Source organism: Phyllobates terribilis, unplaced genomic scaffold, assembly GCF_046119375.1.
Source record: "Phyllobates terribilis strain yellow unplaced genomic scaffold, ASM4611937v1 Scaffold_176__1_contigs__length_3987557, whole genome shotgun sequence".
Lineage (NCBI taxonomy): Eukaryota > Metazoa > Chordata > Amphibia > Anura > Dendrobatidae > Phyllobates > Phyllobates terribilis.
Window position 1 is genome coordinate 3,533,751 of NW_027362936.1, and position 144,179 is coordinate 3,677,929.

The window sequence follows — 144,179 nt, forward strand, 5'->3', positions numbered from 1 at the left end:
ACACACAGTATACAGTATATAGACAAGTCCCCCACACACAGCATACGGTATATAGACAAGCCCCCACACAGCATACAGTATATAGACAAGTCCCCCACGCAGCATACGGTATATAGACAAGTCCCCCACACAGCATACGGTATATAGACAAGTCCCCCACGCAGCATACGGTATATAGACAAGTCCCGCACACACAGCATACGGTATATAGACAAGGCCCCCACACACAGCATACAGTATATAGACAAGTCCCCCACACACAGCATACGGTATATAGACAAGTCCCCCCCACACAGCATATAGTATATAGACAAGTCCCCCACACAGCATACAGTATATAGACAAGTCCCCCACACACAGCATACGGTATATAGACAAGTCCCCCACACACAGCATACGGTATATAGACAAGTCCCCCTCACAGGATACGGTATATAGACAAGACCCCCACACACAGCATACAGTATATAGACAAGTCCCCCACACACAGGAGGCAGTATATAGACAAGTCCCCCACACACAGCATACGGTATATAGACAAGTCCCCCACACACAGTATACAGTATATAGACAAGTCCCCCACACACAGCATACGGTATATAGACAAGCCCCCACACAGCATACAGTATATAGACAAGTCCCCCACGCAGCATACGGTATATAGACAAGTCCCCCACACAGCATACGGTATATAGACAAGTCCCCCACGCAGCATACGGTATATAGACAAGTCCCGCACACACAGCATACGGTACATAGACAAGGCCCCCACACACAGCATACAGTATATAGACAAGTCCCCCACACACAGCATACGGTATATAGACAAGTCCCCCACACACAGCATACGGTATATAGAAAAGTCCCCCACACACAGTATACGGTATATAGACAAGTCCCCCCACGCAGCATACGGTATAAAGACAAGTCACCCACACACAGCATACAGTATATAGACAAGTCCCCCAGACACAGCATACGGTATATGGACAAGTCCCCCACACACAGCATACGGTATATAGACAAGTCCCCCACACACAGCATACGGTATATAGACAAGTCCCACACACAGCATACGGTATATAGACAAGTCCCCCACACACAGCATACGGTATATAGACAAGTCCCACACACAGCATACGGTATATAGACAAGTCCCCCACACACAGCATACAGTATATAGACAAGTCCCCCATACACAGCATACAGTATATAGACAAGTCCCCCACACACAGCATATGGTATATACACAAGTCCCCCACACACAGCATACGGTATATAGACAAGTCCCCCACACACAGCATACGGTTTATAGACAAGTCCCCCACACACAGCATACGGTATATAGACAAGTCCCCTACACACAGCATACGGTATATAGACAAGTCCCCCTACACACAGCATACAGTATATAGACAAGTCCCCCACACACAGCATACGGTATATAGACAAGCCCCCCACACACAGCATACGGTATATAGACAAGTCCCCCACACACAGCATACGGTATATAGACAAGTCCCTCACACACAGCATACGGTATATAGACAAGTCCCCCACACACAGCATACGGTATACAGACAGGTCCCCCACACACAGTATACGGTATATAGACAAGTCCCCCACACACAGCATACGGTATATAGACAAGTCCCCCACACACAGCATACGGTATATAGACAAGTCCCCCACACACAGCATACGGTATATAGACAAGTCCCTCACACACAGCATACGGTATATAGACAAGTCCCCCACACACAGCATACGGTATACAGACAGGTCCCCCACACACAGCATACAGTATATAGACAAGTCCCCCACACACAGCATACGGTATATAGACAAGTCCCTCACACACAGCATACGGTATATAGACAAGTCCCCCACACACAGCATACGGTATACAGACAGGTCCCCCACACACAGTATACGGTATATAGACAAGTCCCCCCCACACAGCATACGGTATTTAGACAAGTCCCCCACACACAGCATACAGTATATAGACAAGTCCCCCATACACAGCATACAGTATATAGACAAGTCCCTCACACACAGCATACGGTATATAGACAAGTCCCCCACACACAACATACAGTATATAGACAAGTCCCCCACACACAGCATACAGTATATAGACAAGTCCCCCACACACAGCATGCAGTATATAGACAAGTCCCCCATACACAGCATACGGTATATAGACAAGTCCCCCACACACAGCATACAGTATATAGACAAGTCCCCCATACACAGCATACGGTATATAGACAAGTCCCCCACACACAGCATACGGTATATAGACAAGTCCCCCACACACAACATACAGTATATAGACAAGTCCCCCCCACACAGCATACGGTATACAGACAAGACCCCCACACACAGCATACGGTATATAGACAAGTCCCCCATACAGCATACGGTATATAGACAAGTCCCCCCCACACAGCATACGGTATATAGACAAGTCCCCCACACACAGGATACGGTATATAGACAAGACCCCCTCACACAGCATACAGTATATAGACAAGTCCCCCACACACAGCATACGGTATATAGACAAGTCCCCCATACAGCATACGGTATATAGACAAGTCCCCCACACACAGGATACGGTATATAGACAAGTCCCCCTCACAGCATACGGTATATAGACAAGTCCCCCACACACAGCATACGATATATAGACAAGTCCCCCTCACAGCATACGGTATATAGACAAGTCCCCCACACACAGCATACGGTATATAGACAAGTCCCCCTCACAGGAAACGGTATATAGACAAGACCCCCACACACAGCATACGGTATATAGACAAGTCCCCCTCACAGCATACGGTATATAGACAAGTCCCCCACACACAGCATACGGTATATAGACAAGTCCCCCTCACAGGATACGGTATATAGACAAGACCCCCACACACAGCATACAGTATATAGACAAGTCCCCCACACACAGCATACGGTATATAGACAAGTCCCCCATACAGCATACGGTATATAGACAAGTCCCCCCACACAGCATACAGTATATAGACAAGTCCCCCCCACACAGCATACAGTATATAGACAAGTCCCCCACACACAGCATACGGTATATAGACAAGTCCCCCACACAGCATACAGTATATAGACAAGTCCCCCCCACACAGCATACGGTATATAGACAAGTCCCCCACACAGCATACAGTATATAGACAAGTCCCCCCCACACAGCATACAGTATATAGACAAGTCCCCCCCACACAGCATACAGTATATAGACAAGTCACCCACATAGCATACAGTATATAGACAAGTCCCCCACACACAGCATACAGTATATAGACAAGTCCCCCACACACAGCATACAGTATATATACAAGTCCCCCATACAGCATACGATATATAGACAAGTCCCCCATACAGCATACGGTATATAGACAAGTCCCCCCCACACAGCATACAGTATATAGACAAGTCCCCCCACACACAGCATACAGTATATAGACAAGTCCCCCACACAGCATACGATATATAGACAAGTCCCCCATACAGCATACGGTATATAGACAAGTCCCCCCCACACAGCATACAGTATATAGACAAGTCCCCCATACAGCATACGGTATATAGACAAGTCCCCACACACAGCATACAGTATATAGACAAGTCCCCCACACACAGCATACGGTATATAGACAAGTCCCCCATACAGCATACGGTATATAGACAAGTCCCCCCCACACAGCATACAGTATATAGACAAGTCCCCCACACACAGCATACAGTATATAGACAAGTCCCCCACACACAGCATACGATATATAGACAAGTCCCCCACACACAGCATACAGTATATAGACAAGTCCCCCCCACACAGCATACAGTATATAGACAAGTCCCCCACACACAGCATACGGTATATAGACAAGTCCCCCACACACAGCATGCGGTATATAGACAAGTCCCCCACACACAGCATGCGGTATATAGACAAGTCCCCCACACACAGCATACGGCATATAGACAAGTCCCCCACACACAGCATACGGTATATAGACAAGTCCCCCACACAGCATACAGTATATAGACAAGTCCCCCACACACAGCATACGGTATATAGACAAGTACCCTACACACAGCATACAGTATATAGACAAGTCCCCCACACACAGCATACGGTATATAGACAAGTCCCCCACACACAGCATACGGTATAAAGACAAGTCCCCCACACACAGCATACAGTATATAGACAAGTCCCCCATACACAGCATACAGTATATAGACAAGTCCCTCACACACATCATACGGTATATAGACAAGTCCCCCACACACAACATACAGTATATAGACAAGTCCCCCACACACAGCATACAGTATATAGACAAGTCCCCCACACACAGCATGCAGTATATAGACAAGTCCCCCATACACAGCATACGGTATATAGACAAGTCCCCCACACACAGCATACAGTATATAGACAAGTCCCCCATACACAGCATACGGTATATAGACAAGTCCCCCACACACAGCATACGGTATATAGACAAGTCCCCCACACACAACATACAGTATATAGACAAGTCCCCCCCACACAGCATACGGTATACAGACAAGACCCCCACACACAGCATACGGTATATAGACAAGTCCCCCATACAGCATACGTTATATAGACAAGTCCCCCCCACACAGCATACGGTATATAGACAAGTCCCCCACACACAGGATACGGTATATAGACAAGACCCCCTCACACAGCATACAGTATATAGACAAGTCCCCCACACACAGCATACGGTATATAGACAAGTCCCCCATACAGCATACGGTATATAGACAAGTCCCCCACACACAGCATACGGTATATAGACAAGTCCCCCTCACAGCATACGGTATATAGACAAGTCCCCCACACACAGCATACGATATATAGACAAGTCCCCCTCACAGCATACGGTATATAGACAAGTCCCCCACACACAGCATACGGTATATAGACAAGTCCCCCTCACAGGAAACGGTATATAGACAAGACCCCCACACACAGCATACGGTATATAGACAAGTCCCCCTCACAGCATACGGTATATAGACAAGTCCCCCACACACAGCATACGGTATATAGACAAGTCCCCCTCACAGGATACGGTATATAGACAAGACCCCCACACACAGCATACAGTATATAGACAAGTCCCCCACACACAGCATACGGTATATAGACAAGTCCCCCATACAGCATACGGTATATAGACAAGTCCCCCCACACAGCATACAGTATATAGACAAGTCCCCCCCACACAGCATACAGTATATAGACAAGTCCCCCACACACAGCATACGGTATATAGACAAGTCCCCCACACAGCATACAGTATATAGACAAGTCCCCCCCACACAGCATACGGTATATAGACAAGTCCCCCACACAGCATACAGTATATAGACAAGTCCCCCCCACACAGCATACAGTATATAGACAAGTCCCCCCCACACAGCATACAGTATATAGACAAGTCACCCACATAGCATACAGTATATAGACAAGTCCCCCACACACAGCATACAGTATATAGACAAGTCCCCCACACACAGCATACAGTATATATACAAGTCCCCCATACAGCATACGATATATAGACAAGTCCCCCATACAGCATACGGTATATAGACAAGTCCCCCCCACACAGCATACAGTATATAGACAAGTCCCCCCACACACAGCATACAGTATATAGACAAGTCCCCCACACAGCATACGATATATAGACAAGTCCCCCATACAGCATACGGTATATAGACAAGTCCCCCCCACACAGCATACAGTATATAGACAAGTCCCCCATACAGCATACGGTATATAGACAAGTCCCCACACACAGCATACAGTATATAGACAAGTCCCCCACACACAGCATACAGTATATAGACAAGTCCCCCACACACAGCATACGGTATATAGACAAGTCCCCCATACAGCATACGGTATATAGACAAGTCCCCCCCACACAGCATACAGTATATAGACAAGTCCCCCACACACAGCATACAGTATATAGACAAGTCCCCCACACACAGCATACGATATATAGACAAGTCCCCCACACACAGCATACAGTATATAGACAAGTCCCCCCCACACAGCATACAGTATATAGACAAGTCCCCCACACACAGCATACGGTATATAGACAAGTCCCCCACACACAGCATGCGGTATATAGACAAGTCCCCCACACACAGCATGCGGTATATAGACAAGTCCCCCACACACAGCATACGGCATATAGACAAGTCCCCCACACACAGCATACGGTATATAGACAAGTCCCCCACACAGCATACAGTATATAGACAAGTCCCCCACACACAGCATACGGTATATAGACAAGTACCCTACACACAGCATACAGTATATAGACAAGTCCCCCACACACAGCATACGGTATATAGACAAGTCCCCCACACACAGCATACGGTATAAAGACAAGTCCCCCACACACAGCATACGGTATATAGACAAGTCCCCCCCACACACAGCATACTGTATATAGACAAGTCCCCCACACACAGCATACTGTATATAGACAAGTCCCCCACACACAGCATACTGTATATAGACAAGTCCCCCATACACAGCATACGGTATATAGACAAGTCCCCCCCACACAACATAAGGTATATAGACAAGTCCCCCGCACACAGCATACGGTATATAGACAAGTCCCCCGCACACAGCATACGGTATATAGACAAGTCCCCCCCACACAGCATGCGGTATATAGACAAGTCCCCCACACACGGCATACCGTATATAGACAAGTCCCCCACACACGGCATACCGTATATAGACAAGTCCCCCACACACGGCATACGGTATATAGACAAGTCCCCCACACACTGCATACGATATATAGACAAGTCCCCCACACACTGCATACGATATATAGACAAGTCCCCCACACACAGCATGCGGTATATAGACAAGTCCCCCACACAGCATACAGTATATAGACAAGTCCCCCACACACGGCATACGGTATATAGACAAGTCCCCCACACACTGCATACGATATATAGACAAGTCCCCCACACACTGCATACGATATATAGACAAGTCCCCCACACACTGCATACGATATATAGACAAGTCCCCCACACACAGCATACGGTATATAGACAAGTCCCCCACACACAGCATACGGTATATAGACAAGTCCCCCACACACAGTATACAGTATATAGACAAGTCCCCCCCACACAGCATACGGTATATAGACACGTCCCCCCCACACAGTATACGGTATATAGACAAGTCCCCCCCACACAGCATACGGTATATAGAAAAGTCCCCCTCACACAGCATACAGTATATAGACAAGTCCCCCACACACAGCATACAGTATATAGACAAGTCCCCCACCACACAGCATACGGTATATAGACAAGTCCCCCCCACACAACATAAGGTATATAGACAAGTCCCCCGCACACAGCATACGGTATATAGACAAGTCCCCCACACACAGTATACAGTATATAGACAAGTCCCCCATACACAGCATACGGTATATAGACAAGTCCCCCCCACACAACATAAGGTATATAGACAAGTCCCCCGCACACAGCATACGGTATATAGACAAGTCCCCAACACACAGCATACGGTATATAGACAAGACCCCCACACACAGCACACAGTATATAGACAAGTCCCCCACACACAGTATACAGTATATAGACAAGTCCCCCATACACAGCATACGGTATATAGACAAGTCCCCCCCACACAACATAAGGTATATAGACAAGTCCCCCGCACACAGCATACGGTATATAGACAAGTCCCCCACACACAGCATACAGTATATAGACAAGTCCCCCACACACAGCATACGGTATATAGACAAGTCCCCCACACACAGCATACGGTATATAGACAAGTCCCCACACACAGCATATGGTATATAGACAAGTCCCCCACACACAGCATACGGTATATAGACAAGTCCCCCACACACAGTATACGGTATATAGACAAGTCCCCCCCACGCAGCATACGGTATATTGACAAGGCCCCCACACACAGCTTACAGTATATAGACAAGTCCCCACACACAGCATACAGTATATAGACAAGTCCCCCACACACAGTATACAGTATATAGACAAGTCCCCCCCACGCAGCATACGGTATATAGACAAGTCCCCCATACACAGCATACGGTATATTGACAAGGCCCCCACACACAGCATACGGTATATAGACAAGTCCCCACACACAGCATACGGTATATAGACAAGTCCCCCCCACGCAGCATACTGTATATAGACAAGTCCCCCATACACAGCATACAGTATATAGACAAGTCCCCCCCACACAGCATACGGTATATAGACAAGTCCCCCACACACAGTATACAGTATATAGACAAGTCCCCCCCACGCAGCATACGGTATATAGACAAGTCACCCACACACAGCATACAGTATATAGACAAGTCCCCCACACACAGTATACAGTATATAGACAAGTCCCCCCCACGCAGCATACGGTATATAGACAAGTCACCCACACACAGCATACGGTATATAGACAAGTCCCCCACACAGCATACGGTATATAGACAAGTCCCCCACACACAGCATACAGTATATAGACAAGTCCCCCCCACACAGCATACTGTATATAGACAAGTCCCCCATACACAGCATACAGTATATAGACAAGTCCCCCACACACAGCATATGGTATATACACAAGTCCCCCACACACAGCATACGGTATATAGACAAGTCCCCCACACACAGTATACAGTATATAGACAAGTCCCCCCCACGCAGCATACGGTATATAGACAAGTCACCCACACACAGCATACTGTATATAGACAAGTCCCCCATACACAGCATACAGTATATAGACAAGTCCCCCACACACAGCATATAGTATATACACAAGTCCCCCACACACAGCATACGGTATATAGACAAGTCCCCCACACAGCATACGGTATATAGACAAGTCCCCCACACACAGTATACGGTATATAGACAAGTCCCCCACACACAGCATACGGTATATAGACAAGTCCCCCATACACAGCATACAGTATATAGACAAGTCCCCCACACACAACATACGGTATATAGACAAGGCCCCCGCACACAGCATACGGTATATAGACAAGTCCCCCGCACACAGCATACGGTATATAGACAAGTCCCCCACACACAGCATACGGTATATAGACAAGTCCCCCACACACAGCATACGGTATATAGACAAGTCCCCCACACAGCATACGGTATATAGAGAAGTCCCCCACACACAGTATACAGTATATAGACAAGTCCCACACACACAACATACGGTATATAGACAAGTCCCCCGCACACAGCATACGGTATATAGACAAGTCCCCCACACACAGCATACGGTATATAGACAAGTCCCCACACACAGCATACGGTATATAGACAAGTCCCCCACACACAGCATACGGTATATAGACAAGTCCCCCACACACAGCATACGGTATATAGACAAGTCCCCCACACACAGTATACGGTATATAGACAAGTCCCCCCCACGCAGCATACGGTATATAGACAAGTCCCCCATACACAGCATACGGTATATTGACAAGGCCCCCACACACAGCATACGGTATATAGACAAGTCCCCACACACAGCATACGGTATATAGACAAGTCCCCCACACACAGCATACGGTATATAGACAAGTCCCCCCCACACAGCATACGGTATATAGACAAGTCCCCCACACACAGCATACGGTATATAGACAAGTCCCCCACACACAGCATACGGTATATAGACAAGTCCCGCACACACAACATACGGTATATAGACAAGTCCCCCACACACAGCATACGGTATATAGACAAGTCCCCCACACACAGCATACGGTATATAGACAAGTCCCCACACACAGCATACGGTATATAGACAAGTCCCCACACACAGCATACGGTATATAGACAAGTCCCCCACACACAGCATACGGTATATAGACAAGTCCCCCCCACACAGCATACAGTATATAGACAAGTCCCCCCCACACAGCATACAGTATATAGACAAGTCCCCCACACAGCATACAGTATATAGACAAGTCCCCCACACAGCATACGGTATATAGACAAGTCCCCCACACACAGCACACAGTATATAGACAAGTCCCCCACACACAGCATACAGTATATAGACAAGCCCCCACACACAGCATACGGTATATAGACAAGTCCCCCACACAGCATACGGTATATAGACAAGTCCCCCACACACAGCACACAGTATATAGACAAGTCCCCCACACACAGCATACGGTATATAGACAAGTCCCCCACACAGCATACGGTATACAGACAAGTCCCCCACACACAGCATACAGTATATAGACAAGTCCCCCATACAGCATACAGTATATAGACAAGTCCCCCACACAGCATACGGTATATAGACAAGTCCCCCACACACAGCACACAGTATATAGACAAGTCCCCCACACACAGCCTACAGTATATAGACAAGTCCCCCCCACACAGCATACAGTATATAGACAAGTCCCCCACACAGCATACAGTATATAGACAAGTCCCCCACACAGCATACGGTATACAGAAAAGTCCCCCACACACAGCATACAGTATATAGACAAGTCCCCCATACAGCATACAGTATATAGACAAGTCCCCCCCACACACAACATACAGTATATAGAATCATAGAATCATAGAATGGTAGAGTTGGAAGGGACCTCCTGGGTCATCTGGTCCAACCCCCTGCTCAAAGCAGGATTCACTAGATCATCTCAGACAGATGTCTGTCCAGCCTCTGTTTGAAGACGTCCATTGAAGGGGAACTCACCACCTCTTGTGGCAGCCTGTTCCACTCATTAATCACCCTAACTGTCAAAAAGTTTTTTCTAATATCTAATCTGTAAAGTTTTTTCTAATATCTAATATAGACAAGTCCCCCATACACAGCATACAGTGTATAGACAAGTCCCCCCCACACAGCATACGGTATATAGACAAGCCCCCCACACACAGCATACGGTATATAGACAAGTCCCCCACACACAACATACAGTATATAGACAAGTCCCCCACACACAACATACAGTATATAAACAAGTCCCCCACACACAACATACAGTATATAGACAAGTCCCCCACACACAACATACAGTATATAGACAAGTCCCCCCCACACAGCATACGGTATATAGACAAGTCCCCCACACACAGCATACAGTATATAGACAAGTCCCCCACACAGCATACGGTATATAGACAAGTCCCCCACACACAGCATACAGTATATAGATAAGTCCCCCATACAGCATACAGTATATAGACAAGTCCTCCACACAGCATACGGTATATAGACAAGTCCCCCACACACAGCATACAGTATATAGATAAGTCCCCCATACAGCATACAGTATATAGACAAGTCCACCACACACAGCATAGGGTATATAGACAAGACCCCCACATAGCATACTGTATATAGACAAGTCCCCCCCACACAGCATACGGTATATAGACAAGTCCCCCACACACAACATACAGTATATAGACAAGTCCCCCACACACAACATACAGTATATAGACAAGTCCCCCACACACAACATACAGTATATAGACAAGTCCCCCCCACACAGCATACAGTATATAGACAAGTCCCCCACACAGCATACGGTATATAGACAAGTCCCCCACACACAGCATACAGTATATAGACAAGTCCCCCATACAGCATACAGTATATAGACAAGTCCCCCACACACAGCATACAGTATATAGACAAGTCCCCCACACACAACATACAGTATATAGACAAGTCCCCCACACACAACATACAGTATATAGACAAGTCCCCCCCACACAGCATACAGTATATAGACAAGTCCCCCACACACAACATACAGTATATAGACAAGTCCCCCACACACAACATACAGTATATAGACAAGTCCCCCACACACAACATACAGTATATAGACAAGTCCCCCCCACACAGCATACGGTATATAGACAAGTCCCCCACACACACAGCATACAGTATATAGACAAGTCACCCACATAGCATACAGTATATAGACAAGTCCCCCCCACACAGCATACGGTATATAGACAAGTCCCCCCCACACAGCATACGGTATATAGACAAGTCCCCCACACACAACATACAGTATATAGACAAGTCCCCCACACACAGCATACGGTATATAGACAAGTCCCCCACACAGCATACGGTATATAGACAAGTCCCCCACACACAGCATACAGTATATAGACAAGTCCCCCACACACAGCATACGGTATATAGACAAGTCCCCCACACACAGCATACGGTATATAGACAAGTCCCCCCCACACAGCATACGGTATATAGACAAGTCCCCCACACAGCATACAGTATATAGACAAGTCCCCCACACACAGCATACGGTATATAGACAAGTACCCCCCCCCCCACACACACAGCATACGATATATACACTGTGTTCCAAATTATTATGTAAATAATATTTTCTCAGATTTTCCCTAATTACCTATATGAATTGCAGTCATTGTAATTTTCCAGTCAAATAACTATTAGAGTACAATTGAAAGGTTTTTGTACAAACTGCCTATGATAACAGTATATTTTTAAAAAACTAAAAAACTCAAACTGCACTCAAAATGCATGTTCCAAATTATTATGCACAGCAGAGTTTTCAAACTTTTCATTTTAATAAAGAACAAAAAAATGGTCATTTTTGAAATGATAAGCATTAGCAGGTTATTACAAACTGAAATCAAACAGTTTTCAACTCAAAACTTTATTCTAGGTGATGTTACATTTGCACATAGGACCCCTTGTTCGAAAGGAGCTTCTGAACTCTCTCGTCCATTGAATTTGTCAGGTTTTGGATGGTTTCTGCTTCAATTGTTTTGCATGAGGACAGAATACCCTCCCAGAGCTGTTGCTTAGATGTGAACTGCCTCCCGCCATCATAGACACTCCTTCTGATGATGCTCCAGAGGTTCTCAATGGGGTTGAGGTCAGGGGAGCATGGGGGCCACACCATAAGTTTGTCCCCTTTTATGCCCATAGCAGCCAGAGATGCAGATGTGTTATGTGCAGCATGAGACGGGGCATTATCATGCATGAAATGATCTTGCTGTGGAATGCACGGTTCTTCTTCTTGAACCATGGCAGGAAGTGCTATTTGAGAAACTCAACATACATTATGGAGTTAATCTTTACCCCTTCAGGGATCTTAAAGGGGCCAACAATCTCTCTCCCCATGATTCCAGCCCAAAACATTACTCCACCTCCTCCTTGTTGGTGCCGTAGCCGTGTTTGCATGGGGTGTCCATCAACCAGCCATCCTCCACTCCATCCATCTGGACCATCGAGATCATTTCATGCATGATAATGCCCCGTCTCATGCTGCACATAACACATCTGCATCTCTGGCTGTTATGGGCATAAAAGGGGACAAACTTATGGTGTGACCCCCATGCTCCCCTGACCTCTACCCCATTCAGAACCTCTGGAGCATCATCAAAAGGAGTGTCTATGATGGCGGGAGGCAGTTCACATCTAAGCAACAGCTCTGGGAGGGTATTCTGTCCTCATGCAAAACAATTGAAGCAGAAACCATCCAAAACCTGACAAATTCAATGGACGAGAGAGTTCAGAAGCTCCTTTCGAACAAGGGGTCCTATGTGCAAATCTAACATCACCTAGAATAAAGTTTTGAGTTGAAAACTGTTTGATTTCAGTTTGTGATAACCTGCTAATGCTTATAATTTCAAAAATGACCATTTTTTTGTTCTTTATTAAAATGAAAAGGTTGAAAACTCTGCTCTGCATAATAATTTGGAACATGCATTTTGAGTGCAGTTTGAGTTTTTTATTTTTTTAAAAATATACTGTTATCATAGGCAGTTTGTACAAAAACCTTTCAATTGTACTCTAATAGTTATTTGACTGGAAAATTCCAATGACTGCAATTCATATAGGAAATTTGGGAAAATCTGAGAAAATATTATTTACATAATAATTTGGAACACAGTGTAGACAAGTGCATAGCTGTGGTAGGGTAGGAGTGGGAGGAGCCTTCCTTCTCTTGTCAGTGCTGGCCCTGCAGTGGGGCCCACCGGGGAATTCCCCAGCAGGCCAGTCCGAGCCTGGTCACATGCTGACTAGAGTCTCAGACACCTCTCTGAGTAGCCCACTGATAGAAGTGGATGAGAATCTAGTCGGCATTTGATCTCAACTATTACATCATAACACCGGCTTTATCTTTTTAAAGCTTTGTAACCTTTACTCACTTTCTGAATCAGCCACAGATAAAACTCAATAAGGATGGGTTGCTACTGTGTGCAATTTGCCAGCCAGCCCAGAACAGCGGTGACCTGAGCCGACAGCAGCGACTTGAGTAGACTGTGGCCACCTGAGCCAACAGCGGCATTTAAATTGAGCTATCGCCAGGAAATGGATGACAATGGCAGTCAGGGGAATGGTGAAGGCCTGCATGGCTGCCATCTTGGTACTCCTGTGAAGTTCATCCACAGTCTGGACTTAATCTTATAAACTGTATACTGCATTACTAGAGGATTACTGTATATAGAATAAGCAGTCAAGAGATCGCAGGTTCAAGTGCCCTAAGGGGACATAAAAAAATAAAGTAAAAATGGAAAAAAAAGAAAAGTTTTACAAAGGAAAAAAAATAAACAAAAATGTTAAATCACCCCTTTTTCCCGAGGTAAAAAAAAATAAATTAAAAAAGAAACATTTTATATTGTCATGTCTGTAAAAGTCCGACCTATCAAAGCCCAAATTATTTAAACCGCACGTTAAATAGCGGAAAAATAAATGAAGAAGCCAGAATTGCCGTATTATGGTGTCACCAAACAGTAATAAATAACCCGGTATTGTGTCACCATTTTGTGAGACCCTGCATTTGTTCCATGTTTCTGCTGATGAATCTGGGCGAGGTTCGCTTTCTGCTCGCCGACCTGCGGGGGTTATTGATGCCATTCTCTGCTGTCTACAAACTTTTCATCTCTTTTTGATGCATTTTTTGGGAGGTAAAATTACCCAAAAAGAAAAAAAAAACTGGGGTGTTTAGATTATCTTTGCTGTTGGGCATTTGCTGTAGGGGTTAATATATTTATGATTTGATAGATGGACTTTTTGTCAGTGTGTCAATACTAAATAAATAAATATATATATATAATGGTTTAGTCTTGCTTTGTATTGACAAATGGAGGTAGGAAATTTAAAAGGATTTTTTTATATATATAAATTTCAATTTTAATCCTTTTCTATCACATTATTTTTTGGTCCCGTTGGGCAACTTGAACCAAAAATCCACAACTCATTGGAATTGCGACACTTAAATTCTGCGGATGTCGGGAAGGGGATAAAGAGAATAAAGTAACTTTGCAGAATGCTTCCGTTTTGTGTACACAGCTCCTGTGCTGACTTAGTGTTCTCTTTGGTTACACCACACACCCATTCTGTGTCCGGCCCCCACAGATCGCCATCTCCATATATATGGGGGGATTTCCTCATGTGACGACCCCTCTGCCGATGTATACAGATCACATGTGGCTTCACCTTCAGCTTTGATCTCCGCAGTCTTCAGTTCCGGATCCTCCAGGATGAGGGATAAATCTTTCTTGCTCTTCATTCCCCTCCGTGGCTGATACAGCAGCTCCACCGCGCCGACGTTCCCCTCATAGGGAGGAATCGCTCCGCAAAGACTGTTCTCAGCCACAGGACGATCCGCCGGATACAGGAGGAAAGTTCTCCTCTCTGCAATGAAGGATTATTCCACTTTTCTGCCATTTGTAAGATCTCTGCTTGTTGTCTGAGAATAAAAACATTCTTCTTAATAACCAGAACCTGAAAAAAATCTAATCCTGACAGCAGCGGAGCATTTATTACAATGGTATTCAGTCTAGACGATCCCCCTCCTGTCCTGACCGTTTGCTACAATGTATCAGTGCAGGGAAAATCTATCAGTTTGGACTTGGTTTCCCTTACAGAGGATTGTCCAGGCCAGACACCATTGTACCCAGTGGCGTCCCGCCAATGGCGGCAGGCCACGCGACTGCTATGGGGCCCGTGAGCTGGGGGGGCCCCATAGCAGTGGCCTGCACTGTGTACCCCCGCATCGGGTCCCCCTCCTGCACCCAGGCAAGCGGCGGGGCCCTGAGCAGGCGGGGGGCTTACTCGCCGTCGGGCATCCCGGCGCACTATGGGCCCCCCCGCCTGCTCAGGGCCCCGGCCGTCACAATAATTACCTCTTCCAGTGCCCTAGACGCTAGAATGTATGGGATCCTTCCAGGTGTGATGTCATTTCCGGGGGCGTGTTCTAGTTCAGCACCAGACGCCAGAGTCTCATGCAGAGACAGAGCTGCCGGTGAAGCTGCAGGAGGAGGTCAGTATCCTAAGCTGAGAAACAGGAGATTGTTCTATTAATTGCTGGTCTGATGTCTTTTCTTCTTGTTGTTTTTGGGGTGAGGGGGCTTGATACTTGCGAGTGAGGGATTTGGGGGGTTAATGCTGGAGGGCAGTCTGGTGGGGTTAATTAATGCTTGTGGAGATCTTAGGGGGCTCTGGGGAATAATGCAGGGATAATGTGTGCTTGTGGGTTCCCTAAGGGGATGCTGTGGTCTTGTGAGGGCTCTGGGGGGGGATGCTGCGGGCTTGTGGGGGCCCTAAGGGGGATTTTGCGGTCTTGTGGGGGCTCTGGGGGGGATGCTGCGAGCTTGTGGGGCCCTGGGGGAGATGCTGCGGGCTTGTGGGGCCCTGCGGGGGATGCTGTGGGCTTGTGGGTGCTCTGGGGGGGATGCTGCGGGCTTGTGGGGCCCTGAAGGGGTGCTGTGGGCTTGTGGGGGCCCTGGGGGGGATGCTGTTGGCTTCTGGGGCCCTGGGGGGGATGCTGTGGGTTTGTGGGGGCCCTTGGGGGGATACTCTGGGCTTGTGGGTGCTCTGGGGGGGGATGCTGCTTGCTTGTGGGGCCCTGGGGGGGGATGCTGTGGGCTTGTGGGTGCTCTCGGGGGGATATTGCAGGCTTGTGGGTGCTCTGGGGGGGATGCTGTGGGCTTATGGGGGCTCTGGGGGGGATGCTGCAGGCTTCTGGGTCCTCTGCGGGGGGGTGCTGCAGGCTTGTGGGGCCTCTGTATGGGGTCCAGCCTGCATATGGCATTACATGGGGACCAGGCAGTATTCTCTACGGTGAATTATATGGGATCCAGTATTTTGTATGGAGCATTATATGGGGCTCATAATACTGTATGGAGGACTATGTGGTGCCCATAATATTGTATGGAGGACATAGTGGTGCCATAACACTATATGGAGGACTATGTGGTGCCATAACACTGTATGGAGGACTATACTGTCCGGTCTGCACTGTGCGCTGTGAGGATTCACCGGTTTCTGAGCTATTGTAGAATTTACAATAGATATCACTCATGAAATGTAAGAAGTCAGTGAAATGTTTGGCATTGTACTATATCTATATCTATAATTTCTCTGCTGTATCTGTGCATCATGAATGGTTGGATGTGTTAAAGGGGCCACTGAGACTCTTTCTCCCGGGGCCCACGAAAACCTGGAGGAGGGAGCATCATGTGACACTCCCTCTCCCATCATTCCTCCTCTGCGTCTGACGCAGCGGCATGATGACGCGCCACGCTGTGTCAGACAGTGGAGCTGGCAGCTGCTGAGGTGATCAGCTGCAGAGACTGAAGCAGCGGGGAACGAGGAGCGGTAAGTATGTATTTATTTTTAAATCAGTGTGTACTGATAATACTGGAGGACTGGGGCTGCATTTTACCCTATGGGGGAATGCATTATACTGAGTGGAGATCCATGGCGAGTGTCTTATACTGTGTGGAGGACCATGGGGGAGTGTATTGTACTGTGTGGAGGACCATGGGGGAGTGCATTGTACTGTGTGGAGGACCATGGGGGAGTGCATTACACTGTGTGGAGATCCATGGCGAGTGTCTTATACTGTGTGGAGGACCATGGGGGAGTGCATTGTACTGTGTGGAGGACCACGTGGGAGTGCATTATACTGCGTGGAGGACCACGGGAAGTGCATTGTACTGTGTGGAGGACCACGAGAGAGTGCATTATACTGCGTGGAGGACCACGAGGGAGTGTATTATACTGTGTGGAGGACCACGAGGGAGTGCATTATACTGCGTGGAGGACCATGGGGACTGTATTATACTGCGTGGAGGACCACGGCGAGTGCCTTATACTGTGTGGAGGACCATGGCGAGAGTCTTATACTGTGTGGAGGACCATGGCGAGTGCATTGTACTCTATGGAGTATGGAGAGGTGTGGGGCAGTTGGGGGATCATACTGTGTTGGTGTCATCATACTTTACCCTGGGAGTTGAGGTCGGGTACAGTAGGGTCATTATACTGCGCATATGGAGGAATTCACCATGGGGGTATCATACCGTGTTTGGGGGGCACTTTTGTTGGCACCACACTTTATGGGCAATGAAAAAGGGATCTAGGACTTCAGCAGGAGGAAAATTACTATGTAAAGGCTGGAAGGTTGTGAGATCTGCTCTTCTGCGACCCCGACAATTATTTACATTTTTACAATTTTTTGTTGTGGGGGGGGGCCCAATTAGAACTTCTGCTATGGTGCCCCATGATTCCTATGTACGCCCCTGATTGTACCAAATCCTCAGCTGTGCTGGTACTAAGGATATGGACACTCAGACATTTTGGGCTAAATATATACATACAAATATTTTTTCACTAACGTTTCATAAACAATTTGGCTTTTTTATTTCCTTTGCATTGCTAGTTGCAGAATGAGCTCACTGAGAATTTATCAGTGAGCTCATTCTGACCTTCTCTGTGCTGATTATGTTCGCAGACCAGCATGAAAGTTGGGCTGATCTCTGATCCAGTCATAAATCATCGCAGAAATAAAAGCGCTGGAAATTCCACATCATAAGGAGCTCACTGACTGAATCTCAAGTTAACTCATTCTGCAGCCATCAATGTGCTGCTGGGAAACAAAAAGCTGGTAAAGGCCGAACAGAGCAAATGTTACATGAAGAGAAATAGTAAAAAGTATTTTTAGAGCAATATACATGTATTTAAAGGGATTGTCCAGTGTGAAGCTGAAGGCTGCAGTCATCTGTGTGACTCTCTGTGACTGCAGACTTGTAATCCTCACATCATGTAGACTGCGCGCTGCCAGCATTATTCTCAGCCCAGAGATGGCAGAAGCCCCTGTATCATGTGTACAGGAATTGTGCCCCCTCTCCCCGAGGAGCAGCAGCGCCTCGTCCTCCAGATACATGAGGGTCCCATCGGGGAGATCCGCATGTACCGGCCATGATGTCATCTCCATGGATACGGCAGAAGACCCCTGTAAGGGAGAGCTCAGACGTGGGGGGATTGATGTGGATGTGAGGAGCAGATCCCCCCATATTCACAGATTATCGCACAATACATGTGGCCTTGCACAGGAAAAACTGTGAGGAAAGAAGAAATCAGATTTCTTACAATATAGAATAATGTCCTCCTGCCCTCGCTCATGTCCAGTATTATTTATCCCCTGACCTTTAGGGTGGGGAACCCCTCCTGAGCCCCCTCCATTATATAGGAGCCATATATCTGCTCCATTACTGGCAGAAGGTAAGGAGCCAATCACACTGCACGGCTTCTACTTCCTGCTCTAAGCCCCGCCCACCTGCCTTCCCTTGAGATCTCCATGACAACCCTTGTGTGACTACAGTGACAGGCCACGCCCCCGAGGATTCTGATCAGTGCGGATGTCTCCATATTGCTGAGGACTGTGAGCGGCTGATGGGCGGAGCCAGCAGCGATGTGAGGGGCGGAGCCAGCAGCGATATGAGAGGCGGAGCGCCAGCAGCGACATGAGGGGCGGAGCCAGCAGCGATATGAGGTGCGGAGTCAGCAGCGATATGAGGGGCGCTCACAGCACTGACAGGAGCAGGTGTGTGTGCAGCCAGTTCCTCTGCTGTGGGTGTTGTGGTGTGTGAGCTTCGCCGTGTATATAATATACACATATATATATATATATACAGAGTTGAAATCAGAAGTTTCCATACACTGTATAAATAGACACATCTGCAGGTTTTTCTCAATATCTGACATGAAATCAGAATAAACCTTTCCCATTTTCGGTCAATTAGGATTACCATCATTTTTAATATTTGCCAAATGCCAGAATAATGAGAGAGAGAGAATGTTTTAGGACATTTTTATTACTTACTGCTAAGTCAAAAGTTTACCTCTTTCCCTCTCCTCATTCATTGGGAGTGGGGCGCGGAGGATGCTGGGTGGGACGCGCGGGGTAACCCCCGCCCACAGCCCAGCATCCACCGCGGGGTCCGCGACACTAATGTCACCCCTCATTTGACGTGACATCAGCGGAAGAAAGAGCCGGCTGCAGCCGGGGGGTCACGTGATGCCTGTGAGTGGCGCTATCGCCAGTCCCTCCTACAGGAAATCAACCCCACATGATGCTGCCTCCCCCGTGTTTCACAGTTGGGATGGTGTTCTTAGGCTTCCAAGCTTCTCCTTTTTTCTTCCAAAAGTAACGATGGTCACTATGCCCAAAAAGTTCAATTTTAGTTTCATCAGACCACGGGACATGTCTCCAAAAATTAAGGTCTTTGTTCCTGTGTGCATTTGCAAACATTAATCTGGCTTTTTTATCTTTCTTTTGGAGTAATGGCTTCTTCCTGGCACAGTGGCCTTTCAGCCTATATTGATACAGTACTCATTTCACTGTGGATATTGACACAATCTTATCAGCTTCCCCTATCATCTTCACAAGATCTTTTGCTTTTGTCCTTGATATGCACATATCGGACCAAAGCACGTTCATCTCTGGGACACAGAACCCGTCTCCTTCCTGAGCGGTATGATGGCTGGACATTCCCATCTTGTTTGTACTTGCATATAATTGTTTGTACAGATTAACGAGGCACCTTCAGGTATCTTGAAATTGTACCCAAGGATGAGCCAGACTTGTGCAAGTCCACAATTCTCTTCCTGATATCTTGGTTGATTTCTTTAGACTTTCCCATGATGCTACACAAAGAAGCAGTGTGTTTCAGGTGTGCATTAAAATACATCCACAGGTGTGTCTCTAATTAACTGAGATGTTGCCAAAAAAGCTATCAGAAGTTTCCAAACACATGACATCATCATATGGGCAGTCCAGAATTGTTTAAAGGTATAGCAATATTAGTGTATGTAAACTTATGACTTTGCAGTAAGTAATAAAAATGCTTTAAAACATTCTCTCTCTCTCTTATTATTCTGGCATTTGGCAAATCTTAAAAATGATGGTAATCCTAATTGACCTAAAACGTGAAGGTTTATTCTGATTTCATGTCAGATATTGAGAAAAACATGCAGATGTGTCTTTTTATTGTTATGATCTGCAACAAGTACTAAGGAAAGAAAGGAGAAAGCTATCCCTACAGTAAGACTAAGCTGAATCCCTACGATGTAGCGGGCTGCCTGTTCCTAGCGAACAGACCCGCCTTAGTCCTCGGCTAGTCTGAACGAAGACCTATAGCATAAAGGAGAGGGGTCCCTAAAAGAACTAAGGACTGGAACAAAAATGGGACATCTCCTAAACAGAAAAGTTGTTACAGAACACAAAAAGATAAACTGACAAAAAGGTACTAGAGGTCCCAGAAGGACCAAGCGAACTGACAGAGAAAGGCACAGAAGCACCTGGCTAGCAAAGCAGTCAAACAACACTGAAGTCCAACACAGCCAAAAGGGCGGAGCTGGAATATAAAGGCAGATGGTCTTGTGACCGCAAAACACACGATGGAAAAACAAACAGGAGGGTTCTAACATTTATATAGTGTATGTAAATTTCTGGTTTCAACTGTGTATACAGGTGACAGGAGCAGGTGTGTGTGCAGCCAGGTCCGCTCTTTTTGTGGCGCCGCAGCGGAGCGTGTTGTGGTGTGTGAGCTCTGCCGTGTATATAGTACAGAGGAGTATATATATATGTGTATGTATATATATATACATACACACACACACACGGGGCATGCAGGAGTTTTTAGTTTACCAGTTTGGGTCCATGCGGAGCAGCTATAGGATTCACTGGTAACATTTTGGGGAACAGACAAAGTTTTTATAATTTTTATTCCATTTTTCTTTTGCGTGAGATTAATAAAAAAACAATTCTGCTGATGTTTTTTTATTTTTTCCAGCATTCAATGGCAAAACCCCAGGAATGGTTCTTATATTTTTTCTTTCCAGCGTTTATCGTGCAGTATAGAGACAAAATGAACAAAAGCTACAATTTTGCCATTAATTATTACTATTTTATTCTTGATGCTGTTTTTCGTGCCGGATAAATCATGTGATCGTTGTACAGTTTGGTTTGTTGTTCTTTGCGATGTTAATCAGGTTTAGTTTTTTGTTCTTGTTTTTTGGGGGTTTATTTTAATAAAATCTAGTTTTAATGTAAGAAAAAAAATTATATTTGAGTTTTTACTTTGTATATTTCCAAATATTTTATTGAAACGGAGTAAAGGAAAGAAGGATGAACTAGTGGGAGAGCAACTGTAAAGGACCCCTGCCAGTCCCTAAAACTAAAGGGGCCTGTGACGACACAGCATTTAATCGTAATTATCCAGATGTAAATTCCATAGGCCCAGAATGATAGACTATTGCCTGAATTATTAACTATTGAATTTATGTGTTTCTTTCTTCGGTTGGTCAACGCACATGATCTTTTGTCATTAGTCCGAATGTTGACTCATCTTGTAGGTTGAGGTGATATTTGTTAATTGATAAATGGTTATTTACCTCTTATATCAACTCTTCTGGTTTATTGTACTGTTACCTTTGCAATACAGGGACGCAGGCTCTTTGAACAATGGATGTTTGCTAAATATGTTGATTACCATTTTATAAGTCCATGCAATTTGTTGACTTGCATTGTTTCGGAATTTATAGTTTATCCTTCAATGTTTGCAATGTTTGCAATTCAACATTGGGGGATGAACTGTGGATGCTCCAGTAATGGGAATTAGTAACACCACCCCTTTCTCTTGACCTGTGAATGAAGTCTTGAAGAAGGACAGTTGTGAACTACATAAAGGAGTCTTTTTACAAAACCACTGCCAGGAACACTCTATGGGACAGCTCTACAGAACACCATGAATCCATTAAGAGGGACACAGATTTGGTTTCTACAGGATGCCAGCTTAAGGGACCACAGCCCTGGCTGGAGGAATACAGATCTGCTCCATTGACTACTATAGAACCCATGGATACATCTGGGAAAACCAGGTTGGGACCCACCAGTCACCTGGTCCCATGGAGATGTTTGGAGTAGCCAGGTTGGGACACTCCGGCCACCTGGAACTCGTGAATATGCTCGGAAAAAGCCAAGTCGGGACCTTCCGGTCACCTAGTTCCATGGATATGTTCGGAGAAGCCAGGTTGGAACTTTCTGGTCTCCTGGCCACGTACCTCAATGGACTGTCAGCTTTCTAAGCTTGTTGTTACCTCCTCTTTGTGGGTGTTCTTTGGTGGGGGTGCCATTGGTGGGGGTAGTCAGCCCCAGAAGCCCCTCGGATTGGCAGCTGCTTTAATCCCAGTGAGTCAGCGGAAGGGTGAGACTCTGTAATTTGCACCATATTAGGTATTTGCTGGGACTGTTCGATATGTTTATTGTGTGTTTGGTGGCTCAATAAAATATTACCTCACTGTTTTACAATCATCCTGTGTTGTTGTTTATGTATCTTCTATCAGTGATGGATTATAATGAGTGTGATCTGCTCCACCATGAGGGGCCCGATCCTCCCGGGGGCCCACGTTCAAAGATCCCAGCACGGCTCAGGACGGATTGTTGTAGTGCTGATGTTTGATAAATAGGATAATAGAGCGCTCATAGAAAATAAATGTCTGACCTCTTCTTTCTGATGGGCATTTTAGAGCGAGGTGCTGCGCTCTGGACTCACCGCTGCACTCCCCATGCCATTGCGGTGGCCATCTTAATATCGATCTGTGCGGAGGAGACTGTGGGAGTCAGACGGAGGTGTCAAATGTACGGACCCTTTTAATCACAGGATGGAGGGTCACTGTGAATATTAATTCATGAACCACTGTGCATAGTGACTCGCCCCCAGGGCCGTGGGGCACTCGGCAGCCGGGCCTCTGGTTGCCGGGGGATATCACGGTGGCTGGCCCAGTTCGTGGCCCAGGGCGGTCACTCAAAGGGGGGGGGGGGATGCTTATAGGGGAAATTGTCGTGACGCCACCTGTGGATTCTGGTAAGAGGTTACCAGTGCTGCGACAGTCCACTGAGGCTGATGTTAGGGGCAGCTATGATGGGATGGCTCCCCACAGGTAGAGCAGGCCTCAGGGCAGTGTAGAGGTGTAGAAAGATGGTGGAAGCAGGAGGGAGACGGCAGGACGGTCCCAGAGGAAGTACAGGCACACACACAAGGGTAAACTTCAATACCTTTACTGGTGGTGATGCAGGTACGGTCCAGGGCTTGTGGGGGCCCCGGGGGGATGCTGCGGGCTTGTGGGGGCCCTAAGGGGATGCTGCGGGCTTGTGGGGCCCTGGGGGGGATTCTGCGGGCTTGTGGGGCCCTGGAGGGGATGCTGTGGGCTTGTGGGTGCTCTGGGGGGGATGCTGCAGGCTTGTGGGGTCTATGGGGGGGATGCTGCAGGCATGTGGGGGCTCTGGGGGGAGTGATGCAGGCTTGAGGGGGGCCCTGGGGGGATGCAGCCGGCTTGTGGGGGCCCCGGGGAGGATGCAGCGGGCTTGTGGGGCCTCTGTATGGGGTCCAGCCTGCATATGGCATTACATGGGGACCAGGCAGTATTCTCTATGGTGAATTATATGGGATCCAGTATTTTGTATGGAGCATTATATAGGGCTCATAATACTGTATGGAGGACTATGTGGTGCAATAACACTGTATGGAGGACTATACTGTCCGGTCTGCACTGTGCGCTGTGAGGATTCACCGGTTTCTGAGCTATTGTAGAATTTACAATAGATATCACTCATGAAATGTAAGAAGTCAGTGAAATGTTTGGCATTGTACTATATCTATATCTATAATTTCTCTGCTGTATCTGTGTATCATGAATGGTTGGATGTGTTAAAGGGGCCACTGAGACTCTTTCGCCCGGGGCCCACGAAAATCTGGAGGAGGGAGCATCATGTGACACTCCCTCTCCCATCATTCCTCCTCTGCGTCTGACGCAGCAGCATGATGACGCGCCACGCTGTGTCAGACAGTGGAGCTGGCAGCTGCTGAGGTGATCAGCTGCAGAGACTGAAGCAGCGGGGAACGAGGAGCGGTAAGTATGTATTTATTTATAAATCAGTGTGTACTGATAATACTGGAGGACTGGGGCTGCATTTTACCCTACGGGTGGGGGGGGCTGCATTTTACCCTATGGGGGGCTGCATTATACTGCGTACAGGACCATGGGGGAATGCATTATACTGAGTGGAGAACCATGGCGAGTGTCTTAAGGCCCCGTCACACTAAGCGATGCAGCAGCGATCCCGACAACGATACGACCTGTCAGGGATCGTTGCTGCATCGCTAATACATCGCTGGTGAGCTGTCAGACAGGCAGGCTCACCAGCGATCAGGGGAGCAGCGATATCGTGGAAAGAATCGTTCCACGATGTCCTGCTCCTGTTACCAGCCTGCTGCTTAAGCAGGAGCAGGCTGGTAACTATGGTAAACATCGGGTTACTAAGTGCGCGTGTGCCCCTAGTAACCCGCTGTTTATCATGGATACGACTCTGCTAAGGTGAACGGTAGCCTCCGCGCACCGTAGCAGAGTGGTATCCATGGTAAACAGCGGGTTACTAAGTGCGCGCGTGCCCCTAGTAACCCAATGTTTACCATGGTTACCAGCCAGATCGTTGGTCCTGCTGGTCACACACAGCGATGTGTGCTGGCCAGCGGGAGGCCAACGACCAAAAAATGGTCCAGGACACTTTGCAGCGATCAGCAACCTCACAGCAGGGGCCTGATCGTTGCAAAGTGTCACACATAGCGACATCGCTGGTGAGGTCGCTGGTGAGTCACCAAAACCGTGACTCAGCAGCGATCTCGCTAGCGATATCGCTATGTGAGACGGGGGCTTTATACTGTGTGGAGGACCATGGGGGAGTACATTGTACAGTGTGGAGGACCATGGGGGAGTGCATGGTACTGTGTGGAGGACCATGGGGGAGTGCATTATACTGTGTGGAGGACCACGGGGAGTGCATTGTACTGTGTGGAGGACCACGTGGGAGTGCATTATACTGCGTGGAGGACCACGAGGGAGTGCATTATACTGCGTGGAGGACCACGAGGGAGTGCATTATACTGCGTGGAGGACCATGGCGAGTGCCTTATACTGTGTGGAGAACCATGGCGAGAGTCTTATACTGAGTGCATTATACTCTATGGAGTGTGGAGAGGTGTGGGGCAGTTGGGGGATCATACTTTACCCTGGGAGTTGAGGTCGGGTACAGTAGGGTCATTGTACTGCGCATATGGAGGAATTCACCATGGGGGTATCATACCGTGTTTGGGGGGCACTTTTGTTGGCACCATACTTTATGGGCAATGAAAAAGGGATCTAGGACTTCAGCAGGAGGAAAATTACTATGTAAAGGCTGGAAGGTTGTGAGATCTGATCTTCTGCGACCCCGACAATTATTTACATTTTTATTGCTGGGGGGGGGCCCAATTAGAATTTCTGCGTCCTATGTACGCCCCTGATTATACCAAATCCTCAGCTGTGCTGGTACTAAGGATATGGACACTCAGACATTTTGGGCTAAATATATACATACAAATATTTTTTCAATAACGTTTCATAAACAATTTGGCTTTTTTATTTCCTTTGCATTGCTAGTTGCAGATTGAGCTCACTGAGAATTTATCAGTGAGCTCATTCTGACCTTCTCTGTGCTGATTATGTTCACAGACCAGCATGAAAGTTGGGCTGATCTCTGATGCAGTCATAAATCATCGCAGAAATAAAAGCGCTGGAAACTCCACATCATAAGGAGCTCACTGACTGAATCTCAAGTTAACTCATTCTGCAGCCATCAATGTGCTGCTGGGAAACAAAAAGCTGGTAAAGGCCGAACAGAGCAAATGTTACAAGAAGCAAAATAGTAAAAAGTCTTTTTAGACCAATATACATGTATTTAAAGGGATTGTCCAGTGTGAAGCTGAAGGCTGCAGTCATCTGTGTGACTCTCTGTGACTGCAGACTTGTAATCCTCACATCATGTAGACTGCGCGCTGCCAGCATTATTCTCAGCCCAGAGATGGCAGAAGCCCCTGTATCATGTGTACAGGAATTGTGCCCCCTCTCCCCGAGGAGCAGCAGTGCCTCGTCCTCCAGATACATGAGGGTCCCATCGGGGAGATCCGCATGTACCGGCCATGATGTCATCTCCATGGATACGGCATCAATGTGCAGAGCAGAAGACCCCTGTAAGGGAGAGCTCAGACGTGGGGGGATTGATGTGGATGTGAGGAGCAGATCCCCCCATATTCACAGATTATCGCACAATACATGTGGCCTTGCACAGGAAAAACTGTGAGGAAAGAAGAAATCAGATTTCTTACATATAGAATAATGTCCTCCTGCCCTCGCTCATGTCCAGTATTATTTATCCCCTGACCTTTAGGGTGGGGAACCCCTCCTGAACCCCCTCCATTATATAGGAGCCATATATCTGCTCCATTACTGGCAGAAGGTAAGGAGCCAATCACACTGCACGGCTTCTACTTACTGCTCTAAGCCCCGCCCACCTGCCTTCCCTTGAGATCTTCATGACAACCCTTGTGTGACTACAGTGACAGGCCACGCCCCCGAGGATTCTGATCAGTGCGGATGTCTCCATATTGCTGAGGACTGTGAGCGGCTGATGGGCGGAGCCAGCAGCGATGTGAGGGGCAGAGCCAGCAGCGATATGAGGGGCGGAGCCAGCAGCGACATGAGGGGCGGAGCCAGCAGTGATATGAGATGCGGAGCCAGCAGCGATGTGAGGGGCAGAGCCAGCAGCGATATGAGGGGCGGAGCCAGCAGCGATATGATGGGCGGAGCCAGCAGCGATATGAGGGGCGGAGCCAGCAGCGATATGAGGAGCGCTCACAGCACTGACAGGAGCAGGTGTGTGTGCAGCCAGTTCCTCTGCTGTGGGTGTTGTGTTGTGTGAGCTTCGCCGTGTATATATTATACACATATATATATATATATACAGAGTTGAAATCAGAAGTTTCCATACACTGTATAAATAGACACATCTGCAGGTTTTTCTCAATATCTGACATGAAATCAGAATAAACCTTTCCCATTTTAGGTCAATTAGGATTACCATCATTTTTAATATTTGCCAAATGCCAGAATAATGAGCGTCTCTTGTAAGGGGCATTAAAAGCGTCTTGTTATACCACTCTGACCTCCACGTGTCTTGTAAGGGGCATTAAAACCGTCTTGTTATACCACTCTGACCCCCACGTCTCTTCAGAGGGGCATTAAAACCATCTTGTTATACCACTCTGACCTACACGTCTCTTCTGAGGGGCATTAAAACCATCTTGTTATACCACTCTGACCTCCACGTCTCTTGTAAGGGGCATTAAAACCGTCTTGTTATACCACTCTGACCTCCACGTCTCTTCTGAGGGGCATTAAAAGCGTCTTGTTATACCACTCTGACCTCCACGTGTCTTGTAAGGGGCATTAAAACCGTCTTGTTATGCCACTCTGACCTCCACGTCTCTTCTGAGGGGCATTAAAAGCGTCTTGTTAAGCTACTGGGACCTCCACAACTCTTTGAACGGGCATTGCATTTCCTCATAATTTTTGGAAGCTTTTGCTTGGAAGGCATAAGCAAATACTATGGGAGACCCACTCCCCAATAATGGGAATAATGTTTTTAAGATGCTGTACTGTATGGCTCTTGTAAGGGGCATTAAAACCGTCTTGTTAAGCTACTGTGACCTCCACGTCTCTTCAAAGGGGCATTAAAAGCGTCTTCTTAAGCCACTCTGAACTCCACAGCTCTTCCAAGGGGCATTGAAATGTTGTTTTTAATTACCTTACCTCTAATCTCCACGACTCTTCCAACGGGCATTGCATTTCCTCCTAATTTTAGTCAGCTTTTGCTTTTCAATGCAAAGGTGAAAACTAAGGGAGACACACTCCCCAATAATGGGTAGAAGGTTTTTAGTACGCTGTAATCCACATCTGTTTCCAGGGGCATTGCAGTTCCTTATAATTTTTGGAAAGCCTTCCATTCACTGCTTAGGCCAACAGTGCACAGGAGACCCAGTTGCCATAAATGGAAAAAAAGGTTTAGTTAAGGCCCTCTGACCTCCATGTCATTTCCAAGGGGCATTGGAGTGCCTCAAAAGTTTTGGTAGGCATTGCACTCACTGTATGCCCTATAACTGTGTAGCCAAACCGCTCCTTTTGTTACAGAAACATATCCTACAAGACATATGTGGTTGACTGGCCTGATATTGATGTGAATGGTCCCTGTTCCTCCTGCTCTTTCTCCTTTGCCACTACCTCATCCATCATTTATCACTTGAAGCTTTGTTTTAACGAGAGTCATAGAACTTGGATAGTAGCAGGAAAACATCCAGCAATCCTCGGAGGAGGTAGGATATGCGCCAAAACGCTGACCACCTCAGGCCTAGCCGCTACTACATACATGCGCTTGCATTCCTTGAAAACAAAGCAGATGCTAACTTCTATCATCCTCATCATGCTCCTCACCTTGGCACTCTCAACTCCCCTGATAAAGAAGCCAGGGCCCACCGGAGAAGTCGGGTTCTTTGGTGGGCTCGTCCAATGCTGCCCTAAAGCAGGCCAGTCTAAGAAAAGTGTGGGGGGATGTTCCGCGGAGAAATCGGGGCGGCTTGGAACCGTTTATGGACACCTGGCCGCGGGGCGGCTGGGGACTGAGTGTGGACACCCGGCCGCCCCCCGGCGGCTGGGGACCGAGCATGGACACCCGGCCGCCGGGCGGCTGGGGACTGAGTATCGATACCTCGCTGCCGAAGCACCCATGAGGTAGTGGCCAGCTCTGGCCTCCACATGCCTAAAAGGCCCAATTTCAAGTGCACGCATGCTAGCAGTATGGTATTGCAGCCTCGGGGTGGGTTGGTGGCAGGTTGCACACTTATGCTTGCATTCCAACAAAACAAAGCAGATGCTAACTTCTATCATCATCATGCTCCTCACCTTGGCATTCTCACCTCCCCTGATGAAGTCGGTTTCTCTAGTGGGCTTGTCCAATGCTGCCCTAAAGCAGGCCAGTCTAAGAAAAGTGTGTGGGGATGTTCCGCGGAGAAATCGGGGTGGCTGGGGACCGTCTATGGACACCCCGCCGCCCCCAGGCGGCTGGGGACCAGGTGTGGACACCCGGCCGCCGGGCGGCTGGGGACTGAGTATGGATACCTCGCTGCCGAAGCAGCCATGAGGTAGTGGCCAGCTTCGGCCTCCTCAAAACTAAAAGGCCCAATTTCAAGTGCAAGCTAGCAGTATGGTATTGCAGCCTGGGGGTGGGTGGGTGGTTGGCTGCATATTTGCGCTTGCATTGCAAGGAATGGGGGAGGTATAATTGAACACTGCCCTGGGACAAGGACTTGCACGGGGATAGTTGCAAGTCTGCATCTTCTGATGCGGCAAGGATCACTTCTGATGGGCACACTTTTAGGCAGTGACCTGGGAGTCAGAGATCCTTCCAGGGGTCTTCCCCATGCTGTTCCCATGTCTTTTCAGCACTATATGCATGTGTCACACAGCACATGGCCAGATAAGGTTGTAAAATGTTAAAATGACATTTCCCGGTGAATGCATTTGTCACAGTTGAAAGCAATACAAAAGTGCAAAAACGCATAAAAAATGCTACTTGTGAACATAGCCCAAGGTGTGGAGGAATATTTTTGTTTTTGGTTATTTATTTTACCTTATACACAAGTCTTTACCCTGGAAAAGAAATTCCTTAACATATTTCACAGGAAAAAAGTTTCACTTTCGTTTTTGAACATTTTCTTATGAGCCTGTAAAAGTGGCTTAATACCTCTGACCACGTTGTTGACAACAGTGACCTGGGGGTCAGAAATGCTTCCTGGGGCGATCCCCATGCTGTCCCCATGTCATCTGAGCACTGTCACTATCATTTTGGGCACTTTTTAGGCTTTCTACAGACTGCCGGGGGTGCCTCCGCAAAAATGCTCGGGTCTCCCATAGACTAACATGGGCTCGTTGCTCGGGTCGAGCACCCGAGTATCACGGCGAGCTCGGGCCGAGCTTCGAGCACCCGAGCATTTTAGTGCTCGCTCAACACTATTTATAACGGGGGCACAAGCTAGTGACTGATTTATATTCTCAGTGGAGCAGACTTCATTGCGGTGAATGATATACTCATGGGCACAGTGTGGCACATATTTGCATTTGGTGGCACAGTGGGCAGCATTATTTATTTAAGTCGCTTATATTTGTAACATTTTTGTTTTTCAGGAGTGCGGTGATCTGCTGAAAAGTGCGGAGCAGCCGAAACCTGGACAGCAAACTGCAAAGACGAATCATGGCGGGAAGTCGTCACGAAAGACTGGACTAGGTAAAGAAGAGAAGAAAGAGAGCGACTGCAGTGTATAAACTGGAGGGTTAGGTGGGGCCCATTATATTATAATAAATCTATGTGGGGCCCATTATATTATAATAAATCTATGTGGGGCCCATTATATTATAACAAATCTATGTGGGGCCCATTATATTATAATAAATCTATGTGGGGTCCATAATATTATAATAAATCTATGTGGGGTCCATAATATTAAAGGGACGGATATGTGGGGCCCATTATATTATAATAAATCTATGTGGTGCCCATTATATTAAAGGGAAAGCTATGTGGGGCCAATTATATTAAAGGGAAAGCTATGTGGGGCCAATTATATTAAGGGGAAAGCTATGTGGGGCCCATTATATTAAAGGGAAAGCTATGTGGGGCCCGTTATATTAAAGGGAAAGCTATGTGGGGCCCATTATATTAAAGAGAAAGCTATGTGGGGCCCATTATAGTAAAGAGAAAGCTATGTGGGGCCCATTATATTAAAGAGAAAGCTATGTGGGGCCCATTATATTAAAGAGAAAGCTATGTGGGGCCCATTATATTAAAGAGAAAGCTATGTGGGGCCCATTATATTAAAGAGAAAGCTATGTGGGGCCCATTATATTAAAGGGAAAGCTATGTGGGGCCCATTATGTTAAAGAGAAAGCTATGTGGGGCCCATTATATTAAAGAGAAAGCTATGTGGGGCCCATTATATTAAAGAGAAAGCTGTGTGGGGCCCATTATATTAAAGAGAAAGCTATATGGGGCCCATTATATTAAAGAGAAAGCTATATGGGGCCCATTATATTAAAGAGAAAGCTATGTGGGGCCCATTATATTAAAGAGAAAGCTATGTGGGGCCCATTATATTAAAGAGAAAGCTATGTGCGGCCCATTATATTAAAGAGAAAGCTATGTGGGGCCCATTATATTAAAGAGAAAGCTATGTGGGGCCCATTATATTAAAGAAAAAGCTATGTGGGGCCCATTATATTAAAGAAAAAGTTATGTGGGACCCATTATATTAAAGGGAAAGCTATGTGGGGCCCATTATATTAAAGGGAAAGCTATGTGGGGCCCATTATATTAAAGGGAAAGCTATGTGCGGCCCATTATATTAAAGAGAAAGCTATGTGGGGCCCATTATATTAAAGAGAAAGCTATGTGGGGCCCATTATATTAAAGAGAAAGCTATGTGGGGCCCATTATATTAAAGGGAAAGCTATGTGGGGCCCATTATATAATAATAAAATCTATGTGGTGCCCATTATATTAAAGGGAAAGCTATGTGGGGCCCATTATATTAAAGAGAAAGCTATGTGGGGCCCATTATATTAAAGGGAAAGCTATGTGGGGCCCATTATATTAAAGGGAAAGCTATGTGGGGCCCGTTATCTTTAAGGGACATCTACGTAGGGCCCATTATATTAAATGGATGTCTATGTGGGGCCCATTATATTAAAGAGAGAGCTATGTGGGGCCCATTATATTAAAGAGAAAGCTATGTGGGGCCCATTATATTAAAGAGAAAGCTATGTGGGGCCCATTATATTAAAGGGAAAGCTATGTGGGGCCCATTATATTAAAGAGAAAGCTATGTGGGGCCCATTATATTAAAGGGAAAGCTATGTGGGGCCCATTATATAATAATAAAATCTATGTGGGGCCCATTATATTAAAGGGAAAGCTATGTGGGGCCCGTTATCTTAAAGGGACATCTACGTATATGATAAATTCTATATGGGGCCCATGATATTTAATGGAAGGCTATGTGAGGCCCATTATATTAAATAGAGGACTATGTGGGGACCAATACATTAAAAAGAAATCTATATTGGGGCCCACTATGTTATCTGGAAGGTTTTGTGGGGCCCTCTGTATTAAATTGAGGGCTATGTGAGGCCTATTAAATTAAATGGAAAGCGTTGCGGGGCCCATAATATTATATGGAAGGCTATGTGAGGCGCATTTATCAAATAAAGGGCTATGTAGCGCCAATTATATTAAATGGAAGCCTGTGTTTTGTCCATTATATTAAATAGAGATGTATCTTGGCTCCATTATAATAAATGGAAGGCAATGTGGGGACCATTATATTAAATGGAGGGTTATGTGGGGCCCATTATATTAAATGGAAGCCTATATGGAGCCCAGTAAATTAAATGTAAAGCTATGTGGGGCCCAATATTTTAAATGGAAGGTTAAGTGGGGCCAATTGTATTAAATAGAGGGCTATGTGGTGCCCAATATAAAACATGGAAGGCTTTTTGGTGCCCATTATATTAAATAGAGGGATATTTTGGCCCCATTTTATTAAATGGAAGGCTATGTCAGGTCCAATATATTAAATGGAGTCCAGTGCGGCCTATTATATTAAATTGACGGTTATTGGGGTTCAATAAATTAAATGAAAAGCTATGTGGAGCCCAATAAATTAAATTATAGTACATGGAAGGCAATGTGCGGCTCATTATACTATATAGAGGGCTATGTGGGGGCCATTATACTTTATAGAATTCTATGTGGGGGTCCATTATACTTTTGCCAATGGCAAATTGTGTGTTCCGGTGGCACTCGAAAGGTAAAGGGTGTGCTCCGGTGGCACTCCAACGTCATAGGGTGTGCTCTGGTGGCACACCAATGGCAAAAAGGCCAAAGAGTAGACTCTGGTGGCAGACTGAGCAGCCCTAGAGTGCGCCCCAGTGATAAGCAATAAGGCCAAAGAATGTACCCTGGTGGTAGGCTAAAAAGCCCTAGAGTGCGCCCCAGTGGTAAGCAATAAGGCCAAAGAGTGCACCCCGGTGGCAGGCTAAAAAAGCCTAAAATGAGTGCCCCGGTGGTAAGCAAAATGGTCAGAGTGTACCCCGGTCGCAGTTAAAAAGCCCAAGTTGGGTGCCCCGGTGGTAAGCTAAAAGGCCAAAGAGTGCACCCCGGTGGAAGCTAAAAAGCCCAAGATGGGTGCCCCGGTGGTAAGCAAAAAAGGTCACATATTGGGCCCCTCTGGTAGGCCTACGGGAAATAGAGTTCTCCGATGGCACACCAACGGTAAAGGGTGTGCCCGATGGTACTCCAATGGTAAAGGGTGTGCTTCAGTGGCATGCCAGTGGCAAAAAGTGTACTCCGGTGGCATGCTAATGGTGAAAGGTGTGCTCTTTTGGCACCCCAACTGTAAAGAGTGTGTTCCAGTGGCACCCCAGCAGCCAATGGTGTACTTCGGTGGCAGACCATCGGGAAATGGTGTGATATGTAAGGCTCATCATAACAAAAGGGAGGGCTATGTGGGACCCATTATTTTATATGGAAAGCAAGGTGGGGCCCATTATATTAATTAGGGGCTTATGTGGGGCTCTTTATATTAAATAAAAACATATGTGGGCCCCATTAAATAAAATGGAAGGCTATGTGGACCCCATTAAATTAAATGGAAGGCTATGTGGACCCCATTAAATTAAATGGAAGGCTATGTGGGGCCCATTATATTAAATGGAAGCCTATATGGGGCCCAATAAATTAAATGAAAAGCTACAGTATGTACAGCAATAATAAAAATGGTAATAATACAGGGTGGGCTATTTATATGGATACACCTAAATTAAATGGAATGGTTGGTGATGTCAACTTCCTGTTTATGGCACATTAGTATATGGGAGGGGGAAACTTTTCCAGATGGGTGGTGACTATGGCGGCCATTTTGAAGTCGGCCATTTTGGATCTAACTTTATTTTTTTCAATGGGAAGAGGGTGATGTGACACATCAAACTCATTGAGAATTTCATAAGAAAATACAATGGTGTGCTTGGTTTTAACATAACTTTATTCTTTAATGAATTTTTTACAAGTTTATGACCACTTATAAAATGTGTTTAAAGTGCTGCCCATTGTGTTGGATTGTCAATGCAACCCTCTTCTCCCACTCTTGACACACTGATAGCAACACCGCAGAAGAAATGCTAGCACAGGCTTTCAGTATCCGTTGTTTCAGATGCTGAAAGTTTATATGGGGCCTATTAAAATAAATGGAAGACTATGCAGGACCTCTTGTAATAACTAGAAGGCAATTTGTGGCCCATTATATTAAACTAGATGGTGGCCCGATTCTAACTCATCGGGTATTCTAGAATATGTATGCGGCCGGCCGCGACCAATCAGCGAACCGTGTTAGTGAGAACCGGAGAGCATGTTTAAATTTGGCGCCAAAACCGGTGATTGGTCACGGCTGGCGGCCGCGACCAATCAGCGAATCGTATTAGTGAGAACCGGGGAGCGGGTACTTCCACTGTGAGCAGCCGGGAGATGACCGGCTGCTCGCAGCAGAAGTATCCCAACCGGCGGCGCCGCTCCCCGGTCCTCCCTTCACACTTGCCGTCGGGAGATCAGCGGCCCTAGCCGCTGATCTAGCGAAGGTAGCCGCATGAAGGTCAGCGGCGCCGCAGGTTGGGGTACTTCTGCTGCGAGCAGCCGGGAGATGACCGGCTGCATCGCCACTGACCTCTGTGCAGAGCGGTGTTTAAATTTGGAGCCAATATCGCTGATTGGTCGTGGCCGCCGAATCGTATTAGTGAGGACAGGGGAGCGGCGCTGCCTGTGCGGGTACTTCCACTGCGAGCAGCCGAGAAATGACCGTCTGCTCGCAGCAGAAGTATCCCGACCGGTGGCGCCGCTCCCCGGTCCTCCCTTCACACTTTCCGTCGGAAGATCAGCGGCCCTAACCGCTGATCTCCCAACGGTAGCCGCATGGAGGTCAGCGGCGCCGCTGGTCGGGGTACTTCTGCTGCTAGCGCCGGTCATCTCCCGGCTACATCGCCGCTGACCTCCGTGCGGCAGATGAGCTGCTAATGGCCGCCATCTTTTTCTGAAATCCCACGTCGCTGATTGACCACGGTCGGACCAATCAGCGACGCAGGACTTCCTGGACAGAAGGACAGACAGACATGATAAGACGATTATATATATTAAATGTAAGGTTATGTAGGGCCCAATATATTCAATGAAAAACTATATGGACCCATTATATAAAAGAAAAAGCTAAGTGTGGCCCATTTTATTAAATGGATGATGGCGTGCTCCCTTGGCAAGCCAGCGGGAAAGTGGCGTGCTTCCGGTGGCAAGCCACCGGGACAGTGGCGTGCTCCGGTGGCAAGCCACCGGGAAAGTGGCGTGTTCCGGTGGCAAGCCAGCGGGAAAGTGGCGTGCTCCGGTGGCAAGCCAGCGGGAAAGTGGCGTGCTCCGGTGTCAAGCCAGCGGGACAGTGGCGTGCTCCGGTGGCAAGCCAGCGGGAAAGTGGCGTGCTCCGGTGGCAAGCCAACGGGAAAGTGGCGTGCTCCGGTGGCAAACCAACGGGAAAGTGGCGTGCTCCGGTGGCAAGCCAACGGGAAAGTGGCGTGCTCCGGTGGCAAGCCAACGGGAAAGTGGCGTGCTCCGGTGGCAAGCCAACGGGAAAGTGGCGTGCTCCGGTTGCAAGCCAGCGGGAAAGTGGCGTGCTCCGGTGGCAAGCCAGCGGGAAAGTGGCGTGCTCCGGTGGCAAGCCAGCGGGAAAGTGGCGTGCTCCGGTGGCAAGCCAACGGGAAAGTGGCGTGCTCCGGTGGCAAGCCAACGGGAAAGTGGCGTGCTCCGGTGGCAAGCCAACGGGAAAGTGGCGTGCTCCGGTGGCAAGCCAACGGGAAAGTGGCGTGCTCCGGTGGCAAGCCAACGGGACTGTGGCGTGCTCCGGTGGCAAGCCAACGGGAAAGTGGCGTGCTCCGGTGGCAAGCCAACGGGAAAGTGGCGTGCTCGGGTGGCAAGCCAACGGGAAAGTGGCGTGCTCCGGTGGCAAGCCAACGGGAAAGTGGCGTGCTCCGGTGGCAAGCCAACGGGAAAGTGGCGTGCTCCGGTGGCAAGCCAACGGGAAAGTGGCGTGCTCCGGTGGCAAGCCAACGGGACTGTGGCGTGCTCCGGTGGCAAGCCAACGGGAAAGTGGCGTGCTCCGGTGGCAAGCCAACGGGAAAGTGGCGTGCTCCGGTGGCAAGCCAACGGGAAAGTGGCGTGCTCCGGTGGCAAGCCAACGGGAAAGTGGCGTGCTCCGGTGGCAAGCCAACGGGAAAGTGGCGTGCTCCGGTGGCAAGCCAGCGGGAAAGTGGCGTGCTCCGGTGGCAAGCCAACGGGAAAGTGGCGTGCTCCGGTGGCAAGCCAACGGGAAAGTGGCGTGCTCCGGTGTCAAGCCAACGGGAAAGTGGCTTGCTCCGGTGGCAAGCCAACGGGAAAGTGGCGTGCTCCGGTGGCAAGCCAACGGGACTGTGGCGTGCTCCGGTGGCAAGCCAACGGGAAAGTGGCGTGCTCCGGTGGCAAGCCAACGGGAAAGTGGCGTGCTCCGGTGGCAAGCCAACGGGAAAGTGGCGTGCTCCGGTGGCAAGCCAACGGGAAAGTGGCGTGCTCCGGTGGCAAGCCAACGGGAAAGTGGCGTGCTCCGGTGGCAAGCCAACGGGAAAGTGGCGTGCTCCGGTGGCAAGCCAACGGGAAAGTGGCGTGCTCCGGTGGCAAGCCAACGGGAAAGTGGCGTGCTCCGGTGGCAAGCCAACGGGAAAGTGGCGTGCTCCGGTGGCAAGCCAACGGGAAAGTGGCGTGCTCCGGTGGCAAGCCAACGGGACTGTGGCGTGCTCCGGTGGCAAGCCAACGGGACTGTGGCGTGCTCCGGTGGCAAGCCAACGGGAAAGTGGCGTGCTCCGGTGGCAAGCCAACGGGAAAGTGGCGTGCTCCGGTGGGAAGCCAACGGGAAAGTGGCGTGCTCCGGTGGCAAGCCAACGGGACAGTGGCGTGCTCCGGTGGCAAGCCAACGGGACAGTGGCGTGCTCCGGTGGCAAGACAACGGGACAGTGGCGTGCTCCGGTGGCAAGCCAACGGGACAGTGGCGTGCTCCGGTAGCAAGCCAACGGGACAGTGGCGTGCTCCGGTGGCAAGCCAACGGGAAAGTGGCGTGCTCCGGTGGCAAGCCAACGGGAAAGTGGCGTGCTCCGGTGGCAAGCCAACGGGAAAGTGGCGTGCTCCGGTGGCAAGCCAACGGGACTGTGGCGTGCTCCGGTGGCAAGCCAACGGGACTGTGGCGTGCTCCGGTGGCAAGCCAACGGGAAAGTGGCGTGCTCCGGTGGCAAGCCAACGGGAAAGTGGCGTGCTCCGGTGGCAAGCCAACGGGAAAGTGGCGGGCTCCGGTGGCAAGCCAACGGGAAAGTGGCGGGCTCCGGTGGCAAGCCAACGGGAAAGTGGCGTGCTCCGGTGGCAAGCCAACGGGAAAGTGGCGTGCTCCGGTGGCAAGCCAACGGGACTGTGGCGTGCTCCGGTGGCAAGCCAACGGGAAAGTGGCGTGCTCCGGTGGCAAGCCAACGGGAAAGTGGCGTGCTCGGGTGGCAAGCCAACGGGAAAGTGGCGTGCTCCGGTGGCAAGCCAACGGGAAAGTGGCGTGCTCCGGTGGCAATCCAACGGGAAAGTGGCGTGCTCCGGTGGCAAGCCAACGGGAAAGTGGCGTGCTCCGGTGGCAAGCCAACGGGAAAGTGGCGTGCTCCGGTGGCAAGCCAACGGGAAAGTGGCGTGCTCCGGTGGCAAGCCAACGGGAAAGTGGCGTGCTCCGGTGGCAAGCCAACGGGAAAGTGGCGTGCTCCGGTGGCAAGCCAACGGGAAAGTGGCGTGCTCCGGTGGCAAGCCAACGGGACTGTGTCGTGCTCCGGTGGCAAGCCAACGGGAAAGTGGCGTGCTCCGGTGGCAAGCCAACAGGAAAGTGGCGTGCTCCGGTGGGAAGCCAACGGGAAAGTGGCGTGCTCCGGTGGCAAGCCAACGGGACAGTGGCGTTCTCCGGTGGCAAGCCAACGGAACAGTGGCGTGCTCCGGTGGCAAGCCAACGGGACAGTGGCGTGCTCCGGTGGCAAGCCAACGGGACAGTGGCGTGCTCCGGTGGCAAGCCAACGGGACAGTGGCGTGCTCCGGTGGCAAGCCAACGGGACAGTGGCGTGCTCCGGTGGCAAGCCAACGGGAAAGTGGCGTGCTCCGGTGGCAAGCCAACGGGAAAGTGGCGTGCTCCGGTGGCAAGCCAACGGGACTGTGGCGTGCTCCGGTGGCAAGCCAACGGGACTGTGGCGTGCTCCGGTGGCAAGCCAACGGGAAAGTGGCGTGCTCCGGTGGCAAGCCAACGGAAAATTGGCGTGCTCCGGTGGCAAGCCAACGGGAAAGTGGCGTGCTCCGGTGGCAAGCCAACGGGAAAGTGGCGTGCTCCGGTGGCAAGCCAACGGGAAAAGTAGCGTGCTCCGGTGGCAAGCCAACGGGAAAAGTGGCGTGCTTCGGTGGCAAGCCAACGGGAAAGTGGCGTGCTCCGGTGGCAAGCCAACGGGAAAGTGGCGTGCTCCGGTGGCAAGCCAACGGGAAAGTGGCGTGCTCCGGTGGCAAGCCAACGGGACTGTGGCGTGCTCCGGTGGCAAGCCAACGGGACTGTGGCGTGCTCCGGTGGCAAGCCAACGGGACTGTGGCGTGCTCCGGTGGCAAGCCAACGGGACTGTGGCGTGCTCCGGTGGCAAGCCAACGGGACAGTGGCGTGCTCCGGTGGCAAGCCAACGGGAAAGTGGCGTGCTCCGGTGGCAAGCCAACGGGAAAGTGACGTGCTCCGGTGGCAAGCCAACGGGAAAGTGGCGTGCTCCGGTGGCAAGCCAACGGGAAAGTGGCGTGCTCCGGTGGCAAGCCAACGGAAAAGTGGCGTGCTCCGGTGGCAAGCCAACGGGAAAGTGGCGTGCTCCGGTGGCAAGCCAACGGGAAAGTGGCGTGCTCCGGTGGCAAGCCAACGGGAAAGTGGCGTGCTCCGGTGGCAAGCCAGCGTGAAAGTGGCGTGCTACGGTGGCAAGACAACGGGAAAGTGGCGTGCTCCGGTGGCAAGCCAACGGGAAAGTGGCGTGCTCCGGTGGCAAGCCAACGGGAAAGTGGCGTGCTCCGGTGGCAAGCCAACGGGAAAGTGGCGTGCTCCGGTGGCAAGCCAACGGGAAAGTGGCGTGCTTCGGTGGCAAGCCAACGGGAAAGTGGCGTGCTCCGGTGGCAAGCCAACGGGAAAGTGGCGTGCTCCGGTGGCAAGCCAACGGGAAAGTGGCGTGCTCCGGTGGCAAGCCAACGGGACTGTGGCGTGCTCCGGTGGCAAGCCAACGGGAAAGTGGCGTGCTCCGGTGGCAAGCCAACGGGAAAGTGGCGTGCTCCGGTGGCAACCCAACGGGAAAGTGGCGTGCTCCGGTGGCAAGCCAACGGGAAAGTGGCGTGCTCCGGTGGCAAGCCAACGGGAAAGTGGCGTGCTCCGGTGGCAAGCCAACGGGACTGTGGCGTGCTCTGGTGGCAAGCCAACGGGACTGTGGCGTGCTTCGGTGGCAAGCCAGCGGGAAAGTGGCGTGCTCCGGTGGCAAGCCAACGGGAAAAGGTGTGCTCCGGTGGCATGCTAATGGTAAAGGTGTGCTCCAGTGGCATTCTAACGGTAAAGGTGTGCTGCGGTCACATGCTAATGGTAAAGGTGTGCTCCGGTGGCATGCTAACGGGAATAGGTGTGCTCCGATGGCATGCTAACGGGAATAGGTGTGCCCGGTGGCATACTAACGGGAAAAGGTGTGCTACGGTGGCATGCTAGCGGGAAATGGTGTGCTTCGGTGGCATGATAACGAGAAAAGGGGTACTCCATTGGCACCACAATGGTCAAGGGACTTGGAAATGTCACATGTGAAGTCATACTCGCATAGTGTCTGTTGTTGCAGGGATCAAAAGAGCGACCCGGTGGAACAAGATGTGGACACTGTGCGGCAGATGGTGGTTTAAGGACAGCAAACAGCAAAATAAGACCAAGCAACAGCAAGAAAACAATCCAAGAATTACCGCAGCAGACAAGTAAGTGATTGTGATTCTTTTAAACGGTGATGTATGATCAGATGAAGTGGAATGCAGTAAGTTTGGAAATATGATTAACATGTTAATAAAGTGTCTGAAATGTATGAGCGAGAAAGAGAAAAAGGTGGATTGTTACAGGGGGACAGCTGAGAGTAGGGAGTTGCAGAGAAAGTCCTTGTGACAGGTTTAGGATGTATACGGCTGTTTATTGCCTCCTCCACATACAAAGGCAGGAGATGAGACTATCAAACTATTGAACTTGGAGTTGTCAGTAATGTTGGAGGTGAAATTAATAAAGCAAGTAAAATGGGAAAGAAAAAAAGGGGTTGTATGTTTGCCTGGTCAGAGGGATGTTTGCCTGGTCATGGGGATGTTTGTCTGGTCAGAGGGATGTTTGCCTGGTCAGAGGGATGTTTGCCTGGTCAGGGGGATGTTTGCCTGGTCAGGGGGATGTTTGTCTGGTCAGGGGGATGTTTGTCTGGTCAGAGGGATGTTTGCTTCACGTTGGGGAAGAGGGAAAGGACTGAATAATCCGGCACCTGTCCTATCCACAGGATGGTCAGCTAGTGCCGCCATTGGGAAAGAGCTGACCTAGTGTCACTATCAATCATCAGAGTCTGCAGTACAACTGATTAGGGGTCCAGCAGGGGGGCGCTGATGACACAGGTGGACCTTGGGGTGGTTTTCCGGTTGCGGACGCTGCACCTAGAGGGTTTTCTTCATGTAATTATCCTCCTCACATTGCAGACTTGTGAACTTTATAAATATTCTTCATTTGCTTATTTTCTTCCTTCTCTCCCAAACACGTTGCTGAAGTGCTGTCTCACCCCCACTGCCCCCATCCAGAAGCTTCTTGTAGCTGCTGTTCAGTGAGATTTGTCCTCTATATACCAGCAGTCTGTGTATGGGCCTGTCTCTGTCTGATCCTCTCTGCTCTCCACCCCTGCAGTCAGACATGGGAAACCCTGTACTCGGATTACTTCACATCTTGGTGAACAACAGCTGAAAGGACCCTATAAAGGAGCCTATACCAGGCAGGTGACAGCGGTGCAGCATTGTGCTTGTGGGGGCTATCGGGCGGTGGAGTCAGAAATTGGGGAATACTTGGGTGCTCTCTGGACGGACAATATTACTGCTGCAGTAATTTCCCAAAAGTTTTTGCACAGAGCGGCCACTAATATAGAATAAAGTAAAACAATTGTGCCCTGTAAATAATGGCTGTGCTTTGCTACAAATGCTTCATGTTCGCAGGAGGTTTTTTTTTCTTTAATAAATTTTATTTAGTTTATAATTGATTTTTTCTCTTTCTGCTAGATATCAGCACATGATAGAGGCCGTACGGGACTGGTATAAGAAGTTCTTGGCTGAGAAGGAAAGAAGCTTCATTCCTCCATGAGCTGCAGTTCTTTGTGTCCAGTCGGGAACTCTATTAGTAAGTAGATTTTATCACCGGCGCAGACATTTCCGGGAAGGTTCCAATTGGCCGAATACAAGACGTTCATTAAGCTCTTCATTTGAAATAAACGTCTGGTTATCATCCACAATACTTAATACCGGTCACTTGTCACAAATTTGTATATTTTTACCTGTTATAAAATGCTGCTCATCCCTTGAATCTTTTCTTTTTTTTTGTCATTTTAGACAAAACATTACATATTCCTGACAAGTCCCAGGTCTTTTCACACCACTCGTTTTGCAGGTTCTTTAATACTACAGCACTTACGTTATTGGGGTCATTTTTGTGCAGTTTGCAGTTACATGATTTTTTATACATGTTTTTTTTTAGCTTTGTCTTGTTATTACATCACATTCATCTTTTTCCTCTCTTGCTTTCCTGGACTGAAGGAAACATATCTCCAAGTCACTCTGAGCAGCCGGCAGGAGAGATGGACCCTCAGGAGCCTCCTAGTCTTCAGAATCCACATGAAGGAGAAGTCCAAGAACAAGAAAGGCCTCCGACAGCAGAGCAACCTGTCCGCCAAAAAGTCCCAGAAGAAGAAGCGATGGTCCCGCAGCTCATCTGTGTTTTTCCTAAATGTGGATTATACTTTTACTGATTGTAATTTTCTTGGTCGATACCAGATAAAGTTTTGGATGACAACTGTCTGGACTTGTGTCTTATTTTACATTTCTCCTTTTTTCTTCTTGCTTCCCCTCCAGTGAGATCTGGCTTAGGTGATAAAAGCCTTTCTCTATCCGGTATTTTTGCAGCAGGCTGGAGAATGACTTTCTGGATGATAACTTGCCTTAGTCTCAGATGCCCATACACTAGTTAGCTTTAGACCGGACGCTTGTCCACACAACACATCCCGACTCCCCCATATACATGAATGTGGTTATATGTGTGGGGGAGATGGCCCCATACACAGCACATGGTCGGCTGCTCCAGCAAAAATCCTTGGGTTTGACCTACCTTCCTGTAATATATATGGGGGGCCATTAGTTGGATGTTTGCAGGACCCCTCTTTGTCCGACAGCTTCCCTCCCCCACACATAGCAAGCAGTGTACAGACAAGCTCCCTTCCCGCACATACAGCATATATATCATATAAAGAAAAAACCTAGAAGTCTGAACTGAAACATAAATTGATGTGCATGCAAAATGTAAATGCATGTTCACACACGGCCACTAGACAAAGAAAAACCAAAGACAAGGAAAATACCCAAGTAACTGGAAGTAAATGGGTAAATCGCACAGTGCAAAAATAATAAATAATGAAGGGTATTTAGTTAACATAATTTTGATCAAAATAATGTAAAAGCTATCCCGCCACGTCATAGCAACCCTTATGGGACAGTCCTAACTCTAATATTAAAACCTTACCATTTGTCAAGTGACGTACATATGGATAAGGGCAGAGAGACTAACCCCCTAGTAGAAGCATAGACCTGAGGCAGAATAAACATTTCAGCTCAGACAAAGGGTGGCCACACCCTAATATGTACTAAAGCACACTGAACTACAAAGAAAAAACCTAGAAGTCTGAACTGAAACATAAATTGATGTGCATGCAAAATGTAAATGCATGTTCACACAAGGACACTAGACAAAGAAAAACCAAAGGCAAGCAAAATACCCAAGTAACTAGAAGTAAATGGGTAAATCGCAAAGTGCAAAAATAATAAATAATGAAGGGTATTTAGTAGTGAAGAGCGAGCACTAAAATGCTCGGATGCTCAAAGCTCGGGCCGAGCTCGCCATGATACTCGGTTGCTCGACCTGAGCCACGAGCCCAATGTTAGTCTATGGGAGACCCGAGCATTTTCGCGGCGGCATCCCCGGCTGTCTTTTAAAAGCCTAACAAGTGCCCAAAACGATAGTGACAGTGCTCAAATGACATGGGGACAGCATGGGGATCGCCCCAGGAAGCATTTCTGACCCCCAAGTCACTTCTGTCAACAACGTGGTCAGAGGTATTAAGCCACTTTTAAGGGCTCACAATAAAACGTTCAAAAACTAAACTGAAACTGCTTTCCTGTGAAATATGTTAAGGAAGTTCCTTTCCAGGGTAAAGACTTGTGTATAAGGAAAAATAAATAACAAAAAAAAAAAAATACTCCTCCACACCTTGGGCTATGTTCACAAGTAGCATTTTTAATGTGTTTTTGCACTTTTGTATTGCTTCAACCGTGACAAATGCATTCACCGGGAAATGTCATTTTAACATTTTACAACCTTATCTGGCCATGTGCTGTGTGACACATGCATACAGTGCTGAAAAGACATGGGGACAGCATGGGGAAGACCCCTGGAAGCATCTCTGATTCCCCGGTCACTGACTAAAAGTGTGCCCATCAGAAGTCATCCTTGCAGCATCAGAAGATGCAGACTTGCAACTATCCCCGTGCAAGTTCTTGTCCCAGGGCAGGGTTCAATTGTACCTCCCCCATTCCTTGCAATGCAAGCGCAAATATGCAGCCAACCACCCACCCACCCCCAGGCTGCAATACCATACTGCTTGCTTGCACTTGAAATTGGGCCTTTTAGGCATGTGGAGGCGGAATCTGGCCACCATGTCATGGCAGCGTTGGCGGCCTGGTATCCATACTCAGTCCCCAGCCGCCCGGCGGCGGGGTGTCCACACTCGGTCCCCAACCGCCAGGGGGCGGCCGGGTGTCCATACTCGGTCGCCAGCCGCCTGGGGGCAGCCGGGTGTCCATAAACGGTCCCCAGCCGCCCCTATTTCTCCTTGGAACATCCACCCACACACTTTTCTTAGCCTGGCCTGCTTTAGAGCAGCATTGGACGAGCCCACCAGAGAACCAGACTCCTCCGGTGGGCCCTGGCTTCTCCATCAGGGGAGTTGAGAGTGCCAAGGTGAGGACCATGATGATGATACAAGTTAGCATCTGCTTTGTTTTGTTGGAATGCAAGCGCATGTATGTAGTAGCGGCAAGGCCTGAGGTGGTCAGCGTTTTGGCGCATATCCTACCTCCTCCGAGGATTGCTGGATGTTTTCCTGCTACTATCCCAGTTCTATGACTCCCGTTAAAACAAAGCTTCAGGTGATGAATGATGGATGAGGTGGTGGCAAAGGAGAGCAGGAGGAACAGGGACCATTCACATCAATATCAGGCCAGTCAACCACATATGTCTTGTAGGATATGTTTCTGTAACAAAAGGAGCGGTTTGGCTACACAGTTATAGGGCATACAGTGAGTGCAATGCCTACCAAAAATTTCGAGGCACTCCAATGTACCTTGGAAATGACATGGAGGTCAGAGGGCCTTAACTAAACAGTTTTTTCCATTTATAGCAACTGGGTCTCCTGTACACTGTTGGCCTAAACAGTGAATGGAAGGCTTTCCAAAAATTATGAGGAACTGCAATGCCCCTTGAAACAGACGTGGATTACAGCGTACTAAAAACCTTCTACCCACTATTGGGGAGTGGGTCTCCCTTAGTATTCGCCTTTGCATTGAAAAGCAAAAGCTGACTAAAATTAGGAGGAAATGCAATGTCCGTTGGAAGAGTTGTGGAGGTTAGAGGTAATTAAAAACAACATTTCAATGTAGCTTAACAAGATGGTTTTAATGCCCCTCGGAAAAGACGTGGAGGTCCCAGTAGCTTAACCAGACGGTTTGAATGCCCCTCGGAAGAGGGGATTTTAATGCCCCTTCCAAGAGCCATACAGTACAGCATAGTACAAACATTATTCCCATTATTGGGGAGTGTGTATCCCATAGTCATTGCTTATGCCTTCCAATCAAAAGCTGCCAAAAATTGGGACGGAGGAACTTGCAATGCCCCTTACAAGAGCCATGCAGTACAGCATATTCCAAACATTATTCCCATTATTGGGGAGTGGGTCTCCCATAGTATTTGCTTATGCCTTCCAAGCAAAAGCTGCCAAAAATTAGGACGAAGGAGCTTGCAATGCCCCTTACAAGAGCCATGCAGTACAGCATATTACAAACATTATTCCCATTATTGGGGAGTGGGTCTCCCATAGTATTTGCTTATGCCTTCCAAGAAAAAGCTGCCAAAAATTAAGAGGAACTGCAATGCCCGTTCGAAGGGTCGTGGAGGTTAGAGTTAATTAAAAACAACATATCAATGCCCCTTGGAAGAGCAGTGGAGTTCAGAGTGGTTTAACAAGACGCTATTAATGCCCCTCAAAAGAGATGTGGAGGTCCTAGTAGCTTAACAAGACGGTTTTAATACCCCTTGGAAAAGTGGTGGAGGTCCCAGTAGCTTAACAAGATGGTTTTAATACCCCTCGGAAAAGTGGTGGAGGTCACAGTAGCTTAAGAAGACGCTTTTAATGCCCCTCAGAAGAAACGTGGAGATCCCAGTAGCTTAACAAGACGGTTTTAATGCCCCTTGGAAAAGTGGTGGAGGTCGCAGTAGCTTAACAAGACGCTATTAATGCCCCTCAGAAGAGACGTGGAGGTCCCAGCAGCTTAACAAGACGGTTTGAATGCCCCTTGGAAGAGACGTGGAGGTCACAGTAGCTTAACAAGACGCTATTAATGCCCCTCAGAAGAGACGTGGAGGTTCCAGCAGCTTAACATGACGGTTTTAATGCTCCTCAGAAAAGTGGTGGAGGTCCCAGTAGCTTAACAAGATGGTTTTAATGCCCCTCAGAAACGTAGTGGAGGTCCCAGTAGCTTAACAAGACTGTTTGAATGCCCCTTGGAAGAGACGTGGAGGTCCCAGTAGCTTAACTGGCCGGTTTAAATGCCCCTTGGAAAAGTGGTGGAGGTCACAGTAGCTTAACAAAACGCTATTAATGCCCCTCAGAAGAGACGTGGAGGTCTCAGTAGCTTAACAAGATGGTTTTAATGCTCCTCAGAAAAGTGGTGGAGGTCCCAGTAGCTTAACAAGACGGTTTTAATGCCCCTTGGAAAAGTGGTGGAGGTCGCAGTAGCTTAACAAGACGGTTTGAATGCCCCTTGGAAGAGACGTGGAGGTCCCAGTACCTTAACAAGACGGTTTTAATGCTCCTCAGAAAAGTGGTGGAGGTCCCAGTAGCTTAACAAGACGGTTTTAATGCCCCTTGGAAAAGTGGTGGAGGTCGCAGTAGCTTAACAAGACGGTTTGAATGCCCCTTGGAAGAGACGTGGAGGTCCCTGTAGCTTAACAAGACGGTTTGAATGCCCCTTGGAAGAGACGTGGAGGTCCCAGTAGCTTAACAAGACTGTTTTAATGCCCCTCGGAAAAGTGGTGGAGGTCACAGTAGCTTAACAAGACGCTTTTAATGCCCCTCGGAAGAGACGTGGAGGTCCAAGTAGCTTAACAAGACGGTTTGAATGCCCCTTGGAAGAGACGTGGAGGTCCCAGTAGCTTAACAAGACGGTTTGAATGCCCCTTGGAAGAGACGTGGAGGTCCCAGTAGCTTAACAAGACAGTTTTAATGCCCCTCGGAAAAGTTGTGGAGGTCACAGTAGCTTAACAAGATGCTTTTAATGCCTCTCAGAAGAGACGTGGAGGTCCCAGTAGCTTAACAAGATGGTTTGAATGTCCCTTGGAAGAGAAGTGGAGGTCCCAGTAGCTTAACAAGACGGTTTTAATGCTTCTCGGAAAAGTGGTGGAGGTCCAAGTAGCTTAAAAAGACGCTTTTACTGCCCCTCGAAAAAGTGGTGGAGGTCGCAGTAGCTTAACAAGACGGTTTGAATGTCCCTTGGTAGAGACGTGGAGGTCCCAGTAGCTTAACAAGACAGTTTGAATGCCCCTTGGAAGAGACGTGGAGGTCCCAGTAGCTTAACAAGACGGTTTTAATGCCCCTCGGAAAAGTGGTGGAGGTCACAGTAGCTTAACAATTCGCTTTTAATGCCCCTCAGAAGAGAAGTGGAGATCCCAGTAGCTTAACAAGACGGTTTGAATGCCCCTTGGAAGAGACGTGGAGGTCACAGTAGCTTAACAAGACGGTTAGAATGCCCCTTGGAAGAGACGTGGAGGTCACAGTAGCTTAACAAGATGGTTTTAATGCTCCTCGGAAAAGTGGTGGAGGTCCCAGTAACTTAACAAGATGCTTTTAATGCCCCTCGGAAAAGTGGTGGAGGTCCCAGTAGCTTAACAAGACGCTTTGAATGCCCCTTGGAAGAGACGTGGAGGTCACAGTAGCATAACAAGATGGTTTTAATGCTCCTCGGAAAAGTGGTGGAGGTCCCAGTAGCTTAACAAGATGCTGTTAATGCCCCTCGGAAAAGTGGAGGTCCCAGTAGCTTAACAAGACGGTTTTAATGCCCCTTGGAAAAGTGGTGGAGGTCGTAGTAGCTTAACAAGACTGTTTGAATGCCCCTTGGAAAAGTGGTGCAGGTCCCAGTAGCTTAACAAGATGGTTTGAATGCCCCTTGGAAGAGACGTGGAGGTACCAGTAGCTTAAAAAGACGGTTTTAATGCCCCTCGGAAAAGTGGTGGAGGTCCCAGTAGCTTAACTAGACGGTTTTAATGCCCCTCGGAAAAGTGGTGGAGGTCCCAGTAGCTTAACAATACGCTTTTAATGCCTCTCAGAAGAGACGTGGAGGTCCCAGTAGCTTAACAAGACGGTTTGAATGCCCCTTGGAAGAGACATGGAGGTCCCAGTAGCTTAACAAGACGGTTTTAATGCTTCTCGGAAAAGTGGTGGAGGTCGCAGTAGCTTAACAAGACGCTTTTAATGCCCCTTACAAGAGCCATACAGTACAGCATTTTAAAAATATTATTCCCATTATTGGGGAGTGGGTCTCCCACAGTCTTTGCTTATGCCTTCCAAGCAAAAGCTGACAAAAATAAGGACGGAGGAACTTTCAATAATGGCAACACGGACCACGGTCACCCTGGTGGTATAGTGGTGGTGGAGGCTGAGGATAAGGAGAAGAACATAAAACAGCCGAAATGAGGAAGCGTATATCCATGTGTGGGTGTGAAGCGGTGCATGTGAATACACCTTCCGAAATAACACAGTGGATTTGACTTTATGTTACTCTGCTGTCATTTGGTGGTGATGAGAAGTCTGGCCCAATCCAGCTACTGTTCATTTTGATAAGGGTCAACTTGTCAGCATTGTCAGTTGACAGGCGAGTGCGCTTATCAGTTATAATTACCCCAGCAGCACTAAAAACACGCTCTAATAACACGCTAGCGGCAGGGCAGGCCAGGACCTCCAAGGCGTACAGAGCGATTTCATTCCAAGTGTCCAGCTTGGATACCCAATAATTAAAAGGCACAGAGGAATCACGGAGGACGCTGGTACGGTCGGCAAGGTACTCCCTCACCATCTTTTGAAACTTTCCACTGCTTGTGAGAGTACCCCGCGCCTCAGGGCCTGTAAGCTGGGCAGGTCTCAGAAAACTGTCCCAGAATGTTGACAGTGTTCCCCTGCCTCTGCTGGATTGGAGTTGCCTCTCTCTCGCTTGTACGCCTTGGTTGGTCAACGAACTGTGACCTCTGCCGCTAGCGTGTTCAAATGGGAATTTTTTTTTAACAGTTCTGCAGCAAGGGCCTTCTGGTACTGCCCCATTTTCGTAGACCTCTCCACCTCAGGAATAAGAGAGTGAAAGTTCTCCTTGTAGCGGGGGTCTAAAAGTGTCACCAACCAGTAATGACTGTCACCCAACATTTTGACAACGCGAGGGTCACGGTTAAGGCAGAGTAACATAAAGTCAGCCATGCGTGCCAGACTGGTAACGGGCAAGACTTCCGTGTCCTCACTAAGATGACGACTGACCATGCTCTCCTCCTCCTCCTCCTCCCCCCCCCCCGTCCTCAGGCCACCCACGCTGAACTGACAGTATGACAGTTGTACAGGTACTACCGTCTACAGCGCATGATACAAGCTCCTGTTCTTCCTCCTCCTCCTCTCCCTCATTGTCCCCCAATGCACGTTGGGATGAGATGAGGCTGGGCTGTGTGTAATCGACCGCTACGGCTTCTTGATCCATTTCATCATACTCTGGCTGCAATGCCTCCTCTTTAATTCTCTGCAGAGAGCATTGCAAAAGACAGACAAGTGGAATGCTGACGCTAATGATGGCGTCATCGCCACTCACCATCTTGGTGGACTCCTCAAAGTTTGTCAAGATGGTACATACAGTACAGACCAAAAGTTTGGACACACCTTCTCATTTAAAGATTTTTCTGTATTTTCATGACTATGAAAATTGTACATTCACACTGAAGGCATCAAAACTATGAATTAACACATGTGGAATTATATACTTAACAAAAAAGTGTGAAACAACTGAAAATATGTCTTATATTCTAGGTTCTTCAAAGTAGCCACCTTTTGCTTTGATGACTGCTTTGCACTCTTGAGAGACTGCCATAAAGACTGAGAGGAGGGGGCATCTTTGCATGCAGTATGGACAGGGGATTGCCATTCACACACAACAGGTGACACCCGCTGACACTGGTCATGGACCCTGGGGTTCGCCCCACAAAGTCGGGTGCTTTGCTGCCATGTGCTTGATCATGCTGGTGGTGGTCAGGCTGGTAGTTTTGTCACCCCTGCTGATGCTGGCATGGCAGGTGGTACAAATGGCCTTTTTGGGGATATCAGCAGAGTCTTTAAAAAAATTCCAGACTCTGGAAGACCTACAGGTTGTACTGGCAACGTCCCTCGTGTTGGTGTTACGGGGAACTGTTCCCGGCCTTCTGTGTGCGGCCACCACACTGCTTTTTTCTGCCTGTTGGGATACTCTGCCTCCCTCACCCTGTCTGCTGCTGGCCTCGCTCTGCATGTCCTCCTGCCACATTGGGTCAGTTACTAGATCATCCACCACCTCCTCCTCTTCCACTTGCGCACCACGATCCTCCTACTCACTTCCTGGCAATTGTGTCTCGTCATCGTCAACCTCTTGTGACAAATTGCCAGCGTTGACTTCCTCTGGCCGTGGCTGTTCAAATATTTGGGCATCTCTACATGGGATCTCCTCTTCCACCACTTCAAGCGGAGCAGGCGAGGGGCACAAATCTGGAAATGGACCAGTGAACAGCTCTTCAGAGTGTCCAAGTGTGGGATCAGTTGCTGTCTGACGACACTCGGCATGGTGGGAGGGAGGAGCATCAGGGTGAGGAGGAGTATGCGGTCGAGACTCATGGCTACTAAGAGTTGACCGTGTGGAAGACAGACCGGAGGTGGTGGTGCCCAGGTAACTGGAAGTATTATCTGCTATCCAATTAATAACCTGTTCACACTGATCTGGTGTTGTTCTGTGCTTCCCTAGTAATTCGGTCAAGAAGTGGGAGCGAGAAGATATGGCTGTTGGTTGTGGCACATTTTCACCTTGGCCACGGCCCCGTCCTCTGCATGCACCAACACCAGAACGTCCACTTCCATGTCCCTTGCCACGCGCCTTGCCCATTGTAAAGTAAGTAAAATAGCTTACACTCGCACCATCAATGGAAAAAGGGTAATAAAGTAGATTAGAACCGTGGAAGAGGAAAACCACAGTTCTATTTCTCTGGCCTACACCCGACTCTTTTAAACAATCTGAACAATCAGGGAGAAACTATTACTGTTTTTCTTTACGGAAAAAATACCAAAAGGTGAATAATAGAGATTTTTTACCGTGGAATGGCAAAACCACAGTTATTGTTTACTGGGGTATACCAGAAAATTTTAAATAGATATATTTGTGTCTGAACAATCAGGAGACAGTACTGTTTTTCTTTACAGCAAAAAATGCAAAAAAGCAGGATAATACAGAGATTTGACCCGTGGAACTGCAAAACCACACTTGTATTTCTCGGGCCTACACCAGACTATTTTCAACAGATATATTTGTGTCTGAACAATCAGGAGACACTACTACTGTTTTTCTTTGCGGCAAAAAATGCCAAAAGCAGGATAATAGAGATTTTTTACCGTGGAACAGCAAAACCACAGTTATAATTTACTGGTGTATACCAGACTATTTTCAACAGATATATTTGTGTCTGAACAATCAGGAGACACTATTAGTTTTTTTTTTTACGGTGACACATATTACGATAACTTGCACCTATAGTGCAAAAAAAACAAAAACCCTAAAAAAAACACAATGGGTTCAACCGTACTCAAATTGTTAACTAGGAGCAATGATTAGTGTGAATAATATAATATTTTGATTGGAGATGATCCAACCTCTGGTTCCACCACTGATCCTGAGAATGAAGGAATGGGGAACCTATCAGCTTTTTTTTTCCTGCACAGCTGTGCTCCCAACCACCCACAGTGCAAAAAAAACCCTAAAAAAACAATAGGTATAACCGTACTCAAATTGATAATTGGGAGCAGCGATTAGTGTGAAGGATATAATATTGTGATAGGCGATGTTCCATCCACTGATTCTGAGAAAGAAGGAATGGGGAACCTATCAGCTTTTTTTCCTGCACAGCTGTGCTCCCACCCATTGCGCAAAAATACCCTAAAAAAATGCACGTACTCAAATTGTTAATTGGGAGCAATGATGAGTGTGAAGGGATATAATATCTTGATTGGCGATGGTCCGACCTGTGGTTCCGCCACCGATCCCAAGAATGAAGGAATTGAGAACCTGTAAGCTTTTTTTTTCCTGCACAGCTGTGCTCCCAACCACCAACCATAGTGCAAAAAATAAAAAAAACAATAGATCCAACTGTACTCAAATTGTTAAATTGGGAATGTGAAAAAAATAATGCATCCACTTCTTTCTAAATTAGGCTGTCAGACCCCCAAGAATGACATCCTAGTAATATGCCATGACTTATACCTCTTTAAATGTATGCAAAGGATAAACCTGGATATCCAGGTATACGTTTTATTGATTGATTTCTATAAGGGCCTATTTACACATGTAAATGTGTATCTGCTACGGACATGAATGATCGGCTGCAGCCCTTCCACGTGGCCAGTCAATGGATCCGCAAATCACAACAAGTAATTCAAGGAAATGGAAAAGTAAAAAAAAAAATTCTAGTAACATTGTATAGCGTACCGGTGATTGCGCTATTTAACTTGCCATCAGTGATTGACGGCATATAAATGGTTAAACAGCAGTGATTGACGCTCCGCTCTGGCCGCTGCTGTTACAGCAAGATGTCAGCTGTGTAGGATGGGGGCTCTGCTCCTGAGCCCACCCGAAACAGCAATCCAATGGACGGTTTCACACACCACATTATCCAGTGGTGTTTAATTTGCTTTTCTATTTAGGAAACAAAACCGTTTTAATAACGTTTTCCTTCTCTGGTATCTAGGAGCCATTTCAGCTATTTGTAAAGGGAATCTGTCAGCAGGTTTTCTTGGCTATTCTGAGAGCAGCATGATGGGGTGAGCGCCACACTAGGAGTAGGACCACCGAGCCCAGAGCTATTGCAAGACGTGCAGACAATATATACCAGGTATGAATGAATCCAATACAACATTATTGTTACTTGGGAATGAACCTACTTGGATATAATACATCCCTTGATATGTATATACCAAAAGGTCATTATCTTGGGAATGCCTATATTGGCTTTTATTATTTGGGATTATATCCTTTTACTATGTGACCTAGGATATACTATCAGTATGCATTAGCACAATTGGAGCTACTACTATTTAGCCCTGGTGTCTCTGCAATTCAAATATTTACATTATACCTCCTCACTATTATATGGTATTACTATATATATGTGTGTGTGCTCTTTTCTTTGCCGCCATGTACCCAAATTATTATAATAAAGGTCTTTTTTAACACATTGACCCCTTGTCGGATGTACTATATATTGGTTGTTGTTGAGAGCAGCATGATGTAGAGACAAAGACCCCTTACAGGTCTTTTATTAGCAGAAGATTATCACTAGAGGACTAGTAAACCTGCTGCCAGGTAGTCCAACCACGCCCCCCACCACTGATTGGCAGTTGAAATACAGTGTACAAAGAAAGCTGCCAATCAGAGGTGTGGGTGGGGTTATTATACAGAGCTCAGCATTCAGAGATCTGCATGAGAAAAAAAAACCTGCAATTTTATCAAAATAACACCAAGCAGCCCAGTAAGTGATACATCGTTGGAATCAGGGCCTCGGATTATGCTGCTCTCAAATGGGATAGCAAAAACCTGCTGACATATTCCATTTAAAGGGGCAGCTGCTACTAAATCCAGACATGGTGCAAAATTTAAATTCTGCTGCAGATTTACTGCTGTAGATTTTTAATTCCTAAAAATCCCTGTAGATTCAGAGGATCTCAACCTTTTCAATGCAAATTATTTTCAAGACTTATTCACAGATATTATGAAATATTACAGTAGAAATAAAAAAAAAAAAAGCACAATACCTAAACCCCCTCCTTGGGAAAAATATACGGCAAGTATAAGAAAGACAAAAATTTATTCTGGAGTCATATTGAAGTGTAAATAGAATTGTAACCATACAATGCAAACAGCAGCGAATGTAAGTAGGATCCACTGGATCTATATAAGAGGAACGCTTTCCAAAGCCGATCTTCTGAGCCCACCGCTATGCTGGCTGGACCGGCATTGTGATCGTCAGCACCTGGAATATACGTCACGTTTTACTGCAGCTCATAGAACCAAATGATAAGACGCAGAGCAGTGCGAGGCTTGTGACTCGCTATACACAAAATATACGACATGTTTGATGAATGGCATAAAGGAAAGCCGATGCATTCAGATGTCTCAGGGCAACTATATGTTGTGATAGATAAGTTCCTGTCAGGGTGAGGGGCAGCATCCTATCTGCTCACTCATCATGACAGGTTTACAACATGTTGACTCATGGACGTGATCAGTCAGTCAATCAATGACAGATGCACGTTCTTGATTCCGACAGGTAGGTCAGAGATGTCCGTCTCAATCAGTTTACCTTCACCCATCTAGGATGGATGGCTGCTGACATCGTTGGCCATTATGTCCATATGCAATTATTATCCCCTAATTGTGATGTACAGTACAAATTTATATTGTGGTACCGTGTTAGCCAGAAAATTTGATGGAAATAATTTTATGCCCAAAAATGGCAAAAGTATTCTCGGAGTGATACCTTTATTGGCTAACCAGAAAAAAAATATATATATGCAAACTTACAGAGCACACAGGCTCCTTCTTCAGGCAGGATTACAAATGTTAAGAATTCATGTGTAATATTGCCTGAAGAAGGAGCCTCTGTGCTCTGAAAGCTTGCATATATTTTTTTTTCTGGTTAGCCAATAAAGGTATCACTCCAAGAATACTTTTGCCATTTTTGGGCATAAAAGTATTCACATAGAATTATTCACTAATTAAAACAATTTATTTTTGCTAAATAAATGTATACAGTTTTTTAAATTTTATTTTATACATTTTCTCAGAGAACCTCTTTAAGAAGGAGATTTCAGAATGGGCTATAAGACATGTCCAGCTTTGCTTAATTGTCTCACCTTACTGTCCTTGTTGAACTGAGCTCCACTTTGTTCTTGGATGATATTGTAAGGAATGAAGACGTCTAGATGATACAAATCGGGACGTCCGACTATTCTGTCTTCACCCAAGTCCAACACAAGAGATCTAGCAGAAGACTGTAAAGAGAAGACCAGCGTGGTAACAACGCTTATGTCGCTGAATGCTTCTGTACGGGAAAGAAAGTTGTAACCAACAAGTGCACAAAAATCTAAACTTTTATCTTGATACGTGGCCAACTAGAAGTTACTGTGTAGCTCCACACGTCTCATACATTAAATCTGACACGTGGAGGAACTGCTCACAGAAAATGCTGAAAAATATTTTTTAGGATTCACACTGCATTAAAAGGGGTTGTCCACCACTTTAATACTAATGGAATATCCTTAGGATAGGTCATCAATATTAAAGTGCCAGGCAACCCCTTTAAGTGAGGCATAATGAATGGTACCAGAATTTCAGATAATGTAGCCTTCATTAGGCAGAAGGCCCACTCGGTTATATGAAGAAATCTGGGGTCCCCAAAAGCAAACCCCGTAATCACCAGATTCCCGTGTGGTGACTACTTAATCTGCTTTTTGGGAAGACCAGAACTGACCCCTATATTTAACCAAGTGGGTCCCCTTAAGCTACATTATCCTGTCTGATGAAGGCTACATTAGCTGAAACATTCTTAATCTTCATTATGCCTCATTTAACGCAATGTGAATCATGGACATGAGAAAAATCAAATTAAAAAATAAATACATTTAAAGCATTTTCTGTGCGATTCCTCCAAATGTCGCATTAATATAGAAAAAATAAAGAGCGGCGTGTTCTACACTATTGCAACAAGCCTCTTTCATCATTTCTATCATCATTATAACATCATTTATATGCACCAGCACCATGGAATCAATGGCACTATATAATTAAATAATAATAATAATATATACATCTTCCCACCAGCTTGTTTTCCCTCTATCTCCTCTCTGGATCTATGAAGCCAGAACTGTCAAAGAAGAGGTGATGGTGGAGATGGAGGGGAAACAAGCAGGGCGGAAGGCTTATATAAATGACTGGTCCCGCAGTGAAGCACTGGGCGTCTGTGCTTGGTTTGAACAGTCATTCTCCGCTGACAGAGTCGTTTACAGAGATCTTCTTTCCCATTCCAACAGCTTGCAAACAACCCACCATGGTATGAAAAAAAAAATTATATCATCATCATCCAGTAAATGTATCACAGCTGCCAGCAATTGGCTACTGTGGACACATCAAAGCTGTGATGATAAAAGTTGGCAGAGGAGGACCGGTAGCACGAGGTTGGCACAGACTTTTAATAAGGGAAGACTTTTGGAAATCACATGAAATGCAAAAAGGTCACAATCCTAAACCACATCTAAGGGTCTCACCATTTTAGGTAAAGAGATTTCAGCCACCAGAAAACTTGGGTGTCCTACAGGAGGTTCCGCCACAATCATGTAATCTGGTTTCACGGGTGAACTGATAAAAAAAAGGAAGGCAGCAGTATATTGCAAGGGTACACCATCAATTTATGATCTGTTGGGGTCAATCTCTAATATAATAAAGGGGCACTGATGCTGGTAATGAGGAACAGCCCCTTTCAGGGTCATTCCCTGCACATTGGCATCATGGCCTCCACTGTGCAACGGAACGACAGCATAGATCCAGCAAAGTGAATGGGATTAGCTGCAGTTCTCCTGCACAGTGAAAATCTGGGTAGCTGCCCCACACCAGCATATTCTTTAAAAAGGGCAGCGGGGTTACTTCCAGGCTGCAGCCCCCTTATTCTTGGAGTCCAAGAAGTTGGATATCCTATATCTTTTGTAAGATGGGATTCTAAAAAAAGTAAATGCATGCAATAAACCTCAAAGTAACCCAAACCTTTCAACTTCTGAGATGAGGGACTTGCTTGGAGTTAGCTGGGAGGGTCTGTAGGAAAAAAATAAAGACCATAAAGGCATAATAGTTAAAACAAAAAAAAAAACAATGTCCACATTGTTCTTGCACCATAACAAGCCATTCTGCAACTTCCCCCATCTGTTGGGTTTAACCCATCACCACGAGGAGTGGCGCTCCCCCATCTGTTGGGTGTAACCCATCACCATGAGGAGTGGCGCTCCCCCATCTGTTGGGTGTAACCCATCACCATGAGGAGTGGCGCTGCCGCTTCTGTTGGGTATAACCTATCACCAGGAGGAGTGGCGCTCTTCATACTTTGTGTACCTAGAGGAAATGTGGTATTATAAGACATCCAATCAATTGAATGGCCGACCATGTACTGCATGGATGAGCGAGGAACATCAGAGAAGAAGCCGCCGATGCTCAACAGCAGCCTACTCTGTCGTCTTTTACAGACTGTATGCCATAGACTTGTACCTTAGAGTTGGGACTTACCCCATTATGTTCATTTCCTGAATCATCGGTTTTGATTTGGTTCTGATATTCTGTTCAAAAATGGATCCCAGGAACTTCCGATTTTTCGGCATTTTCCACTCTGAAGGGAAACCATAGATGATTAACAGGGTCGGACTGGAACTGAAACTCAGCTCTGGCATGTGAGAGCACGCAGGCCCGCCCGACGCGCGTTGAATGTAAAATATTTTCGTGAATGATTTGGGTATATGTCACAATAAAAATTGCTGCAAACTGCACTTTATCATCGATAGACAAAAACTGACATAATGTAAAATATAAACTTCCCTCCAGGAAAATGTTAATTTCTTTCAACTGGAGGGACGGACATATTTGTAATATAGAGCTCCAAGTTCCCAAAAACGCTATGTTTGATAGTACCAGGAAAAGCAGGAAAAGTGAATCCTTGCAGATTTGAAGCAGTTTCATGTCTATTCTTTCAGTATTTTTGCAGCGTTTCTAAAGAACGGGACAAAAAAAATCTCAAAAAACGCAATATCAAGGGGATTTTCCTGCCGAGCGACAGGTTTTTTGTGCAGAAATGTTCTTCCCTTTCTTTTTTGTTTATATTTTGTGTTATACACTAGTGGCCAAAATTGAGGCAACACCTTCAGTTCTTCACCATCACCAATATTTAATGGAGGTTTTCACTGACCTACTTACATGTACACACGCCCTCTTCTGCGATATGTAGTCTATGTTGGTTTATAGTGACCTGGGTGTGATTTAAGACAGATATTGTGCGATTAAAATGCGGTTTTTATATTTTAAAGCCAGTTTGTCATCAGAAGGTAAGCAATTACATGTTTTCGTTCTCAAAGTGTGTAAGCGGTTTCAAGAGACTGGTTCGATAAAGAATAAACCAGGTAGAGAAAGGAAGAAGGCTACAAGTCCTCAGACTGATAGAAGAATTGTTAGAATCGCCCTAAATAACAGGAAATAAACGGCTGTTAACATCAACAAGGAGCTTGTCAACACCGGAGTGACAGTGTCTGACCGGACGGTTCGACGACGACTGGTAAATGCAGGGTTAAGAGCCAGAATACCAGGTAAAAAGCCATTTCTGAATGCCTCACAGCATCAGAAACGTCTGCAGGGGCCAAAGAACATTGTAAATGGACCATTGAACAATGGAGAAATGTTATATGGAGCGATGAGACACGCATATCCATCTTTGGCAGCGACGGTGTCCGCTACGTTCGACGACGACCTGGAGAGGACTGGTTGCCATTGGGTACAGTACCCACCATGAAGCCTCCTCTGAGTGTTATGGTAGGGGGCTGCGTGTCCAGAGATGCAGGTGGTCGGCTGCAGGTAATTGAAGGAACAGTTAATGCTGAAAAGTACATCAAGGACGTCCTTCAGCCTAAACTCATTCCTTCGGCACGTGATGTATTTGGTGAAGGGACACCGTTTATTTTAAGATGGAGCCCCATGCCATACAGCTAAAAAATGTCTCTCTTGGTTCAAGGACAAAAATGTCCAGCTATTGAATTGGCCAGGAAACAGCCCAGATCTCAATCCTATTGAGAATCTCTGGGCTCGCCTCAAAAGAGAGGTGTCAAAACAGCGGGCTTCACACAAGCAGGAACTCATTGCAGCCATCATCACATCATGGCTTCATATCATCACACCATCTGATTTACACAAACTGGTAGATAGCATGCCAAGTAGATGCCAGGCCGTCATCAAGGCCGAGGGCTGTCCAACTGAGTATTAACATTTAGTGTTAGATATGAAAATAGGACAAATCAATGGCTTTTCTCCGACAGTCATCTGAGTGACAATAGTCTCCAATTTGTTGACAAATGAACAAATTTCCTGCTAATATTGTGTTTCTATATGAGATTTTATTTCTACTTAAAAACTTTACTGTGAAATCAAAAACATTCATGAAATTAGTATTTGTATTGGCAAAATGCTAAAAATTCATAAATCTTGGGGGTGTTGCCTCAATTTTGGCCACTAGTGTATAGAGTTCCTCAGTATATTTATATGTTGTCCCCCATCACCTTTTTCATCTCTCCTTACAAGTATGCCTTGTATCTTAATTAAAACATGGTAGTAAGTAGCATATGAAACCCTTTTATAATGGGTAGTGTAGAATCGCTGCATATTTCAGGGTTATGCGCTCCTGAGGACTCATTAGTGCTGCCCTCCTCAGGCGAAACCTGGTTGTGACCTCGTATAATATGGGGCTAGCCGGTCTCACCTACCAGTTTGGGTCACAAACCCTTTTTCGTTTGCTTTGATGTTTTACTCATTGTTTATTACGTTTACACCAAAAATCTCTCCTAATCCTGGAGATCAAACCTATGAAAGCAATTTATGAATGATCGTAACACCTCTATGAAGGGTAATTATCACATCCTTCATAAATATACATTTATATGTATAAATACATATGTGGTCAATGCATAGTACTGGCACATGACTTATCACTTTCCAGGACCTTACAAAGCACCAGGAACATTCGTAACAAGCGGAGGAGAAGCGATTCTGGCAACTTAATAGGAAAGGATTCTTTACAGTTAGAGCAGTCAGACTGTGGAATGCCAACCACAAGATATAGTAATGGCAGATAGTATAACAGCATTTATAGAAGGGCTGGATACTTTTTTAACAAAACATGACATTGTGGGTTATAAATAATCTAGTAATAGAAAATGTATAACTTTGGAGATAGACCAAGGACATTAAAGTTAAAACTTTTTCAACCTATGTAACTATGCAAGTATGCAGAATGCACATTAGGAAAATGCTTGAAATGCAATTCCCTATAATACTATTTTACAAGTAATTTCCTCTTAATTTTCCGCTTTGTAAAGTGCTAGTTATAAGCCCAATCTATGGATCTAAAAAGTGCAAAACACTCCTGAAACACTTGTACGTATGTTCTATAATCTTTATTTCTTATGGTGCCTAAGGGAAGCCGTAATGATAAGACTCCTGCTTGGTAACAAGTGCAGTTATTTGCCTCCATAATGAAAGTGAATTACCAATGATGAAAGGGTTAATACTTGGACCCAGCATCAGTAATAGCCCTTGTAGTAACCATGACAACTATTGTGAGGGCATAAACAAGTGTCATAAAGAAGATTCCATAAAAGAATGCCGCGCTGCCATGATCAGCGCCATTACTGATGATGCGCCTGAGGACCTTGAGCTTGACCACCCCACGTAATGTGCCAATGTTGGTGTAATTTGGAGGTTCTAGCAGGGAAAGGGGTTGTCTTCTTAGACACCCCGGGGGGAAGGGAAGGTAACAGAGGGGGGGTCCCCAAAACAGGATCCCCTTCTGTTACTATGTACAAAGAGCTGCTCTTCTTTGGGAGTTCATGGATGGATCGTTGACTTTAATGGGTGATAAATTGGGAGGGGGGGGGGATACGCATCCTATTAGGGGTTATCCATAATGAGCAACCCCTGTAACCAAGTACCCAACATCTTGAGAGACGGAGCTGGATCTGTAAGGGAGAAGTGGTAGATCCACCTGGGAAATCAGATCAACTAAATTCGTTCCAGCAATAAATGTGGTGACAGATATCGCAGCCAGATCTCTCCCACATCCAGTTTATCACATTAATAGTCTATATTTGTTATGTCGTTCTCTGTAAATATGTAGAAATTCTAAAACTCCGTCATATATCGGCACTAACTCTCTAAGCCCAAGGGAAGGGCAGCCCTCCAGCCATGGTTCCCTAGAGGTTTCCTCCACAGGGGGTTTTCCTCTCCTGAGCGCTGGAGGGTGACTCTTCGTGAGTCGAGGGTTGTGCCATTTTCGGTGTCATGTAAATTTAAATAAAGTTGAGAACGTTTGACACCTAATTGCAATGATTTGTGTATTTATTTTGTATGTGTCTGATTCATTTTGTTTGGGAGTCGGGGTCCATCACACATCACTGGGTCATACGTCTGGACATCTGCCGCCAGAAATTTTGCTCCAGGGGTTGCCCCTGCTCTGGGGAGTTTGATGGAGCAGAGAAGACAAGAATTACAGAACTCATCTTCAGAATAAGGACTTCTATTACAGTACTACAAGCAGCAGTGTTTCAGTATTTGTAAGCTGAAAACCAGAGGGGAACAAACACAGTGAAAAATAGTAACTGAAACACTTTCACCTCTTCTGTTTTGGATCCACTCCTGGCGTCTGCTAACAAATACTGATGCAAAATATCGCCATGGAAGTTCCCTAAATTCTTACTGACTGATTTGACTGTTTGAGTAGCAGTCAAGCAACAGAGGTTGCAAGCGTTAAAGGAGTTTTCTGGTATCAAAAACCCCTGTCCCCCTTGCCATTTTTCTCTATCCTGAACCTGTGCTTCCTGCCCTGATCTCAGACTGTCTGACCTAGTCCTTGTCTTCGCTCTCCTGAGTCTGGTACCCTGGTACCTCCGGAATGCTGCTGCAGTCCCGGGAACTGCACTGAAGTGGTACCTGGTGTCTACCGGCGGCCCAGTCTATCCTCACCACCAGAGGTTCTAGTGGAGACCCAGTAGACACCTAGTCACAACCCTCCCGTGGGGCAGTGGGTCCATATCCACCAGGGTTACACCCACATAGCAAATGTGGTACCAATATTCAAGAAGGGGATAACATCTGAGCCTGGAATTTATAGGTTGGTAAGTTTAACTTGTACTGTGGGCAACAACTTTGAGGGTTTTCTAAGAGATACTAACCTGGAGCACCTCAATAAGAATAACCTAAACATATGATTATGAGGGATCTGTCCTGCAAACTAATCTGAAAAGATTCTATGGGGAGGTAAGTTCAGGTTGGACCAGGGAAACTTAGTGGATGTTGTCTACCTGGACTTTTCAAAGGCATTTGATACGGTGCCATACAACAGGTTGGTACATAAAAATGTTCAATATATTATATGGTAAACTTGCTCCACGAAAGAACAAGTCCTTGTGTGGTCGATGGAAAAAACAAGGAAAATATCAGTGATGCGGTCGTTACCTCTTGACAACTCCATTTCGTACTTGTTCTCTAGTCCCTCCATGGCCACGGTGATAAAAAATTCCCTGAAAAGCTCATTATTCTAATAAAAAAAATACAAAGTAAGGAGCTGACACAAAGGAGAGCAGACAGCTCGTATGTCGGAATAAGCAATTGCAGTTACCGTAATTTTCTCAAAGACGGTGCCATTAATCACTATGTCGTACGCCGTGCAGCTGCCTCCACCTGTAGGACAAAGTGCACCAGGACTTAGATACTTTGCGGTGCCGACTCAATCCATTGACCTTAGTAGGGCTGCTATGAATAAGTGGTATAAGTTCTTAAAGGGGAATCCAAGTAGTGGACAATCCCTCTAAGTCCCAAATCTAAACCAAAAAAGTTCAAAAGTCAACAACAAGATGTCAAACTTTATTCCGCAGACTGGAAGTGGACCTACCAGAACCTGTGGAGATGGCACCTTTGACCATTGAGGATTAGTAAGTTGTAATACTTGCTATTTTAACCCCTTTAAGGATATCTCTGGACTATCCCTTTAAAAAGAGAAGCGCTGTATTAAAAAAAAACGTACTATTATCAACTTCAACGTGGGGCTCTCCAAGGCTCATGGGGACTCGATAGCCGGAGGGATCATCAGATTCCAGGATGCTGACTAACTCCTCCTCCGTCAGGTCCGGGGCCGCTGGGATCTGGTTCGACTTGCAGATGTTAATAAAGATTTTGGTATTTTTGGATGTGCGAGTTTTAATGCAGAAACCTAACACAGAAATAAAAACAAAAAGTGAACAAAAACACAATAAAATCGGCAAAAGCCAAGCAGCATTTACATGTAATCAACTGCATAAGAAATTATGTGACCCCCCACGTTGGTTGCATCATGTGACCGTTGCAGTCAATAAGACCCCACTGCCCCACTGTGGTATCTGTCACATAATATGCACAAAGTAATCTGGATAATAATCAGAGGATGCCCATCTCACCCGGCTGGGGTCTGATCTCTCTGCTTTCTGGTAAGCTCGGTATTCTGCTCTGTATCTCCTGTTTGGCCTGAAATGAGGCAACAAGTGTGAATCAGTGAGTAACATGAACAGGATGGTTCTGCAAACTGATTTTTCCTGCACCAAAATAGTACAACTGTGAGGGGTCTAAAGCCAACAATACACATTAGGTAAATGTTGGAGACTGCCGCGCCCCCGGCGGCTGACGGAGGAGACATTCACCCGGTGATTGCTGGCCTCTCCAATTCATCTTTCGTACCTTCATCAGCATCTGTTCATACAGCGCTTCCTCCATGTTTGTGTTAATTTCTGCAGACAGCAGCGACTTGTCAGACGCCACTTTTTCGGTCAAAGACAGAAGCTCAGGGATCTTGTTTTATAAGAGAAAACCTGAAAAATGAAAATATGTATTAATCTTCTCCACAGACAACGACAGGGGGAGAGTGCGGGAGCCTGACAGCCGACGACACGAGGGGGTGCGGGAGCCTGACAGCCCTTGACACGAGGGGGTGCGGGAGCCTGGCAGCCCACGACAAGAGGGGGTGCGGGAGCCTGGCAGCCCACGACAAGAGGGGGTGCGGGAGCCTGACAGCCCACGACACGAGGGGGTGCGGGAGCCTGACAGCCCACGACACGAGGGGGTGCGGGAGCCTGACAGCCCACGGCATGACGGGGGGCGGGAGCCTGACAGCCCTCGACGCGAGGGGGTGCGGGAGCCTGGCAGCCCACGACACGAGGGGGTGCGGGAGCCTGGCAGCCCACGACACGAGGGGGTGCGGGAGCCTGGCAGCCCACGACACGAGGGGGTGCGGGAGCCTGACAGCCCTCGACACGAGGGGATGCGGGAGCCTGGCAGCCCACGACACGAGGGGGTGCGGGAGCCTGACAGCCCATGACACGAGGGGATGCGGGAGCCCGACAGCCCACGACACGAGGGGGTGCGGGAGCCCGACAGCCCACGACACGAGGGGTGCGGGAGCCCCGACAGCCCATGACACAAGGGGGTGCGGGAGCCTGACAGCCCACGACATGAAGGGGTGCGGGAGCCTGACAGCCCACGACACGAGGGGGTGCGGGAGCCTGGCAGCCCACTACACGAGGGGGTGCGGGAGCCTGGCAGCCCACGACACGAGTGGGTGCTGGAGCCTGGCAGCCCACTACACGAGGGGGTGCGGGAGCCTGGCAGCCCACGACACGAGGGGGTGCGGGAGCCTGACAGCCCACGACATGAAGGGGTGCGGGAGCCTGACAGCCCACGACACGAGGGGGTGCGAGACCCTGACAGCCCACGAAACGAGGGGGTGCGAGACCCTGACAGCCCACGAAACGAGGGGGTGCGAGACCCTGACAGCCCACGAAACGAGGGGGTGCGGGAGCCTGGCAGCTCACGACACGAGGGGGTGCGGGAGCCTGACAGCCCACAGCACGAGGGGATGCGGGAGCCTGACAGCCCACGACATGAGGAGGTGCGAGACCCTGACAATATTGGGAGTGGGATTCTGCACACCTACAGCTAGCTACTTATTGTCCTGAATGTAGTAATCACCTTGGCACATTCCCATCTTCTTACCTGTAGTGCAGACACCAAACACCACTACTCTGACTGCAATCACCCAGCTACAGCGTCACCACGCCTCAGCAGCAGCGCAGTGTCTAGATTGGAGTTGATTTCTTGAGGGGGAGGAGTGATTTCATGGAACCATGATGTCACCGGAAGGGGCGGGGCCTTCTCAGTCCAGTGGACACTATTCCACCTGCTGCTGCAGCAGTGCGCGCATTGTGCCGGGACAGGAGGACTGGTGATGAGGAGCTCGTGTTCAGCGTTGTGCAGTGAGGACTGAGGCGGGGAGAACACAATATTAATTATAATAATTTTTTTTAGGCTGTGTGCCCACTATGCGTTTTTTAAGCGTTTCCGCGGTGGCAATTCCGCTGCAGAAACGCTTAAAAACGCTTGATAGAAGGTCTGCCATGTTCCCCAATGATAATCTGCATGTGCTTTGCACATGCTGTGTAAATTTCTGCTGCGGATTATCATTGCGGAAAAATCCGCTGCACTACCAATTATTTTGCGGAAGCCGCCATTGACTTGCATTAGAACACATGGAATCCGCATCACTGCATCTGTACATGCAGAATCCATGCGCTTCAATGTGCGGATGGTACCCTGGTTTGGAGAAGAGGAGACTCTCCTCCGGACCCGGGTACCATAGAACCTGTAAAAAAAGAATAAAATAAAAAATAAATATTATACTTACCTTCTGATGGCCCCCGGTGTCTTTATCCGATGCGTCCAGGCTTGCCAGCAGCTCGCGATGGTCTGAAAAGGACCTGCCGTGACGTCATTTAGTCATGTGACGGGTCACGCGACCGCTGACGTCGGCAGGCCATCAGAAGGTAATTATATATTTATTTTTTACCATTCTTTAATGGTCACACTATATAAATCCATGCCGGTTGCATGTATTTATATAGTGTGACCAAGTTGTCAAGCACTTTCCAAGTGATGCTAAAATCGCTTGTCAACCCGCATGCGGAAATGCAAGTGAAGAACGCTTCACATCAGCAAGTCCCAGGCAGGAAAAAAGCATGTACAATCCGCATGTACAATCCACATGTACAATCCGCATGTACAATCCGCATGTACAATCCACATGCGTTTTTTCTGCCAGGGAGACGCGGAAACGCTCAAAAAAAATCCGGAGCATTTCTGCATCGTGGGCACATAGCCTTACATTAATTGTATGACTCAATATTGAGCACACGTAACCATCTATACACAGCTGGAGGCCGCACGTAGCCATCTATACACAGCAGGAGGCCGCACGTAGCCATCTATACACAGCGGGAGGCCGCACGTAGCCATCTATACACAGCAGGAGGCTGCACGTAGCCATCTATACACAGCAGGAGGCTGCACGTAGCCATCTATACACAGCAGGAGGCCGCACGTAGCCATCTATACACAGCGGGAGGCCGCACGTAGCCATCTATACACAGCGGGAGGCCGCATGTAGCCATCTATACACAGCGGGAGGCCGCACGTAGCCATCTATACACAGCGGGAGGCCGCACGTAGCCATCTATACACAGCAGGAGGCCGCACGTAGCCATCTATACACAGCGGGAGGCCGCACGTAGCCATCTATACACAGCGGGAGGCCGCACGTAGCCATCTATACACAGCGGGAGGCCGCACGTAGCCATCTATACACAGCGGGAGGCCGCACGTAGCCATCTATACACAGCGGGAGGCCGCACGGCGCCATCTATACACAGCGGGAGGCCACACGGCGCCACCTATACACAGCGGGAGGCCCACAGGGCCCCCCCAGAGAGAGCAGGAGGCCGCACGGCGCAATCTATACACAGCGGGAGGCCGCACAGCGCCCCCCCCACAGAGACAGCAGGAGGCCGCACGGCGCCATCTATACTCAGCAGGAGGCCGCACGGCGCCCCCGACCCCAAAGACAGCAGGAGGCCGCACGGCGCCATCTATACTCAGCAGGAGGCCGCACGGCGTCACCTATACACAGCGGGAGGCCGCACGGCGCCACCTATACACAGCGGGAGGCCGCACGGCGCCACCTATACACAGCGGGAGGCCGCACGGTGCCACCTATACACAGCGGGAGGCAGCACGGCGCCACCTATACACAGCGGGAGGCCGCACGGCGCCACCTATACAGCGGGAGGCGCCACCTATACACAGCGGGAGGCCGCACGGCGCCACCTATGCACAGCGGGCGGCGCCACCTATACACAGCGGGAGGCCGCACGGCGCCACCTATACACAGCGGGAGGCCCCACGGCGCCACCTATAAACAGCGGAAGGCCGCACGATGCCATCTATACACAGGGGGCCGCACAATGCCATCTATACACAGCGGGAGGCCGCACGGCGCCATCTATACACAGCGGGAGGCTGCACGGCGCCATATATACACAGCGGGAGGCTGCTCGGCGCCCCCCCCCAGAGACAGCAGTAGGCCGCACGGCGCCATCTATACACAGCGGGAGGCCGCACGGCGCCCCCCCCAGAGACAGCAGGGGGCCGCACGGCGCCATCTATACACAGCGGGAGGCCGCACGGCGCCCCCCCAGAGACAGCAGGAGGCCGCACGGCGCCATCTATACTCAGCAGGAGGCCGCACGCAGTCACGCACACACAAACATATACATACACGCATAAACACATTTGAAACACAAAAATACATATAAACAGACATCACACAATGACATCTGCCTGCACACACACACACATACATACATATACATACACACACACACACTCACCATCCCCCGACTCGGCTCCAGCTCTTTTCCGGTGCAGCACTGCAGGCCGGGTGCGCACTGCGTGACGTCACAGCTAGGAGACACGGCCGCGCACAGGGCCGTGTCTCCTAGCAGTGACGCGGCCGGGCCAGCACAGGGAAGTTAACTGCTGCAGTGCTGGCCCGGCCGAAGAAGAAGCAGCGGCTGTGTGCCGCTGCTGGGGGAGCGATCCTTGCCCCCCCCCCCCCACTGTCTGCCGGTATGTGCCGTGGCGCTGCACATATAATGAGGACAATCTGGCCATAGACACCCCGGAGCCCCGGGCCCCCTGGAGGTTCGGGGCCCCGGGCGGTAGCCCAGATCGTCCTCATTATAATCCGCCTATGCTTATATACATGTAACACTCACTACCCCCTATTCCTGTGTATTGCTGTAATATATAACCTATACTCGTTATCCATCATTATAAATTAAGAAGATTTTCCACTTTATCCGATATATCCACACTCAATCAGTAGATTAGATGTCTGCTGAAGAGGCAATACACATGAACGTCTCCACATCATCCTCCCCGACTGTATCTATATGTGCCCCGTGACCCCCGATCAAGTGTCTCCATCACGTGCTCGCAGCATCACAGGTCACATAGTTTCCTCGTAGCGTTGGTGCGCGTTGTGTATCGAGCCACGCCTCCTCAGCACCCATTGGTTGGTGGAGACATACCTCCATCCTGATTGGCTATAGTTGGCCGTTTAACTCTTAGCTCTTTCCGAATGATGCCACCCCATGACGAAGACAAGAAGCCGAAACATACATCGGGTGGACGCCAATCAGGAGTGGGATCTGCATCTGCTATAGCATGAGTACAATGCACATGTGGTCACCTTTTTTAAAAACGCTTAAAGTGGATACAAATACATATCTGTCAACAGCACATATGCCCAAGTCAGTGCACTACTCTCTACAGCAGAGGTCCCCAACCGCCGGTCCGCGGACCAGGACCGGGCCGTTGGGGTTTTTCAGCCGGTCCGCAGCGCCGCTGACAGTTGTAGAGGATCAGCAGAGAGAAAGCCAGCATGTGACCAGCAGCCTATAAGAAAAGAGGAGGAGGGACTGGCAGTGAATAGATAATTAGCCATGCGGCCCTACTCGCAGAATGTGCTCAGGCAGGAGCAGGGACAAGCAGGTCATGTGTGTCCAGCGCTCCTTTCCCTCCTGCTAGCTGCGAGTTGGAGGGGGAGGGGCTCTGGATGCTAATGGGCAGCTAGATATGACGTCAGGTGTCCCACCCTTATGACTCCTGTAGCTGTGTTCTGGTGTCGTGCGGCCCAGCAGCAGATTTTCTGGTTAAAGTGAAAAAAGCAAATAACAGTGAAAATTCATAGCAGCAGTGGCTGTGTCCAGTAGCAGTAGTAGTGGTCATCATCATCAGATGGGACCTAGATGGGATCGTCTTGTTGCAGGAAAACAAGCCCAGTGCTCCCACTGATCCAGGGAAACAAGCCTGGTGCTCCCACTCATTCTGAACCTATGGTAAGTTGAATCACATTCTCATTATAAATGTCATAATTATATGATAAGTATGCACTAAGCTCCACCCCTCCATAACCCCACCCACATATGACCAAAGCCCCGCCCCCACCCCCACCGGGCCATTGAAAACTGGTCTTGCTTAAAGCGGGTCCCTGGTGCAAAAAAGTTTGCCGACCACTGCTCTACAGGATTCACACCGACAGCCAAATAATAAGGGACCAGCCCTTGTATATATACATACACAGGTGCATCTCACTAAAATAGAATATCATCAAAAAGTTACTTTATTTCAGTTCTTCAATACAAAAAAGTGAAACTCGTATAGCCATAATCATCAGCATTAATAGAAATAAACAATAACTGTTTGATTATATTCTAATTTAGTGAGAAACACCTGTATTTGTTCACATATGAGATATATAATTTATGTAGATTTATTCTTTGGAGGCACTTGCACTTTATGTAAAGTTTATGATAATTAAACAATCATATGTACAGATATATCTAACTAATGATATGTATATATATTTTTATATACTGGATTAATTTGTGGCTTGATTCTCTGTATTATCCCTTTGCTGTTCTAATCATGATCCATTCCCACTGGTGTTAATTGTAATTCCTGTCTCGACGTCCCCTTTGCGTATAGTTAATTCCCCCCTTTTTCTGCATTTCCTCCTCTTCCACCTGGTTATCAATATAATAATTATGTGCATCACCCACATGCCTGGACTCTTCTGGTCGATGTCTCCTTTCTGCTATATACTAGAGTGGTATACTATGTGCACAGATACATGGAGTGCCATATACTTCTCAGGAGGTGCGCAGCGTCCACCTCCTCACCGCACAGGCCCACAAGCTCCTCTCCGGCAGGAAGAAGATGCATTCAGGCGGCTCCTACCACTGCAGCAGACGGCAGTGCACAAGTATACAGGGTGCAGTGTGGATGTGTCTGCACCACTGGGATGTGGCCGACCAGCATGTATACATATGCCCCTCTGCAGGGGCGGACTGGCCCACCGGAGGATCGGGAAAACCCCCGGGTCCCGATGGCCCCGCCCCCTACCCCCCTGGGCCCTGTACAGTGAACAGAGGGCCCCCCCCCCCCCGGTTCGCAGCACTGCCGATATGATTAGTGATGGGCCCTCTGCCTCCTCTGCGCAGCACGACACTGCCGGCGCGTGCGCAGGAGGTCAGTCTCAGGGTGATGACGTCATTGCCCTGGGACTGCTTCCTGTGCGCGCTGTGGAGTACGGACCCTGCGTCGCTCCAGGCAGCGGCTGCAGCTCATCTCGACGCGTCAGTATGAAACGGGGAGGGGTGGGGGGAAGGGATAGGGGGGAGGGGTGACTGGGAGGACCCCTGGCCGAGGCTGGCAGTAAATACTACTGGACAATGGGCATGGTTCTCATCATGCCCATTGCCCAGCTTGTCCTGCTGCCAGCCTCTGGTTACTGGTACTATGCCCAGCAGCATGTACTATCACCAGGGGCTGGCAGGACATAGTGGGTGGGCCTGATAGTACCAAGGAGGCTGGCAGGACATACTAGGCATGAATCATGCCCAGCATGTCCTGCCAGCCACTGGTGGTACCATCATGCATGCCCATTGCCCAGCCACTGGTGGTGTGGTACTATCATGCTAGTACTAACACCAGTGGCTGGCTGGCAGGACATGCCATGTGAGCTTGAATGCTAATACCACAGAGGCTGGCAGTACATACTGGGCAATGGGCATGATAGTACCACCAGTAGACTGACTAGGCGGTCTCCAGGGCTCCGTCTCCCCTTCTCGCTGCTGTTAGGCTGGGTTATCATTGCGTTTATGCTGTGCGTTACAACGCATCCGTTGTAAATCAGTGCAGACGCAATGTACCGTAGACTTGCATAGCAAAAATAGGCATGCGTTTGAAAGTATGCATTATTTGCAACGCACAGCAAAACATGGTCGGCGGCTGGAGGCCAGCTGAGCGCTTCTCTGACAACTGGGTTCTAGTGTCATTCTGTGCCTGCTCATCTGTCAGCAGGCATATTTGTCTGATGGCAAAGATGTAGCAGAGCTGGAGACAGAAGATCCGTGGATTACGTCAGAGCAAGGGTTTTGTTTTTAATTAAAGATGGAGTCCCTACATGTGTTTTGTGTTTTATTTTTATTAAAAAAAAAATTCTGTGTTGTATTTTTTCTGTTTACTAGAGATTCATGGCGGCCATGTGTAGTTTGGCGTGACTCCATGAATTTCAGGCTTAGTTCCAGCTGATAATACAAAGCTGGTATTAACCCCATTATTACCCAGCGTGCCACCCCCCACCAGGGCCATTGGAAGAGCCGGATAAAGTGCCTGGAAATGGCGCTACGATGAATGCGCCAATTCCAGGGGTGGCTGCAGGCTGCCATTTTCAGCGTGGGGGGCCCAGAATGCTTGGGCCTTACCATGCTGAGAATCCCAGCCCCCAGCCCCCCCCGATCAAAATATGGCGGGAGCCCACGCATTTTTTTTTTAAATTATTTTTTTAAATAATTTAAAAAAAACATTGGGCTTTCCTGACTTTTGATCGCCAGTCAAGGTAAAACCAGGCAGATAAAGCAGACAGCTACGGGCTGCCACCTCTATCTGCGCTGAGAATCAAAATTTCTGCAGAGTGCTATGTCATTTTTGTTTTATTATTTATTTATTTTCACACTTCTATATGTGTGACAGTCCCAACAGCCAATCACAGACGCTGACACAGAGAATGGGCGTCTGTGACTGGCTGGGGGCTGGGATTCGCAGCATGGTAAGGCCCATGCGTTCTTGGCCCTCCACGCTGAAAATCGCAGCCCACAGCCACCCCTGAAAATGGCGCATTGATCATGGCACCATTTCCAGGTGCTTTACCCGGCTCTTCCAGCGGCCCTGGTGGTGAGTGGCAACCTGGGTAATAATAGGGTTAGTACCAGGCCATCTTTGCCTTATCAGCTGGTACTAAGCCCGAAATTCATGGTTTCACGCCAAATTAGACATAGCCACCATCAATTTCTAGTAAACAGAAAAAAAAAAGACAGAATTTTTTTTTTTTATTATTAAAAATAAAACACATTTAGGGACTCCATCTTTAATAAAGAAAAATCCTCACTCCCAACGGAATCCATAGGTCTTCTGTCTTCATCTCTCTTAGATCTTTGCCATCAGACAAATATGTCTGCTGACAGATGAGCAGGCACAGAATGACACTGGAGCACTGTTACTGTGTAGTGCAGTGCTATGTTTCTTTTTTTGTCATTTCATGCAGTGTAGAAATCTTGGGAAAAGTGTGGATTGTGCTCTGGAAGTGATCAGTTATAGCTAACTAGGTTATTTTCTGCAGAGATAAGTCCTGTATAGAAGATATGATATATCGGTCTGCAGTTAAAGAACTTCACCTAGAGACATCACTGGTGAGTATGTGTATTGCCTATACACACACACACTGACACTATATACAGAGCTCCTGTGCATAATGTCACTGGTGATCACTGTATTACCTGTACACTGACACTATATACAGAGATCCTGTGTATAATGTCACTAGTGATCCCTGTATTTCCTATACACACACACACTGACACTATATACAGAGCTGTGCATAATGTCACTGGTGATCCCTGTATTACCTGTACACTGACACCATACACAGAGCTCCTGTGTATAATGTCACTGGTGATCACTATATTACCTGTACACTGACACTATATACAGAGCTCCTGTGTATAATGTCACTGGTGATCACTATATTACCTGTACACTGACACCATATACAGAGCTCCTGTGCATAATGTCACTGGTGATCACTATATTACCTGTACACTGACACTATATACAGAGCTCCTATGCATAATGTCACTGGTGATCACTATATTACCTGTACACTGACACTATATACAGAGCTCCTATGCATAATGTCACTGGTGATCACTATATTACCTGTACACTGACACTATATACAGAGCTCCTGTGTATAATGTCACTGGTGATCCCTGTATTTCCTGTACACTGACACTATATACAGAGCTCCTATGTATAATGTCACTGGTGATCACTATATTACCTATACACTATATACAGAGCTCCTGTGTATAATGTCACTGGTGATCACTGTATTACCTATACACTATATACACAGCTCCTGTGTATAATGTCACTGGTGATCACTGTATTACCTGTACACTGACACTATATACAGAGCTCCTGTGTATAATGTCACTGATGATCACTGTATTACCTCTACACTGACACTATACACAGAGCTCCTGTGTATAATGTCACTGATAATCTCTACATTATCTGTACACTGACTCTATATACAGAGCTTTTTTACATTTTCATTATCAGTCACTATCTGGTGCCATTATGTGCCATGGTCATGGCGTGGCGGTATTTGTCCCTTGTATGTGGTATTATTCAGACAGTCACTATGTTGTGGTAATATGTGGTCTTCTCATGGTGTGGCAGTATATATACCTTGTACTTGGTAGTATTTGATCACTATGTGGTGGTATGTGTTCTGGTCATGGTGTGGCGGTATTTCTCTCTTCTATATGGTATTATTAGTCTAGGTATAGTGGATTGTTGTCAGTCATTTGTTTTTTCGGATATTAAGAATGGGAACATTCTTTATTTGCAATACATATTAAATACTTGGATGTTTAACCTCTCCCTGTGTTGTGACTACTACACAGCAGCAGAGATTTATTGGTTAATAAAGTTGATTCATTTTGAAAGAGTTTGTGGACTTATGTTATTCCTATATACGGTAACTGCATGGTGCTGGTGGGCCCCAAGATTGATTTTTTCCTGGTGGGCCCCAGGTACTCCAGTCCGGCGCTGGTCCCAGACAGTTACCTCCTCATCTGTCCTGCTGCCGGCTGGGAGTCCTGTACAGTGCAGCATGTAGTGTGATGTGAATGCCACACTATGGAGATGCTGCTCCTACTACTGCCAAGTGAGGATCTCACCTCGCCAGTATGGTGCCCTCAGGAGCTCCCACAGGGCATCATAGGCCTTAGTATGAAGCAATACCACAAGTCTTCTAGTATTGCTTCATACTAAGGCCTGTGATGCCCTGTGAGAGCTCCCTGAGGAGGTGAGAGCCTCACCTCATAGGGCCCCATGATCTCTATGTGCGATCCCTGACTGGGCCCCATGATCTCTATGTACGATCCCTGACTGGGCCCCATGATCTCTATGTACGCCGCTGACTCGGCCCCATGATCTCTATGTACGCCGCTGACTCGGCCCCATGATCTCTTTGTACGCCGCTGACTGGGCCCCATGATCTCTATGTACACCGCTGACTGGGCCCCATGATCTCTATGTACGCCGCTGACTGGGCCCCATGATCTCTATGTACTCCGCTGACTGGGCCCCATGATCTCTATGTACGCCGCTGAGGGGGTCCATGATCTCTATGTACACCCCTAACCTGATTGGCCCCATGATCTCTATGTACGCCGCTGACTGGGCCCCATGATCTCTATGTACGCCGCTGACTGGGCCCCATGATCTCTATGTACACCCCTAGCCTGATTGGCCCCATGATTTCTGTATAAGCCCCTGACTGAGCCACATGATTTCTATGTACGATCCCTGACTGGGCCCCATAATCTCTGATCTCTCATGATGTTTTTTTTTTATTAAAGATGGAGTCCCTAAATGTATTTTGTGTTTTATTTTTACTGTGTAGTGCGGCACTATGTTGCATTTTGTCATTTCATGCAGTGTAGAAATCTTGGGAAAAGTGTGGATTGTGCTCTCGAAGTGATCAGTTATAGCTAACTATGTTATTTTCTGCAGAGATAAGTCCTGCATAGAAGATGTGATATATCGGTCTGCAGATAAAGAACTTCACCTAGAGACATCACTGGTGAGTATGTGTATTACCTATACACACACACTGACACTATATACAGAGCTCCTGTGCATAATGTCACTGGTGATCACTGTATTACCTGTACACTGACACTATATACAGAGCTCCTGTGTATAATGTCACTGGTGATCACTGTATTACCTGTACACTATATACAGAGCTCCTGTGTATAATATCAATGGTGATCATTGCATTACCTGTACACTGACACTATATACAGAGCTTCTGTGTATAATGTCACTGGTGATGACTGTATAACCTGTACACTATATACAGAGCTCCTGTGCATAATGTCACTGGTTATCACTGTATAACTTGTACACTGACCCAATATACTGAGCTTTTTTACATTTTTATTATTTTAGCATTATTTGTCACTATGTGGTGGCATTATGTGCTTTGGTCATGACATGACGATATTTGTCCCTTCTATGTTGTATTATTCAGTCACTATGTGGTGGTAATATGTGGTCTCATGGTGTGTCAGTATTTATACCTTGTATCTGGTAGCATTTGATCACTATGTGGTGGTATTATGTGCTTTGGTCATGGTGTGGCGGTATTTGTGCCTTGTATGTGGCATTATTTGGGCACTATGTGGTGGTAATATGTGATCTGGTCACGGTGTGGTGGTATTTCTGCCTTCTATCTGGTAATATTGGTCTTGGTAGAGTGGATTGTGGTTGGTCATTTGTTTTATCTGATATCAATAAGGGGAAACCTCTTTATTTCCAATAGATATTAAATACTTGGATGTTTAACCCCTCCCTGCCCTGTGACTATTACACAGCAGCAGAGATGCAGTTACAGAGGTTCACCAGAGAAAGCAAGTTGGCATTTGGTGAGATTTTCACCTCTGTATTTATAAGACAAAACCAGGAGTGGGTGAGAAATGCATAAAACATGACCTCGGATTGCTCCACTCCTGATTTTGTCTTATAAATACAGAGGTAAAAATCTCACCAAATACTCAAAGTGCCACAATCTTCTGACAGTGCGGATTCCACCAATAAATAAGTGATCACCTTCCCAACCTGTGCATCGCTGAGAACTTGTTTTCACCAATAAAAACCCTTTAATGCAAACTACAGTAATTGTACATCGCAGTTCTGGTGAGCGCACAGTGATGGGCAGGAGCCGCCAGTATAATGGGTATAACGGCTAACAGGTATTTGCAAATAGCTGAAGGGTGGGTGGGCCCGGGTGGGCCCCTGGAGTCAATGTCCCTGGTGGGCCCCAGACACCCCAGTCCGGCTCTGCCCCCGACCCAGTCCGCCCCTGATTTGTCACGCACGGACCCGAAGCGACTGTGCACTGCGATACACACATCCTGTTGAAATTTCTGCTGGCGTTTACAAGCCCCAACCCCCCTGGGCCCGGTCGCAGTGACTGCCACTGCGACCGCGGACATTACGCCCCTGGCTACGTGAATCATATGTCCCATTTTGGTGCTCCTCACCATTTGCATGGCACAGTCATGCATGCTTCTCCATCACCATAGCATGCTGCAAACAATCAGGATGGCTTCTGCTACATCTCTATATAAAAAGATAGTACATCTGTATTTCTATGATACGTAGAGTGGATGGAAATCATACATCTTGCTAATATTTATTATATTACATTCATCTGATGCTCTGTAGTAACAATGTAAATTAAATTGGCGACTTAGTGCAGTTCTATTACTCTTAGTAAATGTGGCACCTTGTGTTCCACAGAATATCTGAATATTACCTGAATATTTAATCTCAGCTAATGTTCATTTATCTCTTAAATATCATTGGTCAGATGCTGATCACATGACCAGTGGTGGTGCATGCATGATGATTCCATATGAAGTGTACTGAGTGACAGTTGGAAGTGACAGTTGGAATTGACCAACAACAGTGGAGGAGATGTCGGCTAACTCTAAGCAAAGCAATAATATGGATATAAAAGAGGAGGAGATTGTGGTGAGCAGAGAAAGAGTGAAGACACGAAGACCTTCCCATGACACATCTGATGATGAGAGGAAGTCTTCAGTCAACAGGACAAAACCACCAGTCCAGAAGAAAGAAGAAGTAGAGGAGAACGTGGTGAGGAGAGAAGGAGCGAAGAGACTAAGACCTTCCCATGACACATCTGATGATGAGAGGAAGTCTTCAGTCAACAGGACAAAACAACCAGTCCAGAAGAAAGAAGAAGTGGAAGAAAAGGAGAAGGTAGAAAGTCAGAAGATGGGAGCCAAGAAGAGAGGAGCCATCTTCATCTCATCAGGGGACAAAAAGGAGAAGAAAAGAAGAAGGATTACATTAGGACAGAAACCCATGGATCTAAAGCAGAAGGCTGAAGAAGCTGAAGGAAGCAGCGGTGTTCGGCCAACCAGCTCCAAAAGCACAGTCTCTGATACCATCAAGAGGAGATTATTATTCCATCAAGTGCTTGGCCGGGGATGCTATGGAACGGTCCTGCTGGCGGAAGATTCATCTACCCGCAAACATTTTGCTGTTAAGATCATCGGCAAAAGAGCCCTGCTTGCTGACGGTGATGAGCGTGTGATGGTGGAGCGACGGGTTTTACAGCTGGCATCTGGGAGCCCCTTCCTTGTCCACGCAGACTTTGCATTCCAGACCAAGGTACAGTATTGATTGCTCGATATTAGGAAATGTCACACGTACCACACACTGCTCTGCCTCATGGACCCCACTGATATCATCTAACATTTCAATATAACATGTCCCAAGGTAACCGCTGACAATAAGATGAATGTGATGACTATACACATGGGATATTGTGGCCCCTACTGTAATCAATAACATTTATGGCGGGGCTTGGTACATTGGGAATCATTTATTAAAACAGCCTTTTTACTTATCCCAGCCAATCACAGAACAGCTTTTACTTTTCCAGGTCAGTTAAAACAACCTTAGCTGAGCTCTAATTGGTTAGTATGGGCTACTAGTTTTCTAGTGAGCAGATTTATTAATGAGGCCCAATGTACCCCGCTCTATAAATGATTGAAAATATTAGATGTCATCATAGAGGTCAATGAACTGTAGAAAATCACTTGCCCGGACCTCATGTTTCTAATTGGGTGACTGGTAATATTTGTATCATTTGCAGCATTCGCTGGGCATTATCTTGTTCGTAGGCATCATCGCCATGTAGTAGTCTCTAGCTCATTTCTTTGACACTGTAGAATTTTACATATTATTATCTTGCATAGACATGGGATTTCAGAATAGATTAAATGTATTTGTTATTTTTTGTTATTTCCTGGATGACATTGTATTTTGTGTATACCATGTGGGGGACCCTGTGTACACTATATGTCAGGGCTATTGACTTTTGTGCACTTTATATACAATTTGAGAATGTGTTAATATTTTTGTATACAAGTATTATCTGTATCTTAAAGGCTTTTTTTAATTAATGTTGGGACATTTTTATGCACGTGCATCTACTTGTTTTTCATTGCCATGTTTTCTATGTATAAATATACTGGAATAAAGTACAAAATCCACTGTCTTGGAGTGAAATTTCTTCTAACCTCACCAGCTAATGAAAAAGATGGTATCATATTGACCAGGGGCGAGGTGGGCCAGAGGGGCACATGCCCTCCAAGCCGGTCGCCAAGCAGCTGCTTCTTTACAGACTGCAGGGCGGCCCTGTATCTTTCATTGTGTACATGTGCCAGCTGGGCATCTGCAGCCCAGAACAGCCGGCACAGGCCACGTTCTTATGCCTGCCGGAGAGAAGCTTCAGCCGCTGAGCAGTACGAGAGGGCAGACATCTTTGATTCTTGTAAGGCCACGACCACACTATCAGTATTTGGTCAGTATTCGGTCAGTATTTTATCACAGGAGTGGGAGACAAAACCAGGAGTTGGTGATAAATGCAGAATTGGTGACTTGTTTCTATTATACCTTTTCTCTGATTGTTACTGACCTGGTTTTGGCTCCCACTCCTGAGAAAATATACTGACCAAATACTGATAGTGGGGCCGTGGCCTTAGCCTGAGCTCCGGATAGTGGTCAGGACAGGAGATTTATACTTTTTGTAGAGTGTGGAAGTGGCAGGATGCTGCTCACCTCCTGACAAGTCCAGGGCCAGATCCTGAATGTTATCTATGGTCGCTCTGCTGAGGATCAGAAAGATTTATTGTAGCAGATGGACCCTTCAAGCAGGTTGGGGTCGTGCTGTCAGTGTGAGATCATCGGCTCTCGATCTGTATGAATGTTCAAATCACATCGGACCTGAGATAGAGACACTTCAGACCTTACTATACAGACCCCTGCCCCAGACTGATCCTGCACCAGCTACAGGGCCAGAGCCGGCATATCCACCCATTGCACCAGGGCAAGTGCCAGGGCCCCGGGCAAGAGGGGGGCCCCACTCACAGTTGGGGACACTGGAACGCTATTGGGCCTGTGAGTTGGGGGGGCCCGGTGTAACCCCCCCCCCCCCCGTGCTTTACGGTGTTTGAAATACTCACCTCTCGTCATACCCTGCTGGCCGCAGGAAAAATCCGCATCATGGGCACAGTACATGCGGATTTCAATTGGGGAACATTGCTTCCCTTCTACCATGCGTTTTTCATGCTTTTCCGCGGCGTTTACGCAACTGCAAAAACGCCGCGGAAACGCACGAAAAACGCATCGTGTGAACTCAGCCTAATAGTTTGAATTATTTTTGTCCAGAAGGGCTAATCAATGTACAGTTCCACCACATGTGGAGCATAGTGCCCACATCAGAAGAGCATCTCCAGCAGTTAGGATCAAGTCCTTTGTAACATTTCTGAAGTTTTGATGGAGTCATATACCACCTGGAGAGAACTTTATAGCCATTCTCTTGTACTCTAACACATCTAGAGGAGACTTTAGGTGCTAGTAGTCATCTTTTAATTTCAGATGGGGTGAAAGGCCTATTCAGATCCTGTTCCCACTTCATTACATATGGCAGTTTCTTAGGGGTTCTGGCTAGGCATAATTGTTTTTGTAGAGCTGATAACGTTCTTTTTTAGGGGTTTTTTGCAGCTATAAGTTTTTCAAAATCAGTCATTTCCCTAATATAATTTGGAGTTTTAAAGACTAGTTTTAAGTTAGACATAAATTTCTGGTACATAAAGGGGTGAAAAGAGATAGTATCTAGCATTTGATTGAGTTCTGCCAAGCAGGGCATGACCCCATTATCTGTAATTTTTTGGAGTGGTGTTATCAAGTTGCGAATTGAGTTGTGTATTGTGGCATTATGGGCTGGAGAAAGGAGAGAACTAGGTCTGTAACTTGTAGGAGAGGGGAGGGAAACGGGGAGCATATTTGTCTTATATGGGGATTGGACCAGATTTTAAAAGTAGTGGCGGTGAAAGGGTTTTTAATTGATGTATACCTAGTACTACTTGAGGGCGTGAGGATGAGCTGTCTAAGGGGGAATTTAAGGATTGTTTCTTCTACTTTAATCCATTGCTTCTGTGGTGGGAGCCTGATCCATCCACGACTCTTTGGAGATGAGTGGCTTGTTGAAGTATCTTTAGATCTGGCAGATCTATACCTCCTTCAGAGTGGGGGAGGGATAATATTTGTAAGGGAAGTCTGGGTTTTTGGTTGTGCCACAAAAAACGGCTGAGGAGTTTTTGTATGTCAATGAAAAAATAATTAGGTAGGTGGATTGGAAGGGCTTGCACTAGATAAGTTATTTTTGGCCATATCATACATTTAAGGAGATTTTTCCTACCCAACCAGGAGATGTATGAGATATTCCAGTTGGGGGTAAGTTTCTGGATTTTCTGCAATAGCGGTGGGAAGTTTAACTTATAAAGTTCTTGTAGGTTTGGAGAAATCTCAACTCCCAAGAAACGTATTGATGGGGGGGACCAGGTAAAGGGGGACCCGATTGCCATTTGTGTTTTTTGTGGTTCTGGGATATTTATATTTAAGACTTGAGATTTGCTAAGATTCACCTTAAAATTTGATAGTGCACCGTATTCCTTGAGTAATGTCAGGATAACTGGGACAGATATTCTCGGGTTAGAGGTCATGATCAGTAGATCGTCTGCGTATGCTGCGATTTTATGTTCAGTACCAGCTGATTTGATGCCAACGATCCTCCCCTCCTCTCTGAGCTTTTGTAGTAAAGGTTCTAGTGTAAGAATAAAAAGGAGAGGGGAAAGCGGGCATCCCTGCCTGGTGCCGTTAGAAATATTAAAAGATGAAGACATAACATGAGAGAGGATTAGATACACTGCTCAGCAGACAGTATCACACCGGATAGGATTAGATACACAGCTCAGCAGACAGTATCACACCGGATAGGATTAGATACACAGCTCAGCAGACAGTATCACACAGGAGAAGATTAGATACACAGCTCAGCAGACAGTATCACACAGGAGAGGATTAGATACACAGCTCAGCAGATGGTATCACACAGGAGAGGATTAGATACACAGCTCAGCAGACAGTATCACACAGGAGAGGATTAGATACACAGCTCAGCAGACAGTTTCACACAGGAGAGGATTAGATACACTGCTCAGCAGACAGTATCACACCGGAGAAGATTAGATACACAGCTCAGCAGACAGTATCACACCGGATAGGATTAGATACACAGCTCAGCAGACAGTATCACACCGGATAGGATTAGATACACAGCTCAGCAGACAGTATCACACAGGAGAAGATTAGATACACAGCTCAGCAGACAGTATCACACAGGAGAAGATTAGATACACAGCTCAGCAGACAGTATCACACAGGAGAGGATTAGATACACAGCTCAGCAGACAGTATCACACCGGATAGGATTAGATACACAGCTCAGCAGACAGTATCACACCGGATAGGATTAGATACACAGCTCAGCAGACAGTATCACACCGGATAGGATTAGATACACAGCTCAGCAGAGAGTATCACACCGGATAGGATTAGATACACGGCTCAGCAGACAGCATCACACCGGATAGGATTAGATACACAGCTCAGCAGACAGTATCACACCGGATAGGATTAGATACACAGCTCAGCAGACAGTATCACACCGGATAGGATTAGATACACAGTTCAGCAGACAGTATCACACAGGAGAAGATTAGATACACGGCTCAGCAGACAGTATCACACAGGAGTGGATTAGATACACTGCTCAGCAGACAGTATCACACAGGAGAGGATTAGATACACAGCTCAGCAGACAGTATCACACAGGAGAGGATTAGATACACAGCTCAGCAGACAGTATCACACCGGATAGGATTAGATACACAGCTCAGCAGACAGTATCACACCGGATAGGATTAGATACACAGCTCAGCAGACAGTATCACACCGGATAGGATTAGATACACAGCTCAGCAGACAGTATCACACCGGATAGGATTAGATACACAGCTCAGCTGACAGTATCACACAGGAGAAGATTAGATACACGGCTCAGCAGACAGTATCACACAGGAGTGGATTAGATACACAGCTCAGCAGACAGTATCACACAGGAGAGGATTAGATACACAGCTCAGCAGACAGTATCACACAGGAGAAGATTAGATACACAGCTCAGCAGACAGTATCACACAGGAGAAGATTAGATACACTGCTCAGCAGACAGTATCACACCGGATAGGATTAGATACACAGCTCAGCAGACAGTATCACACAGGAGAAGATTAGATACACAGCTCAGCAGACAGTATCACACAGGAGAAGATTAGATACACAGCTCAGCAGACAGTATCACACAGGAGAGGATTAGATGCACAGCTCAGCAGACAGTATCACACAGGAGTGGAATAGATACAAGGCTCAGCAGACAGTATCGCACATGGCGGTATTAGATACATGGCTCAACAGACAGTATCACACAGGAGAGGATTAGATACACAGCTCAGCAGACAGTATCACACAGGAGAAGATTAGATACACTGCTCAGCAGACAGTATCACACCGGATAGGATTAGATACACAGCTCAGCAGACAGTATCACACAGGAGAAGATTAGATACACAGCTCAGCAGACAGTATCACACAGGAGAAGATTAGATACACAGCTCAGCAGACAGTATCACACAGGAGAAGATTAGATACACAGCTCAGCTGACAGTATCACACAGGAGAGGATTAGATACACAGCTCAGCAGACAGTATCACACAGGAGAGGATTAGATACACAGCTCAGCAGACAGTATCACACAGGAGAAGATTAGATACACTGCTCAGCAGACAGTATCACACAGGAGAAGATTAGATACACAGCTCAGCTGACAGTATCACACAGGAGAGGATTAGATACACAGCTCAGCAGACAGTATCACACAGGAGAAGATTAGATACACTGCTCAGCAGACAGTATCACACCGGATAGGATTAGATACACAGCTCAGCAGACAGTATCACACAGGAGAAGATTAGATACACAGCTCAGCAGACAGTATCACACAGGAGAGGATTAGATACACGGCTCAGCAGACGGTATCACACAGGAGAGGATTAGATACACGGCTCAGCAGACAGTATCACACAGGAGAGGATTAGATACACGGCTCAGCAGACAGTATCACACAGGAGAGGATTAGACACACGGCTCAGCAGACAGTATCATACAGGAGAGGATTAGATACACAGCTCAGCAGACAGTATGACACAGGAGAGGATTAGATACACGGCTCAGCCGACAGTATCACACCGGATAGGATTAGATACAAAGCTCAGCAGACAGTATCACACAGGAGAGGATTAGATACACGGCTCAGCAGATAGTATCACTCAAGATAGGATTAGATGCACGGCTCAGCAGACAGTATCACACATGACAGGATTAGATACATAGCTCAGCAGACAATATCACACAGGGTAGGATTAGATACACAGCTCAGCAGACGGTATCACACAGGAGAGGATTAGATACACAGCTCAGCAGACATTATCACACAGGAGAGGATTAGATACACAGCTCAGCAGACATTATCACACAGGAGGGGATTAGATACATAGCTCAGCAGACGGTATCACACAGGAGAGGATTAGATACACGGCTCAGCAGACAGTATCACACAGGAGGGGATGAGATACACAGCTCAGCAGACAGTACCACACAGTATAAGATTAGATACACTGCTCAGCAGACAGTATCACACAGGAGAGGATTAGATACACAGCTCAGCAGACAGTATCACACAGTATAAGATTAGATACACTGCTCAGCAGATTATCACAGCATAGGATTAGATACACGGCTCAGCAGACAGTATCACACAGGAGAGGATTAGATACACAGCTCAGCAGACAGTATCACACAGGAGAGGATTAGATACACGGCTCAGCAGACAGTATCACACAGGAGTGGATTAGATACACTGCTCAGCAGACAGTATCACACAGGAGAGGATTAGATACACAGCTCAGCAGACAGTATCACACAGGAGAGGATTAGATACACAGCTCAGCAGACAGTATCACACCGGATAGGATTAGATACACAGCTCAGCAGACAGTATCACACAGGAGAAGATTAGATACACGGCTCAGCAGACAGTATCACACAGGAGTGGATTAGATACACTGCTCAGCAGACAGTATCACACAGGAGAGGATTAGATACACAGCTCAGCAGACAGTATCACACAGGAGAGGATTAGATACACAGCTCAGCAGACAGTATCACACCGGATAGGATTAGATACACAGCTCAGCAGACAGTATCACACCGGATAGGATTAGATACACAGCTCAGCAGACAGTATCACACCGGATAGGATTAGATACACAGCTCAGCAGACAGTATCACACCGGATAGGATTAGATACACAGCTCAGCTGACAGTATCACACAGGAGAAGATTAGATACACGGCTCAGCAGACAGTATCACACAGGAGTGGATTAGATACACAGCTCAGCAGACAGTATCACACAGGAGAGGATTAGATACACAGCTCAGCAGACAGTATCACACAGGAGAAGATTAGATACACAGCTCAGCAGACAGTATCACACAGGAGAAGATTAGATACACTGCTCAGCAGACAGTATCACACCGGATAGGATTAGATACACAGCTCAGCAGACAGTATCACACAGGAGAAGATTAGATACACAGCTCAGCAGACAGTATCACACAGGAGAAGATTAGATACACAGCTCAGCAGACAGTATCACACAGGAGAGGATTAGATGCACAGCTCAGCAGACAGTATCACACAGGAGTGGAATAGATACAAGGCTCAGCAGACAGTATCGCACAGGAGAGGATTAGATACACAGCTCAGCAGACAGTATCACACAGGAGAGGATTAGATGCACAGCTCAGCAGACAGTATCACACAGGAGTGGAATAGATACATGGCTCAACAGACAGTATCACACAGGAGAGGATTAGATACACAGCTCAGCAGACAGTATCACACAGGAGAAGATTAGATACACTGCTCAGCAGACAGTATCACACCGGATAGGATTAGATACACAGCTCAGCAGACAGTATCACACAGGAGAAGATTAGATACACAGCTCAGCAGACAGTATCACACAGGAGAAGATTAGATACACAGCTCAGCAGACAGTATCACACAGGAGAAGATTAGATACACAGCTCAGCTGACAGTATCACACAGGAGAGGATTAGATACACAGCTCAGCAGACAGTATCACACAGGAGAGGATTAGATACACAGCTCAGCAGACAGTATCACACAGGAGAAGATTAGATACACTGCTCAGCAGACAGTATCACACAGGAGAAGATTAGATACACAGCTCAGCTGACAGTATCACACAGGAGAGGATTAGATACACAGCTCAGCAGACAGTATCACACAGGAGAAGATTAGATACACTGCTCAGCAGACAGTATCACACCGGATAGGATTAGATACACAGCTCAGCAGACAGTATCACACAGGAGAAGATTAGATACACAGCTCAGCAGACAGTATCACACAGGAGAGGATTAGATACACGGCTCAGCAGACGGTATCACACAGGAGAGGATTAGATACACGGCTCAGCAGACAGTATCACACAGGAGAGGATTAGATACACGGCTCAGCAGACAGTATCACACAGGAGAGGATTAGACACACGGCTCAGCAGACAGTATCATACAGGAGAGGATTAGATACACAGCTCAGCAGACAGTATGACACAGGAGAGGATTAGATACACGGCTCAGCCGACAGTATCACACCGGATAGGATTAGATACAAAGCTCAGCAGACAGTATCACACAGGAGAGGATTAGATACACGGCTCAGCAGATAGTATCACTCAAGATAGGATTAGATGCACGGCTCAGCAGACAGTATCACACATGACAGGATTAGATACATAGCTCAGCAGACAATATCACACAGGGTAGGATTAGATACACAGCTCAGCAGACGGTATCACACAGGAGAGGATTAGATACACAGCTCAGCAGACATTATCACACAGGAGAGGATTAGATACACAGCTCAGCAGACATTATCACACAGGAGGGGATTAGATACATACACAGCTCAGCAAACAGTATCACACAGGACAGGATTAGATACATAGCTCAGCAGACAGTATCACACAGGACAGGATTAGATACACGGCTCAGCAGACAGTATCACACAGGAGGGGATGAGATACACAGCTCAGCAGACAGTATCACACAGGAGAGGATTAGATACACAGCTCAGCAGACAGTATCACACAGTATAAGATTAGATACACTGCTCAGCAGATTATCACAGCATAGGATTAGATACACGGCTCAGCAGACAGTATCACACAGGAGAGGATTAGATACACAGCTCAGCAGACAGTATCACACAGGAGAGGATTAGATACACAGCTCAGCAGACAGTATCACACAGGAGAGGATTAGATACACAGCTCAGCAGACAGTATCACACAGTATAAGATTAGATACACTGCTCAGCAGACAGTATCACACAGGAGAGGATTAGATACACAGCTCAGCAGACAGTATCGCACAGGAGAGGATTAGATACACAGCTCAGCAGACGGTATCGCACAGGAGAGGATTAGATACACAGCTCAGCAGACAGTATCACACAGGAAAGGATTAGATACATAGCTCAGCAGACGGTATCACACAGGACAGGATTAGATGCACAGCTCAGCAGACAGTATCACACAGCAGAGGATTAGATACACAGCTCAGCTGACAGTATCACATAGGACAGGATTAGATACACAGTTCATCAGACAGTATCACACAGGAGTGGATTAGATACACGGCTCAGCAGACAGTATCACGAAAGATAGGATTAGATACACAGTTCATCAGACAGTATCACACAGGAGACGATTAGATACACAGCTCAGCAGACAGTATCACACATTACATGATTAGATACACAGCTCAGCAGACAGTATCACACAGGATGGGATTAGATACACGGCTCAGCAGACAGTATCTCACAGGAGAGGATTAGATACACGGCTCAGCAGACAGTATCACACAGGAGAGGATTAGATACACAGCTCAGCAGACAGTATCACACAGGAGAGGATTAGATACACAGCTCAGCAGACAGTATCACACAGGAGAGGATTAGATACACAGCTCAGCACACAGTATCACACAGGAGAGGATTAGATACACGGCTCAGCAGACCGTATCACACAGGAGAGGATTAGATACACAGCTCAGCAGACAGTATCACACAGGATAGGATTAGATACACTGCTCAGCAGATGGTATTACACAGTATAGGATTAGATACACAGCTCAGCAGACATTATCACACAGGAGATGATTAGATACACAGCATAGGATTAGATACACAGCTCAGCAGACAGTATCACACAGGACAGGATTAGATACACAGCTCACCAGACAGTATCACACAGCATAGGATTAGATACACAGGTCAGCAAACAGTATCACACAGGATAGGATTAGATACACGGCTCAGCAGACAGTATCACACAGGAGAGGATTAGATACACGGCTCAGTAGACAGTATCACACAGGAGAGGATTAGATACACAGCATAGGATAAGATACACATCTCAGCAGACAGTATCACACAGCATAGGATTAGGTACACGGCGCAGCAGACAGTATCACACAGGAGAGGATTAGATACACAGCTCAGCACACAGTATCACACAGGAGAGGATTAGAGACACAGCTCATCTGACAGTATCACACAGGAGGGGATTAGATACACAGCTCAGCAGACAGTATCACACAGGATAAGATTAGATACACTGCTCAGCAGACAGTATCACACAGGAGAGTATTAGATACACAGCTCAGCAGACAGTATCACACAGGAGAGGATTAGATACACGGCTCAACACACAGTATTACACAGAGGATTAGATACACGGCTCAGCAGACAGTATCACACAGGAGAGGATTAGATACATGGCTCAGAAGACAACATCACACAGTAGAGGATTAGATACACTGCTCTGCAGATAGTATCACACAGGAGAGGATTAGATACATGGCTCAGCAGACAGTATCACACAGGAGAGGATTAGAAACACAGCTCAGCAGACAGTATCACACAGGAGAGGATTAGATACACAGCTCAGCAGACAGTATCACACAGGAGAGGATTAGATACACAGCTCAGCAGACAGTATCACACAGGAGGGGATTAGATACACAGCTCAGCAGACAGTATCACACAGTATAAGATTAGATACACTGCTCAGCAGACTATCACACAGCATAGGATTAGATACACGGCTCAGCAGACAGTATCACACAGGAGATGATTAGATACACAGCTCAGCAGACAGTGTCACACAGGAGGGGATTAGATACACAGCTCAGGAGACAGTATCACAGAGTATAAGATTAGATACACTGCTCAGCAGACAGTATCACACAGGAGAGGATTAGATACACAGCTCAGCAGACAGTATCGCACAGGAAAGGATTAGACACACTGCTCAGCAGACAGTATCACACAAGAGAGGATTAGAGATAGAGCTCAGCAGACAGTATCACACAGGAAAGGATTAGATACACGGCTCAGCTGACAGTATCACATAGGACAGGATTAGATACACAGTTCATCAGACAGTATCACACAGGAGAGGATTAGATACACAGCTCAGTAGACAGTATCATACAGGGTAGGATTAGATACACAGCTCAGCAGACAGTATCACACAGGAGAGGATTAGATACACAGCTCAGCAGATGGTATCACACAGGAGAGTATTAGATACACTGCTCAGCAGACAGTATCACATAGGATAGGATTAGATACACAGCTCAGCACACAGTATCACACAGTAGAGGATTAGATACACAGCTCAGCAGTCAGTATCACACAAGATAGGATTAGATACACTGCTCAGCAGATGGTATTACACAGGATAGGATTAGATACACAGCTCAGCAGACAGTATCACACAGGATAGGATTAGATACACGGCTCAGCAGACATTATCACACAGGAGATGATTAGATACACAGCATAGGATTAGATACACAGCTCAGCAGACAGTATCACACAGCATAGGATTAGATACACGGCTCAGCAGACAGAATCACACAGGAGGGGATTAGATACACAGCTCAGCAGACAGTATCACAGGATAAGATTAGATACACTGCTCAGCAGACAGTATCACAAAAGAGAGGATTAGATACACGGCTCAGCAGACAGTATCACACAGGACAGGATTAGATACACAGCTCAGCAGACAGCATCACACAGGAGAGGATTAGATACACAGTTCATCAGACAGTATCACACAGGAGTGGATTAGATACACGGCTCAGCAGACAGTATCGCACAGGGCGGGATTAGATACACGACTCAGCAGACGGTATCACACAAGATAGGATTAGATACACAGTTCATCAGACAGTATCACACAGGAGAGGATTAGATACACAGCTCAGCAGAGTGTATCACATGGGTGGATTAGATACACGGCTCAGCAGACAGTATCGCACAGGGCGGGATTAGATACACGGCTCAGCAGACAGTATCACACAGGATAGGATTAGATACACAGTTCATCAGACAGTATCACACAGGAGATAATTAGATACACAGCTCAGCAGACAGTATCACACAGGAGAGGATTAGATACATAGCTCAGTAGACAGTATCACACAGGAGAGGATAAGATACACAGCTCAGCACACAGTATCACACAGGATAGAATTAGATACACAGCTCAGTAGACAGTATCACACAGGACAGGATTAGATACACATCTCAGCACACAGTATCACACAGGAGAGGATTAGATACACGGCTCAGCACACAGTATCACACAGGAGAGGATTAGATACACTGCTCAGCAGACGGTATCACACAGCATAGGATTAGATACACGGCTCAGCTGACAGTATCACACATGAGAGGATTAGATACACAGCTCAGCTGACAGTATCACACAGGAGAGGATTAGATACACAGCTCAGCAGACAGTATCACACAGGAGAGGATTAGATACACAGCTCAGCTGACAGTATCACACAGGACAGGATTAGATACACAGCTCATCAGACAGTATCACACAGAGGATTACATACACAGCTCAGCACACAGTATCACACAGGAAAGGATTAGATACACAGCTCAGCAGACAGTATCACACAGGAGAGGATTAGATACACTGCTCAGCAGACGGTATCACACAGGAGAGGATTAGATACACTGCTCAGCAGACGGTATCACACAGGAGAGGATTAGATACACGGTTGAGCAGACAGTATCACACAGGGTAGGATTAGAGATACAGCTCAGCAGACATTATCACACAGCATAGGATTAGATACACAGCTCAGCAGACAGTATCACACAGCATAGGATTAGATACACGGCTCAGCAGACAGTATCACACAGGATAGGCTTAGATACACAGCTCAGCAGGCAGTATCACACAGGAGAGGATTAGATACATAGCTCAGCAGACAGTATCACACAGGAGAGGATTAGATACACAGCTCAGCAGATGGTATCACACAGGATAGGATTAGATACACAACTCAGCTGACAGTATCACACAGCACAGGATTAGATACAAAGCTCAGCAGATAGTATCACACAGGAGTGGATTAGATACACGGCTCAGCAGACAGTATCGCACAGGGCGGGATTAGATACACGGCTCAGCAGACAGTATCACACAGGAGAGGATTAGATACACGGCTCAGCAGACAGTATCACACAGGAGAGGATTAGATACACGGCTCAGCAGACAGTATCGCACAGGGCGGGATTAGATACACAGCTCAGCAGACAGTATCACACAGGAGTGGATTAGATACACGGCTCAGCAGACAGTATCACACAGGAGAGGATTAGATACACGGCTCAGCAGACAGTATCACACAGCACAGGATTAGATACAAAGCTCAGCAGATAGTATCACACAGGAGTGGATTAGATACACGGCTCAGCAGACAGTATCGCACAGGGCGGGATTAGATACACAGCTCAGCAGACAGTATCACACAGGAGGGGATTAGATACACAGCTCAGCAGACAGTATCACACAGGAGAGGATTAGATACACGGCTCAGCAGACAGTATCGCACAGGGCGGGATTAGATACACGGCTCAGCAGACAGTATCACACAGGATAGGATTAGATACACTGCTCAGCAGATAGTATCACACAGGATAGGATTAGATGCACAGCTCAGCAGACAGTATCACACAGGAGAGGATTAGAGACACAGCTCAGCAGATGGTATCACACAGGAGAGGATTAGATACACAGCTCAGCAGACAGTATCACACAGGAGAGGATTAGATACACAGCTCAGCAGACAGTATCACACAGGACAGGATTAGATACACAGCTCAGCAGACAGTATCACACAGGACAGGATTAGATACACAGCTCAGCAGATAGTATCACACAGTAAAGGATTAGATACACAGCTCAGCAGACAGTATCACACAGGAGAGGATTAGATACACTGCTCAGCAGATAGTATCACACAGGAGAGGATTAGATACACAGCTCAGCAGACAGTATCACAAAGGATAGGATTAGATACACAGCTCAGCAGCTGGTATCACACAGGATAGGTTTAGATACACGGCTCAGCAGATGGTATCACACAGGATATGATTAGATACAGGGCTCAGCAGACAGTATCACACAGGAGAGGATTAGTTACACGGCTCAGCAGACAGTATCACACAGGAGAGGATTAGATACACATCTCAGTAGACAGTTTAGCACAGCATAGAATTAGATACAAAGCTCAGCAGACAGTATCACACAGGAGAGGATTAGATACACATCTCAGCAGATGGTATCACACAGGATAGGATTAGATACACGGCTCAGCAAACAGTATCACACAGGATAGGATTAGATACACGGCTCAGCAGACAGTATCACACAGGGCAGGATTAGATACACGGTTCAGCAGACAGTATCGCACAGGGTAGGATTAGATACACGGCTCAGCAGACAGTATCACACAGGAGAGGATTAGATACACAGCTCAGCAGACAGTATCACACAGGAGAGGATTAGATACACGGCTCAGCAGACAGTATCACACAGGAGAGGATTAGATACACTGCTCAGCAGATAGTATAACACAGGATAGGATTAGATGCACAGCTCAGCAGATAGTATCACACAGGATAGGATTAGATACACGGCTCAGCAGACAGTATCACACAGGAGAGGATTAGATACACAGCTCAGCAGACAGTATCACACAGGAGAGGATTAGATACACGGCTCAGCAGACAGTATCACACAGGAGAGGATTAGATACACTGCTCAGCAGATAGTGTCACACAGGATAGGATTAGATGCACAGCTCAGCAGATAGTATCACACAGGATAGGATTAGATACACGGCTCAGCAGACAGTATCACACAGGAGAGGATTAGATACACAGCTCAGCAGATAGTATCACACAGGATAGGATTAGATACACAGCTCAGCAGATAGTATCACACAGGATAGGATTAGATACACAGCTCAGCAGACAGTATCACACAGGAGAGGATTAGATACACGGCTCATCAGACAGTATCGCACAGGAGAGGATTAGATACACAGCTCATCAGACAGTATCACACAGGACAGGATTAGATACACAGCTCAGTAGACAGTATCACACAGCATAGGATTAGATACACGGCTCAGCAGACAGTATATAGACAAGTCCCCCACACACAGCATACGGTATATAGACAAGTCCCCCACACAGCATACAGTATATAGACAAGTCCCCCACACACAGCATACAGTATATAGACAAGTCCCCCACACACAGCATACGGTATATACACAAGTCCCCCCCACACAGCATACGGTATATAGACAAGTCCCCCACACACAGCATACAGTAGAATCATAGAATCATAGAATGGTAGAGTTGGAGGGGACCTCCTGGGTCATCTGGTCCAACCCCCTGCTCAAAGCAGGATTCACTAGATCATCTCAGACAGATGTCTGTCCAGCCTCTGTTTGAAGACGTCCATTGAAGGGGAACTCACCACCTCTCGTGGCAGCCTGTTCCACTCATTAATCACCCTAACTGTCAAAAAGTTTTTTCTAATATCTAATCTGTGTCTCCTCCCATTTAGTTTCATCCCATTGCTTCTAGTCTTTCCTTGTGCAAATGAGAATAAAGATGATCCTTCTACAATGTGACAGCCCTTGACATATTTGTAGACAGCTATTAAGTCTCCTCTCAGTCTTCTTTTTTGCAAGCTAAACATTCCCAAATCCTGCAACCGTTCCTCATAGGACATAGTTTGCAGACCAGTCACCATTCTGGTCGCTCTTCTCTGAACTTGCTCCAGTTTGTCTATGTCTTTTTTAAAATGTGGTGCCCAAAACTGTACACAGTATTCCAGATGAGGTCTGACCAAAGAGGAGTAAAGACCGATAATGACTTCACGTGATCTAGACTGTATGCTTCTGTTAATACATCCCAGAATTGTATTTGCCTTTTTTGCTGCTGCATCACACTGTTGACTCATGTTCAGTCTATGATCTATTAGTATACCTAAGTCTTTTTCACATGTACTGTTGCTTAGCTCTATTCCTCCCATTCTGTATATGCTTTTTTCATTTTTATTGCCCAGATGTAGTACTTTGCATTTTTCCCTGTTAAAAACCATTCTGTTGGTTGCTGCCCAATGCTCCAGTTTATTTAGGTCTTTTTGAATCCTCTCTCTCTCTTCTCTAGTATTAGCTATCCCTCCTAGCTTTGTGTCATCAGCAAATTTAATCAGCTTACCCTCAATTCCTTCATCTAAATCATTGATAAAGATGTTGAACAATACAGGTCCCAGGACGGAGCCCTGTGGTACCCCACTTGAGACATTCATCCAGCTGGATGTGAAGCCATTTACAACCACCCTTTGAGTCCGATCACTAAGCCAGTTATGAATCCACCTAACAGTTGCCTGGTCCATTGCATACTTGGTCATTTTTTCAATAAGGATGGTGTGAGATACTTTGTCAAATGCTTTGCTGAAGTCAAGATATACTATATCTACAGCATTTCCCTGATCCACCCAGTCAGTGATTCTGTCATAGAAGGAAATTAAGTTAGTCTGACATGACTTGTTAGTTACAAACCCATGCTGACTCTGGTTAATCACTTCATTCTTATCCATGTACTTACATACATGTTGTTTAATAATTTGTTCAAAGATCTTTCCTGGTATAGAAGTCAGACTCACCGGCCTATAGTTCCCTGGGTCCACCTTCTTCCCCTTTTTGAAGATAGGAACAACATTTGCTCTTCTCCAGTCTTCTGGGACTTCTCCTGTTCTCCAAGAATTTTCAAAGATTATGGAGAGTGGTTCTAAAATTTCTTCTACGATCTCCTTCAGTACTCTGGGGTGTAATTCATCTGGACCTGGAGACTTGAACTCATTTATGTTAGCTAAATATTCCCTCACAATCTTTCGGTTTACAGATAACTTGGATTCCTCTATTCCTTTAAAAGGACAGTGAAGATCAGTTGATGTTACATTTTCTTTCTGAGAGAAAACAGATGCAAAATAGGAATTAAAAAGTTCGGCCTTCTCAACATCCTCTCTTACCATTTCTCCATTTTCATCCTGTAAAAATCCTATAGCATCTTTGACTTTTCTTTTACTTTTGACATACCCCCAAAATCCTTTTTTATTGCTTTTGACATCTCTTGCAAGCCTTAATTCATTGTCAGCTTTAGCTAACCTGATACGTGCCCTACAGGATCTGCAGACTGCATTATAATCTTCTTTAGATATGCCTCCCTCTTTCCATTTAATAAACATTTCTTTCTTTCTTTTTAGCATGTGTTTAAGTTCTGTGTTCATCCATCCTGGTTTCCTTAAATGCTTCCCATTCTTCCTACTTTTCGGGATTGTTAACGATTGTGCTTTGAGAATCTCATTTTTAAAAATTTCCCATCCTTCCTGGACATTTTTGTCCTTAAGGACATCCAGCCATTGGATCCCTCCTATTCTCTTTCTGAGTCTCTTAAAATCTGCCTTTCTAAAATCTAACCTTGAAGTTTGAGTCTTCACATGTCTTCCTCCTCTAGTTATCCAAAATTCTATAATAGCATGATCGCTGCCTCCTAGGGTCCCAGCCACCTTTACCTCCTCAACCATTTCCTCCCTGTTTATAAGGATTAGATCCAAAGTAGCAGATCCCCTTGTTTTCTCCCCTACCTTTTGGAAGATAAAGTTGTCAGCAAGAGAGGATAAGAATTTGCTTGACCTGTTAGTTTTACTTGAGAGAGATTCCCAACAAATGTCTGGATAGTTGAAATCTCCCATGACCACTACGTCATATTTTTTGGAGAACTTGGTCATTTGATACATAAAGAGTTCATCCATATCTTCAGCTTGCCCAGGTGGCCTGTAGTAAATGCCTACAATGGTGTCCTTTCCGTTGTTCTCTCCTTGTATTCTTACCCAAACAGTTTCCACAGAACTCCCAGTCTCTGAAGCTTCAATCTCTGTGCAGATATACGCTTTTCTAACATACAATGCAACACCTCCTCCTCGTTTATCAAGTCTGTTTCTTGCAAATAAGTTGTATCCTTTTAGCCTTTTAGTCCAATCATGTGTATCGTCCCACCAAGTTTCAGTGATTCCAATGACATCATATTCCTTTTCCTTCATTAGTAGTTCCAATTCTCCTTGTTTGTTGCCCATGCTTTGTGCATTTGTATAAAAACATTTTAGTTTGTGATTGGTTTCTCTTCCTCCCATATTTTTATTATTTAAATTGTTTTGTCTTTGTTCTTCTTTTCCACTTCCAGTAGCAGAGATCTCAATAGTATTTGTCAGCTGTATGGCTTTTTCAGGCCTTTTGCTTCCCTTCCCACATTGTTCTAGTTTAAAGCTCTTCTGATGAGTGTAGCAAGACGACTTCCAAATACATGTTTTCCAGTCTTCGTAAGGTGCACCCCATCTCTAGCAAGTAGTCCATCGTATAGGTAATTCATTCCGTGATCCAGAAATCCAAATCCTTGTTGACGGCACCATCGACGTAGCCAGTTGTTCACCTGTAGAATCTTATTCCACCTCATTGTTCCATGGCCATCCACTGGGAGGATGGATGAGAAGACCACCTGCGCTCCCAATTCTTTCACTTTCTTGCCTAAGTCTTCAAAGTCACTGCAGATGGTTTCCAGGTCCTTTCCTGCGGTGTCATTTGTCCCCACATGTATTAGCAGGAATAGGTAGTGATCTGTAGGTCTGAAGAGTCTTGATATCCTGTCAGACACATCTTTAATTTTTGCTCCTGGAAGACAGCACATTTCTCTTGAGGTTATGTCTGGTCTGCAGATAGTGGCCTCTGTTCCTCTTAACAGGGAATCCCCCATAACCACCACTCTCCGTTTTTTCTTCACAACATTCTTCTTTCTCCATCCAGGAGGATTCTGAGGGCTTACAAGGTTATTCATTGCTGGCAAAGTCTTATTTTGCTGTATTTCTTCATGGTTCTCCTGCGTGAGAGCCTGGTACTGGTTCCTGAGCAGTATGGGTGCTGACTGCCTCTCGATCCTCCTGCTTCTGTGGGTCACATGCTTCCATTTCTCTGTTTCGTCAGGTGCAGTTCGAATTTCTTCTCTTTCTGAATCATGAAGAGATAATTCTGCTCTGTCTAAGAACTCTTCACCTTCCTTAATGATTTTCAAGGTAGTTAACCTCTCTTCTAGATTTCGCAACTTTTCCTCCAACAGGGACACAAGCTTGCATTTCTGGCATGTGAAGTTTGGCTTTTCCACTGGCAAGTCTGTGAACATGTAGCAGGATATGCAGCTCACCAAATGGCTCCTGGACTCTTCCATGTTCTTACTGTTAATGTTCTGAAAACAGTGAAAAAAGCTTAAAAAAAAAAAAGCTGCAAAATGCCGGCGCGCGGTTTACCGATGTCCTCTTTTCAGCTCCAACAGCCAAAATCCAGTGTTCTTTGAGCTCGCGGAGACTCTTCACTTACCCCAAAATGCAGTGGGAATATGCAAATTATCTCCTCAGGACTCCTCCCCTGGTTTACCGATGTCCTCTTTTCAGCTCCAACAGCCAAAATCCAGTGTTCTTTGAGCTCGCGGAGACTCTTCACTTACCCCAAAATGCAGTGGGAATATGCAAATTATCTCCTCAGGACTCCTCCCCTGGTTTACCGATGTCCTCTTTTCAGCTCCAACAGCCAAAATCCAGTGTTCTTTGAGCTCGCGGAGACTCTTCACTTACCCCAAAATGCAGTGGGAATATGCAAATTATCTCCTCAGGACTCCTCCCCTGGTTTACCGATGTCCTCTTTTCAGCTCCAACAGCCAAAATCCAGTGTTCTTTGAGCTCGCGGAGACTCTTCACTTATATACACAAGTCCCCCCCACACAGCATACAGTATATAGACAAGTCCCCACACACAGCATACGGTATATAGACAAGTCCCCCACACACAGCATACGGTATATAGACAAGTCCCCCACACACAGCATACAGTATATAGACTAGTCCCCCACACACATAGCATACAGTATATACACAAGTCCCCCCCACACAGCATACGGTATATAGACAAGTCCCCCACACACAGCATACAGTATATAGACAAGTCCCCCATACACAGCTTACGGTATATAGACAAGTCCCCCCCATACGGTATATAGACAAGTCCCCCCCACACAGCATACGGTATATAGACAAGTCCCCCCACACAGCATACGGTATATAGACAAGTCCCCCACACACAGCATACAGTATATAGACAAGTCCCCCTCACACAGCATACGGTATATAGACAAGTCCCCCACACACAGCATACAGTATATAGACAAGTCCCCCACACACAGCATACAGTATATAGACAAGTCCTCCTCACACAGCATACGGTATATAGACAAGTCCCCCCCACACAGCATACAGTATATAGACAAGTCCCCCTCACACAGCATACGGTATATAGACAAGTCCCCCACATACAGTATATAGACAAGTCCCCCACACACAGCATACGGTATATAGACAAGTCCCCCCCACACAGCATACGGTATATAGACAAGTCCCCCCCACACAGCATACGGTATATAGACAAGTCCCCCCCACACAGCATACGGTATATAGACAAGTCCCCCCCACACAGCATACGGTATATAGACAAGTCCCCCCCACACAGCATACAGTATATAGACAAGTCCCCCTCACACAGCATACAGTATATAGACAAGTCCCCCACACACAGCATACGGTATATAGACAAGTCCCCCACACACAGCATACGGTATATAGACAAGTCCCCCACACACAGCATACGGTATATAGACAAGTCCCCCCCACACAGCATACAGTATATAGACAAGTCCCCCCCACACAGCATACGGTATATAGACAAGTCCCCCCCACACAGCATACGGTATATAGGCAAGTCCCCCCCACACAGCATACGGTATATAGACAAGTCCCCCACATAGCATACGGTATATAGACAAGTCCCCCACACAGCATACAGTATATAGACAAGTCCCCCATACACAGCATACAGTATATAGACAAGTCCCCCACACACAGCATACGGTATATAGACAAGTCCCCCCCACACAGCATACGGTATATAGACAAGTCCCCCACACACAGCATACGGTATATAGACAAGTCCTCCACACACAGCATACGGTATATAGACAAGTCCCCCACATAGCATACGGTATATAGACAAGTCCCCCACACACAGCATACGGTATATAGACAAGTCCCCCACATAGCATACGGTATATAGACAAGTCCCCCACACAGCATACAGTATATAGACAAGTCCCCCATACACAGCATACAGTATATAGACAAGTCCCCCACACACAGCATACGGTATATAGACAAGTCCCCCACACACAGCATACGGTATATAGACAAGTCCCCCACACACAGCATACGGTATATAGACAAGTCCCCCACACACAGCATACGGTATATAGACAAGTCCCCCACACACAGCATACGGTATATAGACAAGTCCCCCACACACAGCATACGGTATATAGACAAGTCCCCCATACACAGCATACAGTATATAGACAAGTCCCCCACACAGCATACGGTATATAGACAAGTCCCCCCTACACAGCATACAGTATATAGACAAGTCCCCCACACACAGCATACGGTATATAGACAAGTCCCCCACACACAGCATACGGTATATAGACAAGTCCCCCGTACACAGCATACAGTATATAGACAAGTCCCCCCCACACAGCATACGGTACATAGACAAATCCCCCACACACAGCATACAGTATATAGACAAGTCCCCCACACACAGCATACGGTATATAGACAAGCCCCCCCCCACACACACAGCATACGGTATATAGACAAGTCCCCCCCCACACACACAGCATACAGTATATAGACAAGTCCCCCCCACACACAGCATACGGTATATAGACAAGTCAAACCACACCCCCCCACACACACAGCATACGATGTATAGACAAGTGCATAGCTGTGCTAGGGTAGGAGTGGGAGGAGCCTTCCTTCTCTTGTCAGTGCTGGCCCTGCAGTGGAGCCCAACGGGGAATTCCCCAGCAGGCCAGTCCGAGCCTGGTCACATGCTGACTAGAGTCTCAGACACCTCTCTGAGTAGCCCACTGATAGAAGTGGATGAGAATCTAGTCGGCATTTGACCTCAACTATTACATCATAACACCGGCTTTATCTTTTTAAAGCTTTGTAACCTTTACTCACTTTATGAATCAGCCATAGATAAAACTCAATAAGGATGGGTTGCTACTGTGTGCAATTTGCCAGTCAGCCCAGAACAGCGGTGACCTGAGCCGACAGCAGCGACTTGAGTAGACTGTGGCCACCTGAGCCAACAGCGGCATTTATATTGAGCTATCGCCAGGAAATGGATGACAATGGCAGTCAGGGGAATGGTGAAGGCCTGCATGGCTGCCATCTTGGTACTCCTGTGAAGTTCATCCACAGTCTGGACTTAATCTTATAAACTGTATACTGCATTACTAGAGGATTACTGTATATAGAATAAGCAGTCAAGAGATGGCAGGTTCAAGTGCCCTAAGGGGACATAAAAAAATAAAGTAAAAATGGAAAAAAAAGAAAAAAGTTTTATAAAAGAAAAAAAATAAACAAAAATGTTAAATCACCCCTATTTTCCGAGGTAAAAAAAAAGAAATTAAAAAAGAAACATTTTATATTGTCGTGTCTGTAAAAGTCCGACCTATCAAAGCCCAAATTATTTAAACCGCACGTTAAATAGCGGAAAAATAAATTAAGAAGCCAGAATTGCCGTATTATGGTGTCACCAAACAGTAATAAATAACCCGGTATTGTGTCACCATTTTGTGAGACCCTGCATCTGTTCCATGTTTCTGCTGATGAATCTGGGCGAGGTTCGCTTTCTGCTCGCCGACCTGCGGGGGTTATTGATGCCATTCTCTGCCGTCTACAAACTTTTCATCTCTTTTTGATGCATTTTTTGGGAGGTAAAATTACCCAAAAAGAAAAAAAAATTGGGTGTTTAGATTATCTTTGCTGTTGGGCATTTGCTGTAGGGGTTAATATATTTATGATTTGATAGATTGGACTTTTTGTCAGTGTGTCAATACTAAATAAATAAATATATATATATAATCTTTTAGTCTTGCTTTGTATTGACAAATGGAGGTAGGAAATTTAAAAGGATTTTTTTTATATATATAAATTTTAATTTTAATCCTTTTCTATCACATTATTTTTTGCTCCCGTTGGGCAACTTGAACCAAAAATCCACAACTCATTGGAATTGCGACACTTAAATTCTGCGGATGTCGGGAAGGGGATAAAGAGAATAAAGTAACTTTGCAGAATGCTTCCGTTTTGTGTACACAGCTCCTGTGCTGACTTAGTGTTCTCTTTGGTTACACCACACACCGATTCTGTGTCCGGCCCCCACAGATCGCCATCTCCATATATATATGGGGGGATTTCCTCATGTGACGACCCCTCTGCCGATGTATACAGATCACATGTGGCTTCACCTTCAGCTTTGATCTCCGCAGTCTTCAGTTCCGGATCCTCCAGGATGAGGGATAAATCTTTCTTGCTCTTCATTCCCCTCCGTGGCTGATACAGCAGCTCCACCGCGCCGACGTTCCCCTCATAGGGAGGAATCGCTCCGCAAAGACTGTTCTCAGCCACAGGACGATCCGCCGGATACAGGAGGAAAGTTCTCCTCTCTGCAATGAAGGATTATTCAACTTTTCTGCCATTTGTAAGATCTCTGCTTGTTGTCTGAGAATAAAATCATTCTTGTTAATATCCAGAACCTGAAAAAAATCTAATCCTGACAGCAGCGGAGCATTTATTACAATGGTATTCAGTGTAGACAATCCCCCTCCTGTCCTGACCGTTTGCTACAATGTATCAGTGCAGGGAAAATCTATCAGTTCGGACTTGGTTTCCCTTACAGAGGATTGTCCAGGCCAGACACCATTGTACCCAGTGGCGTCCCGCCAATGGCGGCAGGCCACGCGACTGCTATGGGGCCCGTGAGCTGGGGGGGCCCCATAGCAGTCGCCTGCACTGTGTACCCCCGCATCGGGTCCCCCTCCTGCACCCAGGCAAGAGGCGGGGCCCTGAGCAGGCGGGGGGCTTACTCGCCGTCGGGCATCCCGGCGCGCCATGGGCCCCCCCTCCTGCTCAGGGCCCCGGCCGGCACAATACTTACCTCTTCCCGTGCCCTAGACGCTAGAATGTATGGGATCCTTCCAGGTATGATGTCATTTCCGGGGGCGTGTTCTAGTTCAGCACCAGACGCCAGAGTCTCATGCAGAGACAGAGCTGCCGGTGAAGCTGCAGGAGGAGGTCAGTATCCTAAGCTGAGAAACAGGAGATTGTTCTATTAATTGCAGGTCTGATGTCTTTTCTTCTTGTTGTTTTTGGGGTGAGGGGGCTTGATACTTGCGAGTGAGGGATTTGGGGGGGTTAATGCTGGAGGGCAGTCTGGTGGGGTTAATTAATGCTTGTGGAGATCTTAGGGGCTCTGGGGAATAATGCAGGGATAATGTGTGCTTGTGGGGGCCCTAAGGGGATGCTGTGGGCTTGTGAGGGATCTGGGGGGGATGCTGCGGGCTTGTGGGGGCCCTAAGGGGGATTTTGCGGTCTTGCGGGGGCTCTGGGGGGGATGCTGCGAGCTTGTGTGGCCCTGGGGGAGATGCTGCGGGCTTGTGGGGCCCTGGAGGGGATGCTGTGGGCGTGTGGGTGCTCTGGGGGGGATTCTGCGGGCTTGTGGGGCCCTGGGGGGGATGCTGTGGGCTTGTGGGGGCCCTGGGGGGGATGCTGTGGGCTTCTGGGGCCCTGGGGGGGATGCTGTGGGTTTGTGGGGGCCCTTGGGGGGATACTGTGGGCTTGTGGGTGCCCTGGGTGGGATGCTGCGGGCTTGTGGGGCCCTGGGAGGGATGCTGTGGGCTTGTGGGTGCTCTGGGGGGGGGTGCTGCAGGCTTGTGGGTGCTCTGGGGGGGATGCTGTGGGCTTGTGGGTGCTCTGGGGGGGGATCCTGCGGGCTTGTGGGTGCTCCGGGGGGATGCTGCGGGCTTGTGGGGGCTCTGGGGGGGATGCTGCAGGCTTCTGGGTCCTCTGGGGGGGGGGGTGCTGCAGGCTTGTGGGGGCCCCTGGGGGATGCAGCCGGCTTGTGGGCGCCCCGGGGAGGATGCAGCGGGCTTGTGGGGCCTCTGTATGGGGTCCAGTCTGCATATGGCATTACATGGGGACCAGGCAGTATTCTCTATGGTGAATTATATGGGATCCAGTATTTTGTACGGAGCATTATATGGGGCTCATAATACTGTATGGAGGACTATGTGGTACCCATAATATTGTATGGAGGACTATGTGGTGCAATTACACTGTATGGAGGACTATACTGTCCGGTCTGCACTGTGCGCTGTCAGGATTCACCGGTTTCTGAGCTATTGTAGAATTTACAGAAGATATCACTCATGAAATGTAAGAAGTCAGTGAAATTTTTGGCATTGTACTATATCTATATCTATAATTTCTCTGCTGTATCTGTGCATCATGAATGGTTGGATGTGTTAAAGGGGCCACTGAGACTCTTTCGCCCGGGGCCCACGAAAACCTGGAGGAGGAAGCATCATGTGACACTCCCTCTCCCATCATTCCTCCTCTGCGTCTGACGCAGCGGCATGATGACGCGCCACGCTGTGTCAGACAGTGGAGCTGGCAGCTGCTGAGGTGATCAGCTGCAGAGACTGAAGCAGCGGGGAACGAGGAGCGGTAAGTATGTATTTATTTTTTAAATCATTGTGTACTGATAATACTGGAGGACTGGGGCTGCATTTTACCCTACGGGTGGGGGGGGCTGCATTTTACCCTATGGGGGGCTGCATTATACTGCGTACAGGACCATAGGGGAATGCATTATACTGTGTGGAGAACCATGGCGAGTGTCTTATACTGTGTGGAGGACCATGGGGGAGTGCATTATACTGTGTGGAGGACCATGGGGGAGTGCATTGTACTGTGTGGAGGACCATGGGGGAGTGCATTGTACTGTGTGGAGGACCATGGGGGAGTGCATTATACTGTGTGAAGGACCACGGGGAGTGCATTGTACTGTGTGGAGGACCACGTGGGAGTGCATTATACTGCGTGGAGGACCACGAGGGAGTGCATTATACAGCGTGGAGGACCACGAGAGAGTGCATTATACTGCGTGGAGGACCATGGGGACTGTATTATACTGCGTGGAGGACCATGGCGAGTACCTTATACTGTGTGGAGGACCATGGCAAGAGTCTTATACTGTGTGGAGGACCATGGGGGAATGCATTGTACTGTGTGGAGGACCATGGGGGAGTGCATTGTACTGTGTGGAGGACCATGGGGGAGTGCATTGTACTGTGTGGAGGGCCATGGGGGAGTGCATTGTACTGTGTGGAGGACCATGGGGGAGTGCATTGTACTGTGTGGAGGACCATGGGGGAGTGCATTGTACTGTGTGGAGGACCACGTGGGAGTGCATTATACTGCGTGGAGGACCACGAAGGAATGCATTATACTGTGTGGAGGACCACGAGGGAGTGCATTATACTGCGTGGAGGACCATGGGGACTGTATTATACTGCGTGGAGGACCATGGCGAGTGCCTTATACTGTGTGGAGGACCATGGCGAGTGCCTTATACTGTGTGGAGGACCATGGCGAGTGCATTGTACTCTATGGAGTATGTAGAGGTGTGGGGCGGTTGGGGGATCATACTGTGTTGGTGTCATCATACTTTACCCTGGGAGTTGAGGTGGGGTACAGTAGGGTCATTATACTGTGCATATGGAGGAATTCACCATGGGGGTATCATACCGTGTTTGGGGGGCACTTTTGTTGGCACCACACTTTATGGGCAATGAAAAAGGGATCTAGGACTTCAGCAGGAGGAAAATTACTATGTAAAGGCTGGAAGGTTGTGAGATCTCCTCTTCTGTGACTCCGACAATTATTTACATTTTTAAATTTTTTTTTGGGGGGGGGCCCAATTAGAACTTCTGCTATGGGGCCCCATGATTCCTATGTACGCCCCTAATTATACCAAATCCTCAGCTGTGCTGGTACTAAGGATATGGACACTCAGACATTTTGGGCTAAATATATACATACAAATATTTTTTCAATAACGTTTCATAAACAATTTGGCTTTTTTATTTCCTTTGCATTGCTAGTTGCAGAATGAGCTCACTGAGAATTTATCAGTGAGCTCATTCTGACCTTCTCTGTGCTGATTATGTTCACAGACCAGCATGAAAGTTGGGCTGATCTCTGATGCAGTCATAAATCATCGCAGAAATAAAAGCGCTGGAAACTCCACATCATAAGGAGCTCACTGACTGAATCTCAAGTTAACTCATTCTGCAGCCATCAATGTGCTGCTGGGAAACAAAAAGCTGGTAAAGGCCGAACAGAGCAAATATTACATGAAGAGAAATAGTAAAAAGTATTTTTAGACCAATATACATGTATTTAAAGGGATTGTCCGGTGTGAAGCTGAAGGCTGCAGTCATCTGTGTGACTCTCTGTGACTGCAGACTTGTAATCCTCACATCATGTAGACTGCGCGCTGCCAGCATTATTCTCAGCCCAGAGATGGCAGAAGCCCCTGTATCATGTGTACAGGAATTGTGCCCCCTCTCCCCGAGGAGCAGCAGTGCCTCGTCCTCCAGATACATGAGGGTCCCATCGGGGAGATCCGCATGTACCGGCCATGATGTCATCTCCATGGATACGGCATCAATGTGCAGAGCAGAAGACCCCTGTAAGGGAGAGCTCAGACGTGGGGGGATTGATGTGGATGTGAGGAGCAGATCCCCCCATATTCACAGATTATCGCACAATACATGTGGCCTTGCACAGGAAAAACTGTGAGGAAAGAAGAAATCAGATTTCTTACAATATAGAATAATGTCCTCCTGCCCTCGCTCATGTCCAGTATTATTTATCCCCTGACCTTTTGGGTGGGGAACCCCTCCTGAGCCCCCTCCATTATATAGGAGCCATATATCTGCTCCATTACTGGCAGAAGGTAAGGAGCCAATCACACTGCACGGCTTCTACTTCCTGCTCTAAGCCCCGCCCACCTGCCTTCCCTTGAGATCTCCATGACAACCCTTGTGTGACTACAGTGACAGGCCACGCCCCCGAGGATTCTGATCAGTGCGGATGTCTCCATATTGCTGAGGACTGTGAGCGGCTGATGGGCGGAGCCAGCAGCGATGTGAGGGGCAGAGCCAGCAGCGATATGAGGGGCGGAGCCAGCAGCGACATGAGGGGCGGAGCCAGCAGTGATATGAGATGCGGAGCCAGCAGCGATGTGAGGGGCGGAGCCAGCAGCGATATGAGGGGCGGAGCCAGCAGCGATGTGAGGGGCGGAGCCAGCAGCGATGTGAGGGGCGGAGCCAGCAGCGATATGAGGAACGGAGCCAGCAGCGATATGAGGAGCGCTCACAGCACTGACAGGAGCAGGTGTGTGTGCAGCCAGTTCCTCTGCTGTGGGTGTTGTGTTGTGTGAGCTTCGCCGTGTATATATTATACACATATATATATATATATATATATATATATATATATATATATATATACAGAGTTGAAATCAGAAGTTTCCATACACTGTATAAATAGACACATCTGCATGTTTTTCTCAATATCTGACATGAAATCAGAATAAACCTTTCCCATTTTAGGTCAATTAGGATTACCATCATTTTTAATATTTGCCAAATGCCAGAATAATGAGCGTCTCTTGTAAGGGGCATTAAAACCGTCTTGTTATACCACTCTGACCTCCACGTGTCTTGTAAGGGGCATTAAAACCGTCTTGTTATACCACTCTGACCTCCACGTGTCTTGTAAGGGGCATTAAAACCGTCTTGTTATACCACTCTGACCCCCACGTCTCTTCAGAGGGGCATTAAAACCGTCTTGTTATACCACTCTGACCTCCACGTCTCTTCTGAGGGGCATTAAAACCATCTTGTTATACCACTCTGACCTCCACGTCTCTTGTAAGGGGCATTAAAACCGTCTTGTTATACCACTCTGACCTCCACGTCTCTTCTGAGGGGCATTAAAAGCGTCTTGTTATACCACTCTGACCTCCACGTGTCTTGTAAGGGGCATTAAAACCGTCTTGTTATGCCACTCTGACCTCCACGTCTCTTCTGAGGGGCATTAAAAGCGTCTTGTTAAGCTACTGGGACCTCCACGACTCTTCGAACGGGCATTGCATTTCCTCATAATTTTTGGAAGCTTTTGCTTGGAAGGCATAAGCAAATACTATGGGAGACCCACTCCCCAATAATGGGAATAATGTTTTTAAGATGCTGTACTGTATGGCTCTTGTAAGGGGCATTAAAACCGTCTTGTTAAGCTACTGTGACCTCCACGTCTCTTCAAAGGGGCATTAAAAGCGTCTTCTTAAGCCACTCTGAACTCCACAGCTCTTCCAAGGGGCATTGAAATGTTGTTTTTAATTACCTTACCTCTAATCTCCATGACTCTTCCAACGGGCATTGCATTTCCTCCTAATTTTAGTCAGCTTTTGCTTTTCAATGCAAAGGTGAAAACTAAGGGAGACACACTCCCCAATAATGGGTAGAAGGTTTTTAGTACGCTGTAATCCACATCTGTTTCCAGGGGCATTGCAGTTCCTTATAATTTTTGGAAAGCCTTCCATTCACTGCTTAGGCCAACAGTGCACAGGAGACCCAGTTGCCATAAATGGAAAAAAAGGTTTAGTTAAGGCCCTCTGACCTCCATGTCATTTCCAAGGGGCATTGGAGTGCCTCAAAAGTTTTGGTAGGCATTGCACTCACTGTATGCCCTATAACTGTGTAGCCAAACCGCTCCTTTTGTTACAGAAACATATCCTACAAGACATATGTGGTTGACTGGCCTGATATTGATGTGAATGGTCCCTGTTCCTCCTGCTCTTTCTCCTTTGCCACTACCTCATCCATCATTTATCACTTGAAGCTTTGTTTTAACGAGAGTCATAGAACTTGGATAGTAGCAGGAAAACATCCAGCAATCCTCGGAGGAGGTAGGATATGCGCCAAAACGCTGACCACCTCAGGCCTAGCCGCTACTACATACATGCGCTTGCATTCCTTGAAAACAAAGCAGATGCTAACTTCTATCATCCTCATCATGCTCCTCACCTTGGCACTCTCAATTCCCCTGATAAAGAAGCCAGGGCCCACCGGAGAAGTCGGGTTCTTTGGTGGGCTCGTCCAATGCTGCCCTAAAGCAGGCCAGTCTAAGAAAAGTGTGTGGGGATGTTCCGCGGAGAAATCGGGGCGGCTTGGAACCGTTTATGGACACCTGGCCGCGGGGCGGCTGGGGACCGAGTGTGGACACCCGGCCGCCCCCTGGCGGCTGGGGACCGAGCATGGACACCCGGCCGCCGGGCGGCTGGGGACTGAGTATCGATACCTCGCTGCCGAAGCACCCATGAGGTAGTAGCCAGCTCTGGCCTCCACATGCCTAAAAGGCCCAATTTCAAGTGCACGCATGCTAGCAGTATGGTATTGCAGCCTCGGGGTGGGTTGGTGGCAGGTTGCACACTTATGCTTGCATTCCAACAAAACAAAGCAAATGCTAACTTCTGTCATCATCATGCTCCTCACCTTGGCATTCTCACCTCCCCTGATGGAGTCGGTTTCTCTAGTGGGCTTGTCCAATGCTGCCCTAAAGCAGGCCAGTCTAAGAAAAGTGTGTCGGGATGTTCCGCGGAGAAATCGGGGTGGCTGGGGACCGTCTATGGACACCCCGCCGCCCCCAGGCGGCTGGGGACCAGGTGTGGACACCCGGCCGCCGGGCGGCTGGGGACTGAGTATGGATACCTCGCTGCCGAAGCAGCCATGAGGTAGTGGCCAGCTTCGGCCTCCTCAAAACTAAAAGGCCCAATTTCAAGTGCAAGCTAGCAGTATGGTATTGCAGCCTGGGGGTGGGTGGGTGGTTGGCTGCATATTTGCGCTTGCATTGCAAGGAATGGGGGAGGTATAATTGAACACTGCCCTGGGACAAGGACTTGCACGGGGATAGTTGCAAGTCTGCATCTTCTGATGCGGCAAGGATCACTTCTGATGGGCACACTTTTAGGCAGTGACCTGGGAGTCAGAGATCCTTCCAGGGGTCTTCCCCATGCTGTTCCCATGTCTTTTCAGCACTATATGCATGTGTCACACAGCACATGGCCAGATAAGGTTGTAAAATGTTAAAATGACATTTCCCGGTGAATGCATTTGTCACAGTTGAAAGCAATACAAAAGTGCAAAAACGCATAAAAAATGCTACTTGTGAACATAGCCCAAGGTGTGGAGGAGTATTTTTGTTTTTGGTTATTTATTTTACCTTATACACAAGTCATTACCCTGGAAAAGAAATTCCTTAACATATTTCACAGGAAAAAAGTTTCACTTTCGTTTTTGAACATTTTCTTATGAGCCTGTAAAAGTGGCTTAATACCTCTGACCACGTTGTTGACAACAGTGACCTGGGGGTCAGAAATGCTTCCTGGGGCGATCCCCATGCTGTCCCCATGTCATCTGAGCACTGTCACTATCATTTTGGGCACTTTTTAGGCTTTCTACAGACTGCCGGGGGTGCCTCCGCAAAAATGCTCGGGTCTCCCATAGACTAACATGGGCTCGTTGCTCAGGTCGAGCACCCGAGTATCACGGCGAGCTTGGGCCGAGCTTCGAGCACCCGAGCATTTTAGTGCTCGCTCAACACTATTTATAACGGGGGCACAAGCTAGTGACTGATTTATATTCTCAGTGGAGCAGACTTCATTGCGGTGAATGATATACTCATGGGCACAGTGTGGCACATATTTGCATTTGGTGGCACAGTGGGCGGCATTATTTATTTAAGTCGCTTATATTTGTAACATTTTTGTTTTTCAGGAGTGCGGTGATCTGCTGAAAAGTGCGGAGCAGCCGAAACCTGGACAGCAAACTGCAAAGACGAATCATGGCGGGAAGTCGTCACGAAAGACTGGACTAGGTAAAGAAGAGAAGAAAGAGAGCGACTGCAGTGTATAAACTGGAGGGTTAGGTGGGGCCCATTATATTATAATAAATCTATGTGGGGCCCATCATATTATAATAAATCTATGTGGGGTCCATAATATTAAAGGGACGGATATGTGGGGCCCATTATATAATAATAAAATCTATGTGGGGTCCATAATATTATAATAAATCTATGTGGGGTCCATAATATTATAATAAATCTATGTGGGGTCCATAATATTATAATAAATCTATGTGGGGTCCATAATATTAAAGGGACGGATATGTGGGGCCCATTATATAATAATAAATCTATGTGGGGCCCATTATATTATAATAAATCTATGTGGGGCCCATTATATTATAATAAATCTATGTGGGGCCCATTATATTATAATAAATCTATGTGGGGTCCATAATATTATAATAAATCTATGTGGGGCCCATTATATTATAATAAATCTATGTGGGGCCCATAATATTAAAGGGACGGATATGTGGGGCCCATTATATTATAATAAATCTATGTGGGGCCCATTATATTATAATAAATCTATGTGGGGTCCATAATATTATAATAAATCTATGTGGGGTCCATAATATTATAATAAATCTATGTGGGGTCCATAATATTAAAGGGACGGATATGTGGGGCCCATTATATTATAATAAATCTATGTGGTGCCCATTATATTAAAGGGAAAGCTATGTGGGGCCAATTATATTAAAGGGAAAGCTATGTGGGGCCAATTATATTAAGGGGAAAGCTATGTGGGGCCTTTTATATTAAAGGGAAAGCTATGTGGGGCCCATTATATTAAAGAGAAAGCTATGTGGGGCCCATTATATTAAAGAGAAAGCTATGTGGGGCCCATTATATTAAAGAGAAAGCTATGTGGGGCCCATTATATTAAAGAGAAAGCTATGTGGGGCCCATTATATTAAAGAGAAAGCTATGTGGGGCCCATTATATTAAAGAGAAAGCTATGTGGGGCCAATTATATTAAAGGGAAAGCTATGTGGGGCCCATTATGTTAAAGAGAAAGCTATGTGGGGCCCATTATATTAAAGAGAAAGCTATGTGGGGCCCATTATATTAAAGAGAAAGCTGTGTGGGGCCCATTATATTAAAGAGAAAGCTATATGGGGCCCATTATATTAAAGAGAAAGCTATATGGGGCCCATTATATTAAAGAGAAAGCTATGTGGGGCCCATTATATTAAAGAGAAAGCTATGTGGGGCCCATTATATTAAAGAGAAAGCTATGTGGGGCCCATTATATTAAAGAGAAAGCTATGTGGGGCCCATTATATTAAAGAGAAAGCTATGTGGGGCCCATTATATTAAAGAGAAAGCTATGTGCGGCCCATTATATTAAAGAGAAAGCTATGTGGGGCCCATTATATTAAAGAGAAAGCTATGTGGGGCCCATTATATTAAAGAAAAAGTTATGTGGGACCCATTATATTAAAGGGAAAGCTATGTGGGGCCCATTATATTAAAGGGAAAGCTATGTGGGGCCCATTATATAATAATAAAATCAATGTGGTGCACATTATATTAAAGGGAAAGCTATGTGGGGCCCATTATATTAAAGAGAAAGCTATGTGGGGCCCATTATATTAAAGGGAAAGCTATGTGGGGCCCATTATATTAAAGGGAAAGCTATGTGGGGCCCGTTATCTTAAAGGGACATCTACGTATATGATAAATTCTATATGGGGCCCATGATATTTAATGGAAGGCTATGTGAGGCCCATTATATTAAATAGAGGACTATGTGGGGACCAATACATTAAAAAGAAAGCTATATTGGGGCCCACTATGTTATCTGGAAGGTTTTGTGGGGCCCTCTGTATTAAATTGAGGGCTATGTGAGGCCTATTAAATTAAATGGAAAGCGTTGCGGGGCCCATAATATTATATGGAGGGCTATGTGAGGCGCATTTATCAAATAAAGGGCTATGTAGCGCCAATTATATTAAATGGAAGCCTGTGTTTTGTCCATTATATTAAATAGAGATGTATCTTGGCTCCATTATAATAAATGGAAGGCAATGTGGGGACCATTATATTAAATGGAGGGTTATGTGGGGCCCATTATATTAAATGGAAGCCTATATGGAGCCCAGTAAATTAAATGTAAAGCTATGTGGGGCCCAATATTTTAAATGGAAGGTTAAGTGGGGCCAATTGTATTAAATAGAGGGCTATGTGGTGCCCAATATAAAACATGGAAGGCTTTTTGGTGCCCATTATATTAAATAGAGGGATATTTTGGCCCCATTTTATTAAATGGAAGGCTATGTCAGGTCCAATATATTAAATGGAGTCCAGTGCGGCCTATTATATTAAATTGACGGTTATGTGGGGTTCAATAAATTAAATGAAAAGCTATGTGGAGCCCAATAAATTAAATTATAGTACATGGAAGGCAATGTGCGGCTCATTATACTATATAGAGGGCTATGTGGGGGCCATTATACTTTATAGAATTCTATGTGGGGGTCCATTATACTTTTGCCAATGGCAAATTGTGTGTTCCGGTGGCACTCCAAAGGTAAAGGGTGTGCTCCGGTGGCACTCCAACGTCATAGGGTGTGCTCTGGTGGCACACCAATGGCAAAAAGGCCAAAGAGTAGACTCTGGTGGCAGACTGAGCAGCCCTAGAGTGCGCCCCAGTGATAAGCAATAAGGCCAAAGAATGTACCCTGGTGGTAGGCTAAAAAGCCCTAGAGTGCGCCCCAGTGGTAAGCAATAAGGCCAAAAAGTGCACCCCGGTGGCAGGCTAAAAAAGCCTAAAATGAGTGCCCCGGTGGTAAGCAAAATGGTCAGAGTGTACCCCGGTCGCAGTTAAAAAGCCCAAGTTGGGTGCCCCGGTGGTAAGCTAAAAGGCCAAAGAGTGCACCCCGGTGGAAGCTAAAAAGCCCAAGATGGGTGCCCCGGTGGTAAGCAAAAAAGGTCACATATTGGGCCCCTCTGGTAGGCCTACGGGAAATAGAGTTCTCCGATGGCACACCAACGGTAAAGGGTGTGCCCGATGGTACTCCAATGGTAAAGGGTGTGCTTCAGTGGCATGCCAGTGGCAAAAAGTGTACTCCGGTGGCATGCTAATGGTGAAAGGTGTGCTCTTTTGGCACCCCAACTGTAAAGAGTGTGTTCCAGTGGCACCCCAGCAGCCAATGGTGTACTTCGGTGGCAGACCATCGGGAAATGGTGTGATATGTAAGGCTCATCATAACAAAAGGGAGGGCTATGTGGGACCCATTATTTTATATGGAAAGCAAGGTGGGGCCCATTATATTAATTAGGGGCTTATGTGGGGCTCTTTATATTAAATAAAAACATATGTGGGCCCCATTAAATAAAATGGAAGGCTATGTGGACCCCATTAAATTAAATGGAAGGCTATGTGGACCCCATTAAATTAAATGGAAGGCTATGTGGGGCCCATTATATTAAATGGAAGCCTATATGGGGCCCAATAAATTAAATGAAAAGCTACAGTATGTACAGCAATAATAAAAATGGTAATAATACAGGGTGGGCTATTTATATGGATACACCTAAATTAAATTGAATGGTTGGTGATGTCAACTTCCTGTTTATGGCACATTAGTATATGGGAGGGGGAAACTTTTCCAGATGGGTGGTGACTATGGCGGCCATTTTGAAGTCGGCCATTTTGGATCTAACTTTATTTTTTTCAATGGGAAGAGGGTGATGTGACACATCAAACTCATTGAGAATTTCATAAGAAAATACAATGGTGTGCTTGGTTTTAACATAACTTTATTCTTTCATGAATTTTTTACAAGTTTATGACCACTTATAAAATGTGTTTAAAGTGCTGCCCATTGTGTTGGATTGTCAATGCAACCCTCTTCTCCCACTCTTGACACACTGATAGCAACACCGCAGAAGAAATGCTAGCACAGGCTTTCAGTATCCGTTGTTTCAGATTCTGAAAGGTTATATGGTGCCTATTAAAATAAATGGAAGACTATGCAGGACCTCTTGTAATAACTAGAAGGCAATTTGTGGCCCATTATATTAAACTAGATGGTGGCCCGATTCTAACTCATCGGGTATTCTAGAATATGTATGCGGCCGGCCGCGACCAATCAGCGAACCGTGTTAGTGAGGACCGGAGAGCATGTTTAAATTTGGCGCCAAAACCGGTGATTGGTCACGGCTGGCGGCCGCGACCAATCAGCGAATCGTATTAGTGAGAACCGGGGAGCGGGTACTTCCACTGTGAGCAGCCGGGAGATGACCGGCTGCTCGCAGCAGAAGTATCCCAACCAGCGGCGCCGCTCCCCGGTCCTCCCTTCACACTTGCCGTCGGGAGATCAGCGGCCCTAGCCGCTGATCTAGCGAAGGTAGCCGCATGAAGGTCAGCGGCGCCGCAGGTCGGGGTACTTCTGCTGCGAGCAGCCGGGAGATGACCGGCTGCATCGCCACTGACCTCTGTGCAGAGCGGTGTTTAAATTTGGAGCCAATATCGCTGATTGGTCGTGGCCGCCGAATCGTATTAGTGAGGACAGGGGAGCGGCGCTGCCTGTGCGGGTACTTCCACTGCGAGCAGCCGGGAAATGACCGGCTGCTCGCAGCAGAAGTATCCCGACCGGTGGCGCCGCTCCCCGGTCCTCCCTTCACACTTTCCGTCGGAAGATCAGCGGCCCTAACCGCTGATCTCCCGACGGTAGCCGCATGGAGGTCAGCGGCGCCGCTGGTCGGGGTACTTCTGCTGCTAGCGCCGGTCATCTCCCGGCTACATCGCCGCTGACCTCCGTGCGGTAGATGAGCTGCTAATGGCCGCCATCTTTTTCTGAAATCCCACGTAGCTGATTGACCACGGTCGGACCAATCAGCGACGCAGGACTTCCTGGACAGAAGGACAGACAGACATGATAAGACGATTATATATATTAAATGTAAGGTTATGTAGGGCCCAATATATTCAATGAAAAACTATATGGACCCATTATATAAAAGAAAAAGCTAAGTGTGGCCCATTTTATTAAATGGATGATGGCGTGCTCCCTTGGCAAGCCAGCGGGAAAGTGGGGTGCTTCCGGTGGCAAGCCAGCGGGACAGTGGCGTGCTCCGGTGGCAAGCCAGCGGGAAAGTGGCGTGCTCCGGTGGCAAGCCAGCGGGAAAGTGGCGTGCTCCGGTGGCAAGCCAACGGGAAAGTGGCGTGCTCCGGTGGCAAGCCAACGGAAAAGTGGCGTGCTCCGGTGGCAAGCCAACGGGAAAGTGGCGTGCTCCGGTGGCAAGCCAACGGAAAAGTGGCGTGCTCCGGTGGCAAGCCAACGAGAAAGTGGCGTGCTCCGGTGGCAAGCCAACGGGAAAGTGGCGTGCTCCGGTGGCAAGCCAACGGGAAAGTGGCGTGCTCCGGTGGCAAGCCAACGGGAAAGTGGCGTGCTCCGGTGGCAAGCCAACGGGAAAGTGGCGTGCTCCGGTGGCAAGCCAACGGGACTGTGGCGTGCTCCGGTGGCAAGCCAACGGGAAAGTGGCGTGCTCCGGTGGCAAGCCAACGGGAAAGTGGCGTGCTCCGGTGGCAAGCCAACGGGAAAGTGGCGTGCTCCGGTGGCAAGCCAACGGGAAAGTGGCGTGCTCCGGTGGCAAGCCAACGGGAAAGTGGCGTGCTCCGGTGGCAAGCCAACGGGAAAGTGGCGTGCTCCGGTGGCAAGCCAACGGGAAAGTGGCGTGCTCCGGTGGCAAGCCAGCGGGAAAGTGGCGTGCTCCGGTGGCAAGCCAACGGGAAAGTGGCGTGCTCCGGTGGCAAGCCAACGGGAAAGTGGCGTGCTCCGGTGGCAAGCCAACGGGAAAGTGGCGTGCTCCGGTGGCAAGCCAACGGGACTGTGGCGTGCTCCGGTGGCAAGCCAACGGGAAAGTGGCGTGCTCCGGTGGCAAGCCAACGGGAAAGTGGCGTGCTCCGTTGCCAAGCCAACGGTAAAGTGGCGTGCTTCGGTGGCAAGCCAACGGGAAAATGGCGTGCTCCGGTGGCAAGCCAACGGGAAAGTGGCGTGCTCCGGTGGCAAGCCAACGGGAAAGTGGCGTGCTCCGGTGGCAAGCCAACGGGAAAGTGGCGTGCTCCGGTGGCAAGCCAACGGGAAAGTGGCGTGCTCCGGTGGCAAGCCAACGGGACTGTGGCGTGCTCCGGTGGCAAGCCAACGGGAAAGTGGCATGCTCCGGTGGCAAGCCAACGGGAAAGTGGCGTGCTCCGGTGGCAAGCCAACGGGAAAGTGGCGTGCTCCGGTGGCAAGCCAACGGGACAGTGGCGTGCTCCGGTGGCAAGCCAACGGGACAGTGGCGTGCTCCGGTGGCAAGCCAACGGGACAGTGGCGTGCTCCGGTGGCAAGCCAACGGGACAGTGGCGTGCTCCGGTGGCAAGCCAACGGGACAGTGGCGTGCTCCGGTGGCAAGCCAACGGGACAGTGGCGTGCTCCGGTGGCAAGCCAACGGGAAAGTGGCGTGCTCCGGTGGCAAGCCAACGGGAAAGTGGCGTGCTCCGGTGGCAAGCCAACGGGAAAGTGGCGTGTTCCGGTGGCAAGCCAACGGGAAAGTGGCGTGCTCCGGTGGCAAGCCAACGGGACTGTGGCGTGCTCCGGTGGCAAGCCAACGGGACTGTGGCGTGCTCCGGTGGCAAGCCAACGGGAAAGTGGCGTGCTCCGGTGGCAAGCCAACGGGAAAGTGGCGTGCTCCGGTGGCAAGCCAACGGGACTGTGGCTTGCTCCGGTGGCAAGCCAACGGGAATGTGGCGTGCTCCGGTGGCAAGCCAACGGGACTGTGGCGTGCTCCGGTGGCAAGCCAACGGGAAAGTGGCGTGCTCCGGTGGCAAGCCAACGGGAAAGTGGCGTGCTCCGGTGGCAAGCTAACGGGAAAGTGGCGTGCTCCGGTGGCAAGCCAACGGGAAAGTGGCGTGCTCCGGTGGCAAGCCAACGGGAAAGTGGCGTGCTCCGGTGGCAAGCCAACGGGAAAGTGGCGTGCTCCGGTGGCAAGCCAACGGGACTGTGGCGTGCTCCGGTGGCAAGCCAACGGGACTGTGGCGTGCTCCGGTGGCAAGCCAACGGGACTGTGGCGTGCTACGGTGGCAAGCCAACGGGACAGTGGCGTGCTCCGGTGGCAAGCCAACGGGAAAGTGGCGTGCTCCGGTGGCAAGCCAACGGGAAAGTGGCGTGCTCCGGTGGCAAGCCAACGGGAAAGTGGCGTGCTCCGGTGGCAAGCCAACGGGAAAGTGGCGTGCTCCGGTGGCAAGCCAACGGGAAAGTGGCGTGCTCCGGTGGGAAGCCAACGGTTAAGTGGCGTGCTCCGGTGGCAAGCCAACGGGAAAGTGGCGTGCTCCGGTGGCAAGCCAACGGAAAAGTGGCGTGCTCCGGTGGCAAGCCAACGGGAAAGTGGCGTGCTCCGGTGGCAAGCCAACGAGAAAGTGGCGTGCTCCGGTGGCAAGCCAACGGGAAAGTGGCGTGCTCCGGTGGCAAGCCAACGGGAAAGTGGCGTGCTCCGGTGGCAAGCCAACGTGAAAGTGGCGTGCTCCGGTGGCAAGCCAACGTGAAAGTGGCGTGCTCCGGTGGCAAGCCAACGGGAGAGTGGCGTGCTCCGGTGGCAAGCCAACGGGAGAGTGGCGTGCTCCGTTGGCAAGCCAACGGGAAAGTGGCGTGCTCCGGTGGCAAGCCAACGGGAAAGTGGCGTGCTCCGGTGGCAAGCCAACGGGAAAGTGGCGTGCTTCGGTGGCAAGCCAACGGGAAAGTGGCGTGCTCCGGTGGCAAGCCAACGGGAAAGTGGCGTGCTCCGGTGGCAAGCCAACGGGACTGTGGCGTGCTCCGGTGGCAAGCCAACGGGAAAGTGGCGTGCTCCAAGGGCAAGCCAACGGGAAAGTGGCGTGCTCCGGTGGCAAGACAACGTGAAAGTGGCGTGCTCCGGTGGCAAGCCAACGTGAAAGTGGCGTGCTCCGGTGGCAAGCCAACGTGAAAGTGGCGTGCTCCGGTGGCAAGCCAACGGGAGAGTGGCGTGCTCCGGTGGCAAGCCAACGGGAAAGTGGCGTGCTCCGGTGGCAAGCCAACGGGAAAGTGGCGTGCTCCGGTGGCAAGCCAACGGGAAAGTGGCGTGCTTCGGTGGCAAGCCAACGGGAAAGTGGCGTGCTCCGGTGGCAAGCCAACGGGAAAGTGGCGTGCTCCGGTGGCAAGCCAACGGGAAAGTGGCGTGCTCCGGTGGCAAGCCAACGGGACTGTGGCGTGCTCCGGTGGCAAGCCAACGGGAAAGTGGCGTGCTCCGGTGGCAAGCCAACGGGAAAGTGGCGTGCTCCGGTGGCAAGACAACGGGAAAGTGGCGTGCTCCGGTGGCAAGCCAACGTGAAAGTGGCGTGCTCCGGTGGCAAGCCAACGTGAAAGTGGCGTGCTCCGGTGGCAAGCCAACGGGAGAGTGGCGTGCTCCGGTGGCAAGCCAACGGGAAAGTGGCGTGCTCCGGTGGCAAGCCAACGGGAAAGTGGCGTGCTTCGGTGGCAAGCCAACGGAAAAGTGGCGTGCTCCGGTGGCAAGCCAACGGGAAAGTGGCGTGCTCCGGTGGCAAGCCAACGGGAAAGTGGCGTGCTCCGGTGGCAAGCCAACGGGAAAGTGGCGTGCTCCGGTGGCAAGCCAACGGGAAAGTGGCGTGCTCCGGTGGCAAGCCAACGGGACTGTGGCGTGCTCCGGTGGCAAGCCAACGGGACTGTGGCGTGCTTCGGTGGCAAGCCAGCGGGAAAGTGGCGTGCTCCGGTGGCAAGCCAACGGGAAAGTGGCGTGCTCCGGTGGCAAGCCAACGGGAAAGTGGCGTGCTCCGGTGGCAAGCCAACGGGACTGTGGCGTGCTCCGGCGGCAAGCCAACGGGACTGTGGCGTGCTTCGGTGGCAAGCCAGCGGGAAAGTGGCGTGCACCGGTGGCAAGCCAACGGTAAAAGGTGTGCTCCGGTGGCATGCTAATGGTAAAGGTGTGCTCCAGTGGCATTCTAACGGTAAAGGTGTTCTGCGGTCACATGCTAATGGTAAAGGCGTGCTCCGGTGGCAAGCCAACGGGAAAGTGGCGTGCTCCGGTGGCAAGCCAACGGGAAAGTGGCGTGCTCCGGTGGCAAGCCAACGGGAAAGTGGCGTGCTCCGGTGGCAAGCCAACGGGAAAGTGGCGTGCTCCGGTGGCAAGCCAACGGGACTGTGGCGTGCTCCGGTGGCAAGCCAACGGGACTGTGGCGTGCTTCGGTGGCAAGCCAGCGGGAAAGTGGCGTGCTCCGGTGGCAAGCCAACGGTAAAAGGTGTGCTCCGGTGGCATGCTAATGGTAAAGGTGTGCTCCAGTGGCATTCTAACGGTAAAGGTGTTCTGCGGTCACATGCTAATGGTAAAGGTGTGCTCCGGTGGCATGCTAACGGGAATAGGTGTGCTCCGATGGCATGCTAACTGGAATAGGTGTGCCCGGTGGCATACTAACGGGAAAAGGTGTGCTACGGTGGCATGCTAGCTGGAAATGGTGTGCTTTGGTGGCATGATAACGAGAAAAGGGGTACTCCATTGGCACCACAATGGTCAAGGGACTTGGAAATGTCACATGTGAAGTCATACTCGCATAGTGTCTGTTGTTGCAGGGATCAAAAGAGCGACCCGGTGGAACAAGATGTGGACACTGTGCGGCAGATGGTGGTTTAAGGACAGCAAACAGCAAAATAAGACCAAGCAACAGCAAGAAAACAATCCAAGAATTACCGCAGCAGACAAGTAAGTGATTGTGATTCTTTTAAACGGTGATGTACGATCAGATGAAGTGGAATGCAGTAAGTTTGGAAATATGATTAACATGTTAATAAAGTGTCTGAAATGTATGAGCGAGAAAGAGAAAAAGGTGGATTGTTACAGGGGGACAGCTGAGAGTAGGGAGTTGCAGAGAAAGTCCTTGTGACAGGTTTAGGATGTATACGGCTGTTTATTGCCTCCTCCACATACAAAGGCAGGAGATGAGACTATCAAACTATCGAACTTGGAGTTGTCAGTAATGTTGGAGGTGAAATTAATAAAGCAAGTAAAATGGGAAAGAAAAAAAGGGGTTGTATGTTTGCCTGGTCAGAGGGATGTTTGCCTGGTCATGGGGATGTTTGTCTGGTCAGAGGGATGTTTGCCTGGTCAGAGGGATGTTTGCCTGGTCAGGGGGATGTTTGCCTGGTCAGGGGGATGTTTGTCTGGTCAGGGGGATGTTTGTCTGGTCAGAGGGATGTTTGCTTCACGTTGGGGAAGAGGGAAAGGACTGAATGATCCGGCACCTGTCCTTTCCACAGGATGGTCAGCTAGTGCCGCCATTGGGAAAGAGCTGACCTAGTGTCACTATCAATCATCAGAGTCTGCAGTACAACTGATTAGGGGTCCAGCAGGGGGGCGCTGATGACACAGGTGGACCTTGGGCGGTTTTCCGGTTGCGGACGCTGCACCTAGAGGGTTTTCTTCATGTAATTATCCTCCTCACATTGCAGACTTGTGAACTTTATAAATTTTCTTCATTTGCTTATTTTCTTCCTTCTCTCCCAAACACGTTGCTGAAGTGCTGTCTCACCCCCACTGCCCCCATCCAGAAGCTTCTTGTGGCTGCTGTTCAGCGAGATTTGTCCTCTATATACCAGCAGTCTGTGTATGGGCCTGTCTCTGTCTGATCCTCTCTGCTCTCCACCCCTGCACTCAGACATGGGAAACCCTGTACTCGGATTACTTCACATCTTGGTGAACAACAGCTGAAAGGACCCTATAAAGGAGCCTGTACCAGGCAGGTGACAGCGGTGCAGCATTGTGCTTGTGGGGGCAATCGGGCGGTGGAGTCAGAAATTGGGGAATACTTGGGTGCTCTCTGGGTGGACAATATTAGTGCTGCAGTAATTTCCCACAAGTTTTTGCACAGAGAGGCCACTAATATAGAATAAAGTAAAACAATTGTGCTCTGTAAATAATGGCTGTGCTTTGCTACAAATGCTTCATGTTCGCAGGAGGTTTTTTTTTCTTTAATAAATTTTATTTAGTTTATAATTGATTTTTTCTCTTTCTGCTAGATATCAGGACATGATAGAGGCCGTACGGGACTGGTATAAGAAGTTCTTGGCTGAGAAGGAAAGAAGCTTCATTCCTCCATGAGCTGCAGTTCTTTGTGTCCAGTCGGGAACTCTATTAGTAAGTAGATTTTATCACCGGCGCAGACATTTCCGGGAAGGTTCCAATTGGCCGAATACAAGACGTTCATTAAACTCTTCATTTGAAATAAACGTCTGGTTATCATCCACAATACTTAATACCGGTCACTTGTCACAAATTTGTATATTTTTTACCTGTTATAAAATGCTGCTGATCCCTTGAATCTTTTCTTTTTTTTTGTCATTTTAGACAAAACATTACATATTTCTGACAAGTCGCAGGTCTTTTCACACCACTCGTTTTGCAGGTTCTTTAATGCTACAGCACTTATGTTATTGGGGTCATTTTTGTGCAGTTTGCAGTTACATGATTTTTTATACATGTTTTTTTTTAGGTTTGTCTTGTTATTACATCACATTCATCTTTTTCCTCTCTTGCTTTCCTGGACTGAAGGAAACATATCTCCAAGTCACTCTGAGCTGCCGGCAGGAGAGATGGACCCTCAGGAGCCTCCTAGTCTTCAGAATCCACATGAAGGAGAAGTCCAAGAACAAGAAAGGCCTCCGACAGCAGAGCAACCTGTCCGCCAAAAAGTCCCAGAAGAAGAAGCGATGGTCCCGCAGCTCATCTGTGTTTTTCCTAAATGTGGATTATACTTTTACTGATTGTAATTTTCTTGGTCGATACCAGATAAAGTTTTGGATGACAACTGTCTGAACTTGTGTCTTATTTTACATTTCTCCTTTTTTCTTCTTGCTTCCCCTCCAGTGAGATCTGGCTTAGGTGATAAAAGCCTTTCTCTATCCGGTATTTTTGCAGCAGGCTGGAGAATGACTTTCTGGATGATAACTTGCCTTAGTCTCAGATGCCCATACACTAGTTAGCTTTAGACCGGACGCTTGTCCACACAACACATCCCGACTCCCCCATATACATGAATGTGGTTATATGTGTGGGGGAGATGGCCCCATACACAGCACATGGTCGGCTGCTCCAGCAAAAATCCTTGGGTTTGACCTACCTTCCTGTAATATATATGGGGGGCCATTAGTTGGATGTTTGCAGGACCCCTCTTTGTCCGACAGCTTCCCTCCCCCACACATAGCAAGCAGTGTACAGACAAGCTCCCTTCCCGCACATACAGCATATATATCATATAAAGAAAAAACCTAGAAGTCTGAACTGAAACATAAATTGATGTGCATGCAAAATGTAAATGCATGTTCACACACGGCCACTAGACAAAGAAAAACCAAAGACAAGCAAAATACCCAAGTAACTGGAAGTAAATGGGTAAATCGCACAGTGCAAAAATAATAAATAATGAAGGGTATTTAGTTAACATAATTTTGATCAAAATAATGTAAAAGCTATCCCGCCACGTCATAGCAACCCTTATGGGACAGTCCTAACTCTAATATTAAAACCTTACCATTTGTCAAGTGACGTACATATGGATAAGGGCAGAGAGACTGACCCCCTAGTAGAAGCATAGACCTGAGGCAGAATAAACATTTCAGCTCAGACAAAGGGTGGCCACACCCTAATATGTACTAAAGCACACTGAACTACAAAGAAAAAACCTAGAATTCTGAACTGAAACATAAATTGATGTGCATGCAAAATGTAAATGCATGTTCACACAAGGACACTAGACAAAGAAAAACCAAAGGCAAGCAAAATACCCAAGTAACTAGAAGTAAATGGGTAAATCGCAAAGTGCAAAAATAATAAATAATGAAGGGTATTTAGTAGTGAAGAGCGAGCACTAAAATGCTCGGGTGCTCAAAGCTCGGGCCGAGCTCGCCATGATACTCGGTTGCTCGACCTGAGCCACGAGCCCAATGTTAGTGTTATGTTCTGCTACCAAAGCTAAGGAAAGAGAGGAGATCTGTCCCTACTATAGGACTCAGCTGAATCCCTACGATGTAACAGGGAACCTGATCCTGCGATCAGACCTGCTAAAGTCCTAATCTAGTCTGTACGAAGACCTATAGATGTGGGGAGGGAATCCCTACAAGTACTAAGGACTGGGAGGAATATGGGACACCTCCTAACAGAAATGGTAGCAGACAGACGAACAAACAAAATAGATAGAACATAGAGGTCCGTAGACCAAGCAAACTAACAGAGTAGATACAGAGCACAGGCTAGCTAGAAAGTAGATATACAATGAAGTCCAGCAAAGCCAGAAGGGCGGAGCAGGATTAAATAGGCCAACAAGGTCATGTGACCAGCAAAGGAAAAAAAACCTAACAGCAAGGTTCTAACAGTACCCCCCCTTCTAAGAGGATCCTCCGGATCCCCTAGGACCAGGCTTATCAGGAAATCTCCTGTGAAACGCTCTGATAAGTCTGGACGCGGAAACATCATCTGACCTCACCCAAGAGTTATCCTCGGGTCCGAAACCTTTCCAGGCCACAAGATACTGCAAACTACCTCTATACCGTCTAGAGTCAAGGATGCGAGAAATTTCATATTCCCTGTCCTCCACCACCGGAGGAACAGAGGCATAGGCGTCACCATCCGACACAACAGCTTTTTTTAACAGAGAGACATGAAAGACCGGATTAATTCTCCAGGAGGTAGGAACCTCCAACCTAACAGCAGATTGGTTGACAACCTGAAGCACCTTAAAGGGCCCTACAAACTTGGGACCCAATTTCTTAGAAGGAATCCTTAACCGCAGATTCCTAGAGGACAACCAAACCATGTCACCAACAGCGAACAAAACCTCCTGTCGTTTCCTATCAAAGTAGTCTTTAGATTTTCTGTTGGCCTCCTGAAGATTACCACGCACATCCGTCCAAACTCTTTCCAAATCACCGGAAAAATTCTCCTCCTCAGGCACGGCAGATCCCAACTTGGAGAACGACCCAAACGACGGATGTCTCCCAGAACAACAAAAAAAAGGCGAACAACCAGCAGAAGAAGATGTATGATTGTTCAGAGCAAATTCGGCAAGTGGCAGAAACTCAGACCACCCCTCTTGATTGTCTGCCACAAAACAACGCAAGAACTGCTCAACATCCTGGTTTTTCCTTTCTGTCTGGCCATTAGATTCAGGATGATATCCGGACGAAAACGACAAATGAATTCCCAACCTGTCACAAAAGGCACGCCAAAAACGAGCCACGAACTGAGGACCCCTATCAGAAACAATGTCAGTCGGAACGCCATGAAGTCTGACAATTTCCTTGACAAAGGCCTTAGCGAGAGTTTTAGCGCAGGGCAGTTTGACGAAGGGAACCAAGTGACACATCTTGCTAAAACGGTCCACGACCACCCAGATGACAGTAAAACCCTCAGAGGGGGGAAGGTCAGTTATAAAGTCCATAGCCAAATGTGTCCAAGGAGCACTGGGGACCTCCAAAGGACAAAGCAACCCCGCAGCAGGAGTATGTGAGGACTTAGATCTAGCACATATAGTACATTGGCGCACCCACTTAATGACTTCCTTCTGCCATCCAGGCCACCAAAAACTGCGACCCACCAGTCTCTTGGTCTCAGAGATTCCGGGATGACCTGCCAACCGAGATTCGTGACACTCAACAAACAAATCTCTCCTAAAGGTCCCAGGCACAAACAACCTCCCATGAGGAGTGTTAGATGGGGCATTCTCCTGAGCTTTAAGAATCTCATCTTCCAAAACGGAGTCTAAAGCAGCTATCACAACACCTTCTTGTAAAATGTTTTCCTCTTTCTCAGCACCGACTATGGGAGAAAAACTGCGAGACAAGGCATCCGCCTTAACATTCTTAGTACCAGGGATGTAAGTAACGGAGAAATTAAACCGCGAGAAAAACAGTGCCCACCTAGCCTGACGGGCATTCAGGCGCTTGGCAGCGTCAAGATATATCAGATTTTTATGATCCGTAAGAACCTGAACGGGAAATTCCGCACCTTCCAAGAAGTGGCGCCAGTGTTCAAATGCGAGTTTAATAGCCAATAATTCCCGATTACCAATATCGTAATTCAATTCAGTCTCCGAAAATTTTTTTGAAAAAAAGGCACAGGGATGTAATCCATCCCCGTTATCCTGAGACAATACTGCGCCAACCCCCACAGAGGAAGCATCAACCTCAACCAAAAACGGCCTAGTAACATCAGGCTGCATAAGGATGGGAGCAGAGGTGAACCTCTCCTTGAGATACACAAAAGCTTCAATGGCCTCAGAAGACCACTGAACCGCATCAGCACCTTTCCTGGTGAGATCGGTCAGAGGTTTGACAATACTAGAAAAAATTTTTATGAATTTTCTATAGTAATTGGCGAAACCCAAAAACCTCTGTATCGATTTCAAACCAATAGGCCTAGGCCATTCCTGCACAGCCTGAACCTTAACCGGATCCATCTCAAAACCTTTGCTGGAGATAATGTAGCCCAAAAAACTAATTCTCTGTACAGCGAACTCACATTTCTCCAGCTTAGCAAAAAGCGAATTGTCCATTAATAACTGTAATACCTCACGCACGCTCCGCCAATGAGACTCCAGATCTGGCGAATAAATCAAAATGTCATCCAAATACACAACCACATTTTTACCGATCAAAGGTCTAAGGATGTCATTAATCAGATTCTGAAAAAATGCAGGAGCATTAGTAAGACCAAAAGGCATAACCAGATTCTCAAAATGACCCACAGGAGTGTTAAAAGCAGTCTTCCATTCATCACCCTCCTTCATGCGCAACAGATTGTATGCCCCCTTAAGGTCAATTTTAGAGAACCACTTGGCCCCCAATAACTGGTTAAACAGATCAGGAATCAATGGCAGTGGGTAAGGATTGCGTACCGTAATTTTGTTAATCTCACGAAAATCCAGACAAGGACGTAAACCGCCGTCCTTTTTTTTTACAAAAAAAAATCCAACCGCCACAGGAGACTTAGAGGGCCTAATGTGACCGGCGGCCAAACTTGTCTGTATGTATTCCTCCAAAGCCTTCCTCTCAGGAATAGTAAGGTTAAATAAACGACTTTTAGGAAGAGTCGCTCCAGGGACAAATTCAATAGAACAATCATAGTCTCTATGGGGAGGCAAAACCTGCGATTCTTTCTCAGAAAAAACTCTCCAAAAATCCTGAATAGGAACAGGCAATTCTCCCCTATCCAAAGCTGCAATACGCCCGTTACAACACTTGTCATAACATTTATGGCTCCAGGATTTAATTTCACTGGTAGACCAATCCAGTACAGGATTGTGAAATTTTAACCAGGGCAAACCCAATATTACTGGAGAAGGCAAGTTATTCAACACTACCAAATCCAATTTCTCATGGTGAACACCATTAATAGTGAGAGGAAATTCACAGACCTTGAGAGTAATATTCTTCAAAGGGGAGCCATCCACAGAAACCACAGCAATGGGGGATGATAAAGGTTCAGGTTTTAAATTGAGTTTTTCCACGAATCCCCCATCAATTACATTCAGTGTAGACCCGCAATCAACAAACACCCGAAATTCCATTAATTTTTCCTGAGCAATCGTGGAAGCAGCTAAAAATATACCCTTGGAATTTAAACAGGCAATACGGGCGTGACTGACCATTTTTTTTTCTTTCTTCATACGAAGCTCACAGCCTTTAATCAAATGACCAGATTTCCCGCAATAGAAACACAAGCCTTCTGAAAAACGACGGTGTTTTTCTTGAGAGCGAGGTGCCACCGATCCAATCTCCATCGGTTCACCACTGTTAGTACACACATTATCATAACCAGAAACTGACATAGCAGAGGATTTGCTCTCATTAACCCTAGCACGCAGTCTTCTATCCACCCGTATAGCTAATTGCATAGCCTGTTGCAAATCCTCAGGTGTAGGATAAGCAATTAGCAGGTCTTTAACCCTTTCACTGAGCCCAGCAAGAAATAGACTTTTCAGAGCAGAATCGTTCCACCCTGTTTGAGTGGACCAACGACGAAAATGTGTACAATATTTTTCCATATTACCTGATCCTTGTTTTAAACGTCTCAACTCAGTCTCAGCTGATGCCACACGGTCAGGATCATCATATAATAGTCCTAAAGCAGAAAAAAAACTATCCACTGATCTGAAGCATGTATCACTAGGTTGCAAAGAAAAGGCCCACTCCTGAGGCTCTTTGCGCAAAAGTGACATTATGAACCCTACGCGCTGGGATTCATCCCCAGAGGACTTGGGTCTCAAACGAAAATACAATAAGCAAGCATTTTTAAATGAAAAAAATTCTCGATGTTCACCAAAAAATAAATCCGGCAAACATACCTTAGGCTCCAAGAAATATGCTCCAGGACAGTTACTCACGTGCTGACGGAGCTCGGCCACTTCCAGAGAGAGTCCCTGCAGGTGTTTAGCCAAATCCTGAACCGACACCATGATGGAACAAAAAAAAATCTTTCCTTAGAGAATTTACAGGCTGGACTTACTGTTATGTTCTGCTACCAAAGCTAAGGAAAGAGAGGAGATCTGTCCCTACTATAGGACTCAGCTGAATCCCTACGATGTAACAGGGAACCTGATCCTGCGATCAGACCTGCTAAAGTCCTAATCTAGTCTGTACGAAGACCTATAGATGTGGGGAGGGAATCCCTACAAGTACTAAGGACTGGGAGGAATATGGGACACCTCCTAACAGAAATAGTAGCAGACAGACGAACAAACAAAATAGATAGAACATAGAGGTCCGTAGACCAAGCAAACTAACAGAGTAGATACAGAGCACAGGCTAGCTAGAAAGTAGATATACAATGAAGTCCAGCAAAGCCAGAAGGGCGGAGCAGGATTAAATAGGCCAACAAGGTCATGTGACCAGCAAAGGAAAAAAAACCTAACAGCAAGGTTCTAACAGTTAGTCTATGGGAGACCCGAGCATTTTCGCGGCGGCATCCCCGGCTGTCTTTTAAAAGCCTAACAAGTGCCCAAAACGATAGTGACAGTGCTCAAATGACATGGGGACAGCATGGGGATCGCCCCAGGAAGCATTTCTGACCCCCAGGTCACTTCTGTCAACAACGTGGTCAGAGGTATTAAGCCACTTTTAAGGGCTCACAATAAAACGTTCAAAAACTAAACTGAAACTGCTTTCCTGTGAAATATGTTAAGGAAGTTCCTTTCCAGGGTAAAGACTTGTGTATAAGGTAAAATAAATAACAAAAAAAATAAAAAATACTCCTCCACACCTTGGGCTATGTTCACAAGTAGCATTTTTAATGCGTTTTTGCACTTTAGTATTGCTTCAACCGTGACAAATGCATTCACCGGGAAATGTCATTTTAACATTTTACAACCTTATCTGGCCATGTGCTGTGTGACACATGCATACAGTGCTGAAAAGACATGGAGACAGCATGGGGAAGACCCCTGGAAGCATCTCTGACTCCCCGGTCACTGCCTAAAAGTGTGCCCATCAGAAGTCATCCTTGCCGCATCAGAAGATGCAGACTTGCAACTATCCCCGTGCAAGTTCTTGTCCCAGGGCAGGGTTCAATTGTACCTCCCCCATTCCTTGCAATGCAAGCGCAAATATGCAGCCAACCACCCACCCACCCCCAGACTGCAATACCATACTGCTTGCTTGCACTTGAAATTGGGCCTTTTAGGCATGTGGAGGCGGAATTTGGCCACCATGTCATGGCAGCGTTGGCGGCCTGGTATCCATACTCAGTCCCCAGCCGCCCGGGGGCGGGGTGTCCACACTCGGTCCCCAACCGCCAGGGGGCGGCCGGGTGTCCATAATCGGTCGCCAGCCGCCTGGGGGCAGCCGGGTGTCCATAAACGGTCCCCAGCCGCCCCTATTTCTCCTTGGAACATCCCCCCACACACTTTTCTTAGCCTGGCCTGCTTTAGGGCAGCATTGGACGAGCCCACCAGAGAACCAGACTCCTCCGGTGGGCCCTGGCTTCTCCATCAGGGGAGTTGAGAGTGCCAAGGTGAGGACCATGATGATGATACAAGTTAGCATCTGCTTTGTTTTGTTGGAATGCAAGCGCATGTATGTAGTAGCGGCAAGGCCTGAGGTGGTCAGCGTTTTGGCGCATATCCTACCTCCTCCGAGGATTGCTGGATGTTTTCCTGCTACTATCCCAGTTCTATGACTCCCGTTAAAACAAAGCTTCAGGTGATGAATGATGGATGAGGTGGTGGCAAAGGAGAGCAGGTGGAACAGGGACCATTCACATCAATATCAGGCCAGTCAACCACATATGTCTTGTAGGATATGTTTCTGTAACAAAAGGAGCGGTTTGGCTACACAGTTATAGGGCATACAGTGAGTGCAATGCCTACCAAAAATTTCGAGGCACTCCAATGTACCTTGGAAATGACATGGAGGTCAGAGGGCCTTAACTAAACAGTTTTTTTCATTTATAGCAACTGGGTCTCCTGTACACTGTTGGCCTAAACAGTGAATGGAAGGCTTTCCAAAAATTATGAGGAACTGCAATGCCCCTTGAAACAGACGTGGATTACAGCGTACTAAAAACCTTCTACCCACTATTGGGGAGTGGGTCTCCCTTAGTATTCGCCTTTGCATTGAAAAGCAAAAGCTGACTAAAATTAGGAGGAAATGCAATGTCCGTTGGAAGAGTTGTGGAGGTTAGAGATAATTAAAAACAACATTTCAATGCCCCTAGGAAGAGCTGTGGAGTTCAGAGTGGCTTAAGAAGACTGTTTTAATGTCCCTTTGAAGAGACATGGAGGTCACAGTAGCTTAACAAGATGGTTTTAATGCCCCTCGGAAAAGACGTGGAGGTCCCAGTAGCTTAACCATACGGTTTGAATGCCCCTCGGAAGAGGGGCTTTTAATGCCCCTTCCAAGAGCCATACAGTACAGCATAGTACAAACATTATTCCCATTATTGGGGAGTGTGTATCCCATAGTCATTGCTTATGCCTTCCAAGCAAAAGCTGCCAAAAATTGGGACGGAGGAACTTGCAATGCCCCTTACAAGAGCCATGCAGTACAGCATATTCCAAACATTATTCCCATTATTGGGGAGTGGGTCTCCCATAGTCTTTGCTTATGCCTTCCAAGCAAAAGCTGCCAAAAATTAGGACGAAGGAGCTTGCAATGCCCCTTACAAGAGCCATGCAGTACAGCATATTAGAAACATTATTCCCATTATTGGGGAGTGGGTCTCCCATAGTATTTGCTTATGCCTTCCAAGAAAAAGCTGCCAAAAATTAAGAGGAACTGCAATGCCCGTTCGAAGAGTCGTGGAGGTTAGAGTTAATTAAAAACAACATATCAATGCCCCTTGGAAGAGCTGTGGAGTTCAGAGTGGTTTAACAAGACGCTATTAATGCCCCTCAAAAGAGATGTGGAGGTCCCAGTAGCTTAACAAGACGGTTTTAATACCCCTTGGAAAAGTGGTGGAGGTCCCAGTAGCTTAACAAGACGGTTTTAATACCCCTCGGAAAAGTGGTGGAGGTCACAGTAGCTTAAGAAGACGCTTTTAATGCCCCACAGAAGAAACGTGGAGATCCCAGTAGCTTAACAAGACGGTTTTAATGCCCCTTGGAAAAGTGGTGGAGGTCGCAGTAGCTTAACAAGACGCTATTAATGCCCCTCAGAAGAGACGTGGAGGTCCCAGCAGCTTAACAAGACGGTTTGAATGCCCCTTGGAAGAGACGTGGAGGTCACAGTAGCTTAACAAGACGCTATTAATGCCCCTCAGAAGAGACGTGGAGGTTCCAGCAGCTTAACATGACGGTTTTAATGCTCCTCAGAAAAGTGGTGGAGGTTCCAGTAGCTTAACAAAATGGTTTTAATGCCCCTCAGAAACGTAGTGGAGGTCCCAGTAGCTTAACAAGACTGTTTGAATGCCCCTTGGAAGAGACGTGGAGGTCCCAGTAGCTTAACTGGCCGGTTTAAATGCCCCTTGGAAAAGTGGTGGAGGTCACAGTAGCTTAACAAAACGCTATTAATGCCCCTCAGTAGAGACGTGGAGGTCTCAGTAGCTTAACAAGACGGTTTTAATGCTCCTCAGAAAAGTGGTGGAGGTCCCAGTAGCTTAACAAGACGGTTTTAATGCCCCTAGGAAAAGTGGTGGAGGTCGCAGTAGCTTAACAAGGCGGTTTGAATGCCCCTTGGAAGAGACGTGGAGGTCCCAGTAGTTTAACAAGACGGTTTTAATGCTCCTCAGAAAAGTGGTGGAGGTCCCAGTAGCTTAACAAGACGGTTTTAATGCCCCTTGGAAAAATGGTGGAGGTCGCAGTAGCTTAACAAGACGGTTTGAATGCCCCTTGGAAGAGACGTGGAGGTCCCAGTAGCTTAACAAGACGGTTTGAATGCCCCTTGGAAGAGAAGTGGAGGTCCCAGTAGCTTAACAAGACTGTTTTAATGCCCCTCGGAAAAGTGGTGGAGGTCACAGTAGCTTAACAAGACGCTTTTAATGCCCCTCGGAAGAGACGTGGAGGTCCAAGTAGCTTAACAAGACGGTTTGAATGCCCCTTGGAAGAGACGTGGAGGTCCCAGTAGCTTAACAAGACGGTTTGAATGCCCCTTGGAAGAGATGTGGAGGTCCCAGTAGCTTAACAAGACGGTTTGAATGCCCCTTGGAAGAGACGTGGAGGTCCCAGTAGCTTAACAAGACAGTTTTAATGCCCCTCGGAAAAGTTGTGGAGGTCACAGTAGCTTAACAAGATGCTTTTAATGCCTCTCAGAAGAGACGTGGAGGTCCCAGTAGCTTAACAAGATGGTTTGAATGCCCCTTGGAAGAGAAGTGGAGGTCCCAGTAGCTTAACAAGAAGGTTTTAATGCTTCTCGGCAAAGTGGTGGAGGTCCCAGTAGCTAAAAATACGCTTTTACTGCCCCGCGAAAAAGTGGTGGAGGTCGCAGTAGCTTAACAAGATGGTTTGAATGCCCCTTGGTAGAGACGTGGAGGTCCCAGTAGCTTAACAAGACAGTTTGAATGCCCCTTGGAAGAGACGTGGAGGTCCCAGTAGCTTAACAAGACGGTTTTAATGCCCCTCGGAAAAGTGGTGGAGGTCACAGTAGCTTAACAAGTCGCTTTTAATGCCCCTCAGAAGAGAAGTGGAGATCCCAGTAGCTTAACAAGACGGTTTGAATGCCCCTTGGAAGAGACGTGGAGGTCACAGTAGCTTAACAAGACGGTTAGAATGCCCCTTGGAAGAGACGTTGAGGTCACAGTAGCTTAACAAGATGGTTTTAATGCTCCTCGGAAAAGTGGTGGAGGTCCCAGTAGCTTAACAAGATGCTTTTAATGCCCCTCGGAAAAGTGGTGGAGGTCCCAGTAGCTTAACAAGACGCTTTGAATGCCCCTTGGAAGAGACGTGGAGGTCACAGTAGCTTAAAAAGATGGTTTTAATGCTCCTCGGAAAAGTGGTGGAGGTCCCAGTAGCTTAACAAGATGCTTTTAATGCCCCTCGGAAAAGTGGAGGTCCCAGTAGCTTAACAAGACGGTTTTAATGCCCCTTGGAAAAGTGGTGGAGGTCGTAGTAGCTTAACAAGACTGTTTGAATGCCCCTTGGAAAAGTGGTGCAGGTCCCAGTAGCTTAACAAGATGGTTTGAATGCCCCTTGGAAGAGACGTGGAGGTACCAGTAGCTTAAAAAGACGGTTTTAATGCCCCTCGGAAAAGTGGTGGAGGTCTCAGTAGCTTAACAAGACGGTTTTAATGCCCCTCGGAAAAGTGGTGGAGGTCCCAGTAGCTTAACAATACGCTTTTAATGCCTCTCAGAAGAGACGTGGAGGTCCCAGTAGCTTAAAAAGACGGTTTGAATGCCCCTTGGAAGAGACGTGGAGGTCCCAGTAGCTTAAGAAGACAGTTTGAATGCCCCTTGGAAGAGACGTGGAGGTCCCAGTAGCTTAACAAGACGGTTTTAATGCTTCTCGGAAAAGTGGTGGAGGTCCCAGTAGCTTAATAAGACGCTTTTAATGCCCCTCGAAAAAGTGGTGGAGGTCGCAGTAGCTTACCAAGACGGTTTGAATGCCCCTTGGAAGAGACGTGGAGGTCCCAGTAGCTTAACAAGACAGTTTGAATGCCCCTTGGAAGAGACGTGGAGGTCCCACTAGCTTAACAAGACGTTTTTAATGCCCCTCGGAAAAGTGGTGGACGTACCAGTAGCTTAATAAGACGCTTTTAATGCCCCTCAGAAAAGTGGTGGAAGTCCCAGTAGCTTAACAAGATGCTTTTAATGCCCCTCGGAAAAGTGGTGGAGGTCCCAGTAGCTTAACAAGACGCTTTGAATGCCCCTTGGAAGAGACGTGGAGGTCACAGTAGCTTAACAAGATGGTTTTAATGCTCCTCGGAAAAGTGGTGGAGGTCCCAGTAGCTTAACAAGATGCTTTTAATGCCCCTCGGAAAAGTGGAGGTCCCAGTAGCTTAACAAGATGGTTTTAATGCCCCTTGGAAAAGTGGTGGAGGTCGTAGTAGCTTAACAAGACTGTTTGAATGCCCCTTGGAAAAGTGGTGCAGGTCCCAGTAGCTTAACAAGATGGTTTGAATGCCCCTTGGAAGAGACGTGGAGGTACCAGTAGCTTAAAAAGACGGTTTTAATGCCCCTCGGAAAAGTGGTGGAGGTCTCAGTAGCTTAACAAGACGGTTTTAATGCCCCTCGGAAAAGTGGTGGAGGTCCCAGTAGCTTAACAATACGCTTTTAATGCCTCTCAGAAGAGACGTGGAGGTCCCAGTAGCTTAAAAAGACGGTTTGAATGCCCCTTGGAAGAGACGTGGAGGTCCCAGTAGCTTAAGAAGACAGTTTGAATGCCCCTTGGAAGAGACGTGGAGGTCCCAGTAGCTTAACAAGACGGTTTTAATGCTTCTCGGAAAAGTGGTGGAGGTCCCAGTAGCTTAATAAGACGCTTTTAATGCCCCTCGAAAAAGTGGTGGAGGTCGCAGTAGCTTACCAAGACGGTTTGAATGCCCCTTGGAAGAGACGTGGAGGTCCCAGTAGCTTAACAAGACAGTTTGAATGCCCCTTGGAAGAGACGTGGAGGTCCCACTAGCTTAACAAGACGTTTTTAATGCCCCTCGGAAAAGTGGTGGACGTACCAGTAGCTTAATAAGACGCTTTTAATGCCCCTCAGAAAAGTGGTGGAAGTCCCAGTAGCTTAACAAGATGCTTTTAATGCCCCTCGGAAAAGTGGTGGAGGTCCCAGTAGCTTAACAAGACGCTTTGAATGCCCCTTGGAAGAGACGTGGAGGTCACAGTAGCTTAACAAGATGGTTTTAATGCTCCTCGGAAAAGTGGTGGAGGTCCCAGTAGCTTAACAAGATGCTTTTAATGCCCCTCGGAAAAGTGGAGGTCCCAGTAGCTTAACAAGATGGTTTTAATGCCCCTTGGAAAAGTGGTGGAGGTCGTAGTAGCTTAACAAGACTGTTTGAATGCCCCTTGGAAAAGTGGTGCAGGTCCCAGTAGCTTAACAAGATGGTTTGAATGCCCCTTGGAAGAGACGTGGAGGTACCAGTAGCTTAAAATGACGGTTTTAATGCCCCTCGGAAAAGTGGTGGAAGTCCCAGTAGCTTAACAAGACGGTTTTAATGCCCCTCGGAAAAGTGGTGGAGGTCCCAGTAGCTTAACAATACGCTTTTAATGCCTCTCAGAAGAGACGTGGAGGTCCCAGTAGCTTAACAAGACGGTTTGAATGCCCCTTGGAAGAAACGTGGAGGTCCCAGTAGCTTAAGAAGACGGTTTGAATGCCCCTTGGAAGAGACGTGGAGGTCCCAGTAGCTTAACAAGACGGTTTTAATGCTTCTCGGAAAAGTGGTGGAGGTCCCAGTAGCTTAATAAGACGCTTTTAATGCCCCTTGAAAAAGTGGTGGAGGTCGCAGTAGCTTACCAAGACGGTTTGAATGCCCCTTGGAAGAGACGTGGAGGTCCCAGTAGCTTAACAAGACAGTTTGAATGCCCCTTGGAAGAGACGTGGAGGTCCCACTAGCTTAACAAGACGTTTTTAATGCCCCTCGGAAAAGTGGTGGACGTACCAGTAGCTTAATAAGACGCTTTTAATGCCCCTCAGAAAAGTGGTGGAGGTCCCAGTAGCTTAACAAGATGCTTTTAATGCCCCTCGGAAAAGTGGTGGAGGTCCCAGTAGCTTAACAAGACACTTTGAATGCCCCTTGGAAGAGACGTGGAGGTCACGGTAGCTTAACAAGATGGTTTTAATGCTCCTCGGAAAAGTGGTGGAGGTCCCAGTAGCTTAACAAGATGCTTTTAATGCCCCTCGGAAAAGTGGAGGTCCCAGTAGCTTAACAAGATGGTTTTAATGCCCCTTGGAAAAGTGGTGGAGGTCGTAGTAGCTTAACAAGACTGTTTGAATGCCCCTTGGAAAAGTGGTGCAGGTCCCAGTAGCTTAACAAGATGGTTTGAATGCCCCTTGGAAGAGACGTGGAGGTACCAGTAGCTTAAAATGACGGTTTTAATGCCCCTCGGAAAAGTGGTGGAGGTCCCAGTAGCTTAACAAGACGGTTTTAATGCCCCTCGGAAAAGTGGTGGAGGTCCCAGTAGCTTAACAATACGCTTTTAATGCCTCTCAGAAGAGACGTGGAGGTCCCAGTAGCTTAACAATACGCTTTTAATGCCTCTCAGAAGAGACGTGGAGGTCCCAGTAGCTTAACAAGACGGTTTGAATGGCCCTTGGAAGAGATGTGGAAGTCCCAGTAGATTAACAAGACGGTTTTAATGCTCCTCGGAAAAGTGGTGGAGGTCGCAGTAGCTTAACAAGACGCTTTTAATGCCCCTTACAAGAGCCATACAGTACAGCATTTTAAAAATATTATTCCCATTATTGGGGAGTGGGTCTCCCACAGTCTTTGCTTATGCCTTCCAAGCAAAAGCTGACAAAAATAAGGACGGAGGAACTTTCAATAATGGCAACACGGACCACGGTCACCCTGGTGGTATAGTGGTGGTGGAGGCTGAGGATAAGGAGAAGAACATAAAACAGCCGAAATGAGGAAGCGTATACCCATGTGTGGGTGTGAAGCGGTGCATGTGAATACACCTTCCGAAATAACACATGGATTTGACTTTATGTTACTCTGCTGTCATTTGGTGGTGATGAGAAGTCTGGCCCAATCCAGCTACTGTTCATTTTGATAAGGGTCAGCTTGTCAGCATTGTCAGTTGACAGGCGAGTGCGCTTATCAGTTATAATTACCCCAGCAGCACTAAAAACACGCACCGATAACACGCTAGCGGCAGGGCAGGCCAGGACCTCCAAGGCGTACAGAGCGATTTCATTCCAGGTGTCCAGCTTGGATACCCAATAATTAAAAGGCACAGAGGAATCACGGAGGACGCTGGTACGGTCGGCAAGGTACTCCCTCACCATCGTTTGAAACTTTCCACTGCTTGTGAGAGTACCCCGCGCCTCAGGGCCTGTAAGCTGGGCAGGTCTCAGAAAACTGTCCCAGAATGTTGACAGTGTTCCCCTGCCTCTGCTGGATTGGAGTTGCCTCTCTCTCGCTTGTACGCCTTGGTTGGTCAACGAACTGTGACCTCTGCCGCTAGCGTGTTCAGATGGGAATTTTTTTTTAACAGTTCTGCAGCAAGGGCCTTCTGGTACTGCCCCATTTTCGTAGACCTCTCCACCTCAGGAATAAGAGAGTGAAAGTTCTCCTTGTAGCGGGGGTCTAAAAGTGTCACCAACCAGTAATGACTGTCACCCAACATTTTGACAACGCGAGGGTCACGGTTAAGGCAGAGTAACATAAAGTCAGCCATGCGTGCCAGACTGGTAACGGGCAAGACTTCCGTGTCCTCACCAAGATGACGACTGACCATGCTCTGCCCCCCCCCCCCCCCTGTCCTCAGGCCACCCACGCTGAACTGACAGTATGACAGTTGTACAGGTACTACCGTCTACAGCGCATGATACAAGCTCCTGTTCTTCCTCCTCCTCCTCTCCCTCATTGTCCCCCAATGCACGTTGGGATGAGATGAGGCTGGGCTGTGTGTAATCGACCGCTACGGCTTCTTGATCCATTTCATCATACTCTGGCAGCAATGCCTCCTCTTTAATTCTCTGCAGAGAGCATTGCAAAAGACAGACAAGTGGAATGCTGACGCTAATGATGGCGTCATCGCCACTCACCATCTTGGTGGACTCCTCAAAGTTTGTCAAGATGGTACATACAGTACAGACCAAAAGTTTGGACACACCTTCTCATTTAAAGATTTTTCTGTATTTTCATGACTATGAAAATTGTACATTCACACTGAAGGCATCAAAACTATGAATTAACACATGTGGAATTATATACTTAACAAAAAAGCGTGAAACAACTGAAAATATGTCTTATATTCTAGGTTCTTCAAAGTAGCCACCTTTTGCTTTGATGACTGCTTTGCACACTCTTGAGAGACTGCCATAAAGACTGAGAGGAGGGGGCATCTTTGCATGCAGTATGGACAGGGGATTGCCATGCACACACAACAGGTGACACCCGCTGACACTGGTCATGGACCCTGGGGTTCGCCCCACAAAGTCGGGTGCTTTGCTGCCATGTGCCTGATCATGCTGGTGGTGGTCAGGCTGGTAGTTTTGTCACCCCTGCTGATGCTGGCATGGCAGGTGGTACAAATGGCCTTTTTGGGGATATCAGCAGAGTCTTTAAAAAAATTCCAGACTCTGGAAGACCTACAGGTTGTACTGGCAACGTCCCTCGTGTTGGTGTTACGGGGAACTGTTGCCGGCCTTCTGTGTGCGGCCACCACACTGCTTTTTTTTGCCTGTTGGGGTACTCTGCCTCCCTCACCCTGTCTGCTGCTGGCCTCGCTCTGCATGTCCTCCTGCCACATTGGGTCAGTTACTAGATCATCCACCACCTCCTCCTCTTCCACTTGCGCACCACGATCCTCCTCCTCACTTCCTGGCAATTGTGTCTCGTCATCGTCAACCTCTTGTGACAAATTGCCAGCGTTGACTTCCTCTGGCCGTGGCTGTTCAAATATTTGGGCATCTCTACATGGGATCTCCTCTTCCACCACTTCAAGCGGAGCAGGCGAGGGGCACAAATCTGGAAATGGACCAGTGAACAGCTCTTCAGAGTGTCCAAGTCTGGGATCAGTTGCTGTCTGACGACACTCGGCATGGTGGGAGGGAGGAGCATCAGGGTGAGGAGGAGTATGCGGTCGAGACTCATGGCTACTAAGAGTTGACCGTGTGGAAGACAGACCGGAGGTGGTGGTGCCCAGGTAACTGGAAGTATTATCTGCTATCCAATTAATAACCTGTTCACACTGATCTGGTGTTGTTCTGTGCTTCCCTAGTAATTCGGTCAAGAAGTGGGAGCGAGAAGATATGGCTGTTGGTTGTGGCACATTTTCACCTTGGCCACGGCCCCGTCCTCTGCATGCACCATCACCAGAACGTCCACTTCCATGTCCCTTGCCACGCGCCTTGCCCATTGTAAAGTAAGTAAAATAGCTTACACTCGCACCATCAATGGAAAAAGGGTAATAAAGTAGATTAGAACCGTGGAAGAGGAAAACCACAGTTCTATTTCTCTGGCCTACACCCGACTCTTTTAAACAATCTGAACAATCAGGGAGAAACTATTACTGTTTTTCTTTACGGAAAAAATACCAAAAGGTGAATAATAGAGATTTTTTACCGTGGAATGGCAAAACCACAGTTATTGTTTACTGGGGTATACCAGAAAATTTTAAATAGATATATTTGTGTCTGAACAATCAGGAGACAGTACGGTTTTTCTTTACAGCAAAAAATGCAAAAAAGCAGGATAATACAGAGATTTGACCCGTGGAACTGCAAAACCACACTTGTATTTCTCGGGCCTACACCAGACTATTTTCAACAGATATATTTGTGTCTGAACAATGAGGAGACACTACTACTGTTTTTCTTTGCGGCAAAAAATGCCAAAAGCAGGATAATAGAGATTTTTTACCGTGGAACAGCAAAACCACAGTTATAATTTACTGGTGTATATCAGACTATTTTCAACAGATATATTTGTGTCTGAACAATCAGGAGACACTATTAGTTTTTTTTTTTACGGTGACACATATTACTATAACTTGCACCCATAGTGCAAAAAAAAAAAAAAAACCCCAAAAAAACACAATGGGTTCAACCGTACTCAAATTGTTAACTAGGAGCAATGATTAGTGTGAATAATATAATATTTTGATTGGAGATGATCCAACCTCTGGTTCCACCACTGATCCTGAGAATGAAGGAATGGGGAACCTATCAGCTTTTTTTTTTCCTGCACAGCTGTGCTCCCAACCACCCACAGTGCAAAAAAAAACCCTAAAAAAACAATAGGTATAACCGTACTCAAATTGATAATTGGGAGCAACGATTAGTGTGAAGGATATAATATTGTGATTGGCGATGTTCCATCCACTGATTCTGAGAAAGAAGGAATGGGGAACCTATCAGCTTTTTTTCCTGCACAGCTGTGCTCCCACCCATTGCGCAAAAATACCCTAAAAAAATGCACGTACTCAAATTGTTAATTGGGAGCAATGATGAGTGTGAAGGGATATAATATCTTGATTGGCGATGGTCCGACCTGTGGTTCCGCCACCGATCCCAAGAATGAAGGAATTGAGAACCTGTAAGCTTTTTTTTTCCTGCACAGCTGTGCTCTCAACCACCCACCCATAGTGCAAAAAATAAAAAAAACAATAGATCCAACTGTACTCAAATTGTTAAATTGGGAGCGTGAAAAAAATAATGCATCCACTTCTTTCTAAATTAGGCTGTCAGACCCCCAAGAATGACATCCTAGTAATATGCCATGACTTATACCTCTTTAAATGTATGCAAAGGATAAACCTGGATATCCAGGTATACGTTCTATTGATTGATTTCTATAAGGGCCTATTTACACATGTAAATGTGTATCTGCTACGGACATGAATGATCGGCTGCAGCCCTTCCACGTGGCCAGTCAATGGATCCGCAAATCACAACAAGTAATTCAAGGAAATGGAAAAGTAAAAAAAAAATTTCTAGTAACATTGCATAGCGTACCGGTGATTGCGCTATTTAACTTGCCATCAGTGATTGACAGCATATAAATGGTTAAACAGCAGTGATTGACGCTTCGCTCTGGCCGCTGCTGTTACAGCAAGATGTCAGCTGTGTAGGATGGGGGCTCTGCTCCTGAGCCCACCCGAAACAGCAATCCAATGGACGGTTTCACACACCACATTATCCAGTGGTGTTTAATTTGCTTTTCTATTTAGGAAACAAAACCGTTTTAATAACGTTTTCCTTCTCTGGTATCTAGGAGCCATTTCAGCTATTTGTAAAGGGAATCTGTCAGCAGGTTTTTCTTGGCTATTCTGAGAGCAGCATGATGGGGTGAGCGCCGCACTAGGAGTAGGACCACCGAGCCCAGAGCTATTGCAAGACGTGCAGACAATATATACCAGGTATGAATGAATCCAATACAACATTATTGTTACTTAGGAATTAACCTACTTGGATATAATACATCCCTTGATATGTATATACCAAAAGGTCATTATCTTGGGAATGCCTATATTGGCTTTTATTACTTGGGATTATATCCTTTTACTATGTGACCTAGGATATACTATCAGTATGCATTAGCACAATTGGAGCTACTACTATTTAGCCCTGGTGTCTCTGCAATTCAAATATTTACATTATACCTCCTCACTATTATATGGTATTACTATATATATGTGTGTCTGCTCTTTTCTTTCCCGCCATGTACCCAAATTATTATAATAAAGGTCTTTTGACACATTGACCCCTTGTCGGATGTACTATATATTGGTTGTTGTTGAGAGCAGCATGATGTAGAGACAAAGACCCTGATTCTAGGGACGTCTCACTTACAGGGCTGCTGGTTGTAGTTTTGATAAAAATCACACTTTTATTAGCAGAAGATTATCACTAGAGGACTAGTAAACCTGCAGCCAGGTAGTCCAACCACGCCCCCCACCACTGATTGGCAGTTTAAATACAGTGTACACAGAAAGCTGCCAATCAGAGGTGTGGGTGGGGTTATTATACAGAGCTCAGCATTCAGAGATCTGCATGAGAAAAAAAAAACTGCAATTTTATCAAAATAACACCAAGCAGCCCAGTAAGTGATACATCGTTGGAATCAGGGCCTCGGATTATGGTGCTCTCAAATGGGATAGCAAAAACCTGCTGACATATTCCATTTAAAGGGGCAGCGGCTACTAAATCCAGACATGGTGCAAAATTTAAATTCTGCTGCAGATTTACTGCTGTAGATTTTTAATTCCTAAAAATCCCTGTAGATTCAGAGGATCTCAACCTTTTCAATGCAAATTATTTTCAAGACTTATTCACAGATATTATGAAATATTACAGTAGAAATAAAAAAAAAAAAGCACAATACCTAAACCCCTTCCTTGGGAAAAATATACGGCAAGTTTAAGAACGACAAAAATTTATTCTGGAGTCATATTGAAGTCTAAATAGACTTGTAACCATACAATGTAAACAGCAGCAAATGTAAGTAGGATCCACTGGATCTATATAAGAGGAACGTTTTCCAAAGCTGATCTTCTGAGCCCACCGCTATGCTGGCTGCACCGGCATTGTGATCGTCAGCACCTGGAATATACGTCACGTTTTACTGCAGCTCATAGAACCAAATGATAAGACGCAGAGCAGTGCGAGGCTTGTGACTCGCTATACACAAAATATACGACATGTTTGATGAATGGCATAAAGGAAAGCCGATGCATTCAGATGTCTCTGGGCAACTATATGTTGTGATAGATAAGTTCCTGTCAGGATGAGGGGCAGCATCCTATCTGCTCACTCATCATGACAGGTTTACAACATGTTGACTCATGGACGTGATCAGTCAGTCAAACAATGACAGATGCACGTTCTTGATTCCGACAGGTAGGTCAGAGATGTCCGTCTCAATCAGTTTACCTTCACCCATCTAGGATGGATGGCTGCTGACATCGTTGGCCATTATGTCCATACGCAATTATTATCCCCTAATTGTGATGTACAGTACAAATTTATATTGTGGTACCGTGTTAGCCAGAAAATTTGATGGAAATAATTTTATGCCCAAAAATGGCAAAAGTATTCTCGGAGTGATACCTTTATTGGCTAACCAGAAAAAAAATATATATATATGCAAACTTACAGAGCACACAGGCTCCTTCTTCAGGCAGGATTACAAATGTTATGAATTCATTTGTAATATTGCCTGAAGAAGGAGCCTCTGTGCTCTGAAAGCTTGCATATATATTTTTTTTCTGGTTAGCCAATAAAGGTATCACTCCAAGAATACTTTTGCCATTTTTGGGCATAAAAGTATTCACATAGAATTATCCACTAATTAAAAGAATTTATTTTTGCTAAATAAATGTATACATTTTTTAAAATTTTATTTTATACATTTTCTTAGAGAACCTCTATAAGAAGGAGATTTCAGAATGGGCTATAAGACATGTCCAGCTTTGCTTAATTGTCTCACCTTACTGTCCTTGTTGAACTGAGCTCCACTTTGTTCTTGGATGATATTGTAAGGAATGAAGACGTCTAGATGGTACAAATCGGGACGTCTGACTATTCTGTCTTCACCCAAGTCCAACACAAGAGATCTAGCAGAAGACTGTAAAGAGAAGACCAGCGTGGTAACAACGCTTATGTC